The sequence below is a fragment of the Neovison vison genome, chromosome 14, assembly GCF_020171115.1.
Source record: "Neovison vison isolate M4711 chromosome 14, ASM_NN_V1, whole genome shotgun sequence".
Lineage (NCBI taxonomy): Eukaryota > Metazoa > Chordata > Mammalia > Carnivora > Mustelidae > Neogale > Neogale vison.
Genome location: NC_058104.1, coordinates 33,463,978 through 33,608,156, shown reverse-complemented (window position 1 = coordinate 33,608,156; position 144,179 = coordinate 33,463,978). Strand labels below are relative to the sequence as shown.

Below are 144,179 nucleotides of genomic sequence, written 5' to 3'. Positions count from 1 at the left end.
GGTTAACTCAAGAGACCACGGTCCTGCGGGACAGGAATCTCCCTCAGTTTACAAATGTCCCAGTGACTGGCAATAGCCTAACTTCCAGAAGACCCCCACTGTCTTCATGTTGGTAACTCATTAGAGAAAAAACTAACTACAAACTACAGCTTGGCTTCACAATAACCGGGCCTCCAGTATCCTCAAAGTCTTCTTTACCATATGTCAGCCCTGCTGAACAGCCCCTTTGTCCTCACCTTCCCAACCGCTGAGTATACAATCAGCCACTCCTCAAGATACAGGCCAGTAACTCTTTCTGCCCATAGGTCCTGCCCCCATGCTTTAATAAGATCACCTTTTTGCACCAGAGACGTCTTAATTCTTTCTTGGTCACTGGCTCTGGACCACACTTATATCTTAAAACTTCATCATTTGGTGCCTGAACATGGGGATTTCGGTCTTTCCTTACATTTGGACTCTGAGCTTCGGTGCAAACTTGGTGAGTACTTTCTCTCCTCTTCCTTTACTCTCATTTCAGGGGCCCTTCAAGGATTATGGTCTTATTGGAACACTTTCCTGTTGATTGCTCAGGCTGTAATCCTCTAGCCCATGGCTACTCAATGGGGAGGAGAAAGTCTGTCTTTTGGCTACAAGTTAGTACCCTGGCTTGGATGGTAGTAAGACCCAGAAACTTGATGCCCTCTCTTTTTTCCTGTTCTTATACAAAGTTGTCGGTCTTGGGCATGGGACAGCCACCTAAGTCACCAGGAGAGCTGCCAATCTTAAGACTCCCACGTGAGTTTTCCTCTTGATTGATCTAATGTGATCCCCTCCAAAACCCTGGTCTAGCCAGTTCTGGCCTTGGGACCTCCACTGGGAGTGGCCAAAACCAGTACCCGATTGAACTAAAACCCAGCTGGTGACTGTTTCCTATCGAAGTTGGCCGTAAGGACCACCTGTGTTGGAATGTTGCTTAGACCATAATGGATTTCAGTCTTTATGGTTTTTGTCAGTGTCCTCTACTAACTATTAAAGCTACAAAATTGGGTAATTTCCCTTTGTAAAGCTTTTCTAGTATTTTCCATGGGTTAAAAATGGCAGGGCAATAACACAACTTCCAAAGTGTAGGATGGAACAGTAGCTTAGTCTATTCACCAGGCACTCAACTGTAGCCTAGGAGGTGATGCAGCAGGGGAGAGATGCCAGCACCCTTCGAGGGCCTATTATGGCAGGAATGCCTTTACAGGAAGGCAGGATGGTGATCATAGTGATTTTTGTTGAGGGACACCTTGGGTTGCTTTTGACACATGGGAACCTCTGACATATCCTGTGTGGGGAGCCACCCAGGAGTCAGGAAGGATTTTGGTAATGGACCATCTTTATTTTTCTAGGAACATGGGATCCTCTTCTTCTGTTCCCAAGGATTCTCCCTTGGGGTGCCTCTTAACTCATTGGGATCAATTTGGACTGCAGGATTTAAGAAAGAACAAAATGATCTCTGTAACAATGCATGGTCTCAGTACTCCTTAGGAGATGAGGAGAAGTGGCCCATAAATGGGACATTCAGTTTCAAGTGAATCTATCAATTAGACCTCTTTCACAAGGAGAAGGGCAAATGGACCAAAGTCCCATACATCCAAGCCTTTATGGTCCTAAAAAGGGATCTGGGCCTGAGGGCCTCTTGTAGAGTGTGTCTAACCCTCAACCAGGTTAACAACCACCCTCCCCAGATGTATTGGGGTGAGGACTGTCTAAATAAGCTGAATCCTATAAGAGATGAGGAAGGACACTATATCATACTCAAAGGGTCTGTCCAACAAGAAGATCTAACAATTTTAAATATCTATGCCCCCAACGTGGGCGCAGCAAACTATATAAACCAATTAATAACAAAATCAAAGAAACACATCAACAATAATACAATAATAGTAGGGGACTTTAACACTCCCCTCACTGAAATGGACAGATCATCCAAGCAAAAGATCAACAGGGAAATAAAGGCCTTAAATGATACACTGGATGAGATGGACATCACAGATATATTCAGAACATTTCATCCCAAAGCAACAGAATACACATTCTTCTCTAGTGCACATGGAACATTCTCCAGAATAGATCACATCCTTGGTCCTAAATCAGGACTCAACCGGTATCAAAAGATTGGGATCATTCCCTGCATATTTTCAGACCACAATGCTCTGAAGCTAGAACTCAACCACAAGAGGAAGTTTGGAAAGAACACAAATACATGGAGACTAAACAGCATCCTTCTAAAGAATGAATGGGTCAACCGGGAAATTAAAGAAGAATTGAAAAAAATCATGGAAACAAATGATAATGAAAATACAACGGTTCAAAATCTGTGGGACACAACAAAGGCAGTCCTGAGAGGAAAATATATAGCGGTACAAGCTTTTCTCAAGAAACAAGAAAGGTCTCAGGTACACAACCTAACCCTACACCTAAAGGAGCTGGAGAAAGAACAAGAAAGAAACAAGAAAGAAACCCTAAGCCCAGCAGGAGAAGAGAAATCATAAAGATCAGAGCAGAAATCAATGAAATAGAAACCAAAAAAACAATAGAACAAATCAACCAAACTAGGAGCTGGTTCTTTGAAAGAATTAATAAAATTGACAAACCCTTGGCCAGACTTATCAAAAAGAAAAGAGAACGGACCCAAATAAATAAAATCAAGAAATACAAACTATTATAAGAACATACTATGAGCAACTCTACGCCAACAAATTTGACAATCTGGAAGAAATGGATGCATTCCTTGAATCCTTTTAATAAAAATGGGACGTTGGAGGAATGGCCAGCCAGTCTAAAGAAAGAGGACATTGATTCTGTTTCTATCCCTCCTCCTTATAAACCCCAAGACCCCTCTAGCCCCAGCCCAGCTGGACATACCAGGAGAGGGACTCCCTATCTTCCAGGAGCTCTAGCTAAGTATGGGATGCATCCTCTTAGGGAAGTTGCTAATGGAGAAGTGGGCACAATTAGGGTCCATGTCCCATTCTCCATGGCAGACCTGGCTCAGGTAAAACAACAATTAGGATGATATTCTCTCAATTTACTGAGGGCTTTCAAGAAGTATCTATTATGTTTGATCTGGTAGGAAATACACACACACGTGACACACACACATATACATGTACACATATACATACACACACATGATAGGAGACACACACACACACACACACACACACACACACACACACACACTTTAACTCCTGTTGCACTCCTGAGGAGAAGAAATGAATCTGGGAGGGAGCACAAGAGTTCGTTGATGAACTGGCAATGAGAGATAAGGAATATTACCCATTTGGGGGTGCAGCTGTCCCTAGCACTGAACCACACTGAAACTATCAGGAGGATAGTCCAAGGAGAGAAAAACGAGACCATATGATCACTTGTTTAAATGAAAAAAAGGATTCTCTAAATCTGTAAATTTTGATAAACTTCAGGAAGTTACACAAGGAACTGAAGGAAATCAAAGGGCCATCCATAAATATACAAATTTGAACCCAGCCTCACCCAGGGGAGTAACCATACTAAATATGCATTTTATAAGCCAGTCAGCACCTGATAGCTGCTGAAAACTAACTAAAATGGCTCTAGGCCTCAAACTCCCATCCAGGGCCTACCAGCAGTAGCGACTAGAGTCTTTAATAATAGAGATATAACCTTAAGGCAAAAAGAGGACAGAAGAGCTAAATTGCAGGGTAAGATACAGGGTCAACTAATAGCTGCCTCTATTGCAGATTCCCTGCGGCACCAGACTAATGAGGGGCAAAAGAACAGGCTGGGGGGCGCTTGGGTGGCTCAGTGGGTTAAAGCCTCTGCCTTCGGCTCGGGTCATGATCCCAGGGTTCTGGGATCGAGCCCCGCGTCCGGCTCTCTGCTCCGCAGGGAACCTGCTTTCTCCCCTCTCTCTCTCTGCCTGCCTCTCTGCCTACTTGTGATTTCTCTCTGTCAAATAAATGAAACCTTAAAAAAAAAAAAAAAGAACAGGCTGGTATCAGACAGAGAACCAGGTAAGCCCCCATGTAATACATGTGGCCAGATCAGACACTGGAGCAGAGAAGGTCAAGCACCCTTCACTAGGACTGTGTCCCATCCGTAAAGAAACAGGACATTGGAAGAGAGAGAGGAAGACAGGAACTCAGTTCCCTGCCAGAGAGTTGAAGCTGGAGGAACCGGGTACGACAGGCCCCGAGGCAGGTCTAGCCCCTTTGACATCAAGATGGTAGAGCCCTGGGTTACCCTGGATGTGGGAGGTAAGTTTATCAATTTTCTTATTGATGCAGGAGCCACTTACTGTGTCCTTATTCAGCACTCTGGCCCTACTTGTATTTATAACCTTACAATTGTTGGCATAGTAGGGAAACAAAAACGTGCCATCAGACAGGACCCTTAACCTGTAAATATAAAAGCCAATTGGTCATTCATGTTTTTCTAGTCCTTCTGTCTTGTCTCACTCCATTACTCCCACATGACTTAATGTACAAACTGGGTAGCTCATTTGCTCTTCCTGTAGAGAGGGACAGCTTGTTATCTTTAACATCTGGAGAGCTAAAACTATACCCTACTATCCCTTCTAATGTCTGGAAGGAAGTAAATCTATAGGTCTGGGATTGTGATATCCCAGGATGGGTTCTTATAGCTCAACCAGTTAAAGTGACCTTAAAAGACCCAACCAATAAACCTTATAAACAACAATACCCTGTAAAACCTGAGGCCAAAGCTGGTTTGCAATCACTTATTGATAAGTTTCTCAGATTTTATTTTTTAAGTCTTAAATTTTTTTTTTAAGATTTTATTTATTCATTTGACAGAGAGAGAGATCACAAGTAGGCAGAAGCAGGCAGAGAGAGAGGGGCGGGGGGAGTAGGCTCCCTGCTAAGCAGAGAGCCAGATGTGAGGCTTGATCCCAGGACCCTGAGATCATGACCTGAGCTAAAGGCAGAGGCTTAACCCACTGAGCCACCCAGGTTCCCCTCACGCATGGTTATTTTAAAGCCTTGCCAATCTCCTTATAACACCCCAATTTTACCAGTAAACAAGCCAAATGGGGAATATCAGGTGGTACAAGATTTAAGAGCTATAAATGAGGCAGTAACACCTATTCATCCCATAGTGCCAAATCCATACACTATTCTCACCCAGGTCCCTGGTGACACCAACTAGTGTACAGCACTTGACTTAAAAGATGCCAGTTTTTGCATCCCACTAAGTGGGGAAATGCAGCCACTATTTGCTTTTGGATGGACCTCACCTTCAAGCCCACAGGCCGCACAACTACCTTGCCACGGGGATTTAGAAAGAGTCCTCTCCTATTTGGAGCTGCACTTAGCAAAGATCTCCGTGATAGATCCTTGTCTGAGGGGACGATGATTCAATATGTAGATGACATTCTTTTTTTTTTCCCAAATTATTTATTTTCAGAAAAACAGTATTCATTATTTTTTCATCACACCCAGTGCTCCATGCAAGCCATGCCCTCTATACCCACCACCTGGTACCCCAACCTCCCACCCCCCCGCCACTTCAAACCCCTCAGACTGTTTTTCAGAGTCCATAGTCTCTCATGGTTCACCTCCCCTTCCAATTTACCCAAATTCCCTACTCCTCTCTAACGCCCCTTGTCCTCCATGCTATTTGTTATGCTCCACAAATAAGTGAAACCATATGATAATTGACTCTCTCTGCTTGACTTATTTCACTCAGCATAATCTCTTCCAGTCCCGTCCATGTTGCTACAAAAGTTGGGTATTTATCCTTTCTGATGGAGGCATAATACTCCATAGTGTATATGGACCACATCTTCCTTATCCATTCATCTGTTGAAGGGCATCTTGGTTCTTTCCATAGTTTGGCGACTGTGGCCATTGCTGCTATAAACATTGGGGTACAGATGGCCCTTCTTTTCACGACATCTGTATCTTTGGGGTAAATACCCAGGAGTGCAATTGCAGGGTCATAGGGAAGCTCTATTTTTAATTTCTTGAGGAATCTCCACACTGTTCTCCAAAGAGGCTGCACCAACTTGCATTCCCACCAACAGTGGAAGAGGGTTCCCCTTTCTCCACATCCTCTCCAACACATGTTGTTTCCTGTTTTGTTAATTTTGGCCATTCTAACTGGTGTAAGGTGATATCTCAATGTGGTTTTAATTTGAATCTCCCTGAGGGCTAATGATGATGAGCATTTTTTCATGTGTCTGAAAGGGAAATTAGAGAATCGATTCCATTTACTATAGCACCAAGAACCATAAGATACCTTGGAATAAACCTAACTAAAGAGGTAAAGGATCTGTACTTGAGGAACTATAGAACACTCATGAAAGAAATTGAAGAAGACACAAAAAGATGGAAGACCATTCCATGCTCTTGGATCGGAAGAATAAACATTGTTAAAATGTCTATACTGCCTAGAGCAATCTATACTTTTAATGCCATTCCGATCAAAATTCCACCGGCATTCTTCAAAGAGCTGGAGCAAATAATCCTAAAATTTGTATGGAATCAGAAGAGACCCCGAATCGCTAAGGAAATGTTGAAAAACAAAAATAAAGCTGGCGGCATCACCTTACCTGATTTCAAGCTTTATTACAAAGCTGTGATCACCAAGACAGCATGGTACTGGCATAAAAACAGACACATAGACCAGTGGAACAGAGTAGAGAGCCCAGATATGGACCCTCAACTCTATAGTCAATTAATCTTTGACAAAACAGGAAAAAATATACAGTGGAAAAAAGACAGTCTCTTCAATAAATGGTGCTGGGAAAACTGGACAGCTATATGTAGAAGAATGAAACTCGACCATTCTCTTACACCGTACACAAAGATAAACTCAAAATGGATAAAAGACCTCAACGTGAGACAGGAATCCATCAGAATCTTAGAGGAGAACATGGGCAGTAATCTCTTTGATATCAGCCACAGCAACTTCTTTCAAGATACGTCTCCAAAGGCAAAGGAAACAAAAGCGAAAATAAACTTCTGGGACTTCATCAAAATCAAAAGCTTCTGCACAGCAAAGGAAACAGTCAAAAAAACAAAGAGGCAACCCACGGAATGGGAGAAGATATTTGCAAATGACAGTACAGACAAAAGGTTGATATCCAGGATCTATAATGAACTCCTCAAACTCAACCCACACGAAACAGGCAAACACATCAAAAAATGGGCAGAAGATATGAACAGACACTTCTCCAATCAAGACATACAAATGTAGATGACATTCTAATCTGTATTCCCACAAAGGAGACATCCGATAAAAATTCTATAACTTGGCTTAATTTCTTAGCAGATAGAAGGCATCGTGTATCCCCTAAAAAGGCACAAATAGGATACAAACTGACACTAGGTCACCGTATTCTATCTACTGAAAGAAAAAAAGGCTATACTAGATCTTGATCCTTCGACTACAAAAAAACAACTCTGCACTTTCCTAGGTACGGCAGGTTTTTGCTGCCTATGGATTTGTGGATTTGGACCCTTAGCCAAACCATTGCATGACTCAATTAAAGGCCCCAATGAGGAACATTTGCTCTGGACTAAAGCTCAGCAGGTAGCCTTTCAAACATTAAAAGCTAAACTTTTTTCAACTCCAGGCTTGGCATTACCAAATTTAGAAAAACCTTTCCCTCTATACATAGCAGAAAAGCAGAGCCAAGCCTTGGGAGGTCTCACCCAAAAATTAGGAAATGAAGCAAGATTGGTGGGCTATTTTTCAAAGTCACTTGACAATGTAGCCCAAGGGTGGCCAGCTTGTCTTCAAGCGGTGGCTGCCACAGCCCTCCTGGTAGAAGAAGCCTCAGAGCTCACTACGGGACAATCCCTCAAAATGATGACTTTGAATCAGGTCCAGAGTGTCTTAGAGACCAAGGGCCACCAATGAATGATGGGAGGCTGCCCTACTAGCTACCAGGCTATGCTTTTAGATACACCTGAAGTAATACTTAAAACTTGTCAGACTTTAAACCCACCTACTCTTTTTTAAAGATCTTGTTTATTTATTTGGCAGAGAGAGAAATTACAAGTAGGCAGAGAGGCAGGCAGAGAGAGAGGGAGAAACAGGCTCCCTGCTGAGCAGAGAGGCCAATGCGGGGCTCGATCCCAGGACCCTGAGATCATGACCTGAGCTGAAGGCAGAGGCTTAACCCACTGAGCCACCCAGGCGCCCCATACTCTTGTTTCTCTTCAGATTGTATAAACCCACCTACTCTTATGCCTGGACCTGACCATCATACTTCTACAGAATGTAACTGTTCAGAGAGCATTGATCTTGTCTATTCTAGCAGGCCAGCCTTAAAAGACTCCCCTATTAAAAATGCAGGTGATAATTGGTTTACTGATGGCAGTAGCTTCATGGATAAGGGAGGAAAAAAAAGGCTGGGTATGCTATAGTCTAATTAAAACTACTGAGGCAAAACCCCTTCCAATAAATACCTCTGCCCAAAAAGCTGAAGTAATGGCACCCACCTGTGCTCTTCAATTGGTAAAAGGTCTAAATATTAACATTTATACTGACTCCAAATATGCCTTTCTAGTACTAGATGCCCATGGAGCTCTTTGGAAGGAAAGAGGATATTATCAAGCCCTAACTCCCTAATCTAATATGGCCCTGAAATCGTTACCCTTCATGAGGCTGTACACCTGCCCAAGGAAGAAGCCATGATTCACCTCAAAGGACATCAAAAGGATATAGCCTTAGAATCTAAAGGAAACATTTGAGCAGACTGTGCAGCCAAAGAGGCAGAAAAAAATAAACAGATATTAAGCCTTATGCCAGTCTTAACTCAGTGGAGTCCATAACACCAGTCTACTCAAACTAAGAGATTCACCTTGCTCTGGAGGATATACTAAAAAGACATAGGACTGGCTTGTTAACAATGGAGGAAAAATCTTTATACCCCAAAACAGTCAATGGGCGGTAATACAGGGCCCACACCAGGCTACTCATTTGGACAAAGACACTTTAAAACATTTAATTAAAATATATTTGATGGGGCACCTGGGTGGCTCAGTGGGTTAAAGTCTCTGCCTTCAGCTCAGCTCTTGACCCCAGGGTCCTAGGATCTAGCCCTGCACTGGGCTCTCTGCTCAGCCGGGAGCCTGCTTCCTCCTCTCTCTCTCTGCCGGCTGCTCTGCCTACTTGTGATTTATGTGTGTCAAATAAATAAGTAAAATCTTTAAAAAAAAATAAAAATATATTTGATGGAATAAATTTAACAGCCACAATAAAACAGGTCTGTCGATCCTGTATTGTCTGTGCCCAAGTAAATCTGGAAGGAGCAACTCGCCCTCCTCCAATTTTAAAACCAGTCCAAAGGCATGGATTCTATCCAGGAGAGGACTGGCAACTTGATTTCACACAAATGCCGCCTTGCAAAGGCTATTAAGTTTCTATTAGTGTTTGTTGATACCATCACTGGATGGATTGAGGTCTTTCCACATAAAACTGAAAGAGCCATAGAAGTAACTGAGATTTTGTCATGAGAGATTATTCCCAGATTTGGCCTTCTGTGATCTCTTCAAAGTGACAATGGTCCTTATTTTATAGCTCAAACATCTCAACAAATAGACCAAGTCTTAAAAATTAAATATTCCTTGCATTCAGCCTGGCACCCACAATCCTCCAGGAAAGCAGAAAAGGCTAATCATACTTTAAAACACCATCTTGCTAAACTTAGTCTAGAAAGCCAGGCAAATTGGGTTACCTTTCAAACATTAAAAGCTAAACTTTTTTCAACTCCAGGCTTGGCATTACCAATATTGCCAATAGGCAATTGGCACTATTGCCAATAGGACCAATTGGCACTATTGCCAATAGGACTTCTCAGGATAAGAATTGCTTCAAAACAACCTCTAGGACTCAGCCCTTTTGAGTTATTGTATGGAAAACCATTTCTTTTTGTAGATCTGTTATTAGATGAAGATTATAATGCTTTATCAAATTACTCACTGGAAGCTGGTTTACATCACAAGATACTCAATGAACACTCTAATCATAAACTCCCAAAACCTGATTTAACTATAACTGAAAATCCACCCCATGTAAATCCCAGAGACATGGTTTACTTAAAAAATTGGAAGCCAGATACAGCAGAGAACCTAAATCCAAAGTGGAAAGGTCCATATCGGGTCATACTATGTACTCCCACTGCAGTAAAGCTAGTAGGGCACTCTTCATGGGCTCATGTATCTAGAATAAAACCTGTACCTCCTTCACAGGAACCCAATGAGCAAATGAACATGCCTTCCTGTGAACCCACAGAAGATCTCAAACTCCTCTTCAAATGAAAATCAAAGTTGTATATCTTCTCTTTATTTTCCTTTCAACTATCTGAACTGACAGTTCCTTTCTACAGTGGATACAGCAGTATGCTGAACTACAAAATCAAATGGGTTGTTGGATGTGTGGAATTTTGCCTATGTCAAGTACGTCTGGGTTACCTTGGTGGGCTTCCCCTTTGCAGGGCACTGATTGGCTCACTCAGTGTGCCAATATAATCAATATAATACATGATTATATTTCAGAAATAATATATAGAAATAGTATGTATTGGGATAAAACAATCAGTAATAAAAATTTTTCTTCCTGGCCCATGATCAGTAAGACATGGAGTCACCAGGACATAAGCAAACTTTTTCATAACCTGAAACTATTAAATCTTAACTGACCATACAAACCCACAAATTAGTACCCACCGACCAGTGCCTAAGCTACAAAGCCCCACTTATCGCTATACTAAGGATGGCATGTATCAAATTTGGAATACATATTTGTGCCTCACACCCACTATTGGACAGCACAGTCAAGGCAGGTTATTTTTTTAAAGATTTTAAAAATTTATTTGACAGACAGAGATCACAAGTAGGCAGAGAGGCAGACAGGGAAGTGGGGGGGGGGAGCAGGTTCCCCGCTGAGCAGAGAGCCTGATGTGGGGCTAGATCCCAGGACCCAGGGATCATGACCTGAGCTGAAGGTAGAGGCTTTAACCCACCGAGCCACCCAGGCACCCAGTCAAAAGGCAGTTTTATGCTGGGAACAAAGAAATCATACATATGATACTTGGGCAAATAACACACAACATCTAGGATGGCTGTCATTAGAAACATGTTCCCAAATAATAGTACTCTGGGCTACTGACTGTTCTGCTACTGCCTAGGTAAGATGACCTGGCATCAGATGGCTATCTCCAAATGGAACCCACTGGGTACGTGGAACTGACCTGTGGCTCTGGCTTCCTCTGGAATGGATAGGTCACCTTGGGTTTTGCCTGGATTCATGGATGCCATGCTACAATCACCACTAGCCTAGCCAATCTCCCCAATTTAAAGCAAAGATGGACATGATCTCTTTTTAAATGGTATGATCACTTAACATCCATCTTTGTTCCATCCGTAGGGCTAGTGAGTGTCATTTGGCATGTAGAAGCCATTAATAAACCCACCATAAAGGCACTCAATGATTCACTAAATAGCATCTCTTTACTTAATACTGAAGTCACACAAATGCACAAGGCAGTCCTACAAAATAGAATGGCCTTAGACACCCTAACAGCAGCACAGGGTGGCACATGCACAATTATCAAAACAGAATGTTGTGTGTACGTTCCAGATTATCACAAAAATGTCACAGGACTAATAAAAGATACGAATGCCCAAACTGGGGCTCTACAAAATCTCTCTTTCTCTCTCAGTAATTGGTTCAGTTGCTGGCTTTAACAAGGATTACGGTCAATGACTAAAGTTTTCTTTGCTGGACTTCTCATTCTTATAGCCTTACTAATCTTTTTTTTTTCCAATTTATTTATTTTCATAGCCTTACTAATCTTAATGTGTTGCCTTTTTCAAAGTTTCTCTACTTGGTGCCAAGACTCCATGGCTACAATGACTTCACATCAATAGATGATTCTTTTTTTTTTTTTAAGATTTTATTTTATTTATTTGAGAGAGAGAGACAGTGAGAGAGAGAATGAGCGAGGAGAAGGTCAGAGAGCGAAGCAGACTCCCCATGGAGCTGGGAGCCTGATGTGGGACTCGATCCCGGGACTCCCGGATCACGCCCTGAGCCGGAGGCAGTCGTCCAACCAACTGCGCCACCCAGGCGTCCCTCAATAGATGATTCTAACCACTCACAGAGATAATTCTTTACTGTCAGCATTGGATTCAGCTGCCTCGATCTTTCCTAACTCTCCCCTACACGTAATTCCCCAGCTGACCAACATGACCCATAGGTAGAGACAGCTGTATGCTCCTACTCAGCAGGAAGAAATTACAGAAGATGAGACCTTCCACCTTCAACACCTTATAAAGATTTAAGAGTCAAAACTGTTTAGTGGGGAAATGAGGAGGGAGCAAAAGCCTAGTTGAGGACAAAGCAAAAGCTGGCACCCTACACACTTTCCCACCCTTGTGACATATGCGACACTCCTCAGGCACTCTTGGCTGCCCTACAGGAAGAACAAATTATTAACTAAAGAGATCACCGTCCTGCAGGACAGGAGTCTCCTGTTTACAAATGTCCCAGTGACTGGCAATAGCCTAACTTCCAGAAAACCCCCACTGTCTTCATGTTGGTACCTCATTAGAGAAAAAACAAAACTACAAACGACAGCTTGGCTTCACAATGACCGGGCCTCTGGTATCCTCAAAGTCTTCTTTACCATATGCCAGCCCTGCCCAACACCTCCTTTGTCCTCACCTCTCCAACCCCTGAGTATATAATCAGCAACTCCTCGGGATCACAAGGCAGCAACTCTTTCTGCCCACAAGTCCCATCTCGGTACTTTTATAAAATCACCTTTCTGCACTGTCTCTGTCTTGTTCTAAACCGCGGGTCTCACTGGAGCCCGGCCAATGACTTAGGAGCGGCGCAGGAGGAATTCGGTTCAAGATGGCGGACAAGTAGGGGACCTACATTTCCTCGGGCCCCGGGGATTCAGCTGGATAGTTATCCAACCATTCTGAACACCTACGAAGTGAACAGGAGGTTGAAGAAAAGAAGAGCAGTAAGTCTACGAGCAGAAAACCGACTGCTTTCTGGAAGCTAGGACACGTGGAGACGTGAACCTGAGGCGATTTATGGGAAGAGAGACCATGGTGGGTCGGGGCGAGCCTCCGTCAGCCAGCTGCTGTCTTGTGATAGAGCAGCAAACACAAAATGGGAAATTTAAAAATTTGCTCTGGTGGGGAAGGTTACTCTGGTGACTAAGCAGGGGGTGGGACCCTTGCTGGGACAGTGTGGTCTCAGGACTCTTGGGGTCACAGAAAGATTGGGGTTATAGGAGTGGGGAAGCCAGCTACAAAGACAAAGCCGAAGAGGGGGCTCTCACCTCGGGGTTGCCATAAACCACTACTTTGGGGGCAGCGACCCAACAAGCGGCAGATCCGGGAGACTCACCTTCCTCTCCTGAGACGAGGGGCGCAGGAGCGTGATGTAGGAATCTGCTGGGCTTGGAGACTCCAAACGGGGCCGTGCGCCAGAGACAGAAACACTGGGTCACAGGCCGGATGAGCTTGGAGCACCGCCGGAGACCAGGGAGACGGGAAGGATTGACCGCTTTTCTCTGAGCGCGCACTGAGGAGCGGCCCTGAGCTCTCGGCTCCTCCAGGCCGGATACTGGGCGGCCGCCATTTTCATTCCCGGCCTCCAACGCTCTACGGAAAGCGTTCAGGGAATAAAAGCTTCCGAAAGCAAACGGCAATTGGCTTAGTCCGGTCCCTGGCGAGCGCGGTGCGATTCAGCCTCAGGCAAAGACATTTGAGAATCACTGCAACAGGCCCCTCCCAGAGAAGATCAGCGAGAACATCCAGCCGAGACCGATCTTACCAATCAACGAGAACTACAGAACACCCGTGCTAAGGGCACACACCACACAGAATTCGTGGCTTTCTTCCCCATGATTCTTTAGTCTTTCAAAGTTAAATTAAAATTTTTAAAAATTTTTTCTTTGGCTGGCTTTTTTCTTTTTTAATTTTCTTCTTTTCTTTATCAACCAACTTCTTATCAATCCCTTTTTTAAAATCCTCTTGAATTTTCATTTTTATATTCCTATTCCATCCCTTCATTATAGTCACCCTTATTTTTGTATATATATAAGTTTTCCTTTCTTTAAAATTCTGGATGACAGTTTCTTCTAACACACCAAAATATACGCCAAACCTAGTGTATGGCTCTGTTCTATTTACCAGCCTGATCATATTTTTTTTTCTTTTCCTCTGGTTTTGGGTCTCTTCTGATTTGTTTACTGTATATTTTCTGGGATTCTTGTTACCCTTTTAGCATTTTGTTCTTTCATTCATCTGTTCTTCTCTGGACAAAATGACAATGTGGAAAAACTCACCACAAAAAAAAAAAAAAAAAAAAGAACAAGAGGCAGTACCAACTGCCAAGGAGCTAACTAACACAGACATTAGTAAGATGTCAGAATTAGAGTTCAGAATGATGATTAAAAAGCATAGAAGGTAGTAGAGAATCCCTTTCTGGAGAAATAAAATTTAACCAAGTTGAAATAAAAAAGGCTATTAATGAGGTGCAATAAAAAAAAATGGAGGGTCGGGGCGCCTGGGTGGCTCAGTGGGTTAAGGCGCTGCCTTCGGCTCAGGTCATGATCTCAGGGTCCTGGGATCGAGTCCCGCGTCGGGCTCTCTGCTCAGCGGAGAGCCTGCTTCCCTCTCTCTCTCTGCCTGCCTCTCCGTCTACTTGTGATTTCTCTCTGTTAAATTAAAAAAAAAAAAATGGAGGGTCTTACTGCTAGGATAAATGAGGCAGAAGAGAGAATTAGTGATATAAAAGACCAAATGATGGAGAATAAAGAAGCTGAGAAAAAGAGAGATAAGCAAATACTGGATGACGAGGGGAGAGTTCGAGAGATAAGTGATACTATAAAGCAAAACCAATATTAGAATAATTGGGATCCCAGAAGAAGAAGAAGAAAAATAGGGGGGCAGAAGGTATATTGGAGCAAATTATAGTGGCAAAATTCCCTAATTTGGGTAAGGAAACAGGCATCAAAGACCAGGAGAACCCCCTTCAAAATCAATAAAAATAGGTCAAGACCCCAATACCTAATAGTAAAAGTTACAAATCTCGGAGACAAAGAGAAAATCCTGAAAGGAACTCGTGACAAAAGGTTTGTAACCTACAATAGTAGAAACATGGTAGAAACATCAGATTGGGTGCAGACCTACCCACAGAGACCTGCAGGCTAGAAAGGACTGGCATGGTACATTGAGGGTACTAACCAAGACAAATACGCAGCCAGGAATACTATATCCAGCTAGGCTGTCACTGAAAAGAGAAGGAGAGATAAAAAGCTTCCAGGACAGGGGCGCCTGGGTGGCTCAGTGGGTTTAAGCCTCTGCCTTTGGCTCAGGTCATGATCCCAGACCCTGGGATGGAGCCCTGCATCTGGCTCTCTGCTCAGCGGGGAGCCTGCATCCCTTCTTCTCTCGCTCTGCCTGCCTCTCTGCCTACTTGTGATCTCTGTCTGTCAAATAAATAAATAAATAAAATCTTTTAAAAAAACAAAAACAAAAACCTTCCAGGACAAACAGAAACTAAAGGAATTTTCAATCACCAAACCAACTCTACAGGAAATATTGAAAGTGGTCCTCTAAGCAAGAGAGAGCCTAAAAGTAACATAAACCAGAAAGGAACAGAGACGATATACAGCAACAGTCACCATACAGGCAATACCTTCAGTGGCACCAAATTCATATCTTTCAGTGGTTATCCTGAATGTAAATGCCCCAATCAAAAGACACAGAATATCAGGTTGGACTAAAAAAAGAAAAACAAAATCAAGACCCATCGATATGCTGTCTGCCAGAGACTCATTTTAGACCCAAAGACACCTCCAGATTTAAAATGAGGGGCTGGAAAACAATTTACATGCTAATGGACATCAAAAGAAAGCTGGGGTAGCAATCCTTATATCAGATAAATTAGATTTTAAACCAAACACTACATTGGGGAGGGTATGTGTTTTGGTGAGTGCTGTGAAGTGTGTAAACCTGGCGATTCACAGACCTGTACCCCTGGGGATAAAAATATATGTTTATTTAAAAAAATAATAAATAAATAAACCAAACACTAAAATAAGAGATGAGGAAGGACACTGTATCATACCTAAAGGATCAATCTGACAATAAAATCTAAGAATTTTAAATATCTATGCCCCTAACATGGGAGCAGCCAATTACATAAGCCAATGAATAGCAAACCAAAGAAACACATTGACAATAATACAATAATAGTAGGGGAATTTAACACCCCCCTCACTGAAATGGACAGATCATCCAAGCAAAAAATGAAAAAGGAAATAAGGGTTTTAAAGGACACACTGGACTAGATGGACATCACAGATATATTCAAAATATGCCATCCCAAAGCAACAGAGCACACACTCTTCGCTAGGGCACATAGAACATTCTCCAGAACAGGTCACATTCTGGGTCACAAATCAGGTCTCAACTGGTACTAAAAGAGAGGGTCATTCCCTGCATATTTTCAGACCACAGTGCTTTGAAACTCAAATTCAATCACAAGAGGAAAGTTGGAAAGAACTCAAATACATGGAAGCTAAAGAGCATCCTTCTGAAGAATGAATGTATCAACCCAGGAAATTAGAGAAGAATTTTAAAATTTCATGGAAAAAGAGCACCTGGGTGGCTCAGTGGGTTAAGTCTCTGCCTTTGGCTCAGGTCATGGTCTCAGGGTCCTGGGATCGAGCCCCACATCAGGCTCTCTGCTCAGCAGGGAGACTGCTCCACGCCCCCCTCTGCTTGCCTCTCTGCCTACTTGTGATCTCTCTGTCAAATAAATAAATGAATAAATATGCATGGAAACAAATAAAAATGAAAGCACAACTGTTCAAAATCTTTGGGATGCAACAAAGATGGTCCTGAGAGGAAAGTGTATACCAGTACAAGCCTTTCTCAAGAAATAAGAAAGGTCTCAAATACACAACCTAATCCTACACCTAAAGGAGTGGGAAAAAAAAAAACACCAAATAAAGCCTAAACCCAGCAGGAGAAGAGAAATAATGAAGATTAGAGCAGAAATTAATGAAATAAAAACCGAAAGAACAGTAAAACAGATCAATGAAGCTAGGAGCTGGTTCTTTGAAGGAATTAATAGGATTGACAAATGTGTGTCCAGATTTAACAAAATGAAGAGAGAAAGGATTCAAATCATGAATGAAAGATCAGAGACCACAACCAACATTGAAGAAATACAATTATAAGAACATAATATGAGCAACTATATGCCAATTAATTAGATAATCTGGAAGAAATGGTTGCATTCCTAGAGACTTATCAACTGAACCAGGAAGAAATAGAAAACCTGAGCCATTACCAGCAAGGAAATTGAAGCAGTAATCAAAAATCACCCAACAAATAAGAGTCCTGGGCCAAAGGGCTTCCCAGGGAGAATGCCACCAAACATTTAAAGAAGAATTAAGGGACGCCTGGGTGGCGCAGTTGGTTGAACGACTGCCTACGGCTCAGGGCGTGATCCTGGAGTCCCGGGATCGAGTCCCACATCAGGCTCCCAGATCCATGGGGAGTCTGCTTCGCTCTCTGACCTTCTCCTCGCTCATGCTCTCTCTCACTGTCTCTCTCTCTCAAATAAATAAAATAAAATCTTTAAAAATAAAAAAATAAAAAAAAATAAAGAAGAATTAATACCTAGTTTCCTGAAATAGAAATGGAAGGAAAACTTTCAAACTCACAAGGCCAGCATTACCTTGATCCCAAAACTAGACAAAGACTTCATGAAAAAGGAGAATTACAGACCAATATCCTTGATGAACATGCATGCAAAAATTCTCACCAAAATACTAGTCAATACGATCCAACAGTACATTAAAAGGATGATTCGCCACGACCAAGTAGGATTTATTTCTGGGCTGCAAGGATGGTTCAACATCCACAAATCCACAAATCAATCAATGTCATACAATACATTAATAATAATTTAAAAAAGAACAAGAACCATATGATACTCTTGATAGGTGCTGAAAAAGCACTTGACAAAATACAGCATCCTTTCTTGATCAAAACTCTTCATAGTGTAGGGATAGAGGGTACATATCGCAATATCATCAAAGCCACCTATGAAAAACCCACAGCAAATATCATTCTCAGTGGGGAAAAACTGAGAGCTTTTCCCCTAAGGTCAGGAACACAGCAGGGATGTCCACCATTGCCACAGCTATTCAACATGGTACTAGAAGTCCTAGCCTCAGCAGTCAGACAGCAAAAAGAAATAAGAGGCTTCTGAATCAGCAAAGAAGAAGCCAAACTCTCACTCTTTGTAGATGATATGATCCTTTATGTGGAAAACCCAAAAGACTCCACTCCAAAACCGCTACAGCTCCTGCAAGAAATCGGTAAAATGTCAGGATATAAAATCAATGCACAGAAATCAGTTGCATTTCTATACACCACCAACAAGACAGAAGAAAGAGAAATTAAGGAGTCGATCCCAGTTACAGTTACACCCAAAACTGTAAGGTACCCAGGAATAAATCTAACCAATTTGAGGCAAAGAATCTGTATTCAGAAAACCATAACATGAGGGGGCGCCTGGGTGGCTCAGTGGGTTAAAGCCTCTGCCTTCAGCTTGGGTCATGATCCCAGGATTCTGGGATCGAGCCCCGCATCGGGCTCTCTGCTCGGCAGGGAGCCTGCTTCCTCCTCTCTCTCTGCCTGCCTCTCTGCCTACTTGTGATCCCTCTCTGTCAAATAAATAAATAAAATCTTAAAAAAAGAAAAAAGTAGTGTGCAGGTGGAGGACCATAGGGAAGGCTGGGGAATGGGGTCGGCTGAGACAGGTAACCTCAAGGAAGTGAAGAGATGCTAATTGCTGGCAGGAATGGAGGCCCACATTCAATTCCCTGCAATGCTAATTGTTAGACGGGCACTGCCAGACATTAGCAGAACCTGCATCAACCAATTTACAGATTCTCCTGGAGACACTAAAAATATAGAAGGCTATAGGGAGAGGCGACCCCCATACTATTGGAATCATTTTTGAAAACTGTTTCAGTGGAAGAAATAATTGCTCTAGTTTGTCCTTCACGGTAGGACATTTCAGTGGATAACTTTTCACCAGTAATGAGGCAAGCCGATTGCATAAGATAAAATAAAATTTCATGTTTTACCTCAATCTGAACACCTCTCCGGTTCTGGAAAAGGAAGGCTGGATTATTTTGAAAAAATAATCATTCATCCATTTATTCGACAACTACTTATCCAGTACCTACTATGTGTTGTGTGCTATTATAAGTATGGGACTAGAGCAGTGAATGAAATAGAAAAAGTCTGCATCCATGTAACTTTATGTCTTCAAGATGGTAAAAATAAAAGGCAGAAACCTGCATTTTCTGGCCAATTTCAATGTTAAGAGTATTAGGAATTTTGTAATTAGGACTCACTTGTAGGCATTGAAAAGCCCAACCTAGAAACAATATGATATCTGGGATTTTCTTCAAAATAACCCGGTGAGGAGAGACAGTAATGGGACACAGATGAAACAAGATGGGCCATATGTCAGTAACCACTGCAACCAATGGGGGGTAGTACAGGGGCATTCATTCATTATATTTTCCTCTCCACTTTCAGGCATATTTGAAAATGTTTCTTAATGAGTGTGTTTCTAAGTTCAGTTCCGTCAAAATCGAAGCTTCAACCTCCCATTCAATCCAAAGCCTTCTGCCGTCTCCAGACCCAGCCTGGCCATGAGTGCTGGGCCTCTGCAGGGAGAGAGGAAGAGGCTAGGGTGTCCTCTGCTCCTTCTTCTTCTCTGGTTGCTGGCTTCTTTGGAGCTGAGGATGGGGAAGGGGCAACGGTCAGAGGGCAAGAGGCAAGACTTGTCTTTCTTAGACGGTGCCACGAGGGGTAGTTGTTGATGCTGCTCGTACCAAAATGCTGATCTCTTGTCCCATGAAGAGAGTTTGAGCTCAGGGATTATTCTCAGTATCCATACAGCACTCACTGCATCTTTGCAATACTGCACCCTGGTTGTCCTCTCCCCTCGCCCTATAATGGAGAGATGCTCTAGCCAGCATCTTGCCTCCATGGTTCTCCAGGCAGGAACCAGGCATCCCTCTATGTCCGTGTGCTCATGTGTGCTCCAACACCATTCAGCACTTATCAGTTTCTCTCAAGTGTTCCCTCCTGATGCTCTGCTCTTGCAAAAATTAGTTCCAGGTGCCATCCTAGCGCATCCACAGCTGAGCAAGCACTGGGAAGTGAGATGTCAGAGTCCCCTCTTGCATATTCCATAATCCCTCCAATGGGTTGAATGGAACACTTCTCACCTGGCTTGGTGGGTGAGAGCCATCCCCTCTTCCACCATGGCAATGGGACAAAAAAGAGCCAAACCACCTTTCTCACCCAGGTCCCAGTATTTCCCTCCACCTTACTGAATCTTACTCATAGAGTCTAGATGGGAGTCATCAGAGGCAAGGCTGCAGGACCTCTCCGACCATCTCTTCATGACCCTGGAGGAGTGACTTGGCAGCTCTTTGGCTCCAGATGTGGGAATATTTCATGCTTCTTGTTTTCAGTCTTAGGACTCTGGCCAACGTTCCAAGCCATAGGAAAAGTCCTAAACCACATCCTGTCCCACTGATTTTTAGGAAGGTTTCCAAAATAATGTTAAGCCTTTTAGTTATCTATCGAGGCGTTTATCTCACCTCTCGATAAAGACACTGAATCTCTAACTGCCTCTTGGGTCATTTTGCTTTCCTAGGACAGAGTTCTCATGGAAAGTGATGAACCATGTAGTAGTCACCCGCATGTTATTCTGAAGGCAGTAGATTAAAACTAATCTCGTTAAGAGGGCTGGCTTCTTTGGTACCATTGTTTTATTTATAGTTACAGCTGACATTTATTGAGCACTTCCTATATGGCAGGCACTGTGTTAAGCCTGCATGTGTATTGTTATATGCAATCCTCATTATATAATAAGGAGGTCATCTGGACCAAAGATATAGGTCCTGTTATTTATTTATTATATAGGCCCTATTATCCTATTATGCCACAGTGAAAGAGTGGCACACAAGGATTCTGTAGTTCTCTCAAGGTCACACAGCAAGTGATGCAATTAGGATTTTAATCTGGGTTTCAGCTGACTCCAAACCCATACTCTCCACCAATTCTTTCTGCCAGGCACCAACCAAGTACTGTGTTTGGTGCTTCTGCCCCCAAAACCTGTTTACGATGGTAGAAGAACAAAGGCTCTTTCTCCTAGTTTTCCTGGCAAAGTTTGTTCAGGACACCATTTGGGGGTGTCTGGTTTCCTTAGTTATATCTTGAGGAAAAGACAGTGCTCTCCCTCCACATCCCTCCACCTAGAAGGTGGGAAGGAGAGCAAATGTCCTGGAGAAGTTTGGGGCCAAAGGACTCTGCTATTTTTTTTTCTTGTTTTCTTCCTGATTTCTGCTGTAATTTCTATTCCATAAAGCAGAGGAAGGCTCTGATATAACACACACACACACACACACACACATCACATCATTTCCTGCTAAAACATCTCAGTTCCCCACTGCCCTCAGGAAAAAGTCATAATCCTTAGTAACCCTAGGCTCCAATGCTGATACTTTCAGCCTGAATTGAAGCAATAGCCTCCTAATTTGTCTCCAGACCTTCATTCTTGCCCTTGTAGAGTCTACCCCCTCAGTGGCCAGAGTAAAATTTCCAAACTATAGATCAGATCATCTTACTCTCCTGCCTGAATTCATGCAGTGGTGTTATGCTATTGAAGAATATCTGTTCACCCTGGCCCCTGGTCTGCATAATCTGACCCTCGCCCACCTCCTAACCCCACGTGCTATAATTTTTCCTCTTGTTTGTAAGAACACACCATGCTGTCCATTCTGTCCTTCAACGAGCCACATTCGAGCTCACCTTAGGGCTTCTGCACCTGATAATCCCTTTGTTGGGGACACTTTTCCTAGATCCTTACAGGGCTAACTTCTCTACCCCTAACTTTACTCAACTTGGTCACCTCCTCAGAATGCCCTCCCTGACCATGGTACCTGGTGCAGACCTGCCTCCGCCACCAACAGTGGTCAGATCCTATCAGATTACTCAATTTTACATCCTTCACAGAATTTACCAGTACCTGCATTTTTGGTTTGTTCAGTTCCATGTTCGGTGGCTGTCTCTCTCACCTAGGATGGAAGTTCCTTAGGGGCAGAGAGTCTGAGCTGCTCACTGCTATATCCCCAGTAGCTACAGCAGGACCTGGTAAACCAGTGGCCTCCCGAATGTTGAACGATCTAACATGGCTAAAAGACCCTTCGTGATCTGATATCTTCTCACCTGTAGTGCACCATGAACAGTCCATCAACTCTTTACCCTTCTTCTGATAACAGCACCTTGATTTCCTCTAAAGCATCAGCCCTTTATTCCACTCTCAGACTAAAGGAATTAAGGGGAGGCTGATCTTCCTTGTTGTGCATCCAGAGACAGACCTGAAATTCCGTTATTGGTGTTTCCTGGTCACCACAACTGGTGCAGGTGGTTATGAACAAAATGGGTCAATAAGAAACCTGTCCCAGGACCTTTACTATAACTGTTGATGGAGAAATGTGCTCTTTCTTCTGGGGGTGCTCATCTGGGAGGATGCAAGCCAAGAGTTCTTCATACTTGAGAAGTAAGCCAGTCTAAGAATGGCCCCAGTCCACTGGAAGACAGGGCTGAGATAAAGATGCAGATCCCAGATCCAATCATCCATGAACTTATCTACGTTGCAGTCACATGCTCTGATGGATTGCTTTTGTTTTTTTTTTTTTTCCATACACTTGGAGTTGAGTTTCTGTCAGCTGGTACTAGAAGCTTCATGGCCAATAGCCTACTTCTCTAATTTCACTTCTTGTCATCTGTATAAATTGGGATTTATGTTCATCTGCTAAACTTGAAAAGGGATGAGATAAATGGGATCTATTTTTGTCATGTAATAAGAATTTTGGAGATAAGCCGTCCTGGCCTGGAATAAGAGCACCTTTTAAAAGCAGAGACTCAGGTACATGCAGCAGTCAAGGTTCATAGGAATGACCAAATCCAATTGAGCAGGAATGACAAAAAAATTTTCCCAAGAAGGGAGGAAGTTTCCTAGTGAGCAAGGAGAAACTCCCTTATCTCTTGCTTTCCATCACCTTTCTATCTGCCCTCTGGGAGACTCCTCCGTCCATCTCTCCCCCTGGACCGAGGTGGACAGGGGGAGGACAAGCTCTCCACTGAGCCCAAGGATCTTTTTGGCACTTTCTTGTTTGGGGGTTTAATATTCACAGGTTACTATTCACAGGTTACTACGTATCAAGCTTGGGAAATATTTGGCAACATAGTCCCCCCCAAAAGCAAATAAGGTTCAAATATTTTCTGGAAGAGTATTCATGGCCAAACATCTTATCTGTAGATAATATTCAAGCATGAGGAGTCAGCCGCACTAGCCCCACCGTATACACCTGCCATACGAAGCTTCTCTCATTCCTTCACAGTCACCAAGCGCCACCTTTCAAACACGCTAGTCCAACTGCCTGGAGCACAGTTTCCCCGGCTCTTCACTTGGCTACTCACCCTTAAGGGTCTGGTGTAAATGAACTTCCTCTCTGAAGCCTTCTTCAATGACCCTCCATGACATTCGTTGTCCCCGACCTGCTCTTCCCCTCACAGAGCACTTGCCAGCCCTCCTTGTTTTCTTCCGCAGAATTTCCTAGGAGCGGAGCCTGAGGCAGGATTCCGCTACCAGTGACTTACGGAAGGAGTGATCTTTTTTTTTTTTTTTAAATATATGTTTTTCATTTAGTTTAATTTTTTTTCAATGTAACAGAATTCATTGTTTAGACACCACACCCAGTGCTCCATGCAATCCGTGCCCTCTGTAATACCCACCACCAGGCTCCCCTAACCTCCCACTCTCCGCCCCTTCAAAACCCTCAAATTGTTTTTCAGAGTCCATAGTCTCTCATGGTTCACCTCCCCCTCCAATTTCCCTCAACTCCCTCTCCTCTCCATCTCCCCATGTCCTCCATGTTATTTCTTATGCTCCACAAATAAGTGAAACCATATGATAATTGACTCTCTCTGTCGCCAAACTGTGGAAAGAACCAAGATGCCCTTCACTGGGTGAATGGATAAGAAAGATGTGGTCCATATACACTATGGAGTATTATGCCTCCATCAGAAAGGATGAATACCCAACTTTTGTAGCAATATGGACGGGACTGGAAGAGATTATGCTGAGTGAAATAAGTCAAGCAGAGAGAGTCAATTATCAGAAGGAGCGATCTTTAAGGAAAACCTGTAAGGGAATATGGGGAGCAGTGTGATGAGGAAGGCAGTGGTTCTCCACTTGTGATTTCTCAGCACCCTTAGCATCACCCAGGAACTTACCAGAAATGAAAATTTTCGAGAACCACGCTAGACGCTCTGGGGAGTGGAACTCAGTGATCTGTTGTTTAGTCGGTGCTCTAAGTGACTCTGATGCACACTACAAGTGTGAGAACATGGGGAAAAGGGACAAAGTCAAACAAGGGTGTGGTCCCAGGCAAAGTCTAGCCCTGATGGGGCCCAGGGAAGACCCTGGAGCATCAGCTGCACCACAGCACTGTCCCTCAGGCAAGAGGACAGTCTTTTGCACCCTTGTAACAGCCCCTCATTGACTGCAGGTTGCCCCTGAGGGAGGGCCTGGAAGTTCCTTGGGTTCAGCTGCTCCTATCAGCTGAGAGCAATTCTCCCAAGAATGGGCAGCTGAGAGCAGGCAGAAGGGGCTAACAAGGTCAAGCCTAGGGTAGAAATGCACAACCCAGTGAAGGGGATCTGGGCATCTGGGGGTAGCAGCAGCATCTACTACAGCTGTGCGAGTATGTCAGTCATTTCTAGTGGACTGAGACTTCCAGATGATCAAAACGTGTCTATCTGGCTTATTGCTGGCTTTCCCGTGTCTGTCGCAGTGTGTGAAATGTAATGATTCTCTTTATGCAATTAATTGATTCATCAAATGCTAATTGAGTGCCTACTATATTCCGGGCACTATTCCAGGATCTCCTAATTTAAATATGAACCAGACAAAGCACCTGTCCTCCTGGAATTCTTTTTGCTCTAGTTGGGGGAGATGACCACAAACACAGAAACATACATACATACCTATGTCTGTATGCATACAGATATCTATAGGATAATGTCAGATATTAATATATGCTATAGCGATAAACTAAACAGAGTGAGAGGACAGAAGCACGGGCTGTTATTTTGGATAGAGCAGTTAAAAAAGGATTCTGTGAGGTGACATTTGAGCTGAGATGTGAATGAAGGGAGAAATTGAAACAAGAGAACATCTGGTGGCGGCAACTTTTATGTAGATGCAAAATTATTTCGAAATAAATGTGGTTGGTTTTTTTTTTTCCTTTAACGAAAAAGGATATCTCAGGGAAGAGCCTTCCAGGCACAAGGAATAGACAGATGAATCACAGGATACACCTGGCATTTCTCTACCGATAAAGCAGGAGGTGGCTGAGAGAGAGATGGACAGGTGGCAAGCTGCATAATGTTTTCATTTATTTTTTTAACTGACTTTAAACATTTATCAAAGTATACACGCTCAAGATTTTAAAACACCAAACAGGATGGAAGGCCGTATCTGACTGGTCCCGAGGGACCGATCTCAAACCTGTCCCTCTACCCCAAAGTTACCCCAGTTAGGGGGCACCTGGGTGGCTCAGTGGGTTAAAAAGCCTCTGCCTTTGGCTCAGGTCATGATCGCAGGGTTCTGGGATGGAGCCCCGCATTGGGCTCTCTGCTTGATGGGGAGCCTGCTTCCTCCTCTCTCTCTCTCTCTCTCTGTCTGCCTCTTTGCCTCCTTGTGATCTCTGTCTGTCAAAGAAATAAATAAAATCTTTTAAAAAAAAAGTTACCACAGTTAGGCGTTTCTGTCTTAGTTCAACTTGCTTCACCTCAAATACAGTCATAGGATATTTTCAGTTCCTCTGTTGGTTAGTTTTGTCATTGTCCATAACATCCCGCCTCTAGTTCTCCTTCCAGCAACTCCAGGCAGCGTATCTTGGCTGTTGGGTTTGTGATATCAGGGTGCTGCATCTCTGCCATCATCCCCCACTCCCCGGTCCACCATCAGGCCAGTTTAGAAAAGTTCTTCTCTTTTCACCTTCGTCCCTTGGAATAAGGGCATAGACAAAAGGTGAAGCTGCTTTGGTATCATTGATGCTTAGCCCCATTCCACTCCTATCAGAGGGCTCCAGGATCTTCAGAGTCCCTTAAACCCTGCCATGTTGTTTTCTCATTCTTGATCCTGTTTTACTGCGGAGACCCTGGGCATCGGGCAGGGGCTCCGAATGTGAATTGTGCAGACTTTTTTAGTAGTCTTTTTTTTTTTTTTAAAAGATTTTATTTATTTATTTGACAGAGAGAGATCACAAGTAGGCAGAGAGGCAGGCAGAGAGAGAGAGAGAGAGGAGGAAGCAGGCTCCCTGCCGAGCAGAGAGCCCGATGCGGGACTCGATCCCAGGACCCTGAGATCATGACCTGAGCCGAAGGCAGCGGCTTAACCCACTGAGCCACCCAGGCGCTCTTTTAGTAGTCTTTTAAGATGGCACAGAAATTTCTCCTACTTGGGGAACTTTCTTTTCCTCCCTTCCTCAGCTCACAGCGGCTGGTCCTGGTAGCCACGTTTGTACCACACGACCCTGTCTCTTGACCACAGCTGGTTGGGCCAAGAAATGGCATGTGACACAAGCTAGACAAATCATTTGCTGTCTTGGAAATTTAGAATTGGGACTAAAACTTCTCACATCAGTAGAGATGATGTAAACACTCAAAATATAGGTTTTATCTTGAAGATTAAAGAGTAGAGAAGGCAAAACTATTTTCTCTTTTCTTTAAAATTTATTTATTGATTCCAGAGAGAGAGAGAGCAGGGGGACAGGCAGAGGGAGAAGGTCTCAGGCAGTCTGACCCAGGCAGGGCTTGATCTCACAACCCTGAGATCATGACCTGAGCCAAAATCAAGACTCAGAGGCTCAACCAACGGAGCCACCCAGGCACTCAGGCAAAACAGCTTTTCTCAACAAAAAAATAGGAGTCAGAGATGAAAAATGAAGTGACTGTTTAGACTTCTGATAGCTTTTACTTCAAGTCCTTGCTGAGACCTGATTGTCTTTGCCCTACAGTTCCTTGAAACACCACTATATCCTTATACACAACTTCTTAAACAAACTTAAATTCTTAAACAAACTCCAGTGAGTTTCCACTGTTTACAGCCAAATGTAGTAGTGAGAGACCCCCTACCCTATAATGGGCTCCTCTGGGGATAGAAACCATATATTCATGGTCTCCCAAGTGCTATGTCTTGCACATGGTGGGCACTCAAGTAGCATTTATTGAATCGAAACAAGAGTCAGCACTCCTTCCCAAATGACACAATCACCTCCAGGAGGCACTGACCCCTCCTGTGTTGAGAGTGACTTTAATATATAAAAGGATACACAGAAAAAAAGCCGGTAGTCCATGCCAGCTACTCCGCTAATGAGTCCAATAAAAAAGAAAAAAGTGGAGGAGGAGGAGGAGAAGGAGAAGGAGAAGAAGAAGAAGAAGAAGAAGAATCCTTAATAAGAGAATCAACATAAACTACTTCAATGCCTCCCAATTTCCCATCACAAAAGTAGGATCAGAAAGGATCACCCTCAAACAGCGAGGTGGCCTGGCTCCATCCTGGTAAGAGCTAGTGCTTTGAATCTCTTGGGTCCCTGATTGATCTGGTGAAAGAGCCCTCTAGTGGTAGAAATGAGCAATTAAATCTAGGCTGAGAGGCTGATTCCACACACCCCAGTATATCCGCCTACACAGTCAATTGAATGAAAGGATGAGGTCACCCCCTAGTAAGTGGGGAGTCATCCTGGGGAACTAACTAATGGCCTCCCTACCTCCACACTCCCACTCCAGACAGGTGTTCTGACTTGCTCCAAATGCAGGCTCAGGACTTCCTACATTCTGTGATCAGCTTTGGCCCTGAGCAGAAGTTGCAAAGGGTAAACCTGCCTTTCCAAGCCAAAGGCTCAGTGTAAAGTTCTGTCTTAACACAGATGTCTCTTTCTCTCCTCCAGAAAAACTGTCTACACCCTGACCTACAATAATGACCTCCATCTGCCTGAGCTCCTGACCCTTCTCTCCCTACCCTACACTATCCTACGTGGTTACCCAGTTCCTTCTGCTGAATCTCCCAAGTACAACACCTTGTCTGTCTGGCTTTATATCACAGCTGTGGAGTGGAGCTGAAGCTGCTTTCATTTTACTGCAGGGCTGGTGAAAGGAGTGACTGGAGCATACTCTCCCTAAGCCCAGAGCCCACTAACCTTCCATCTACATGGTCCTTCTTCGAAAAAAGACCTTTCTCTTACTTACTAGAGTAAGGGAAGAAAGAAACAGATCCTGGAATGGCTGTTTGGCCATTTTTTTAAAAAAAAGATTTTATTTCTTTATATGACAGACAGAGATCACAAGTAGGCAGAGAGGGAAGAGGGGGCCGGGGGGAAGCATGCTCCCCACTGAACAGAGATCCATCCCAATGCGGGACTCGATCCCAGGACCCCAGGATCATGACCTGAACCAAAGGCAGAAGCTTTAACCCACTGAGCCACCCAGGCACCCCTTTTGGCCCTTTTTAAAGTATTTTATATTATTTACATTTCTAAGAGGAGGGTCAGAGAATTTCACAAATTTAATAGCACCTCCCAGGAAAGATCAAATTCACCTCCAAGATACAGATAGCCTTTTACCAATAATAAAAAAAAAAAAAAGCCAAAGCAGAACATTTTAATAGGAAGCAAGTTTTCTTTTTTAAGAAAAAAATTAAGTAACTTACAGACGGTCTTGGATACCTTTCCCCATTGTCTCCTCTTGTTCTTTGCGGGGTAAGGTGAGCCAGGCCCGAGTTTATCTGTTCCACTTTGGTTATGTGGCAGGGTTTTCATATTTCTACTTCCTGCCTATAAAGCAGTGCTTGTGACCCATGATATATGCATATGCAATTAAATGTAGACAGGTGCACAAGCATGCACTATGCCTATACACGAGCATGCCTACCCTCCCACGCACACAGCTATGCATTTGCAGCAAAACTATTCACATGGCCCACAACACTGCATACAGGTATATATATATTTGCATATACCCTTTTCTTCTGCAACAAATTCACAGGCATTCAGAACTCATACCAGCACTGAACACAGCACAGGTTAACATTTAAACACCACAACTGGAAATTCAAACCTATGTATGCATGGATATGTTTATCTACTACCAAGAATCAAGTCTTCAAGTGACCTCAACACCAAAGAAGAAAAAGTAGCAAAGTCACCGAGAAGTTGTGATCTACATTTGAGAACTCTTCGATATATTGCTACTACTCAGTCATCTGCATAGAAGCTCTCCAACAGATAGCCAGAGATTGCACCGGGAGACTATGTGTCTGTGATGACCTCCCATTTTTTTTTTTCGTCCAGTTAAATAACACTCAAATATGACAGCTGACATCGGACACATCCCAGAAACAACCCAAGCAGCCTCAATTCCAAACACCCGGCCTCTGGGTATCCCTCCCATTGTGCCATAGGAAAATAATAATAAAGGCATTCTGTGGACTGTCCTTAGCTCAGTGTGCATTCATGTATATGCCAGAGTACATAGTAATAGAGAGACGGCCGAGTGCTGATTCTTTGCAACACTGACTATTTCCAAAGGGAGAGTCGCATTAGCTTTCAAGTGTGCAATGGCATTTGCACTTTGGACTAACAAGGAAAGCAGACCTGGTTTCACCTGCTTCATGGTCTAACTTAGAAAAAGATGCTAACAAATGAACATTCTAGGGACCTTTGGAAAGAATCTGACATTTTCATGGACTCTCCCACTTTGAATCCATCAATCCCCATCCCCACCCCCAACACACACAAATGTAAGAATATTAAAATATGTGAGGGGTATTCAGAGACCAATATTTCACACCCCATCGCCCCAAACCTGTGATATGTGTACAACAGAGTCCATACACATTTCAGTCCCTTCTGTCTTTTAGGAATACAGGATCATATGTATATGAACAGTTCCGGGTCTGATCCGAGCACGTTGTCTCTGGTGTAAACCAGAGCTCCCGAGAAAGGAGGGTAGACATATTGGTTTGTTTTCTGGGGAATCAAATTGAGACAGACGATACACAGATGTGCCTGTGACAACACTTTTTACCCAAAGCCCAAGGGAGACACAGCTCAGTCGCCCGGAGTCGCCGGTCCCTTTAAGAAGACTCCGGTCTTCCCCCCAGTGGGCTCCAGCGGCGCCCGCAGCAAAAGGCAAACTTGCCTGGCTCATTGGTGGGGGGGGGGGGGTACGCCGCTGCTGGGTGGGAGCTGAAAGCGCGCCAGAGTGCGCTGCGGGCTTCTTTCCCCTTCCCCTTTCCTTAACCCTTGCGGGAGCGGAGGAACGGGGCGGTGCTGCAGCACCGACGAGCCGGGGCGCTGACTGCCGTGGGCTCCGGAAACTTTGCGCCCAGCGTGGGATTGACTAGGCAGAGCCGAGCCGGCTAGCTGGCCTGGGAAGGGACGGGGGAAGAGCGGCGGGAGGGAGGTCCGACCCTCCTGCACCCCAGGTCTCTAGCCCGGGGCGCTGGAAAGGCGGGGGTGCCACGGCCGCTGCGGCGGGGGGGGAAGAGCCGTCCCTTCAGCACCATGGACCTGAAGCCTGGGCGTTAGGGAGGCGGAGGCGGGGCAACAGGCGGGAGCTGTCCCTTCAGCACCATGGACCTGAAGCCTGGGCGTTAGGGAGGCGGAGGCGGGGCAACAGGCGGGAGCTGTCCCTTCAGCCCCGCGGACCTTTGCCCTCAGATGAAAGCGCCCGGCCCCCGCCCCAGGACTCTGTCTTTTCTCCAGTTTGAGCGGGGGTGTCAGGAGCAGGCGGAGAGCTTTCCTGGGAGGCTGGGGAAGCAATGAACACTCTTCTCAGCGACTCGCCTCCCAGCAGTGCTATTTTTTGCCATCCGCCCTCACCCCCAGCACACGCGCTCGCACACACACGCACGCACGCACACACACACACATAAACCTCTCTGGATTTCTTTGCATAGAGTCTCCCGGGGCTGTGAGGAGCCAGGCGCATCTCAAACCAAGCTGGCAGCTCCAGGCTCCGGAGCCATGCCCTGCACGGACCCTCCTCTTTACCAAGCTCCTGAGGAATGAAAGGAACCCAGGGATCCTCAGAAGGCAGCAGTGATGTGGACCAACCCCCTGGAACCTGCACCCTTCCAAGGGCCATAGGCGACCCAGGGAACCGGAGAGAGCTCCAGACAGGAAATCCCAGCTTTCCCAAAGTCTCTGTGGATGGTGACAAAAGGAGACCCGAATTTTTGGAAGAGCCTGCCCTAGGTTACCCAGCTGCAGAGTGATTTTCCCCTCTGGCATTGAACCTACCGCTCCAACCCCCAGCCATCCAGAGTACCATGAAGAATTATGAGGATGTGTGACAGAGGTATCCAGATGTTGATCACCACTGTGGGAGCCTTCGCAGCGTTTAGTTTAATGACCATTGCAGTGGGCACGGACTACTGGTTATATTCCAGAGGTGTGTGCAGGACTAAATCTACAAGTGATAATGAAACCAGCAGGAAGAATGAAGAAGTAATGACCCATTCGGGGCTGTGGAGGACCTGCTGCCTAGAAGGTATTTACAAATTTCTCTCAATGGCCCTAAATAATGCAGCCTCTGATATTCTGATATTCCAGTGGGTGTTTGGGGGAGATGGAGGCAGTGATGGGGAAGGAGGAATAGTTTGAATTATTGCTGAGAACGTGCAGATGTCCAGATTGTTCCGGCAAGACTAATGCTGTGTGGGATGAAGAGGTTGGGTCTTGCTGATTGTTTTTGGTTTAAGCTTCAGGAGATGAGATTTTGTGGTACTCTTAAGCAGCTTCTGCCGTTGAGCAAAGTCTCCAGATCCAAAATTCCTAAGCATATTGTGAACTGCTTTGATCTGTGGCTTGTGATGGGGTCTTTGGTTCTGCTTCAATTGCATTTCAGCGGGGGTTGGGGGGAGAGGGAGGGAGGAAGAGAGAGGAAGGAAGAGAGAGAGAGGGAGGGAGAGATGGAGAGACAGACTGTGGGCTAGGCTGGCACACTCTGGGCTATTTCCTTATTTCTAACATAGTCTTATCAGTTTCTTTTGAGTTCAGTCTAAGTAGATATTTTCATGAACTTGCATTGCCAACCAGACTAACATATGTGAACCCCTACACACACACACACACACACACACATTTTAGCAAAACTTCCTTATTAATACATGTTTCATTCACTGTTTGGGATCAAAACAAAACTGGAGGGTTAGAATTTGATACCCACCGGTCTTCTTTCTTAAATCATCTCCAAACTCAACAAATATATTTTCATGACATTTGCATAAGATTGATTCTCCAAAGATCACAGTTTCTAATTTTAAAAATTGAGAATTTTCTCTGAATTATTACGAAGAGGACAGACCAATTTTTAGAATGTCAAGCTCTTGGGTAGCCTGTCTCACTATTCAACTTGCTTTCACTACACCAGAAGTCACTCTCAGCAGCACTGGGCAATGCCTGAATGTCAGTGGTAGTAAATAAAAAGATAGAGAAGAAAATCAAAGCTCTTTCGAGCTTATGTGCCTGAGGGAAGGCACTGAATTAGAGGGGCAGAAGGGAGTTTTCTCAGGTTTCCGAGCAATCTGTGAAGCTTGTCACAGTGATGAGCAAGGAAATCTGGGTTTCCTGTATGTTGCCCTTCCCTGTTTGCCATTGGTTCTCCATGCCTGCATTCCCACTGGCTGGCTTTGTCAGGGCTTTTTGAGAACTTGCATTTATGTAAATCACTTAGGAAATCATGCTATGACATCACTTGCTAGTGTAATATTGCATCATTCCCTGGCCTTCTTCCCATGTCCTGACAGTCTGAACAACTGCTCTCCTGACTAGCACTACTATAATCGATTCTGTTTCCAACACAAATCTGCAACTGGTGGAAATTCCAGGTAGGAAAAGACTACTTTAAATGCAACAAGGATCACTGTGCTTGAAGTCAGAAGACCTGAGTAGTGCTGCAAACTATCTGTGTGACCTTGGCTAAGACATTTACCTCCTCCAACCCTCGTTTATCAATCTGGGAAAAGATTACTTTGGAATAGGTGATCATGAATTAGCACTATCCAAAGCTCTTAGTGTATCCAGTGTACCAATGGAAATTTTAGAACAATTCTTTCCCAAACATGGACAGAAATCTATTATTTGTGATCACTGGTGACCAGATGTGGTGAAGTCATTTACCTTGGGGAAATTCCATAATTCTCTTTCCTCTATTGACAACAAAGAGTTGAATTACCTTTTGTAAAGCTGTGATTTGGTGGAAGTCTTGATATCTACATGGTTCTAAGAATGACATAAAAAATCTGAGCCAAACAAGGTATATATGTAAACCATGCTTCAGTTATCCCCGGTTCTTCTGACTCTTGGAACAAAACCTGGGAATGTACAATTAAACACCAATTTTGGCTTCCCCTATTAGGGCCTAAAATCCCTAAATCCTTTCTCAGAATCTTTCAACTCATGGTTTCTCTCTTCTTCAACATCATGTCCTACACCCACAGTTTGTACAAAGAATTGGAACCCCACCCAGGCATTCTGTGGGCTTAGTGGGAGAAGTGAGAATTTGAATCAAGATGGAACTGGATGCATCCAAGATATGCTTTTGGTCAGGTGAATTCTTTTGAGAAAATTTGTTGCAGTCTTCATGCAATTTGGCTCAGCCATATTTTTTTTTACATTTTTTGAACTATTAAATACAGTAACTTTAATGAGTCACAGTGAATTTTTAGCTATGTGTAGACCCATGGAACCAACACTTGGCCTTGGCTGGCATCTGAGCCAAGGTTTTTCTTCAGGTATTGAATATATCAAGTGTGCAAGAAATTTCAGGAATCTCTGATTTCCTGCATGCAGTAGGCAGAATCCATCCTCTGGAGTAAGGTGTATCCCTGTCTCTCATTCAGTATCTCCTGTCTCCTAGAGTCTCAACATCCTCATTCTTCTGGTCCTTTAGTGTCAAAGAGTAACTGGAGGTCTTGCAGCTCAGTGTTCCCTGATATCAAATTAGAAGTATCAATTCATCCACACTTTTTTAAGAGCCATGAGAGAATGTGGTTCTTTTGTCCAAAAGAGAATGCTCAGGAGGGACATGACAGCTGTCTGCAAATATCTGAAGAGTTGTCATGTGGGAAAGAGATTTGAAATGTTCTGTGTGGCCTCCAGGGGGTAGAAGTAAGATCTAGAAGAAAATAGGTTTTACCTCAATATGAATAACCATGCAATGTGGAGTAGAGAGCTTTAAGAGGTATGGGTTCTCTACCACCAACGATATTCAAAAATAAGGAAACTACATCAGTGTTTCCAAACTTGGGTAGTCATCAGAATCACATAGGGAGCATTAAAAAAAAAAAGGTTATTAGGCCTCACAACTAGATTCTCTGCTTCCACAGGTCTGTGGTGAATCTGAATTTTCTGAAACTCCTCCAAGCAATTCTGATGTTAAAGCCAACACGTATTGAGTATTTACAATGGGCCTGGCAACATTGCATGTGCTAAGAAGGATCACATCACTCAAAGGAGAGAAGGGATGTTTCCAGTTTTCATTTCTATAACTCACCAGAATGTCATTTATATTTAGTACTTAATCTGTGCTAGCTCTGTTCTGACAATTTTGAAAAATTAACTTTTTCCTCTTCAGAGGAGCTCATTGATGGAGATATTATTATTATTGTCCTGGTTTTATAGGTGAGGAAACTGAGGCCTGGAGAGAGTACAAGACCTGCCTGAGGTCACATACTCAAAGCCAGCAGGCACTCCTTCACCTAAGCCATGTTGCTTCTCAGAGCATTTGCTAAAGCACATTAATTCACGCTCCAGTGGATAGGTTGCTACTGGTACAAACATTAGCTTGTGAGAATGCCCAGACACAGGGTTTTTCCATTCAGAATCCTCAGGTCCCAGAACACTCAGCATGCCTGTGCCTCATCTGCAGGGGTGCAGGAGACATCAGACAGGCACAGACTTGGAGATGGCAAAGGACACGTTTTGAATGAAGAAACAATCGACCTATGTAGAGACACCCACATTCAGAAAGCCTGACTCATTATCTGTATCTGGAAAGCACGCGAGGCATTCACAAAGTAGGGCTTGCTGCGTGTTTTCAATGACAGCATGTGGATTTGAATGAGAACATTGTTTGGTGTACGATTTCCCCCATGAAGAAGACCCCTTGGAACCCTAGATTCAAGCAAAATGATGTATTTACAGAATGCAAAGACCCCACTGGCCTGGTAGCAAGGGATCCTGAGCTCTTGTCGCATTTCTGTCATTACCAGTTACAGGAATTGTGCATGTTCTTTTCCTCCGTTGGGCCTCAGTTTACCAGTTCTGAAATGAAAGCTTCAGATAGGGTTAGGGAGTGAACAAATCCCAGTGTCCATGTGGACGAGGCAGGTAATGTAACAGCTGCCAAGCATCTCACTGTCCTCTTAACTTGGTTCTATAGGGGGAAAGCCACTGCACTTGAGAAGGTATATGGTAACTGAAACATGGTCTCTGTGTGGGGGGCGACAGAGAATGGTGGGGACTGAGGCAAACTGGAGAACACAAGCCCCAATCCAAGGGACAATTACTATATGACCTGAGTTGATTCTTACCCTGGAGAAATGTGTCCCAAATTTATCCCAATATTCCAGATATTTAAAAACCACATGTAAAATCTCTTAAGTTTTAAAATGTGGCCAACAAAATTAACTTTTTAAAATTGCACTGCCTGCCAGCCCAAACTTTTCTCGTCATTGAGTTTGACCCATGGGCTGCCAGTTTAAAGGCCCTTTTAATCCAAATTTCTGTTATTTCCCTATTTCATTCCTGAATTGTTGTCCATTAGTCAATAATCACTTTTTCAGTTCATTTTTTAAAAATGCTGACTAAGGGAATAAAGCCCACTTAGCTTTTAGGACAAGGAACTTAAAATTATGGAAAAGAGTTTCCATAAACTGCTATTTCTTCTACAGATGGGCCTGGATGACATCAAACATCTGGCTGAAAACCTGAAAAAAAAAAACTAGCCAGTCATTAGAAGTTCCCCCATATTTCCAAATCTCCAGATGGTTGACTTTTTCAGCCAGATGGGGTTGCAGCTTTATTTATGTGTTCAGAAGCCTTCGGGGAAGCTGCAAAGATGTGATTAAGGACAGGGATAAGAGAAGGACATAACCGTGGTTGAGTATTTCCTATGTGCCAAACCCTGTGCTGAGTGCTCTCACATATGGTAACTCATACAGTTTTCATATTTCCTATCTCCCTCCAGTAGAAGAGAAGGCCAGGGATCCTTGTCTGTTGGGAGCACTGCTCTACCTCTACAGCTTAGCAACAGTACTGAGTAGTTACTTCCGCTCCTCTGCTCTTACATCTGATGCTGCACCTTCCCTTAGATGGGGGTGCAGAATGCTCTGACTCTCTTCCCTACTCTTGACCTTGTCCCTGTTCCTTTCCCTGCATGGTTCCTCTTTGCTTCTAAAGCCCAAGAGGTAAATAGAGGAGAGGAGTGGACTGGAGTCTTAAGGCAGAATGTGGGTGAGTGACTATGCCTGTGTTTGTGGGACCAGTCAGGATTGGGGAGGTGGCAGAGGTTGAGGTGCGAGCATGATAACATTCAACCAGAACATGTCTGTATAGCCATATTGCTTGCTAAAATGTTGAAATACTTGCCTACTTCTTGGTAAACAGCATCTGGCCCAAGTTCCCCATCAACCCTCCCCCTCCCACCACCACTATAGCTACCCTAGCTTCTTCTGGAACCTCCCAGATATCTATGAGATCTGTCCAGTAAAGGGTTAAGACCTGGCCCAACAGAGGCCATTGTGATCCCGACCCAGTGCTATGGAAACATCCATTCTGACTGGCTGGTCTCACATCCTACCTGTGATTAAAAATTCTGAATCTTATTCCTACATCCATCATTGGTCGAAAAGACCTACTCCTCTTCTTTCTACCTCAAATCCAGCCAGCTACGTTCGGACTCCAAGATTCTACCCATCTTAAGAAGTAGATGATTTGAAAATAATGCTGTTCACTTCATCACTTGAAATTTTATTTTCTGAATTGGAAAAAAGGCAAGGGATCTGCGTTCCAAGGTTGGGTAACTAGTGTGGGCTATTAACATGGTGACTAGTGTGGGTTACTAGTGTGCATCAAGAAAAAATAAGAGAAGAAAAGAAACCCACAAAAAAGATGACTGTGTCCTTTGAATGCTCTCTTGGAGCAGTGTCTAACAATCTTATCAGAGGGGTCATCTGATTCTTTAGAGAAATGTAATTTTGTTTGACTTAGTTTTATTATAGATAAACGGCCAGTGGTATAGTTAGATGCTTACTTGTAGAAAATTTGGAAAGATGCACATGAATTTGCTCATTAGAGGTGCAAATGATTTCTGTTCATCAGAAGAGATAAGCTCAAATGTAGATTTATTGCCCTCCCTTGAGGACATGAATCAGTTTTACATCTAACTTGACAATCTTACTTCAGAATTTTTTTCCCTGAAAAATATATATAACATCCTCCTTTGAACTAGCTTTGTCATTCTGCTAGTTCTCTCATTGATGAGTTGAATTAAACTTGACATGAGCTCTTTGTATATTTTAGGAAAATGATGTTTCTAACTATTTAAAAATTATACTCTGACATGTGGAAGCACCCCCAGTGAAACCAATGTTTCTGAAAGAGACTCCCACAAGACTCCAAAGTTGTTTTGTGTTTTCCTCCATCCACATGACCCTGCCAGAGCCCACTTTTTCATTGTAGGAGCAAATGGGCCTTTAATCATTTGGGCACTGTTCTCTGACCACAGAGACAATGGGATAACAGCAGGGGTTTTGAAGTCAGGTGAACCTGGGTTCTTACCTGGGTCCTGGTGTTTATTGGTTGCAATGCCTGGGAAATTGCTTCACCTCTGAGCTTGAGTTTCCTTGCCTGTAAAATGAAGACACACAGTAGCAAGCTCTATCAACTGTTTCTATTTCTGTCCTTCTTGTGGTCCCTTCATTCCTTCATACCTCTAAATAATGCATTGACCAGTCGTCCACTGACATCCTTTTTAAACAACAACCATTTGCAAAGACAAATGATAAGCTAGCTTTCTTATGCCACCTCCCTTTCTCCCAAAACTTGTGGTTCCTCAGCGAGTTGCCTGTGGCTCCAAGAAGAATCATTCACAACGATTGAGGGTGCCTGCTAAAAAAGAGAGACTGGCATCCCATTCCTGGGTTGGAGCCTGCTCCTCTGGCTACTTCAATAAGGAGGCTGAAAGACGGAATAGCAATGGGGCTGCCTTTGTGGAAGCGGGGGGAGGGGGCGTTCTACAGGTTGTGTGGATCTGGTAGTGAAGGGCTAAGCTTGAGCCATTTGGGCAGTATCCCACCCAAGAGAGAAGCCCATTAGGCAAGAAGACCCCAGTCAGAGCTATACAACGTCATGACGATGTTGCCCTGCACAGGGCTGCTGGGTCTAGGGGTGAAGCGGGGACTGACAGTGAGCCCCCACCCCATTCCCCAAACCATGCACCTTGGCCCAGAGCTGAGTCCATCCAAAGGAAGGAGGACCTTTAAAAAATGTTCACAGGGTATTCTATGGTTCAACTGCAGGTCCCCCAGCATGGCGCCACGAGTTACCAGTGATGGGGGTACCAGAGGGGGGTGGAAGATACTGGCTCAGACTCCAATATCCCATATGGGGGAGGGAAGTTGTCGTAGGAAGGCCCCCTAGGGTTCTCCAATCACCAATGCCTGTGCCTCCAAAAGTCAGTCAACTTGTCGACCCCTGTCACGCAGAGAACTCTGACGATCAGTGTTGGCTGGGGAAGTGGTAACAACAGACAGTAAAGGTTTGCAGACTCACTGAGCTAAGTGAAGTGACATTCTGGCCATTTCTTTTTCCTTCCTGTTCCCTGCCACAACACACCAAAGGCGCTAGAACCGAAAAGAGGGATGGGTAGAGATAGCGCATTGCAATCTGGAAGTTTTAACAGGCAAAAGTGAGTGGAAAGCTATGACCTCTGCCCAAAATGTCATTAAGGAAATGAGGGGTTGGCTATAACACCATTGAAAGCTAAAAATAAAACATATTCCACTAATTTGAGATTCTTCAATAAACAAGGTATATGTCATCATGTTTTGTCTCTAAAATTCTAAAGTTGGAAACCCAGTGGTGTATAAGTACTGTGATCTATAATTGTATCTCGGGGGTTGGCCAACTATAACCCTTGGGCCAAATTCAGCCCATGGACAATTTTCGTACAACCCACAGGCTAAGAATATTTTGCATTTTGAAGTAGTTGGAAAAAATTTAATAATATCCAATAGTATTTCGTGACACATAAAAATGATGAGAAATCCACATTTTAGCATCTATACTTGTGCCTGTTGCCAATAAAAATTCTATGGAAATTTGTTTTCTCTCTTGTTATATATGTATAACATACAGTATCCTCAGTTTTGCTGCTTGGCCTGCAAAGCCTAAAATATTTACTGTCTGGCCCTTTACAGAAGAAGTAAAGTTTGCCAACTCCTGTTATATCTCAGTGGAGAGGCATGGAGGAATCTATAATAACGTTTTATTTCTAGAAGTACCCTTTGTTTTCCTGAGAATATTGGTTGTTGGGGCGGCGGTGGTGGGGTTTTTTTTTTTTGTACTATTTGCCTTTATCCCAGACTCTTCATCTGACCAGATGTTCTGTGAGTCTTCTTCTCTTTCCTGCGGAACTTGCACTTAGTTAGCTCCTTGCCCAGTTAGTACTATTTTAATTCTTCCTGAGACATGGAGAGATTGAAAGAAAGTCAGTGAGATCCCTCCCTTGTAAAGGGCTCCAGGAAAATGCAGCCCCTGCCCCGGTACACAGGGACCGACATCTGTCCGGGCTGACCAGAGGGGAAAACTTTGGGAGCCGGTGTTCTGATGGTAATGAAAAGAACAGGACACCAGAGAGAGGGTGAAGGTGGACTCGATCAGACATGGTCACCAAGTAAGGGTGAAGAAATTGATGTCCACCAAAAAAGAGGCAATTGCTATTGGAAGTCAGATAGAAATCCCCCTCCATTTGCTCTTCAGATAAGGTTCAGCAAGCTCATGAAAACATAAGACAAATATTCTGGAAATGGGTGCTTTTATGGAGACAGATTCATCCTCCAAAAATGTTAAGAAACACTTAAGTAGAGCCTAGGGCAAAGGCAAAAGCTGGCATGACCTGAGGATCTCCTAACCCGAAATAGGAACTGAAGACGTAGAAGTACGCGAGGTGTGCCAGAGGAGACCCAGTGGGTATGAGGAGGGAAAGTGACAAAATCCTAAGGAGCATTAACACTTCAGGGGCAGGAAGCAGAGGAGCTGGTGAAAATTGGAAAGAAAAGCAAGATGAAGAAGAAGTGATCAAGATTTGACTCACATTTTAAGGGTCTGCAGAGGCTTGCTCTAAAAGGATGGAGAACGGTTAAGGCTAGACTAGCAGCTCTTCAGCCCACGAGGTTTGCATGAGAGGACCCATGGCCAGGGCATACCTGCCCTTCCTCCTGGAGTCAGTAAACAGGTAGGGCATCCATAGGGATCCTGGGGGCTACATCCAAGGAAGCTGCAGTAGGAGAGGCTGGGCCCTGAGAACCCCAGAAAGACGTGCCGAGGAAATAATAAATAGCTAACACTTACTGAACACCTTCTGTGTGCCAGGCTGTGATGATTAGGGCAGACCAAGCATTTATTTCTGGACTAACCCCTGAGCATTGATTGATTGGTTGATTGACTGATTGATTGACTTAACAGACACATACTATACCTGCCACTGTTCTAAGTGAGCACTTGGCAAATATCATTTGATATTTAAATTACGTCTTCAGGAGGTAGACACTGCTATACTCCCTGCTTTACAAATAGGAGAACGGAGTCCCAGAGAGCGCACGGTTGGTAACAGAGCTGGGATTCCAACCCTCCCCTGTGCTGCCTTTCGTGACTGTACTCCAGGCTTTTGGATAAGCACCTCGTGTAAACAGATGCGGCTCATAATAGCCCCGCGTACTGCTCAGTATAGACCTGCTCCACCCACAAGGAGACTTGAAGCTCATAGAAGTGAGGTAGCTTGTTCTAGATCGCCCGCTAGTGTGCTCCCCAAAAGCTTCACCCTCAACACCACACTGCACTGCCTTTGCTGAAGGACCAGGCTGGTGGGCAGGTCTCCTCCAACCCGCTCACTCCTTTTTGTTTTTTGGGTTTTTTAAAAAAAAGATTTTATTTATCTGAGCGAGTGAGTAAAAGAGAGAGAGAGAAAGCATGAGCTGAAGAGGGGGAGAGAGAAAGGGAGAAGCAGACTCCCTGCTGAGCAGGGAGCCTGATGGTGCTTGATCCCAGAACTCCAGGATCATGACCTGAGCAGAAGGCAGACACTTAACCGACTGAGCCACCCTGGCACCCCTCCAGCCTAGGGCACCCCTCCACTCCTATGTCAAGAAGGGTTAGGCATCAGTCACTGGCTCTGAGCCATTCAACAACCAGAACATTTGTGTAAAATAATTACCCCAGCCTTTCCCAATTGTTATTACAAATCCAGCAAGGTTAGGGAAAAGAAATGGTAAAGCTAACAAGATTTAGTTATTGTAGCAAGAGGCTGCTGAGAAACGCCCCCTCTGGAGATCAAATGTAAATTTTCTTTAAATGGCAACACCAATCATTTGGAAGTGAGAAGAGCCGAGTTTCTTAAGGAGTTTCTGATTCGATGCAAGTGGGCAGAGCATTGGAGATTTTTGCATCTTCTACACTGGATTTGGGTGTCTGCAAACTTGGGGATGCCGTTAGGTTCATGGCTGTCCCACTTCCCAAGTGGTAAACTTGGACACATCATTTGTTTTACTTCTTCAAGTTTTGACTCTGTGTCAGGCAGGAATCAAGTTCTGGTTTAAGGATCTGCAGCCTGATTCTCATGCGGCACTCAAAGAGCGAAAATCATCTTGGGAGAACACAGACACCCAGTAGACCTGCCATAGACCAATGCACCAGGCCTGGTTCTTGATGACCTTGGGCTTGGAGAGGCCAGAAGTGGGCAACTGAGATGAGGCTGAGGTGAGGCAAGCAAAGCCTGACACCATATACCTACCTTTCAGGCTGCATGTTTTAAGAAATATTATCCACGATCATTTTGCTGCCCAAATACACTACCAACCTTATTTTGCTGAACTGGCACATAGTAGAGTCTCAATAAGTATGCAGTGAATTTGTTCCTTGAGAGTAGACAATCCAATAACCTTGAGCTTCTCCTAGGGAACCCATGCTAATCACTACCAGTCACTCTTCTGGTCGTAAGTACTTATAAACCACTTTTAAAATAATGTGTCCTATAATTGCCATCTTAATTTTTGGTAATTCAGTAGCCTGTATTTGGAGGAAGTCTGGCTTCACGGTCTTGAAAATCTCTACATCATCTGTCCGTCCCTTCTTTTCCATTTTCTTCCTCAACGATGACGCAGAGTCATCCAATAATCCGGGTACAAAGCTGGGGAAAGACAAAAGTAAATACATGTTGTTTGGACATATTGTGAGCAAACCCAGCAGATACTGTTTCCATTCCTCGTGTTTCAGAGTCTATCTGTACTTGGTTACCTGTGTGTTCGGGAAATAGAATCTCCACCACTCTGCATTCTGTAGCATATGCTATTCAGCGTCACGCAAAGCTGCTTTGGAACACAATAATGCCTACCTGTGAAAATGCTTCCAAAAATCACGGGTAACTGTTGAAGCATCTTCTACCATCTCAACTATTACAAAATCCTACTGTCACCTGTGGAAATTCGTTTTGGCATGCAGCAGTTCATACAGACACATTATTTAAAACAAATCGCTGTGACCCTTTGCAAATTGCAGGACGACAGAACCAATTAGCTGTTTATCAGCTTAAGGTGCCTGAAAATATACCCTACCGAGTAAGCCCTGGTTTTTCAAAATATTACTTTTCACCAAAGACAAATCTGGCTTGTGATCAAAATGCTCTAAGTGTTTAGACAAAAATCAAAAGATCAAATCAAGAGGCAATGATGTTAATCTGAGTCAGAGGTCTACTGCACAGCATAGTAATTGCCCTCCTCTGCTTTTTCACTCTGTGCTGAGTGATGGCTTAGCTCCTGAGCACGGGGGAGATGACAGGGTTAGGTTCCAAGAGATAATAAGGTCTGAACCAAGGAAAATTCAGTCTGGACCACGCCCGAAGATGATTTTCCAGTTATAGTTCCTGGGTCTGGGCTGCAGTGCTGTCCCTTTGGCTTAAGTAATGGACAGTCCCTGCCAAACTGTCCAAAAGCTCTAAGGTTCACTGGACTGGGAAAGGGAATGAGATTGTAAATAGGGTGATCAAGGTAGGCTTCCGTGAGAAGGTGACATTTAATCCTGGGTATAAAGGAGATGAGGAACCAAGCCAGGTGGCTGTCAGAAGGAAAGAGCATTCCAGATGGGAAAAAGCAGCAAGTGCAAAGGCCCAGGGGTAGGACATGGATGGGATGTTCAAGGAGCAAGAGAGTCACTGCAGCTGAAGAGGGTGATGAGCTCAGAGGAGGGAGTATATCAGTTGAGGGGTCTAGACCCCAGATTGTGGAAGACCTTGAAGGATGTTGTAAGAACTCTGACTTTGACTCCAAGTGAACTAGAAGGCTTTGGAGGTTTTGAGCTGAAGACTGACTCGTTCTTGAGTTCGTCACGTCCAGGTCTTTTCAGTGGAGTTCTTTGCTGCTTGATGGAAGGAACACTTTGTCCTGTGACGTCCTTTGCTTTCCTCAAGCAAGAACTTCAGCTCTAGTCTTTAAAGTTTTTGCCTCATCTTGCCCTGTTGCTTCTCAAAGACTGGGCACAGTGGAACAACATCCATTCACCATCATCTTCCATCTTCCCCTGAAAGCAAGCCCCTGGTCTCTTATTGTTTTCAGTATTGTGTTTCTTACTGTGGGAAAATGGGGGGATAACAGTGTTGTGGAAGTTTCTCATGTTTATCAAATCTTGCAAAGTTCTTTGACTCATCCTTCCCAATGGGCAGCCCCTCCTAACTCAGATTCTCACCCTCCTCCAGCTCAGGTCAACATCTTCTCCCACTCTGGTACCCCTTCTCAGCCCGGAGATCCAATAGGGGGTGGGAAGTGAGTGATTTGCATGTGGGGGAACTCCAGCCTGGCTCCTGGCTCTTTACATCCTTACTGAGCACCTACTAGGTGCTAGACTTTATGCTAGGTGCTAAAGGTTTGGCAGAGAACAAAATAGACAAGTTCCCATCTTTGGGAAGTTCAAAACTGTAGAGGGAAGATGCTGAGAAACTCCTCTAAGCGAACAGAGCAGGGTACTCCTGGTAGAGGGAGTAGGAGTCTTGGGTTAGTCAGCGGGAGGAGCGGCTTGCCACAGAATGTTCTCTTAGGGGTATGCATCTTTTCAAGGGGTCTGGCCTACAACAAATGCCCAAAACACATTTGCCAAATGCCCTGCAAGGCTGCACTGGTTTCACGGAGAAGAATGGACTTCTCCGGAGTGCTGAGGCCTGGAATGGAAATGAATTCAGAACTCCTGGTTTCCTATCCTCAAGCAGAGGGAGAAGAAAGCAGGACAATCGCCTACTTCTAGAAATCCATGGAGACAAACAGAATGACTGCACATTCCTCTTGGTTTACATTTTTAAACTCTCTTTAAAAAAAAGAAAGCCTGGATATTTGATTTTTGTCATGCTTTTTGAGTGGCATATTTTCCTTATTGTATTTTCTTAAAACACTCTTAACATCCAAGTAACGCAAAAACACATTCTCAGTATAAACTTTTAAAGCAAAACAGACACGGGTTCCTCTGTACTTTATCTGTACCACTGCTCCTCCTTGCCCCCAGATGACTGCTACTTCCATGAACTTCTAATAAATATCATTTCCCTATCTTTCTATGCTCTACCACGTCAAAGAGATTAGAAAGGGTGTGTTTTTCTCTTCCAGTTCAAATCCTTCACAAATTACTCAAAAGCTTTTAAAAATTATCTTATAATTTACTAAGGCATTTAATCATGCACATTATTTTTAAAAACTAAATCACGCAGAAGGGGTCTTAATGACAAGCGCCCCGTCTCGGGGCGTTTCCTCCCCCTCCTCCCAAGTTGTACTGCTCAGAGCAAGGGTGTTTTCCCCCTCTTTTAACCATTTCTGATTCGGCTCTTGCGGCGGTTACATCTCTATCTCTAGGTAACACGTTTATCCTCTGTTTCTCGATTTATAAGCTATTGACTTCCTGCCATAATAGGTGAGGATTTAGTTAAGACATTCCACCCTCTGTATTGATATCCTTTCCAATTTCTAAAAGTGGCATAAATCCTTATTTCCTTTCCCATCCACCTTGGATAGAACAGGTCAGCGTCCAGCTTTCTAGAACGGTGGTGTCCACATTTCCCCTTTCCACTTACCCCTTGTTTTCTCTTTGTCAAGATTTCATTCTGTTTGCATTTGACTCTGTAACTATGCTAATGCCCCCCCCCATGCTGGGGCTATGGGTCAGTTCCGAAGTTTGAAAGCCAATGAAATTATTATGATTAGGCAGACAATGTTCAGTGCAAAGCTGTTTTCTAGGACTTCATTTTCTCTTTGTGGTTTCAATGTCCCCATCTCACGGCCATTCAAAAAACCAAACAAAAAAAGGTCCAAATGGAGTCCTTTTTTGGTAACACTTATCCAGTTGTTCAAAATCATGCCGCATATTTTTCTGTGTCACACGTGGGCTTTTTGGTACAGTTTTCATTTTTCCCAGAGTTTCGTGAGGACTCAAAGGTTTGTTGTTGTTTTTAAACAGGTCATTTCTGAGCAAAATTGGGCTTTTTAAATATAAGTCCGAAGGTGGGGGAGAGAACCTTCTCGAAAAATCATACTACCCCCTTCTTTTTTTTTTTTTCTGCTTTCTCAGGACAGTGTAGTACTTAAGAGCTCACCTCTATGGCCAGATTGCTTGGGCTCAGATCCCAGGTCAACAATGCATCAGCAGTGTGCTAATGCTACTTAACCTCCCTGTGTCTCTGTTTTCATAAAATTGTTTCTGTTTCTGTAAAATTGGGGTATGACTTCCCATCCTCATAAGGTTGCTATAGGTATTTGATGAGTTCATATTTGTACGGCACATAGAACAGCGTCTGGCACTTCCAAGTACTAACTTGGTGATAGTTGTTACAATCTTCCTGTGGCAAACAGAATGGACAGAATCTGCCCATCTGCATCGTTCTGCCCACAGCAAGGAACCCTTCAGAACATGGTTACCACCATTCTGCTTAGTGCCCCCAAAGCTTCAGATCTTTGCCTTCTGGGGGCAAAGCCAGTGATAACAGCTGATGGAGACCCTACGGGGGAATCAGATTCACAGTCTCTAGTGACATCGTAAGCCTGACTCTTCTCATTCTGGTTGCTGAGGTGGTCAAAACCTTAAAGAATCTGTATTGGAGAATATCCCCCAGAGGAGCCACATTGAGGACCCGATTAGCCCTTGATGAATAACGATGGCAAGTGCATATCAAGTGCTTTACATGCATGATCTCAGTTCTCTCAAGAGCTCCATGGGGTGTTATACGCATTTTACTGACGAGCAAATGGAACACAGCAAAGTAACTTCCAAATTCTCCCAACTAGTGAGCAATCAAGGTAGGACTCAACCCTGCGTCTTTCAAGTCTGAGAATCAAGGTCCTTAATGCTGATGGAATAGCGCAGTGTTCTCACGGGATGTTCTGTTAATCCCTGGTGGTAAAAGAGGCCCCCCGAGACCATTTCATGGGGTTCTGCAAGGTCGGAACTACTTCCGAGTAGTAATAAGGTGTGATTTGTCTTTTTCATGGTGTTGCACAGATGATGCCAAAGCAGCAGTGGGTGAGGCAGCCAGAGCCCAAGCTCCCACAAAGGCTGCAGTGCCAACGATCCTAGTTGTCACTGAATTCATCACCACCACTCCCTCCCAGTGAAAGAAAGTGCTAGTTTCCCTTTAAACATCCTCAGTGAAACAGTAAAGAAGTATTCATCTTATTAAATTTTATGACATCTCCAACCTCACATACAACAAAATGGGAAGGACCCAGAAAGCGCCTCAGTGATGAGCCAAAACCCACTGTTAGTCTCCAGCAAAACCACTTGTGCAACTGAGTTGTGTGCTGAACTGGCTGCAGTTTTCCCATGAAACACCATATTTACTTGAAAGAATGACTGACAGGCAAATTATGGTTATTCAGGCTTGGATATTTGGCAGACATTTTCTTGAAAATGAGCTAAGTGAGCCTGTCACTTCAAGGAAAGCCAATGATGGCATCTGTTGCCAAGGATGGAATTCAAGATTTCAAATGAGAATTACAATTATGCTGGTGTCTGCCCCTTGAGTGAATGTGACTTTTTTTATATATATTGTGTCATGACATGTGCCGAATTTGGAAGACCTGTATAACTCTGGGAACCAATATTTGTCAAATGACCAATGCATGCCATTAAAGAATTATCCCTGGGTAAAAGATTCAGTCAAAATATGGCATTAGAACAAGGATTTTCGTGCCCAAGAGCATGAAAAGTTAATTAGTGTGGCTTCAGATTCCACACTGCAATCAGCCTTTAAGCTTGTTGAGTTTTGGTGTAGTATCAAAGAAGAAGATCCACAATTATCTTCAAAGGCTATTCAGATACTCCCGTCTTTGCCAACCACATATCTGTGTGAGGCTGGGTTTTCTTCCTGTGCTTCAACCAAAACGTTTGGCAGCAGATCAAGTACCGAAGCAGATATGAGAATCTGTCTTCTATTAAGCCAGACATTAAAGAGATTTGCAAAAATGTAAAAACAAATACCACTCTTCTATTTTTTGTGGGTGGGGGGGTGGTGTGGAAAATATCATTATTTTTCATAGAAATATGTTATTTCTGTTAACATGCAGTTGCATTTAACATTATTTGCAAATGAGTTTTAAAATAAATATTTGTATATGTTCTGAGTTATATTTTCCAAAACAGGAAATACGAGCAAATATAACCCACGTTAACAATGGCTCAATAATTTGCACAAATATAATGGAGTCCTGAGACCAAAACCTTTGAGAATCTCTGCTACAACCTATTTTAATTCTGTTGACAACCTTCAGGTGGTTGAGGAGGGAAACCAAGGAGCCATTTTCGTACTTTTCTGGGAAGATTTCCTTCTAGTTCTGCCTTATCTTCCCCGCTGAGAGATGAAACAGTGCCTTGGCATGTTCCAGTCCCTCTGCTCTGAGTTCTCTTTAGCAGCAACTAAGTTCCGCCATTGTTCTGCCATCACTAGGATGTAAGAGGCAATGTGAGGTTCCAGCAAATGCTGAAAGCAATGTCTTTGATTAAAATGCAACCCTGCTGATATAAAGTCTGACAGGGCCTGAAGGATTCATCGCGCCTTGTGTCTTTGTTCGTGAACACTAACAAAGCTCGGCCATGATTCCACAAAGAGCTGGAGGCTCAGGATCTGTGGAGAGATTCCTTACATGTGAGACAAAGCAAAGTGCAGGAACACTGAGCTGATTCCTCAGGGTTTTAGTAGATGGGGGTTTGCATTTATAAACTGTCTCCTCTCTACCTATAATCAAAGAACCTTGTGCATGAAGATGGAGAGTTTAGGGAAGGGAGGGGACTGCGGGGCTGCCATTGATCGGGCATATCTTCTGGCCAGTCCCAGTGCGAGGCATTGGGAAGCAGAGAGAAATGAGAAATAGAAGGAAGGTTTGCGGATGCTGCCAGGAATGTCTGCTCTTGTTGGTCTGTTGGTTTGCCAACCCCCCTCTTCTGGTAGGAGTATTCTGATTTGCTTTTTGGGCTACCGTGTCACACCATCGCTCTATCCTCCGTCCATGTGGCTTGAGTGGAAAGGACTCCAGCCTGGCTCTCAGTAGGAGCACACGACCCAGGAATGACCTTGAAGATTATCAGAAGGTATCAAGAGTATATGCTAAGGCAGTGGTTCTCAACAGAGGATGATTTTGCCCTTCCAGGCACATTTACCAATGTCTGGTGACACTTTTGGTTGTCACCAGGTGGGGGTGTAGGGGAGTGCTAGTGGCACATAGAGGGGGAGGCCAGGGATGATAGATAAACGTGCTACAATGCACAAGACAGCCCCTTATGACAAACAGCTATCCAGGCCCCAATATCAACAGTGCTAGTTGGGGTGGAGAGACCTCATTGGAAGATCGTGGGAAGACATGGAAGGCTTTTAAGCAGAGGAGTGATGTGCTCTGAACCCACATTTTTTAAAGTATAGTCAGGAAACAGATTTTAGAGATTTCAAAGTGAAGCTTAAGAGAGGGGTGCCTGAGTGGCTCAGTTGGTTAAGCATCCAACTCTTGAACTCAGCTCAGGTCTCCATGTCACAGTCCTGAGTTCAAGCCCCATGCTGGGCTCCATGCTGGTGGTGGAGCCTACTTAGAGAGACACATAGATAGATAGGTAGATAGATGATAGATAAAGTAGCGACATAAGCCACGGGACTATTGCAATGACTCCAGTAATAGAAGATTCTAGAAGTTTGATCTGGAAATACATATTTGGAAATTGTCAGTAGCAAATGTGGGACCTTGGGTGTGAACAAGAGCCTCCACTAAGGCTGCAAAAAATAAGAGACCCAAAGACAACCATGTTTTTTGCACAACCAAGTATAGCAAGTTAATTAATGACTTATGCGCCAGCTCCTATGCTATCATTTGCAGGATCATGTTTGTCCCTTTTGACAAGGCGTATCGTTCCCAGTTTACAGGTAAGAAAACTCAGAAACAGAGATTTAAGTAACCCGCGCAGAGTCACACCCCTAGTTATCACCTGAGACAAAATGAACTCACAACAGCACAACTCCCTGGCCTTTTCCTTTAACCACTAAACTGCTGCCTCCCCAGGCTGAGAAGTATCTTCCAAAAGAGAAATTATTTCTCTCACAAGAACTGAAAGATGAAGGGGAGCTACAGAGATGGACAAATGAGGTGGTGTTCCAGGAAGAGCATGCACGGCGGTCTCGGGGCTAGAAAGAGCATATGGCGTCGCAGGGAAAGCCAAGCATTCCGTAATGGCTGGAGGAGGGTGTACATTCTTAGGCGGGATGAGTGACAAGGGTAGCAGGGGCCATGTCATGCCGATCTGTGGGAAGGTATGTTAAGTTTATCCTGAGAGCAACGGGAATCCTTTGGAACATTTAGGATGGAAGTTTAAAAATCTGACATGATAAGGTTTTCATTTTTGAGGCTCATTCTTGTTGCCAAGTGGACAGTCGATGGGGGGATGGGAGAAGAATATTTGAAGGCCAGCTCGAAGTCCTCCATGCAATAATCCAGGGGCGGTGGTGGATTTCCCTGCTGGGGAAGTGAGTGGTGACAGAGACACTGGCTGTGACTTTGGGAGATGCTTTAAAAACTGGAAACAACAGAATTCCCTGTTTGTTATAAGCCAAGTGCAAGAGGAGATGAGGTCAGGGGACTCCCGTGTTTCTGGCTTTAACCTTTGAGTGGATGGCGATGCCTTCTACTGATGGAGAGTTTATAGGGGTGCTGGTAATTAGGTTTCAAACATGTTGAATTTGCAGCTTCCCATCTCATATTCAAGTGGGGTGTTAAATGAAGGCAACTGGATTCGCTAATCTTGAACTTATAAGGGACATTTTATCTAATTACTTCCCCATATTCACCACTGTATTTTTTGATGAGGAAACAGTCAAACATGTATGTTCCATGCTAATTCTATTACAGACGACCAGGGAAAGGTTATTAGATGAGGCTCTGTGTGACAGGGGAGCTGATGTTAAAAGTCTGAATGCAGGTCATGGAGGTCATGGCCAGTCTAACCGGGCACTGATAGAGTTTACTGGTCGTGGAAAGCAAGCTGTGTATACCCATGGTCTCAGCCCCTCTCCTTCCATTTCTGACTTGTTGTCTGATTTGGGGTGAACATTAAAGAATCTGTTCATAAAGGGTGACCTTTTGAAGTTTGAAATGATGGTTTCGGCTAATTTCCATTCCAGCCCTGGGACTGCTGCTTGAAGGTCATGAGCTTGAAGCTCCTGACTTGTCTCTAGTCCGTGCTCTCCACCAATATTTGGAAAAGGCCAGTGTTATCTTTATCCTTAAAATGCCCATCCTTTGGAAGAAGGATCATCATTCCTCATCCTGGGACCACACACTGAGAATGAAAAATGTACTGAGTGCCGAGTTTGTGTTAACAGCAAGACCCAGTCTATTCTGATGCCTTGGGGAGCATATTGTCTGAGGTCCTAATAGCACAACAATACTGCTGTGTCATGTAGAGTTCATTCCGTTGCAAGTGACAGAAAACCCAATTCTGATTGACTTAAGAAAAGAGAGACAGAGAGATCTCTGTTGGCTCACATAGTCCGTATGGTAAAGGCATAGCTCACACAGGGATCAAGCTCACACGCACGCTATTTCTCTTATCGTGATTTCTCTGTTTCCTCTCTGTTGACTTCATTTCATAGTAATGGATGAGTGCTGGTTCGTAAACTGGCCCCCACACCCGGAGGGCAAAGCGAGATCCAAGAAAGAGTTAAACCACTCCAGACTGGAAAAGGTAGCAGTTTTAACAAGCAAGGGAACTCACATACGAGGGTTGTCTTGAGCAGCAGCAAGGCGAGGCATTCTCTGCATCTCCCGCCAGAATCTTAAAACGTACATAGAGACCTTAACTGGGTTCAGTCCCATAGCCAGTCGGGATGGTCTCAATACCACCTTACTCTCTCAAGGCTGCCTCCTTGCAAAGGGCTCCCATTGTGGGGACAGTGGGATAATACACTCCAAGGATGGGGGTGGGAGCATGAGGGGTCTCCAGTTGGCTGGGTCCAGCTCACAGGTCAGCCCGCAGCCACATCCTCTCAATGACCTCCTCCAAAGTGGAGAGACTCAGGGATACAAAACAGATAACATTACGCAACTCTCAGGCTATATTCTTCTTTGCTTGCATCCAGGCTTAGGGCATAAATTTCTTTTGCAGCAAGCAAAGGTCTCCTTGCGTTTCATTGGCACTGATTCGGTCACATGTCCATTATTGACCCAATCATTGTAGATCAGAGGGATCCTGAAGAGCTGATTGGCTCAGGGGTTTAACCTTGGTAGGAGAGGCATAGACCCCAGAGATCATTATGAGGATAAACAACAAGCATTACTGATTAATTACTACATCTCGGGCATTGTTCTAAGTCGTATGCTCCTTGTAACAACCTTGGATGTGCCTACCCTTGTTATCGCCCTTCTAATGAGGAAAGCCAAAATACAGTGAGGTTAAATAACTTGCCCAAGAACCCACAGCTGGTAAATGACAAAACCAAGGTACAGAGAGGCGAGGTAACCTTTCCAAAGACGCGCAGATGGAAAATGATGGAGCCCCAGATTAAATTAAGGCAGCCTCCCACGGCGCGGGCTTTAACCCTAAATTAGGATCCAGTTACCAGATGTCTGCTGTCACTCAACACTTTGTAGTTACAGAGGACTTTCATACGTGACTTCATTTTTCCTCCCAACTTTAGGAGTGATGTAGGACTTGGGAACATTATCTTCATTTTTCTGATGAGGAAATTGAAGTTCAGGTTGCGTGGTTTGCTCTAACTCAAACATCAGTGGAACAAGAGCTAACACCCCATGCTCATCCTCTCTGATTCTGCCGTAAGGTAGCCTAAGAATTTAATAAATGTTGGGGAGACCACAAAGGCCTGGAAATGTGTATTGGGCTTCTAACAAGCTGATCCTGAAGGCTTTACCCCTTGGTGCTTACATGTTACTTTCCTTCTGTGTTTGTTGTAAGCCGATGGGAGAATCCCAAGAATGTGGACGCAAAGTTGCCCTACATATTTAAACACCAAATTAAACTATTTATGAATTACGAAGGAGTCAAGCCACACAGAGTTGAATTAGGACCTTTGTCTTTTATTAAATTCACACACACCCACGTAATAATTCTGTATCTATTTCTGGATTTTCTATTCTTTTCTTTTAATCTATATTTCTATTTCTGAGGCTCTATCATATTGTAGTCTGAATTAACATAGCTTTATAAGACACTTCATGTGAGAAGGACATGTTTTCCTTTCCCATGCTTCTTTAACAACATCTTCTCAGTTCTTTTTTTTTTTTTTTAATTTCTGTTGTTCAAACCACACAGTCTGTGGTATTTTTTTTTTCAAGATTTTATTTATTTATTTATCAGACAGAGAGAGAGCACATGCAGGCAGAGTGGCAGGCAGAGTGGCAGGCAGAGGCAGAGAGAGAAGCAGGCTCCCTGCCAAGCAAGGAGCCCATGGGGACTTGATCCCAGGACCCTGAGATCATGACCCGAGCCAAAGGCAGTGGCTTAACCAACTGAGCCACCCAGGCGTCCCATCTTCTCAGTTCTTATGTTTTGATTTTCCGTGAATTTTCTGACCGTTCTATCAAATTGCCAGAAAAACTGGAATATTATTAAAATTTTAATTAATAGAGTTATTTGGGCACAATTGACCTCTTTCGAACATTAAGTCATCCGCCATTGAAAAACACAATACACCTCCCATTTCTTAATGTTTACCTTTATGTCTTTTAGAGACTTTCATTTTCCTCGTTCAACCTGTGCCTTGATTGGGTACATTGTTTGTAGGTAGGTTTTATATTTCGAGTTACTAATGTTAATGGGTGGTGTTTCCCAAGATATTTTCTGGCTGGTTAGTACTACTGGTATGTGAGCAATTTATTGATCTGCAATGATCTATTTGTAAGCTGCTTGAACTTTCCTAGTGGTGCCAGATGCACTGTAATTAACTTAATTTGGCTTTCCAGGTAAACAATGATATCCTCTGAAATAACAGAAATCCACCCCACCCCCACTCTTTTTCCTCTGAGTCTTAGAGAATAGTGTTAAGAAGCCGTGATACTCGAGGACCACCTTGCCTTGCTCCTTAATTGTAATGTCTTGCAGACAGTGTCTCTCAAAGTGCGGTTGCAGATTTGGATACAAATCCCAGAATTTGTGCAAACCTAGCAATCTGCATTTTAGCAAACTCTCAGGGGTGATTCCCGGTCCCCCTATAGGGAACCGCTGCTCCAGGTTTCACCAAGAAGCCCAGTATTTGCTATTGCTTTAAAATGTTAATGTCTCGTTATCATGCTATGGATTTTTCCATCAACGTATAGCTAAGAAGGAATTTTAATTGGGTGTGGAGGTTTCCACGTTTGGATATCCATTGACATCGTGAGCTTTCTGTCCTTTGGCTGACTACTAGGTGAAGTTAATGCCGTTCCTATTAGCAAACTACCAGTCCACTCTTGTAGTAAATCTTTCTGAGACACATTTTATCTTTGATAATGCTGAAATAGATTTGCTAATATGTAATTTAGGGGTTTTCCTCTGTCTTTGTGACAGTTGCCTTTTTGTATGCCATCTGCATCAAGTTTGGGAATCAGAAGGGTAGTAGCTTGACAAAATGATTTTCTATGTTGTGAACTAGCTTCCACAGCATGAAATTTTTCATATAAAACCTTCTGGGCCTGGGGCTTTCTCAAAAGTAGTTCTTTGACAACTTCTCTCATGTCTATATGCCTATAACCTTTTTCTGGAAGCTTTTTTGTTACCTAGAACATCATTTCACTTCATAGAAATATATAAATGTTTAAGTACAGAGTTGAATGGTGAAGGTAGCTTGCCAACTACCTTTATACTTTTGGGACTTTTTCACCCAGATTTAAATTTGCTTCTTGTTCAGGTTGCCATGTCTTAAGGTAAAGAGGTCCTTTTGGGGATCCTCCTGTCATTCAGCAAAGTCACTAGACCTCCCCGGCACGTGTCATCTGCCAGGGTGACTGACTGGCTCGCCCCTTCAGTTGGCACAGTCATTGATCCAATGATCCAATGATACATTGATACATTGATACAATCATTGATGCAATTGATACAACTTTTCTGAAAAAGAAATATTGAAGAACAGAGCTCTGTGGTAAAGAATTAGCTGAGCATGATCGCCATCAGAAGCTTTGCCCGAGTGGAAGCTCACTTCAAGTTCAGCGAGCTCCCTGGAAAGCCAGACCCCATGACACGGACTGAGTCAGTGTTCCCTCATGTACTTCACACCCACTGAGGACTTCCTCTGGGTCAGGAAAGCACTGAGCTGGTCTGAGACAAGCAAAGTTGAAAAGGTGTGACCCCCATTCCTCATGACTTGGAGTATCAAGAAAATCCTTCTTAATGTGATCCCCTACAGCACAAGGTTGTCTCAGACTGTTATTATTTTCTTACATCTGCAAATAGAGATTAAATTCTCTCTTCAGAAATTATCAGAGTGGAGTTCCTGGGTGGCTCAGCCAATAGAGCAGGTGCCTCTTGATCTCAGGGTGTGAGTTTGAGCCCCACATTGGGGTGCAGAGATTACTTAAATAGATAAGCTTTTTTATTTATTTTTATTTTTTTAAGATTTTATTTATTTGTTTAACAGAGAGAGAGAGATCACAAGTAGCAGAGCAGCAGGAAGAGAGGAAGGGAAGCAGGCTCCCTGCTGAGCATAGAGCCTGATGCAGGGCTCAATCCCAGGACCCTGAGACCATGACCTGAGCAGAAGGCAGAGGCTTAACCCACTGAGCCACCCAGGTGCCCCTAGATAAGCTTTTTAAAAAATGTGTGTTTAGGGTGCCTGGGTGGCTCCATCGGTTAAGTGTCTGATTTTGGCTCAGGTCATGATCTCAGGGTCTTGGGATCGAGCCCCATGTCAGGCTCCATGCTCAGTAGGGAATCTGCTTCTCCCTTTATGTCTGCTAGTTCCCCGCGCCACCCCCCCCCACACACACTAATGCTCTCTCTCTCAAGTGAATAAATTAAATTTTTAAAAACAAACAAACGTGTTTACTCTGAGCAGTGAAACGATCTAAAAATAGAAAAATAAGTAATAATATACCCTGTTCAATTCCCACCCTGCCTGTTCTCTACTGCACTCCAAAGGAACCAATGTTAACAGCCATATGTGTCCCTACATTGTCATCCTCAGAATGCATAGACACATGCACCGGGTAGGGAGAGGGACATCATGTGATGTTTAAAATGGAAATAGTCTGCCACTTGCTTTTTTCTGGCAATACATCCTGAATAGCCTTCCAGGTCGATACACACTGCTCTAACGCCATCTTGTTGATGGTTGTATAATATTCTACAGAAGGGAATGACTTCATTGTATTCGACCATTTCCCTATTAATGAGTATCCACCTTGTTTCCAGTTTTTTTTTTAAGATTTTATGTATTTATTTGACAGAGAGAAATCACAAGTAGATGGAGAGGCAGGCAGAGAGAGAGAGAAGCAGGCTCTCCGCTGAGCAGAGAGCCAGATGTGGGACTCGATCCCAGGACCCTGAGATCATGACCTGAGCCGAAGGCAGCGGCCTAACCCACTGAGCCACCCAGGCGCCCTCCAGTTTTGTTTTGTCTTCAGTCATTCTCACACAGGCATCCTTGTGTAACTAGTGCGTTTGTTTGTCTGGGCTGGATTACCCAAAGCGAGACTGCTAAATTAACAGAGGTATGGGGGTATGATCTTAATAGATGGGGACAGGTATTATCCTGAAAGATTGTAGCAAGGGGGTAGTTATCAGGGAGATGTCTTAATTATCAAAATAAAATACCCACATGCACAAATTCAAAGATTTTTCTTTGAAAGGAGACCCCCTAGAATGGGTTGAAGAATAAACTCAAGGGGACCTGGGTGGCTCAGTGGGTTAAGCCTCTGCCTTCGGCTCAGGTCATGATCCCAGCATCCTGGGATTGAGCCCTGCATAGGGCTGTCTGCTCCGCGGGGAGGGAGCCTGCTTCCCCCTCTCTCTCTGCCTACTTGTGATGTCTCTCTCTCTCTCTCTCTGTCAAATAAATAAATAAATAAATAAAAAGAATAAATGCAAGCTCTTGAGTTTCCATTGTCCTAAGCAACCCCCTGTTGCCACCTCCATGCCAACCCCCAGGGGGCACTGTTCTGAAAACAACAAAAAAAGCCACACCAATTGATTAAGGGATTCCCAAGTCCTACACTAGTGCCTTAAGTGCATGTTTTCCATTTTACCCTTCTCGCCTTGTAAGAGATAGAGCCTATTAACTACCATCCTCACTTTACAGAAATGGAAACTGAGACCTAGAAAACTTAAGTCACTTATTCAAGGCCACACATCCAGTAGGTAGGAGAGCTGGAATGTGATTCCTATCCTGCCTGGCTCCAAACCTGGACTCTTACTCACTGTGTGGGATTTCCTCCAAGGATCTCATCACTGGGACTCTTTCATCTGAGCCCCAAAGTGACACAAACATCAATGTTCATCTGGATCCCTCCTGCTGTGAAGGAGGAATACTGCTCTATAAAGTATTTGAAGTGATCTTGACCTCCAGATGGGGCCTTCCTTATTCAGAGGAAACCAAGTGAGCTCCCAGGGCACCAGGTTGACATGCTTTCTTGCCCCTACTCACAACATAGAAGCCACCTGTCTTCTCTCTCTCTCCCTCTTCATTTCTTTTTCTGCAGCAATTAAGAGAAATGGAAACCCTTGGTTTCACCTCTCCCCATTCTCTCCTGACAGCCAACAGATAGTCATGGTTGCAAGTATAGACTCTGGACTCAGAATGACCTGGTGGCAAACCACTTCGGGGCAGATATCCTGAGACTCTCTAATCTTCTGGTCTCCCTGGAAGCATAACCATCCTACTCAGGGATTTGCCTTATCTAAAAGAGGATCATCTCCTTGGGTCTAGGTCAATGCCCATGCTTCTTGGCTCATAGGTCCTGAGGGAACCTGTATTAAACTGCAAATATGGATTCTCAATAACTAAGTTCAGTGATATTTTAAAGTAAAGTTGAGGGTAATATGGAGAAAAAAATGAATTCACATTTACTAAGAGTCTATGCACTGGACACTGACCTGGGAGCTAATCACCATTAACTCAACCCTGTGAGGCAGACATAATTATTCTTATTGTACGGAGGAGAAAAATGAAACTTGATGGGTCAGTCAGACCTGCTAAGTTTGTAGAGCTAAAAATGATGGTGGTGGTGGTAGTGATGATGATGGTGGTGGTGTTGATTGTGATGATGATGGTGGTGGTGATTGTGATGATGATGGTGGTGGTGGTGGATGTGATGATGGTGATGGTGCTGATGATTCAGATGCTGTGTTGATGATGATGGTGATGGTGGTGGTGATGATTGTGATGATGATGGTGATAGTGATGATGGTGATGATTGTGATGATGGTGATGATGGTGACGGTGGTGATGATGATGGTGGTGATGATGGTGATGATGATGGTGGTGATGATGGTGGTGATGGTGATGGTGGTGATGGTGGTGATGGTGATGGTGGTGATGATGATGGTGGTGATGGTGGTGATGGTGATGGTGGTGATGATTGTGATGATGATGGTGGTGGTGATTGCGATGATGATGGTGGTGGTGGTGGATGTGCTGATGGTGATGGTGCTGATGATTCAGATGCTGTGTTGATGATGATGATGATGGTGATGATGATGGTGGTGATGGTGATGGTGGTGATGGTGGTGATGATGATGGTTCTGATGGTGGTGATGGTGGTGATGGTGGTGATGGTGATGGTGGTGATGGTGATGGTGGTGATGATGGTGATGGTGATGGTGATGATGGTGGTGATGGTGATGGTGATGGTGATGGTGATGATGGTGATGATGGTGATGGTGATGGTGGTGACGGTGGTGATGGTGGTGATGGTGGTGGTGATAGCTATTGTTTATTGAACATTTGCTGTGAGTAGGCATAAGGCTAAGAGCCTTGTTTACATTCTCTCATTTAATCCTCACAAAATCCAGCTGGTAAGTCCTATTATTATCCCCTTCTACGGATAAGAAACCAAGATCCTAAAAGAATAAGTGACTTGTTAAAGGCATTCAGTTAGTCGAGTGTTGGGGCTGAGAAGTGAACCCAGGCCATTAAGATTCCTTAGAAGCATCTCTTTACCTTACTTGGGTAGTGAAGGCCTCAGTGGTAGTTATTCCAGGTAAACATTCAGCATTTTGGACCACTCCCAAATGGAGTGTCGGGCAGCTCTACAGAAGGCTAGGCCTTTGGAAGAAGAAACCAGATTCCATCTCCGCTTGTCTTCATCCCTTCATCTTTTGGGCTCTGTGGGCAACACTTACATGGCAAGATTCTGCATCCTGTCTCGTGGTCATACGTACCGTCTGTGCTTGGCACAGCCGGCTGTCTCCATGGAACATCTGTGGCTCACTACTACTGTGAGTGATTCTATTTTCCACACATCTCCAGCTCGTTAGAAAGCAAGGCTCCTATTTGTTGGTGGATGTTTGCAATCTGAGTCTGAAACACTGCAAAATGATGATTGAGCTGATTCACACTGGGGAAGAGTCTGTGACACATAAACACACACACACACAGGAGACACCTAATTAGTGAGGGTTGAGCTCGCACCTGATCCAATAGGTACACTAATGTTGTCCACGGAGGGGCCATCTGGCTCCCAGTGACAGTTGCTGAGCTGGGAGCTTTTCATGCAGTGATGGTCGTCCTCCCTAGCCAGAGCTGCACTCCAAATGTCCTCTGGGCCACCCAGCCAGCTGTGGTGTCAGTATTTTAAAGAAACACTCTCACTGCTCACCCAAGGTAGCAAGAAAGCTGAAATAAACAACATCCACCCCAGCAGACCCAGGGGTCTACAGAGAGGAAAGAGCTTCCCTCTCTCCTCCCCGATGCATATGCCTTAGAACTTCCTTAACGCTCCTCCCAGATTTTCCACTTCTGGTCTTTGGCCAAATGCAATCTTTAAAAATACACATTTGGCAAGAATCTGCAAAAAAAAAAAAAAATCCCTTCAGATTGTTATATGATGGTGGGGAAAAGACACATTTTTTTAAAACTCTAAAAAAAGCACCTTAGCATTTGTAGGCTTTTATAATTCTGAAACAGCTGAAATGCTAAAACTTTCAAGTTGGCAGGATTGAAACTGAAATCTGCAAAGCCAGTTCAACTTGACAAGAGTGGGAGCCTTGCATTTCAGAGGGTTTTGATGAGCCTGTGGGCCTGAGCCATCAACACAATGGGTGGCCACCCACTCACAGGGAGCCCTTCATGCCTGGGTCCCCATCTCCCTTCTAGCTACCTGCAGCACTCACTCTCAGAGTCACTCCCCGCTCTGTCCAAGAAAGGAGCCTCACTGCTCTGGTAGCTGCTGGTAGCTTACAGACTGGGTAAGGATTCAGTCCATGGAGCCAGACCACCTGTAGTCCTGATTCCACTACTCATAAACTGGAGGACCTTATTCAAGTTACTTAATTATTCTGTGCTTCAGTTTCCTCATCTGTAAAATGGGGCTAATAGCTACCTAATGGACCTGCTGTAGGAGCTAAGTGAGTTGAATACTGAAAATGCCTTAGAACAGTATCAAGTACATGAGACCCATTGTCATGTTGGCTGTTATTTGTTAGCAGAGAAAGCTCAACTGCGAAGAAAGATTTGGGAAAGTGGCTAAGAATGACAGGAAGTGTAATCCTGGGGAGGTCAGAGGGGCTTAGAACCTAGCATGTCAGGAGTGAGGTTAGGAAAAAAATCACTGTAGATGGAATGTAGACCTACTATGTGTCAGAAGCTTTACTGAGATTCAAGAGTAATATTTAACATATTTGTTGATTGATACCCATCTTTCTCCAGAAAGGATATAAGGGGGTTTCTATAAATAAGAAAAAAATGGGTCCAATTGTTAAAAAGTGGACTAAGAAAGAAAAAAAGGGTTGGGGGGAACAAGACAGAGCCAAGAGTGAGAGTAGAATGTACCTCACGAGGAACTGCATTCTTGTTCAGGGCAGTTCATAAAGCTGCCCGTGAACCAAGCTTCCTCTCAGCCCCTTGACTAGGGGAAGACTGATCCATTGCATGCCCACGGGGCTCAGAATATGGGAAGTCCGGTGGTTAAGCCAACCCGCCTTCAAACCCACCAGTCTCACAGACTTCCTGATTCATCCCTGGGCAAATTGCTGAATCTCTTGGTGTTTGAGTTCCTCCACTGGAACAGGGATAATAATTGTAGTCATGACATTATTTTGAAAACAAAATGAAATATTCTTTGTAAAGTGCTTATCACTGCACTGGCCACTTAGTTAAGTATTCATTAAATAGTTGCTAGAATAAATAACTTTAAAAATTTATAGACACATACCACTCTCCTTGGTACCAAGATCAGATAAGAATATCTTCCTTCCCAAGAAGATCATGTTTCATGTAACAAACCAGGGCTCATGGCAAAACCTCAACATGGACTGAGGGCAGAATCCCCAAAGCCACAATGCACCGTGCTCAGGAGCAGGACGGAAGCATGGATTTGAGTCCTGGCTCTGCCATTAACTAGCTGTGTGATCTTGGGCACATCACTTCACTTTCCTGGTACATGGGCCCTTTGTAAATGGGCAAAATAACAGTACCTCCCTTATAGGGTTGTGATGGGAATTAAATGAGATAATAATAGCTAAGGCATTCAGCAAAGTTCTGGTAAGCATTTACCACTCAATGACTGTGTTGTTGCCGTTGTTGTTGATGTTAACGCTGTGAGTCATCCAACGTTGGCACAGCTTGATCCAGAGGGACACTCAGAATACCTGGGAGGTGGGTGGTCTGCATATCCTGAAATCTTTGCCAAATACTCTCCTCTCAACGGCTCTTCTGTACTTCCGGTAGCCACCTTGTGACAAGGCACTTGAAGACGGCGCTCTCAGGCAAACGTTCAAGAGCAGATATTTTATCTTGTCAACTGAGTACAAACCATTCAGGCTTAAATAATCAAGTGAGGGGCAGAGGCAGTATCCTGTAGGAGAAGAGGACAAAGGGTCCTATAAGAACCTGGGCCTGGATGAAAGGCCATTTCAGTATTCTCCTTAGAAAAATGGCGTTGGTGGGGCACCTGGGTGGCTCAGTGGATTAAAGCCTCTGCCTTCCACTCAGGTCATGATCTCAGGGTCCTGGGATCGAGTCCCGCATCGGCCTCTCTGCTCAGTGGGGAGCCTGCTTCCTCCTCTCTCTCTCTGCCTGCCTCTCTGACTACTTGTGATCTCTGTCTGTCAAATAAATAAAAAGAATTTTAAAAAAAAGAAAGAAAGAAAAAAGAAAAATGGCATTGGTGAAAGCTAAGTGCTCAGGGTTGACTTATTATGGCTTAATGGTGAAAAAGCCATGGGGCGTTGTGGGGGTGGGAGGGGGCGGGTGGTTTGTCAGATGGTTCTGGGTTCAAGACTTGCTTCCGCTACTTACTGGCTGTGTGGACTGATACAAGTTACTTAACCTCTCTGTGCCTCCATTTCATCCTCTGTTCAACAAAAGGGAATAGACAATAATATCACCAACCTTATATGGTTGCAATGAGGACGAAGCAGATTGGCACATGTGACACGCATTGAACAGGGGCAGGCCGAAAAGCCAACCTAAGCATTTAGCTGCTATTATCACAGTTATTGACGAAGTAAGGGCCTGGGGAACGATGGACGAGACAGGCTCCTGGGCACAGGTGGAGCGGATAACCGGGTACGAGGAGGTGGAAGGCAATGGGCATGAGCAAGGTGGCAGCTAAGTTTAGCGCTGGAAGGGAGGGATTTGAATATGCATGAACTGTCCTCCCGCTGTGCCAAGCAGCTTGATGTTTCAATCACTCCTCACGGGGAGTCATGAATGGGGAAACAGAGTCAATAGGAACCCCCCTGGGGAGCACAGGCTGTGTCTGTTTGCTGTGTTCCCCAAACCCCTTTAGGGGACCAGAGAGAGACCTCCCTTCCCTGTGTGAATGAAACCACCTGCTTAGGGGGCAGTGGCTCAGCGGGGAGCCGGGCATTGATTCCTCTCTGACGTACCCGGAGCTGGTATTCCTCTGAGTCCTGCCCTCCCCGCTTCCTCTCTCCCTTCTCCCCGGCCTCTCTCTTCTCTGCCCCTCTTCTCCGGTTCCCTCTGTATCTCTCTCCCACAAATCTATATTCAGTTTCTGTCTTCCAAAAAGAAAAAGTGAGTAGGAGGACAAATTGTTTAACAGCAATGCAGCTATTTTAACAAAATGCTTTTTCCTTTGAGTCAGTCCTAAGACATTTGGGTATAGTCTAAGCCAGAATGAACCCAACAATAACCCTAAAAAATGAAATGGATTTGGGAAAAGAGCCCAAACTCCATGGACAGGATGGGGAACGAGGGGGGGACAGAGAGGAAGTGACTCCCTGACTCTCGTGGGTGGGAAAGGAAATCAAACCAAGGTGTTTGACTAGAAGACAGGAAAGCTGGCAGGCCGGAAGTGAAACGTTATTTCCGTTTGGATGTCAAGTCTATTCCATGCCCAACATCTGGCTCCTGAAAACGTATGGATAATTGAGTAGACCTGGTTTTGCAGACGTTGGCCATTCTGAACATGGGTTCTCACCCAAAAAGTCCTTGTCCCTTTGACTTATTTATTGTTTTTAAGATGTATTTATTTATTTGAGAGAGAGAGAGAGAGAAAGAGAGCAATCACATGTGAGCGGGGGCAGGGACAGAGGGAGAGAGAGAGAATCTCAAGCAGACTACTCACTGAGCACAGAGCCCACCTCGGGGCTCCATCCCAGGACCCTGAGATCATGACCTGAGCTGAAACCAAGAGTCGGACACTCCACCGACTAAGCCTCCCAGGTGCCCCTGTCCCCTGGATTTAAAGATCCTGGAGCTGTCGGGAAAGTATTTGAAGTCCCCACCACTAGAAGAGCCAGAGTCAGAGCTCTGGGCTCAGCTCTGCTCCAGCTTACTCTGTGCCCTGGAATAAATCATGCCCTCTGGGGGTCCCTGTTTCTTTTGTATAGAATGAGAGGGTTAGATGATCTTCGGTCTCCCAACTCATTCTATCTCTGGTTCTCTGATCACTCCACGGAGCCAGCTAGGAGCAGAGGTCCTGCTGCCGTCCTGCCAAAATCTGAATCTTCCTCTATACCTGGCAGCTGTGCATCTTTGAACAAGAGACTCCGGAACCCTTGGGGGTCGTCCATTTCCTCATCTGAAGAATGGGTATAACAGTAAGGTTATTCGCTCCACTTTCTTTTCCCACCCCACCGAAATGAGTATATCAGAACACAACTGAGAACAGAGCCTGCCCTTGTTTATAAAGATAAAAAGTACCTCCCTTGCACGTTTCAGAACTTAACACAATTCTCGGTAACAAGATTCTTGGGATACCCTCTATAACTGATTGGGAGATATTCTCCAACTCCGATCTGGTTGCATTTCATGTTGAGCCCCGGAAAGCCGACGACCAGAGAGGCCGGGCCTGGTCAGTCAGCAGGTGCTCTGGGTGCTGGTGGAACGCACCAACGAAAGCACCATTTAAAGGGGAGAGAGTCTCTCTTGCCCATGACCTTGCATCTGGTTCCGGGATCCATACTAGAAACATTACGGATGGGGAAAACACAACAAAACAAACAAAACCAAAAACCTTGAATCAAGAGCCTTCCATTCCTCTCGCCTCTTATCCCAAGCGTCTGAGCCCCAGTTTCTTCTTCAGCCGTAGCAATGTATTTTCATAGAAAACTGCATTCTCCTCATCTCCTTTCGGAGAAAATGTGCTGCTTCTGAAAAGATATATTCTTCCCACAAACAGTGTTGCGCACCTGTTGTAGGTCCAGGAGCAGGAAGGCAAATCTAGGTAGTGCAATAGCCTCCTTTGGTTTATCTGCAAACTCTTTGCTTAGAGAGGGCATTGGAAGAAGACACCAGAACATCTTCCCTGTGGGCGGCTGGGCCAGCAATCCCCTTGGCTTAGGAATGAGAAATCCCCTGAATTATCCAGTGTGAAGGGACACAACACCACCCCTGCTAGCAGCAGAGCTGCCTGTGCCAAAGCCGCGGGGTTCAGCCGCCATTCATTAATGCTGCCCACAGGCCAAGGGAGAAGTCTGTCTGCTCCGCCGGGCAGAAGGTCCGGGTTCCAGGGCACTGGAGGAGATAATTGTCTTCATAGCCAGGAGATGCTTGGCAGGGAGGTCAAGTGACTTTAACACTCCAAAAAAAGTCCAGGCAGATCACGGTGATAAAACCATAGCGTCCTTAACTCCTGGCTAAACAAGCAAATGAAAGATATTTTAGAAGCAGCACGCTACAGTAGAAAGACCGAGAGGGGTCTGAGACCTGGAATCTTGCCAGGGACGAGTCCTGTGCCAGTGTATCTGGTAACATGAGAAAAATGACTCTTGCCCTGCATATTTCCTAGGGCTTTTATGACAATTGAGTGAGACACTGGGTGTAAAAGGACTTTGAAAACTGTATTGTGATTCGTTCGTTCCTTTTTTCGTTCATTCATTCATTCATTCAAATAGATAGGCGTGTGCCCTGGGTGCCAGGCTTTGGGGATCTGTGCTAGGTGGCAGCTGCCCTCACAAGTTGCTTGGGGTGAAGGACAGCTGTGCCACTGCCACAGCCCAGGAATGGTTTCTCAGGAGCGCCCTCCAGAGGCCAGGTTCTAGAAGTCCATCTGCCGGTTCAGGGGGAAGTCCATTTTTCTTTCCTTACATCCTTCCTTCTAAGTCTCCAGGTGGCTTCCTGGGGTCCAGATGTCAGGCCATCTTCCTCCAGAGTCGCTGCCTGAACTGGAGCCCAGGGAGATGTCTGCCAGGAGGCTACGATGTGCCACAATTGCCACCGTCGATTCTCGCTTTTGCAGAGATCCCCACTGCCAAGGCACCCAGCCTGCCTCCTGGGACAGGAAAATCCCAAATAAATTCTCAACTTGCTACTCTTGGCACTGAGAGCAGCTAGATTCCGGTCTCCAGAGACAGTGGGATTTCTACCCAGGCTGCTGTGATCCTTTGAGGTGTGAATGTTTTAAAAAGCTGACATTTATTGAGTGATTTAGTGATTTCTGGGCTGGGTATTATCCTGAGCGTGTTTCATGCAATAGCTCATTTAATCCTTTAAACAACTCTGAGAGGTGAGTATTAGGATTAAGCCCATTTTAGAGGTAAGGAAATTGAGGTTTGGAGAGGTTAAGTAACCTCCTAGGTCACCCCTAGAAGGGACAGTGCCAGGATTTCAACCAGAACCATCACCTCCAACACCAAGCTCCATGGAGGAGCCGAGAAGGAGAATTTTGCAGGAGGTGTAGCACACCAAAACAAGTTCAAGTTCAAGCCTGCCCTCTGGATGGCAAAGTCAGGAGTATTCCCGTCCTCCACCAACCCATGACCATCTTTCCTGTGCGTGTGTGTGTGTGTGTGTGTGTCTTCCTTTTCAGTGACCTCACTTCCGGTCTTGTCTCCTTCCACCCTTGGGCTGGCTTCCATCTGGGGTGTGTGGGGGGAGGAGGGTCCACCCTGCCTTCCCACACCAGCAGCTGGGCCAGTTTGCCTGGACAGGGTTCCACAACTATACATCTTTGTCTCCTTCTATGAATCTGTCCTCTGAATGTGCTGCTTTCCTGGAACCACAGATCAACTTCAACTGTGCCTCTTGCAGAAAACAAAATTAAACCTCTTCCTCACCAGACACCCAGCTGTGCACAAAAAATTAATCAATTACTATTGAGATAAGAGCTGCAAAGGAGAAGCTGGGTGGGGGGGCAGTGCAATACTCCTGTTATCTCTGAAAACACTCCTCATCTAGTCTCTGGAAAGGGAGTTTGGGCTTTGCTAGGAGTGTGTGCTCATCCCAGTGGGTGTTTTGAGACCTACAGGCTCCTCTGGAATGCCTCTCTCTCTCTCTCTCTCTCTCTCTCTCTCTCACACACACACACACACACACACACACATGCATGCACACACATTCCCTTAAGTGATGATATTAAAGCATTAACCCTCCTCACTCCTTGGTGTGCATGACAACTACAACTGTGTCTGAAGAATGAAATTAGCTTTCTGTTATAAAACCAGGATTATCAGAATGCACGGAAGGGAGGAGGGAAAGGCTGCCTGGTGCCTGTGTGAGTCACAAACGTCCCAAGGCAGTGAACGTCCTGGACCGGAAAGGGCTCCGTCATTCATTCAACGCCTGCTGGTCATTTGGGTCTGCAAATGGTCCTTACCTCCAGCTGCCCCTCACCCAGGGACAGGAGCTGTGTGCAGCTGGCAGGGCGATCCTCTGTCTAGGGAGTGCTCCCAAGTACTGATGCCTGCCCCCTCCTCCAGACCCCCTTGACCCTGAGTCCTAGGCAATAGCTTGGTTTGAAGCAGCTCCGGAGAGTGTGATGGGCAGCCGGAAGGAGAACGGCTGTGCTACAGACAGCAAGGCCTCAAAAACCAAAATAGAAATCCTCTCAGCTTAGAACTGGAAACAAGAGAGGGCACAGAGCGAGCAGAGCAAGAACGCATGTTTCCCTCCCTTCCATCCGTTCATTCACTGGCTCACACGGCAAGTGTTGTTGAGAACCTACTGCCCGCCAGGCAGCTAGGAGAGTCCCCCAGACTCGGCAACTGGAACGAAGGGGAACCTCTCAGAGAATCGTCCAGGGAAGGAGGCTAAAGACGGTCAGGGAGAGACTGTGGACACACCACTGCAAGGGTCTAGACCCTCTCCCCCCGTTTCCCAGACGGGTTCTGCAACAAAACCCAACCACTCTCTGAGAAGGACCTCGTGTCTTTTCTAGTGGCCTTGAGAAAGGGAAAAGCTGGGTTTTACCCCAAAGGTGCTTGTCACCATGGTCAAGTGAGGGTTCATGGCCTGGGCCTGGAAGGCTATGTTTTCTTTTCTTTAAAAAAAAAGGCGGGGGGGTCGCCTGGGTGGCTCAGTGGTTAAAGCCTCTGCCTTCGGCTCAGGTCATGATCTCAGGGTCCTGGGATCGAGTCCCGCATTGCATCAGGCTCTCTGCTTGGCAGGGGGCCTGCTTCCCCCTCTCTCTCTGCCTGCCTCTCTGCCTACTTGTAATCTCTGTCAGATAAATAAATAAAATCTTTTAAAAAAAAGATAACTAACTAAATATATAAATACATATAATATATGCCTATATTTAATACATATGTATCTATAACTAACTATACCAATATACATATTATATATAAACATATGCATATGTATATAAACATGTATGTTTATATCTTCTTTTTTACTGTAGAAAATGTATATTATTCACTATAGAAAACTTAGGAAATAAAAATTAGTTTGAAAGTAACAAGTAATAATTATCCTCATATTCTCTTAGCACAGATACAACCCCCCACACCCAATGTATATATTACCTTATCTCTTCTCCATACCTGTCCATTATTTCTAGCCAGAATGAGATTATACCATTTTTTTTTGGCAATGTGCTTTTTTATTTACTAAAGTATCACCATCATCTTTTCTACATTGACAGATGTTGTGCTGCATCATGTAGTGACCAGATAGGATTTCATTTTATGATGCACCATAATTTATTCAGTTTATCCCCTGTTATTGTCCATTTAGTGTGGTTCCAGTTAAAAACAATAGACACACACACATTTATCATTGTAAATATATTCTTGCACATGTTCAGGATTACTTCTTTGTGGCAATATTTTTAGAACCGAGAGAGCACTGAGTCAAGAGATGAGCATATGTTTACATAAACTTTTGACTTAGCATAGTTTTTGGTTTATAGAAAAGCTGCCAAGATAGTACAGAGAGTTCCTGTATATGCACATTCAATTCCCCCTGATGTTAAGAGCTTACCTTAGAAGGAAACACGTGGGGGACACCTGGGTGGCTCAGTTGGTTAAGCTCCTAGCTCTTGGTTTCAGCTCAGGTCATGATCTCAGGGTCATGAGATCAAGCCCTGTGTAAAGCTCCCTGCTCTGCAGGGAATCAGCTCAGGATTCTCTCCCTCTCCCTCTGCCCCTCCCCATCCTTCTCAAATAAATAAATAAAATCTTTTTTTTTTTAAAGGATTCATTTGTTCCAACTAATAAACCAATATACATTTTTAAAAGATTTTATTTATCATTTATTTGTCAGAGAGAGAGCGAGAGCGCGCAAGCACAAGGAGGGGGAGCGGCAGGCAGAGGGAGAAGCAGGTTCCCTGCTATCTCCACCCAGGGCTCCATCCCAGGACCCTGGGATCATGACCTGAGCCAAAGGCAGACACTTAACCGACTGAGCCACCCAGTCATCCCTAATATATTGACACCTTATTAACTAAAACCGTATTTTATTCTGATTTCCTTCGTTTTTACCTAATGTCCTTTTCCTGTTCCCGGATCCCATCCAGGACACCCTAATACAGCTAGTCCTCACATCCCCTTAGGCTCCTTTAGACTGTGGCCATTTCTCAGACTTCCCTCGTTTTTGATGACCGTGATGGTTTTCAGAGGTTCTGACCAGGTGTTCTGTAGCATGTTCCTCAGTTCGCCTCCATCTGTGTTTTCCTCATGATCACATCAGGGGGTATGGGATTTTGAAAGGAAGACCACAAAAAGTGCCGTTCTCATCACATCGAATCAAGGACGTGAGCTAGCCCCATGACTTGTCACTGTGGATGTTGACCTTCATGGCCTGGTCAAGGTCATGTTTGTCAGGTTTCTGGCCTGTGGAATTGCATATCCCTCCCTTTCCATCCTGTGCTATTTGGAAGGAAGTTACTCTGCACAGTCTACACCTAACGAGTGGGGAGCCCAGCTCCGCTCTTGGAGGCGGCAGTAAGTATGTGAATAATTTGTAATCGTTCCGCACAGGAGATTTGTCTCTTCTCTCCCCACTTGCTTATTCGTCTATTCCTTTATTCATATCACCGTGGATTCGCAGATATTTATTTCCTACTTTGGATTATAATCCATGGCTCTGCTCTTTATCTTGGTGCTCAGGTGGTCCCAGCTTTGGCCACTGGGACCTCTTTCTGTTGGCTCCTGTGTCCTTTTGATAGATCCCCATTGGTTGATATCTTGAACACTTCCTTGTTTCCTGGCCTACAAGATGCCCCCAGGCTCATCTTGTGTGTTCCCTGCCCCAGCCCTGGAAGAGGTCATTTCTCCAAGGACCCCTGGGTCCCCGATTGGGAACCAAGACCCAGGTACCGGTTATACTCGCTGCACCAACATATAGTTGACATGAGCTTGGAAATGCACATGTGTATACAAGCCTATGTGTATAGACATATCTGTCGTTAGTCCTCTATTTCCCCATCTGTACTGATACTAACCTAAGTATGAGTTTATCATCCTGTCTCGAGTTCAGATCCAGTATCCCATGGTTCCTTCCAGCCTTCTCTCTCCTTGAAGATAACCATATCCTAAAGTCTTTTGATTGCTGTCGCCACGTGACCTTCCATGAACTTATTCTGGGGGGGAGGACAGGAGCGAGGGAAGTATGCCCTGAACCTATTTGCTGCCCATCAGGCTTTAATGAAGTCTGTTGCACACACACACAGAGGATGGAATGATGCCTCCTAGGATAACATTGCTCATGCTATTTGAGGGACTTACAGTCCCTTTTGCTTGAAGAGATCAAACTCTGAAAGTCCTTGTGTGCACGACTCACCCACTTTGAGAACCGGAGACCACTGACATCAAAGAACTCCGGGTGGAAAGCTGTGGTTATTTCTACATTTATTTCTCGCTTTGTAGACTCCCTTTTTTTGAGCTATGACTAAGATCTTTGATCCGAGTGGCTTCCAAACTGCTCTTTAGTCCAGATGAAGAGTCAGTCTTTTGTTCCCAACCTGTGGACCTGGGACCCCATGGGGCAAGCATCGGACTCTGGAATCTGGAGACAAAGGCCACAAGCTCAGGTGCTTACAGAGCTGGAGGGGTTATCACAGGGGAAGGGGTTAAGAGGAGGATGGCAAACCAGAAATCCCGTGCCCGGATGCAGGAATGTGGGTCCTTGTTGCCAGATCCTCTGACTTTTTGGAAGAAAGCCAGAATTCTAGATTTTTGTGTGAGCCCCTGCAGTTAAAAAAAAAAAAAAAAAGTTGGGGGAGTACCTGGGTGGCTCAGTGGGTTGAAGCCTCTGCTTTCGGCTCAGGTCATGATCCCAGGGTCCTGGGATTGAGCCCCACATCGGGTTCTCTGCTCGGCAGGGAGCCTGCTTCCCCCCCCACCCGCCGCCCTCTGCCTGCCTCTCTGCCTACTTGTGATCTCTGTCAAATAAATAAATAAAATCTTTTTTTAAAAAAGGTTTTTTGGCTTTTTTTTTTTTTTAAAAGTTCATCGTCAGTCTTTCCAAAATGATTGTAAGATGTCTCTGGCAGGATATGACCTTCAGAACCCCAGTCTGGGACCTTGGTATTTGTACTCCCTGGTTGCTGGGGGTGGGGGGTGGAGCATCATAACTCAATTATCTGGGGATCTATGACCATCCTTTTATAGTAACAAGGGGTCCCCCCACAAGACAAAGTTTGGGTAACATGGGGTCATTTTGTCTTGCAAAAACATGCACTTTCCTTTCTCTTCTGGGTCAGTCAATGAATTTCCAGACAAGTCAGGATCTTTTCTCTGGAGGCTGACGGATTAAGCCTGGAACGTTAGCCAACCATTGGAGGTGGCAGTCACCTCTCTGGCAGTGTTGGGAGGAGTGCGGTGTTCATAGCCCAACATGGTCACAGAGAGTGTATATGTGCAGGGAAGGACCTCTGCCCACTCTGCAGAGGGATATCTTTAATCCCCCACCTTCTTCACAGCATCCTTTGCTTCTCTGGCTCACGACTATTCCAGAACCATGGGGATTGGTCCCAAGGTAGGGAGTGGGGCTTAGGGAATTATTCCTCATCCAGCAAGATCAGCTCTCTGAACAAAAACCATACCTCCGGGGCACCTCGGTGGTTCAGTGGGTGAAGCCTCTGCCTTCACCTCAGGTCATGATCTCAGGGTCTTGGGATCGAGTCCCGCATCGGGTTCTGTGCTCAGCGGGGAGCCTGCTTCCCCCTCTCTCTCTGCCTGCCTTTCTGCCTACTTGTGATCTCGCTCTCTCTGTTAAATAAATAAAATCTTTAAAAAACAAAAAACAACAAAAACAAAACCAAAAAAACCCCATACCTCCTTTGCCCACCTTGGCCTCTCTTTCACCCAAGAGAGCACTATCAGTTGTCAACAAAAGAAATGAGACATCAATGATCATTTTCTTATGGTTTAAAACAACCGTATCCTTTGCTGGTTCTCTGAGCTTTCCCAGACCTGTACCTCCTTTCTGCTCTGCTTGGGATGTTGATCTGGGTTTGAAAATCATTACTTAGGGGGGCGCCTGGGTGACTCCGTTGGTGAAGCAACTGCCTTCGGCTCAGGTCTTGATCCTGGAGTCCTGGGATCGAGTCCCACATCGGGCTCCCAGCTCCATGGGGAGTCTGCTTCTCCCTCTGACCTTCCCTCTCAGGCTCTTTCACTCTGTCTCTCTCTCTCTCAAATAAATAAAATCTTAAAAAAAAAATTAAAAAAAAAAAGAAAGAAAATCATTACTTCGGAGAGCTATTCCCCATGGGGTAGTTCTGAGTATCTATCTAGTGAGATGACATAGATAGGGATTCGAGATTAAAGCCTTGGACACTGTAAATGTGTAATCTCTCTTATGCTCTCCCAACGCCCACAGCCCCTAGGGCCGCGGGCGATGGGAAAAGCAAAGAAGTCCTTCCGCCTTGATTCCTTTATCCCTTATCTTCCCAAGCCGGCTCTCTTCTCTCCAATCCATTTTCCGTGTTGTCGCCTGAGGAATCTTCTGGAAACATCCAGAAGGTCGTGCTATCCTCCTGCTTGCTCTTCTCCAATGGCGTCCCCCGCCCCTTTAAAAATAAGCTTCCTTATCACAGCCCCAAACCTTGCTTCTCAAAGCGTGGTCCTTGGACCGGGAGCCTCAGCGTCACCTGGCAGCTGGTTAGCAACGCAGCTCCTGAACCCAACCCTACTGAATCAGAGTCTGCATTTTAACAAGATCCTCTGCTGAGTGGGATGCACATAAAAGTTTAAGAAACTTAACGTGTGGGCTTCCAGGCTCCAGACGAGGGGCTGTTGCCCATGGTTGCACGTTTCATCGCCTGGGCAGTTTTAAAACATATTTGTGCCTGGGCTGTAGCCCACTGTGATGGTGGTGATTGATGGTGGTTGGGGGAGTGCAGGGGGTCCAGGCACTGTCTTTTTTTGTGTGTGTGTGTGTTTAAAGATTTCTTTTTTAAAGATTTTATTTATTTATTTGACAAACAGAGATCACAAGTAGGCAGAGAGGCAGGCAGAGAGACAGGGGGAAGCAGGCTCCCTGCTGAGCAGAGACCCCCCCTCCCCCCACGTGGGGCTCTATCCCAAGAGCCTGGGATCATGACCTGAGCCGAAGGCAGAGGCTTTAACCCACTGAGCCACTCAGGCGCCCCTAAAGATTTTTTAATTTATTTTTAGAGAGAGACAGCAAGCAAGGGAAGGGGCAGAGGGAGAGGGAGAGAAGCAGACTCTCCAAGAGCCTGACATGGGGCTCGGTCCCACAACCCTGAGATCATGACTTGAACCGAAATCTCGAGTCCAACGCTTCACCAACTGAGCCACCCAGGCACCCCCAGACACTGGTGTTTTTTAAAAGCTGCCCAGGGGGTAGCAAAGTACCACCCCGCCCCTTCTGTCCCTTGCTCACCTCTCCAGCTTCTGTCCCATTGCTTCCCCCTTCTCCCCTCCAGCCACAATCAACCCTTTCTCCTACTCCAGAAAATTCTCACCCCCGCATTCCTACTGCCTAGAAACCTCTTCTTAGGGAGGTCACCTTACCATCTAGGAATCTACTTAAATGTCACCTTCTCAGGGAACCTTCCCTGACTCTTCACCACCCCCTGACTGCCCCACCCCGGGAACTATACCCCATGACCCTGTTTGAGCTTCTCCATAGCATTCATTGCTATCTTCAGTTGCCTCGTTCCTGCAGTCATTTGCCTATGGACCGGCTGCTTTCCTTCATGAGAATTTCAGTTTCGTTAAGACAGAAACCCGGTGCGTTTCAGTCACCCCCAGGGCTGGATTCAGAACAAACGAAGCATGTGCTTTGGGCCAGAACACATGGGGGAGTAGAGAGAGAGAAAAGCTTTTTAAAAATGAGATTTGATATTTCAAAAACTGACCAGAGTAGTCATCATGGAAAAAATTAGAATGTGTTGTACTTTCTCGTACATATGTTAAGGAGAGTGGTTTTTCTAATTGCACATGGAAAAGGGTACCATCATCTTTTTAGGACTTAGAGCTTTTTAAATTGTTAAGTTTTATAAAAAAAAAAAATCAAAGTGTAACACACATACAGAGAACGCATCCCACGCATACAACTTAATGAATTTCATAAACGAAGCACACCTGGTCGCCAGCACCCACCTCCAGAGAGGGCACCTGCTCAGCCTCTCTCCCCCACCTTCTGGTCACCACCGGCTCTGAACACTTAACCGTGGAAACTGGGTGCTTTGAAAGTTTTAATCCAACGTCATCACCTCGGAGGCCGGGGGATAAAGCAGTGCCCGAAAATACTAGATGACCAATCAGTGTCCGTTGAGTAAACTAATGGACTAATTGGTTACTTTCCTCGGGAATCCGGAGAGTGTGGCTCTCAGAGGCTGAACTAATTTGAATTTTTTTGTTTTTTTAAGATTTTATTTATTTATTTGAGAGAGAGAGAGAAAGCCAGAGAGAGAGCACGAGCAGGGGGAAGGATCAGAGAGAGAAGGAGAAGCAGACTCTCCGAGGAGCAGGGAGCCCGATGCAGGAGTCGATCCCAGGACCCTGGGATCATGACCTGAGCTGAACACAGACACTTAACCGACTGAGCCACCCAGGTGCCCCGAACTAATTTGAACCCAAAGAAGTGGGAGGCTTGGGGTCCACCTCAGTCTCCTTTAGGATGCCAGGCTATAATGGCAACAGGTCCAACTGGGATGGAGCCTTTTGATGGACCCCCCCCCCCCCAGCGAATTTCTTTGGTGCCTGCCCTGGTGTTGTGCACCCAGCTGTGCCGCTGCTGTTGCAGGGATTAGCACTCCCATGAGCTTTTCTTGGAGTCCCTGTGCTCACTGCCCTTTGGTTTCTTTGCATTTGATGGGCTTCTGTTTGGCCCCATTGAAGCTCAGGCTCCTATTCTTCCTTCTGGGCTTTTCGCTTCCTCCCTTCTGGCTGATGAAGCCGCCATGATGAGCCAAGTAGAAAGTCTGAATGGCAGTTTCAGAAGCAGAAAGGTCCTAAACCCCGGGTTTCCTGTGTAGCAGGAGTGTGGGGGGCTGTGCTGACCCCAAAGGACAGGGACCACCCAGCCCTCCGAGGGGTATTAACTCTTCCTCTGTCCATGTTCCCCACCTCACACCTTTCCCTATATGGCCAGTTTCTTCAAAATCCAGTCGTCCCCAACTGTGAGATGCTTTCCTGAACACCACCCTCCCCTCCCCCACCCCCCAACGACACACAAATCCCCCAGTTTGCTTTTCCTGTGGCACTCTGGGCTAACTCCAGCATAGTAAGGACTCTCCTAACACTGCCAGACCCTGCGCTCCACCTGCTGCCTTCCACCAGCCCTCACCCCGGCACTAGGAAGCCCTCCTGGCCTCGCCCCCCTTTTATAGATGGGGAAAATGAGGCTCCAGAGGGTGACTTAACCAAGGTCCCTCGGCTAGCAAGCAGCACTCCACTCTGAGGCAGATGCTGGGGCGTACCAGCACGAGCTCCCCTTCAGCCCTCCTCCTCCCCATACCAGGCTGGCACCTGCTGGCCCAGCCGGGTCACAGCAGAGCCCCTAGTCCAGAATCACCCTCAGCCTAAGGGAGCGGCTCTGAGCCAAAGTCACACACCTTTCCCAGAGGCAACCAGCTGAGATCAAGGTGGGGAGGTAGGGGCTCTGCCTCCCTGCCCTCATTCAGGACGCTCTAAAATGCCTTCTCATTCCAGGGTGCCCGTGGAACAGCTGAGTCCACATCACAACCCGATGGCCATTCCACTCTCCCTCTCACTCCTTGGGGACCGGTCCCAAGAGTTCACCCTTACGAGCCTCTGACACATAAATGTCCTGGAGACTGTGTACGCAGAACACAAACTAAGACAGCTCCCAAGTCACTGTGCTCCTCGGCTCTGTCATAAGCTGTACCCATGCCCTCCCGGTCACAGTACCCAGCGGACAGAGAAGGGACAGAGCAGCCCAAGCCCTCCACTTCTCCCTTCCATGCACTTCCTGGAGGACCCAGAGGCCCCCCCCCTCCCTGACCTTGGAACAAAATGCATGCAGGGAATACACCCTGGTGTGTGAAGGCCAGGACCTCATCTCCCAGGGCAATTTCTTGCATCCTTTGCATTTCTGATTCAGGGCTCTACTTCTTAGGGTTGGTAGCATCTCCTGAAACAGGGAGTGGGTTACAGATGCCTCCAATAGTCCTGGGCCTGCGACAGAAGGGTCTCCCTGTGTTGTGGCCTCATCTGCCTCTGAGCAGGCAATGAGCTTGCCAGTGCCTCTGCCTCCTCTCTGCCCTGAACCCTTGACTTGTTGGTGGACTCTTCTTTGCATCTGAAACTCCTGGGCATGGGACAGAACTTTTCTCTTTGTGGACACGCAGGAGACGTTGCTTGGATGACAGGCGAGCTGGGGACCCACAAGGAAGGCCAGTAAAGGTGTAACGACCACACGTGTTGGGGGCTGGATGCTGGGTCACCCCAAAGCATGCCCCATTTTATCCACAGTAGCAGCTCAAGCCCCTAGCAAGAAATGCAGATTATCCTTGTTGCTAGGTGCCTGGATGTGGCTGTTCCTGAAGCCATCTCTTCTAGAGCCTGTGGCTAGCCAGGGCAGGCAGCAAACATTCATCGCCCTCTTCTGTGCTGGGGAGTCTGTACCACTGGGCAACTTAGAGGCTGTGGCCTTGTATTTTTCCATCCTGACCATCCTCCCTACGAGCTATCCTGAGTCGTTATTCCTGAATCTTCTTGTTCAGGCCCAACACCATTGTCAGCACTTAATTGGCTAATATTATCAGTGGTAAAAGCTAATTGTTTTTAAGCATCGACGATGTGCCACCGGCCGACCGGCCTCTGCCAAATTAGCTCATGTAACCTTCATAGCAACTCTATGCATCATTACTCTCATTTTGCAGCAGTGGAAACTAAGGCACAGAGATGTCAAGAAACCGGCCTGTGGTCACACAGCTAAGAAAGCAGTGGAGCCCGGCTCTGAGCGCAAACGTTTCACCAGGGCTCTGTATCTCTCCAACGTACACAGAGTTCAAGCGTTTGAACAAAGAAAAAAGGACTAACGAGCATGTAGGGTAGAAAAAGAAGGCAATAAACTGGTATTTCCTGCCTCATGTGCTAGCTACTCTCCCGTGCTTTATGTCTTTTTCACCCATCAGCAGCACCATCAGGTAGGAGAAGGCTCAGAGAGGTTAGGTAACTTGCCCTAGGTCATCACAGTAAGCATCAGAGCTGGAATTCCAACCTAGGCCTCCTGACTCCTGTCAGAGCAGCTTCACTCTTCACAGAAAGTTCTGGGCCATGAAACGTGTTCAGTAGGAGACCACCACCAGATCCGCTTCTCGCTCAGGCTCTGACCTCCTGGGGAGCCAGCTATCACTTGTTTGTCTTGGTTTTGCACACACATTCTAGCACAATGCCGTTTGAGTGAGCAGATGAGTTCCAGTTCACGTACTTTCTTGCAAGGGAGCCTGAAGCCTGATGGGTCTTCATAGAAACAGTGCAAGAACACGCTGTGTGAGTAATGATTTCTCCACGAAGCAGGGAGAATGCTCTTCTCCCGGAATAAGTCAGATCGTGTCCCACCATGGATGGTGGGGAAGGCATCTCTGGGGAGGTGACATGGGAGCTGAGACCCGAGTGGGAAGATGAAGCCAGCCGTGTGAGCATGCAGAGGTGGGTTGCAGGCAGGCGGAATGGCATGTGCTAAGGCCCCAGGGCAGTGAAGAGCCCTGTGTGTTTGCAGCTGGTGTGACTGGGGCACAGCGACCAAGGGGGTGGCACGGTGAGAGAGGAGCCTGGGAGTCAGAAGGGATGATGATGGAGGGACCCTTGGGCCTGGTGGGGACTTCAGATGTGGTTCTAAACGTGACGGAAGCAGGGGACTCATGTGAAGTGGGTTTTCTTTGCAAAACCTCCCTGTGGGCAAGAAAAGAGGAAAAGTCGAAGCAGGGAGACCTGGGAGGTGCTGGAGGCTTGGACCAGGGTGAGGAAGGAGGGCTCCCACCAGTGCCTTGCTTTGGAGAGTGACAGAATCTGCTGAAATTGGACGTTTGAGGACAAGGGAAAGCTATCAGGTCATCAACGTTTCTGAGATTGGAAAGACCCAATCATGAAAATAGCTATCACTGACACACTTTTTATTCTGTGTGTGGCCCTATTGTAATCACTTACCACGGATACCACATTTATGCCTCACAGCTACTTATGGGATAGGTAAGGCTGTTATCCCCATTTTACGGATGGGGAAACCTGAGGTACAGAGAGGTTAAGGGACCTTTCCAAGGTCACACAGCTAGTAGGAGGTGCTGCAGGGATTTTCTCATCTGTAAAATGACAACAACGTTAGTATCGCATGGGGTTATTATGAGTTAATGTCTGTACAGTGCTTTTTAAAAAATACCCAGGCGATTTTAACAGCTTTTTAAGTATGGGATTTAAAAAAACAACAACAAACAAACAACAAAGAAAATACAGCGGGGGTGGCGTGGGGGGTGCACAGGGAAGAGACAGGGGCTTCTCTAGGATAGGCTTGTTGTCCAAGACCAGGATGTTTCCAGCATAATCAGTCATCCTGTCTGTTCCTGGACCTGAAATATTTGGGAGTTGACTTGGAAAAATGTTAGAGTCCGCCTTCATCAACCTGCCCTAAATATGAAACCAGAATCAAAAAGAAGTCACACAGAGCTAAACCTCGGGTGAACCCAGCCCCTGGGTGTCTGTACTTGGCTGGTCCGTGATCCTCTCTAATTGACCTGTCCACAATTCAGCCCCAAATCCCTCCCCATCTACACAATCTTCGTCCCTCCCCGACTTTGCTAAGTTGCATAGCAGAGAGGAATAGGGTGTCCCAGTCCAGAGCTAGGCCCACCTAGGTTCGAGGCCCAGCTCTGCCACTCGTTTGCTGGGCTTCCTTGAATGAGTCACGTGCCCTCTCTGAGCTTCAGTTTTCTCAGCTATAAAAAACTCGGATGAAAACAACAATATGTATTTACAGTGCTCTTCGAAGTACATGGAAGTGTATTTCTAGCACCCAGGAGGCAGTGAATAAACAGCAATCAGTGTATATAACGATTTGCCTTTTAAAAAAAAAAATAGTAGTAGCTAAAACTTTCACAATTCTAAGGACTTTGCAGATACAAACTCATTGATTTCTTACAAAGACCCTCTGAGAGGAATCTGTATCTCCAATGTAAAGATGAGGAAAACGAGCCTCAGAGAGGGGGAGCAACTTGCTCAAGGTCACACAGCCTGGGTAACGGGATCAGAGTTTGAACCCAGATACTCTGGCTCCAGAGTCAAGGCCCCTGTGGTAAGAGAGGTTCCTTTTCTTAGTACTCTTATGTGTTTAAACCTCTATTTTTCTACTCTTTCCAGGTTCAGTGGAAAGTTGAAAGTGGCCAAAAAGAGATCTAGTATGTGTTCAGGGGCCCCAGATGGAGCCCCTCTCCGGTTGCCTTAGGTGGGCTGCAGAACTGGCAGCATGATTTACGGGGTCTAGAGGGCAATGGAAATGGGGAGCTCCTTGGTCAAAAAACATGAGGAATTTCAGGACAGCGAGAACCAAGCACAGGACTGTCCTAAGCATAGGACCCTGCAGCGGGGGGCTCAGGGCCCAGGCCCACAGAGCTGGTCCCACACAGGGTACGGATCCCCTCTGCCCCCAGGGCGGCCCAGCAGCTGCTGCTGACCCTGGGCCTCTGCCTAAGTGAGTGGCCCTTCTGCCCCTCCCCTTCCCCACGAGCCCTGCCCTCGTGGACGAATCTAGAGAAAGGCTCTTCTTCCTCCGGCTGAACCCAGTGCTTTTCCCCAGGATTTATTAGCCATCAGAATGTTCCGCGTGTGTGGGTGCCACAGCTCTCACACATAGATAGATGTGTCCCGGTGTTCCCACCGACTCCCCGCAGCCATGTGGCAGCTTTATTCTGAAAGCCTGCAAAGTCTCCAAGGACTCTCACAGCTGCCCGCGCCTCCTTCCCCTCCTCTGTTTCCTCCTCCTCCTCCCCCTTCCGCCGCCACCCCTGTCCATTTTCATGCCAGCCAGGCCCCCCACAATCAGGAAATGCAGGTGGTGTTAGCGGATAGAAAAACGGGAGCCAGTGGGCTCTGGGCACCACGGTGTGTGAGAAGCCACAGGCCCCAAGCGTGCAAGGCTGTGAGCCCCTGCTCCCCGCCCCCACACAAGGGAGCCGCAGATCCAGGCACTGACTCTGATTCTCTGTGGGGATCACAGGCAAGCTCCCGAAACTAGGGAGTGGCCCAGCCCACCTGCACCCCAAGGAGCTGATGACTCTAGAGGGGCTGCTTCCGAGCTCCAGGCGGGCGCCTCCCTCACTCAGCATCCCCAGCCTCATCCCCACGGCCCACAGAATTATTTTTGGAACTCTATTAATTCAACAAGTCTTCACTGAGCACGTCCCCGGGGCCGGCCACATTGTCATCCGGCCGCTTTGTCTTGATTCTCTGGCCGAGATTTAGCCATCTCTGGGCTCACCCAGACATTCCAGGACAAAGGTCTTCTCCAAATCCAAGGAAGGGACATTTGGATTTCTCGGGAGTATGTCTTCAGCTGTCAGAACACATCTGTCACTGTATTTCCTCCTACTCTGATCACCACCCTCAACAGCCCCGGCATCCAATGTTCACTGAGAACACTCTTGAACGTGTAGTCATTCAGGTTCCGGGCTCTACAGGAGTCGTCTCTGCTCATCTGGTAACACACCTGGGGGGCCCACGCTCTGATGCTGCCTCCCTTACAGAGGAGGAAACGGAGTTTCAGAGAGTGTGAGGGATCCAAGGTCACACAGGGGGCGGGGCTAGAGCAGTAACCTTGAGGTCTTCCCCACTTGGAGGATCTCGGGAACCCTTTGCATCTTATCTGCCCTGAGGGCGTCAAGAGCAAGCAACGCCATCCTTTCCAATCCCTGGCAGGAACCCTCCTCCCTCCCCCGCCCTGGCTTGTGCCAGCTCCTAAAACACAATCGCCCGCACGCCTTTCACATCAGTGCCTTGGCTGGGGATCAGGTTCAGACTTTCCTGCAGCCCAGCCTGATGCCCAGCGCTCCAGGAGCTCCTCTGAACCCTGAACACTCACTGCCCGCTCCAAATGGATTCCCTCTTTGTGAGTCTGTGCTCTCTCTCCCCAATGAGACAAAGCTCCCGCGGGAAGGTCCTGGCCTGCTTCCTGACGTCCCCCACAGAGCCAGCATGGTGCGGGCAGCCATGTTGCTCACTGGGGCGACAACTAATTGATCGTCTGTGGCTTCATTCTGCTCGGGGCGCCTTTCCAGATGGCCTTCCAGCAGCCCAGCTGAGACACCCCAAGATTTCACCCCACCCCACCCCAGACACCCCCCAGCTCCCCAACTTGATTCGAGCTGTGCCTTGTTCTGCCCTTGGCTCCTGGGAGCGAGTGACAGTTCTGCCCAGTTTGTCTGGCATCCCCCAAAGTCCTATTATGGTGGCCCCTTGAGGAGTGGAAACAAGTGACTTGGCTGGGCCGTCCTCAGATCACTTCCCTGTGGGAAGTGATTACTTCCCACACCCCTGTGGGGCCCTCGCCTTTGAGGTGTGGGTCAAAATGCACAGGGAGAACCATGGCAGGAGAAACGCCTCATACAGTCCTGGGACAAGGACACCACAAATAGGACCAACTTCCCAGACTGGAATGAGGCAACTCCTAGGAATGAGGGGCTCCCTCGCATGACCCACCAGGCTGCAGAGTGGCCATCGTCATGATTATTGTCCACATAGCCTGTGTCCCAGGCCTATGCTAAGGGCCCTATTTATATCATCTCATTGATTTGTCCCCCTCAACTTTCCAGTTGAGAACACTGGGCTTAGAGATGTTGAGAACCTTGAGAACGAGGTTGCCCAGGCAAGAAGGGGGCAGGAAGGTGCGAAGTTGGGGTTGGCTATTCCTCAGCCCGAGCTCTTGACTGCACCTTCTGCCAGGCTGCTTCTCTCTGAGGCCGCGGGACAGCACTGCTGTACCTCGCACAGGAATCAGACCACGGGAGGCGAGGCAAGTAGAACAGAGGGGATGGGTGTGCCCCCAGCCTGCTCCGGGACCAGAGAAGAACATGCAGAAATCTCTGCTCACCAGGAGGGCTGAGGCCCCAGAGCCACAGCGCTGGAGGGAATGAGTCTCTTTCTGCTCAGGCCAAGGAGCGACTCTGGAATGGGAAGTCTGGAGAGCCCAGAGCCTGGTGTTAGCATGTGGAGCGTTGGAAAGGTTTGGAAGCCCCAAGAGGCGGCCCAGCCCCATCTGGGCTGGGGAACCCCTGTCTGCAGACGGCACCCGTGGCTGTAAGGAGGTGAGGAACCCCTCCCAACGCGCACTGCCAATGCAGTGGGGGTGGGGCGTGCAGCATAGAGAGACCCAGGACCGCCAGCCGCAGCGTCTCCTGGAGCTTGCCTGAACGCTGAGCTACGGGTCCAGCCCCAGACCAGCCGGCTCAGAATCTCTCTGGGAGGCTGACCTTTTAGCAAGTGCTACAGGCGATTCTGCACGCCCTGACTTCTGAAAAGCACTGACCTTGAGGATTCTAGCCTCTGGGTCTTCTCACCTGTGGGCCACGCCACCAGAATGGTCTCCCTCTTTGTTCTTAGCATGGCTGGCTCGTGTCCAGCATCCTGCCTCAGTTCAGACACCTCTTAAGGGGCTTCCCACTCATCCCAATGTGACTAGCGATCATGGCCCCTATTTATTACCTTCATAGTATATCCCCCACGCACTGAGGAGCTTGCGCCTGGCTCCTTCTCCCCCCATCTCCACAAAGCAGGGAGTCCGTTTATCATTTATTCGTCACATCACCTAAGCCCAGCTCCTCCGGCCTCTGCCCAAACCAGCTTCTAGGCTCACCAGCCCCCTGGTTATGAAAAGGTGCCTCCCTCCAGACAAAGTCTCAGCAACGCAGGCCCAAGGGCCTGGCTGATCAAAAGGAAATCTCCTGTTACAGTTGGGAACAGGGGGGTCACTGGCAAATTGGGGCTGCTCTCATCCCATGAAGTGGCACCGTTGATGTTCCTTGTCTCCGGGCATGGAACTTCTGTGCTGCCCAGCCCAGATGGAAGGGGGTCCCTAGCCACTTCCTTCTACCAGGGAGCTCCCCGACAGCCCACTAGCAGGAGGCTACCAGGCTTCAGGGGCACTTGCCTCGCCCGATGCCTGGTATCCGGACCAGACACTAAGTAACATCCCACCACATGGAGAGAAAGCTATTTGCTTTTCAATTCACAGTATCCAGCTAGAATTTAATAACATCACTTTGTTTCCATTGTATTTATTTTTGCAATGGTCTTCTATTTATGGCCAGCGGTACTTGTACTTGCTTTCCATTTACAGTCGGGTTATAAAGTGTCCTTTGAAAATAAATCTCCATTTTTAAAAAAGTGAGTTGATTTAAAGAGCAATATAAGACAAATACCCAAACATAGGATATAAATACACGGAGAGAGGCAGAAGAATGGAGGAATGTGTGGTTTGTTGTGGCTGCACCTCTGATCTCTTCCTCATGCATTTCAGGAATCAGAATGGTAGGATTCCAGAAAGGTGCTAGAGGACGTCTCCCGGAGGTGGCTGGGAACACCTCTGGAAGGGCACCCTGTGGTCAGATAGGTGCAGTCATCATCACTCGGCAGCAAACCTTGAAAGAGTTCCAACAAGTGAGGCCAATAGAGACCACAAGTGCTTGCCCACATCAGCTCAGGTCAGGCTCCCCCATCAGACAAATCTGTGCGACAGCCTCACAATCTTGCTCCCAAATAAATGATAAGGCGTTTTTATTTGTTCAGGGCTGTTTGGGATTCAGAATTTTGAATTAGGAATGGTAGCCCTCGAGGGCACCTGAGTGGCTCCATTGGTTAAGTGTCTGACTTGGGCTCAGGTCTTGATCCCAGTGTCCTGGGGTCAAGCCCAATGTCAGGCTCCCTGCTCAGCGGGGCATCTGCTTCTCCCTCTCCCTCTGCCCTACTGCCCTCCCCCCACACCACCCACTCATGCGTTCTCACTCTCTCCCTCTCTCTCAAATAAATAAATACAATCTTTCAAAAAGAAATGTTAGCCCTCAGAAATGATACTAATCCTAGCTGGGAGTTAATGAGTATTTCGCCATTCTATCTGCTTCATTGTTGTTCTGATTATACCCATTTTTCAGATGAAGAAACTGAGGTCTCAAGGAATTAACTCACCTACACAGCTAACACAATGGTGGAACCTGAACTGGAAGTCAGACAAGTAGGGAGGGAGCAAAATGGTCCAGAATTCACACCGAACCACCCTCGTGCCTTATGATGACTCCCACTCTCCTACTTGGTTTGAAATTCTCACATCAGCATTGTTCCTTAGTTTGGTGAGAAATAGGAGACCACCTCCAGGTACCCTGGAGAAGTGCAGCCCAGCCAGCACCTGAGAACAGCTTTGTGATCTCATTAACACTTCCACGGAACCCTGGGGCACCCCTGGGTACCTGCCAGAAACTGCCAGGATGAGCTGTGAGCTTCATGGTCATGGTTTCTTCCAGCCTCTAACCTGCCCCTTCGCCCTTAAACATACTCTTGATCGCCTCATTTTCCCCTTTAGCTGCCATGTTTACTGAACACAAACCCCACACCAGACAGTGATCAGGTAGGACATTTCTTCACACATTACCTCTGCTTTTAGAATAATTTTGAACTTGAAAAAGAGGGGAAAATGGAGCCAAAAAGGCATAAAAGTCACTCATGATCCACTTTTACAAATAGAGAATAAGAGGCAAAAGTTGCCCTCCCAATTCTGCCACTCAAATTCTATCCCCTCCCCACCCCACAGAAGTAACCACTGTTGAAAGTAACCTTCTCAATCCCTTCCTATGCCTGCTGAGACATATCTATATCCAGATCTGTATCCATGACGATTCTCTATCTAAATCAATATCTACCTATCTAGCTGTCAATCCACAAAATAATCTATATACAGTTGCTCAGGCAGTGCACTACTCAAATCCTAGCACCACCGTTTACATTAACTGCCTTATAATCCAATTTGCACATATTTTTTACTTACACAGATGAGATGAGGCCTTCCATATTGAACTGCAACTTTTAGAAAATACACCCATTATGAATATCTTTGCTGGTCACCCATATAGTGGGAGTGATTGGTGCCTAATAGGTCACAGCATGATTTACCTCAGTGAATCCCACCCGTCCCACCATAAGATTTGTCGAAGACTAGGGTGCCTGGGTGGCAGAGTCAGTTAAAGGTCGAACTCTTGATTTCGGCTCGGGTCATGATCTCAGGATCGTGACATTGAGCCCCACATCAGGCTCTGTGTTCAGCACAGAGTCTGCTTGAGACTCTCTCCTACTCCCTCTGCCCCTCCTGCTCATGCTCTCTCTCTCTCTCCCTCTCTCTCTCAAATACTTAAATAAGTAAATCTTTAAAAAACATTGTCTAAGATGTTTCCAAGCTTCCTGGCTCTTACTCTGCCCCTTGAACACTTACAGCAGCCCTCGGAGGACGGCGTCCATATACCCACTTTAAGGTAAAGAAACTAAAGCTCAGAGAAGTAGGATAACCTGCCTGAGGATGAACAGCCAGTAAGTGGTAGAGCCAGCAGGCAATCCCAGGCTGCAGTGACTCTATGTTTATGTGAAGCACTTGATACTCAGCATGGATCACAGCAACTCTCACTAAGTCAAGGCCATCGTCTTCCCGGATTAATATCGATAAATATCAACCCCATACCCCACCAAGCCACCACCAGCCACTGCTGTCACCAAGGATTGGGTGGCCCCAGCTGCCCCTGGTTTCACACTGCCACCCCCTCTCCTGTTGGGAGACCATTCTCCACCCAGAGAGAGATCTGATCTTGGCCGGGAAGGGCAAAGAGAAGACAACTAACCTTTATTTAGCACCCAATGCATCAGGCACCTTAGTAGGTGCTTTGTATACAGTACTTTATTGAATTCTGAGAGACAAACAATAACAATAAAGCTGTTTTAAAAACTACCAGTGTCCTCCTTTACGGAAAACTCAAGTTCAGGCAAAGTAAACCACTCCAGGGGGAAGTGGCAGAGCTGGGATTCGAACCCACATCTTTGCCTCTATTTCTACCGCATACAGACAGCGGCTCACAAACTCAAGTGTGCATGAATGCAACTTCATTCTTCTGGCCGTGAACTTAGAGTCTTAATCTCCTTCCTCAGCCTGTCCCTTGCCCTGTCTCCTTTCCTGGTACCAGCCCAGTCGCAGGAAATGGAGACAGCCCTGATGCTTCTTCTCTCCCTCCACATCTGCCACCCCAGAACATGCAGCTCTCTCTTCAAAATATGGGATTAGCCCAATTAGCCAATTAGCTTCTTCCACCTCCTGGGCTGCCTTGTTCCCACCAAGCCACCACTAGCCAGTGCTGTCACCAAGGATTGGGTGGCCCCAGCTGCCCCTGGTTTCACACTGCCACCCCCTCTCCTGTGGGAGACCATTCTCCACCCAGCAGGCAGCCTGAAGGTCATTGAAAGAGTCTGCATCTCGTGGTATCACTCTCCTGCTTATCCTTCCTCCCTGAGCCCAGGGAGGAAGCTTGAGCTTCCTCAAGCCCTTGCTCTCCTCCTCCTCCTCCTTCCTGCTCCCTATTGGGTCCTCTCTGTCTCTCATGGCCCCTGTCTCTTGTGCCCCAACTCATTCCCACCATGGGCCCCAGCACGTCCTCTTCCCCTGCCGGAATGCACTTGACCCTGGTTTGGAATGGAGTTGGCGCCTTCCCCATTCAGCCCTTGGGCGACATGTCCCCCGGAGAGACACCCTCCCAGTTTGGCACCCCAAACCCCTCATCCTCCTTTAAATCCTTCATAACTCTGACCACTGTCTGAAATCATGTGTTGAACTGTCCTCCTGCAACCCTCCCGGGAGGGCCCCAGGTGCTCTCCGGGTCATGGCACAGTGGTCATCGTGCCTAGAACAGTGCCTGGCACCCAGTAGGTAGGGGGCTAATAGCTACTTACTGGGTGATGTGAGTGAATGAATTTCTGTTACAAGCCCTGGTCCACTGGAGGAGACAGGAATTTCATCACAGCCAATCTCTTTCTGTGAAAGGAACCTAAGCCCTGAGGTCCAGGAGGTGTGTGGGTGCATCGGGTCTGGGTCATCTTGTAGCCATCATCATCTGCTGATCTATTCTCTATCGCTGGAGCAAAGCAAAGGATGATACCAGTAAGGGCTGGAGAGCATCCGTTGGTATATGAGATAGCCACCCACCACATCCTTCACCCTCTTCGTTCCTCCGCACGCTGGAGACGCAATGCAGTGTACAGTTCTGTTCCTGGGAGATGATACTGAGCACTGCTTAAATGCAGGTTCTTCTGACTCCAGCATGCTCCCTTGTGACTAGCTAAGCAGGCTCTCCCAGACCCTAATTCCTCCATAAGGTCTTCTCCAGGCGTGAGGGTTCTCAGCCATGCTGCAGCCTTGGCCTGTGCCCAGCGTGGACCCTTCCTTTTCATTAAGTAGGGGTCTCATCCTTAGGAATCCAGAGCTCCTATTCCTTCTACTCTCTAAGTTTTTCTTATCTACATCCTTCTCAAATATTTCTTGTGTAAATGAATGAGTGTGCTTCCTGCTGCAAGGACCGGGCTGGCCATCAGCCATTACGGAATTTCAGCGGTTACTGATACATCCAAGAGGTGAAGCTGATTGGCTGGATCCAGGGTCTCAAAGCGGTTCATCAGGATTTGATCTCTCAACACTCCTCTGTGGTTTCAAGTTCCAGCAACTGTCTGAAAAGCAACCTGTTGAAAAGATCCAGGGGACTCCAGTGCAAAACAGATCTGTCTGCCAGTCCTACTGGCTTTGCCCCAAACTTGCACCGCAAACCCAACAACTCAAATGACCCTTCCTGGTCTTGGTGTCTGTGTTTGTGAAATGCAGATTCCTTGCCTTACCCTTCCCACCTCACAGGCTTGCTCTGGGAATCAAAGGAGGTGATGAAAGCAGGTGATTTGCAGACTGTGGGTCACTGGTCCCGGCACAGGAGCAGTGCTCAGCATCGTCCCCCGGGAACAGAGCTTTATGTTCCTGCCTTGGAGTCCCCGTCAAGCTTGCCCTCTCCAAGAGGAAGCCCCTTGGCAGCTCCAGCTCTAGCCTACTGTCTTAGCAAGCCAATGGGAGAGGACGTGTTTCTTTCTCAACAGCCCTAGCCAAGGCTTCAGAACTACCCTCCCCGGGCCAGCCAGGTCCCCTGCCCATCCCGGACTCACTCTGGTCGGGGAGGTGGAATTTGTTGATTGGCCAAATCTAGGTCACGTGCCCTTCTTTAAGCCAATCACAGCAGCCAAGCAAATCTGGAACTCTGGTAATGACTGAATCGCATGCCCTCCGCTGAGCTGCCCGCTGACTTCCAGCCCACCACACACGCAGGCTGCACTGAAAGAGAAGTGGTTCCCTACAGTGGAATCAGGGTGCCCTTTGGCAGAAGACAGGAGAACTCATACATTTCAGACTGTGGGAACAGACATCCCCTCCAGAGTCCCCGTACTGACTAGTAACCTCAGCCTCCATGACCATCAGGTAGGGATACTCTGTGCTCCCTCCTCCACAGACCCCTGGTCCATGACCCCTGATAGTAGGCTCCGGGTCTGAGGCTGGCTGGGACACCCAAGGGACAGGAAGGGGGCATGGTGAATGTACTGTGAGCTCAAGCATCCTCCTCACAAGGAACGATGTGTGTCTCCTAAAAAAAAAAAAAAAAAATTCCGCAGTCCTGGGAGAGAGAAGAGGGAAAGGGGTAAGCAGACGGCCCAGGCTCTCAAAGGCTCTGGAATAAAACGAGGGTCTCAGCCAGTGAAGAGATGCCAGCACAAGAAGCTTTGAGAAGAATCTAGATTTGGAGGAAATGCTCAAGACTCACCCCTTCAGTTACCTATTTGTTTATTTGATGACCTACTGTGTGCCACGCACTGTGAAGACAGCAGGAAACAAGATGGTGATGCCCTCTTGGAATTTATAGTAGCCGAGAATAAACAGACCTGTAATTAAACCCATAGTTATTTTGTTTATAATATGCCCCTCCCCACCCAAAGAAAAGCATGGAGTGCAGTGGAAGTAGGTAATTAGATGGCATCAGCCTAAGGACATGCTCATGGTAAGCTCTTAAAGCCAAGTAGGAATTAATCAAATGGAGAATGGATAGAAGAAGGATGCAAGGGGCAGAGAAGAGGGGCAAAGGTCCTGAGGCAGGTACGAAAAACAAAAGCTGTGCAAGAGGACTATGGGTAGAAGGAGCTGCAGCAGGACAAGGGCCAGATCACACAGAAGCATGACTTTTGCCATTATCCCACTGGACACCACCTTGTCTGAGATCCCCTCGGATGGAACACACAGCAGACAGACAGTCGATCAATACGTATAAATTACCTACTTTGTACGAGGTCTCATGTAAGATGTCTGAGATACAGTGGTGCTTTTATGCCAGCAAAGGGGTCTGAAAATAAACAAGGCAATAAATATAAATGAGATAATTAGCACACTCACGTGTAACCGTAAGCTCCACGGAGGAAGTGACTGGAAGTATTCAAGGCAGACGGAGATCTAAAGGCTCACAATGAGCCGGCTCCATGAAGGGCCAGCAGAGAGCGGTCAGGAGGACAGGGCAGCAAATGCAAACGCCTCACAGACATAAAGTGCATGTTAGAGGAACAGGAAGACGAGCAGAGCAAACGGTTCTCAACCCCCTGCACGTTCGAATCCAGGACCAAGAGCCAGGCCTGGCTCCTCCAAGTGTGGTCCCTGGACCCGGAGCATCGGCAGCCGGTTAGAAATCCCAGACGGGGCAGAGGCTCAGGCCCTCCCCAAGACCGACAGGCTCTAAACCAGCCTTCCCATGGCATGCCTAGTCTAGTCACACACATAGTACAGTCTGAGCATGGCTGACCTAGAGGACAGCAAGAGGGAAAGGTGTGAGCAGCGGGTTCTACTCTAAGCGCACAGCTTCGTTCCAAGTACAACGTCAGTGTGTTCGCGCACACCGCACACAGCCCCGCCAGCACAAGCATCTCTAGTCACATCCACACCCGGGCACCACACACATCCAGTCTCTGCCTTTCTGGGGTGCATTTGCATCCCCCTCTGTGAGCCCCAGATGGCCCCCTCCACCCACACCCCTACCCCACCCCACATGCTGCTGCCCTTACGCATCCCGCCCAGAGACACCCCGCCACACCTCCAACATACTGCAGCTCAAAAAGTCTCTGGTGGGTGAGTGGGCAGGGGAACGGGGAGCCTTGAAAGGGACACCTGCCTTCTTTCTCCTGCCCCAGGCCCTGAGCCAGGCAAGGAGCCTCGAGCAAAGCTCAGACGCAGGGGAGAAACCACAATGTCCACACAGGTTGCAAGGTTACCTTGCAGAACTAAATCCCAGTGTGGTGTTTGCTCAAAATGCCAGAACTATTCCTGGATGTCAGGTGCAGTTAATGGTTGCCATGGCAACCACCCATGCTTAATGAATAGAAGAGAGTAAAAGATGCTGGATAAATGTCAGGGCTTGGGATGGATTTCCTTGGGAGCAAATCTGTTAGCGCTGGGCAGACCTGACCAGTGAAGGTTGAAATGAGCAGTCCAGGGTAGCGGGAAACAGATCCAGCAGCCTCCCTATCCCTTTTCTCCATTTAGCAGAGTCAGAATGGCACAAAACATCAAAAAGCGTGACGTTCGGGAGAGACAGTTTACACATAGGCTCCGCTGTGGTGGGTTTGATATTGCAACATGTTTACAGTTTGCAGGGGCAGAAGTCTGAGCCCGGCTCTCTCAAGAGTTCAGAAAGGCCACTTCTTAAAAAAAAAAAAAAAAAAAAAAAGTCTCCCGAATTACTGTTTTTTTAATGAAGGGAGTGCCAAATCCGTGTTTGTTTTTTTTTTTAAATAAACTTTTAGAAAGACAACGTCAAGAAGATGAGAAGACAAGCCACAGGCTAGGAGAAAATGTTTGCAAAAGACATCTGATAAAGGACTGGCTTTTATTTTTTTTAGTTATTTGAGAGAGAGGAGAGACCATGGGGTGAGGGGGATGTGGACAAAGGGAGTAGCAGACTTCCTGCTGAGCAGGGGCCCAGCTCAGGCCTCGATTCCAGGACCCTGAGATCATGACCTGAGCCCAAGGCAGATGCTTGACCCAGGCGCCCCTGATAAAGGACTGTTAGCCAAAATATGCAAAGAAGTTTTAAACTCAGCAATAAGAAAAGGACCCGATTAAAATAGAACAAAGGCCGTAACAGGTACCTTAGCAAAGAGGATACCCAGATGTCAGATAAGTGTATGAAAGGTAGCTCCACACCATACATCAACAGATAATGCAAATTAAAACAACAAGGTACCTCGACACACCTATTAGATGGTCGAAATCCAGGACAGTGGAGGCACCAGATGCTGGTGAGGTTGTGGAGGAACAGAAACTCATTCATCACTGGTGGGAAAGCATCAACAGAACAACCACTTTGGAAAACAGGTTGGCAATTCCTTCCAAATCACACTGACTGTTGCCGTGTGATCTGGCAATTACACACCTAGGTGTTTACCCAGAAACTCCTTAGCATTTATGTCCACACAACAACCTGCACACGTATATTTACAGCAGCTTTAATTCATAGTGGCCAAAACTTGGAAACCACCCAGATGTCCTTCAGTAGGTGAATGGATGAATATAGGGGGTGCCGCCTGACAATGGAGTATGGTTCAGCGCTAGAAAGAAATGTGAGGTATCAAGCTATGAGAAGACACGGAAGAACCTTAAGTGCATATTGCTAAGGGAAAGGAGCCCATCTGAGAAAACCACATGCTGGATGATTCCAACTCTGATGTTCTGGAAAAAGGCAGAAGTCGGAGAGCAAACAGAGGGGTGTGGTCATGAGGGATAGGGTGGAAGTTGCACACTGAACGTCCCTCAAGCATCAGTGGGTCTCCATGACCCGTGTGTGGAGATGCATTTGGGAACGATGCCGAAGTCCACTGACACCAGTGAACGTGACTCTGTCCAAAAGACAGGCCCACTCTGAGCTCACAGTGGGTATCAGGGACTCGGGCTGTACGGTTCTCACCTGCTGGAAGACCTCAGACAAATCCCGTATGTTTCCAACCTCAGATCTGGTGAGAGGGAATTGCCATTCATGAACTCCCCAAGCTCTCAAGCCCCCTTGCTTGTCCTCCAGCCAAGCCTCTAATCAAGGCTGAGTCCTTTGTGTGCGGGACAATGACCGTGGGTCCACCTGGCTACAGATGGTGGCTCTCAGACTCCAAAGTGCATTTGACTCTAAGACTGGATTAGGAATCTTGCAGAAGTGTGTAAGTGATTATGGTGACCACCCCAGCCTCACAGATAATCCACCATCAAAATAAAAATACTAAGCTATTCAATAAGGAAGATCAACACACTTCTGATTTTTTCCATGCTCTTTTGTAAACGTCAAATATCAAATAAATTCCAGCTGTCATTCTCTCTGTACCCCTGTTTTGATGGTACCCCAAGTACATCCCTAATTGGCTAATCCGGCTCCGGAGCCTATACAGTTCCGGTGCTGTGTTGGGTACCAAGATGAGCAGGGAGCCAGGGGACAGGTGTGGACCAGAGCCATCCTGGCCAGGATGGGCGGGGCTCTGGGCTCCAGGCTCTGGGCCATGGGACTGGCTAGGACCTGAGCTCTGGGCGGGCCTGGTGTTCAATTGGACCTGCATGTAGGCAAATAATTAAGGACCAGGGAAAGCATTTTACCCTAAACCCACCCAGTGGGCTGATCAAGCAAGGTGCCCAATACCAGGCTCTTCGGAAATAAAGCAGAGCTATCAGCTGGGCTCCGCGAAGGACAGGTGGTACCCACCGTCCCTTTCTCCCGGCTAAATTTTCTGTACTTGGTTCCAAGGCAGGACACTCTCTCCATCAGGCATCTCTCTCTGGGTGGATGTGGGAAGACTCTGGCTGGCTTGCCTTTCCACCCCCAATCGCCAGCTACTTCTTCAAAGGGTTCATGGTGACTTTCAATGATTCATCTGAAGGTGTATTCCATTCCCACTCCTCAGCAAGCCCCTGGTGCCCAAAGAGATCTTTTAAAACTATAAGTCACATTGTGTTTCTCAGCTGCTTAAAACACCGTCTGGCTCCTTCAGAGACTTGCTGTCCTCCTACTCACCTCTCTTGGTTCCAGAAACACACTGAGCATTATCCTTCCCCAGGGCCTTTGCATATGAGATGCCCTCTTCCTAGAAAGTTCTCTCAAATCTCCCCATGGTTGGCTTCATCTTTTCACTCAGACCACCTTGTCAGAGAAGCTTTGCCTGTCCATCCAACCTCATGAGTGCCCCTCCCCGAGTGACTCCCTTCAGGGTATAGTATTTTCATGACACTCAGTGCTATCTGAAATGACCTTTTCCTTTTGCAGAAACCTTTGTTGCATTTTTTTCTTTATTCCCTGTAGGTCTCTCTCATTAGAATATAACAGCCTTGGGGCCCCTGGGTAGCTCAGTCAGGTAAGCATATGACTCTTGATTTTGGCTCAGGTCATGATCTCAATGTCATGAGATGGAGCCCCATATCGGGCTCCACAGTCAGCGGGGAATCTGCTTGAGATTCTCTCCCCCTCCCTCTGCCCCCCTCCACTCACACACTCTCTCAAACAAACTAATAAATAAAATCTTTAAAAACAGATAGATCGGGGCGCCTGGGTGCCTCAGTTGGTTAAGAGACTGCCTTTGGCTCAGGTCATGATCCTGGAGTCTCAGGATTGAGTCTCTCATCGGGCTCCCTGCTGAGCAGCGAGTCTGCTTCTCCCTCTGACCCTCTTCCCTCTCCTGCTCTCTCTCTCATTCTCTGTCTTTCAAATAAATAAATAAAATCTTTTAAAAATAAATAAATAAATATAGATACAATAGCCTTGAGATCAAGGACCTAGCCTATCTAGTTCACTGATCAACCCCAAGTGCCCACAACAGAGCTTAATGCAAAGCAGGCAACCCCACAGACATCGCTGAATAAAAGAGAGATTCGGAATATGCACCAGCCACAGCTCAGTAACATCAAAAGAGGATGTTTCCTCCTGCTGAACTCACTCCTGTGCTTCTCTTACTAGGAGCAGCAAGCCGTAATTCCTATACCCCACGTGCTTCTTCAGACCGATTAGCTTAGGGTCCCCACTATCCAGGAATTCATCCCCCAAATCCCCACACATGCTAGGTTGCATGGAAGAGCAAGCAAACTCCATCTTAATATGAATATTTGCATGAATGGCCTGATGACTTATAAAACCAGGCTCACTGAAAACACCCTCCCAACCTCATCCCACGCCCCTCCCCACCCCATTCCGTACCCCACAATCTGCAGTCTTTGTTGGCAGCCTTTCTCTGATTGCTAGCTCTTGTCAACATGGGACAATCCAATGCAAATAGAGGCAAAACGATTGCAAAGTGAGATTGCAGATCTAGCAAAATACACAGAGCTTCATGGTAATGGAGGTGAGGAGTGACGTGCTATGCCAGCCGTGGGCCCCCGCGAGGGGGTGGCAGAGGGACACCCGTTAGCAACGCAAGAAGAAAAAAACCAACAAGAAGTGTGATGAGCTAGGCACATCCAGTGATTTGAATATCAAAGGATTAAGAGAAGCTCTTGAGAGAATGAAGACGTGCTCAGATATTTTTTGCAAAAAAGGACCTACTTTATGATCCTGCTGTGAAAGTCAAACTTGACAATCCAGCTGGGAGAGTGAAGGATTTCATATTGGACTCTCGTGTGATTTTTATCAGAAAAAATGATGTTCCCTTCCCAGCGAAAATCAACACAGCCTACTTTTTTGTTCATCCCAGTGCGTAGTTAGATAAGACAAAATAAACATGTTCTCATGAGCGATCATTTCAAGTTCAAGACACAGGTGGAAGGCATGTCTTCAAACCTCATTATTTACTATGAAAGAAACGTCCCTGCTTTGGAGGGGACTCACCTGGCAGGCAGTGGTTCTCAGCCTCCACTGAACAGTTAGACTCTGGGGAGCTTGGAAGACTCCAGGTGCCCAGACGGATTAAGTAGGAATCTCTGTTTTTCTGCATCCACCCCAGTAATTCCGGTGTGAAGCCGTGTTGAAAACCACTGCTTTAAGGTCTTCTCCTCTGTGATAGGGATCTGCTGTTATACCAAGAACTTAAACATGCTTACAGTCAGGCGGTCACTTTTGCTTTCTTAAGTATTCCCGGTGCATAAACAAACCTGATACGCATTCTTTCCTGTTTCCTTGAGGCCAAGTCATCACGACAGAGACCTAATAAATTATGTCTTTGGACGCAGAGCTCTGGTCTCCAGCTGGCCTTGGTTTTGAGCTCTGAGCTGGACTTTGGGAGCTTGAGATTTGGTTGCTCCCGCTGGGCTGGTGGCTGAGATGGGTGCCAAGTCCCAAGCACCGGGTTGGCAGGGTCTCTGGGCTGGACCAGGTGCTGGGCTCTGCCGCTGGGCTGGGTGGGCTGGGGAGGCATATCAGCCCTCACGCTGAGCCCATGGTAACTGTCCAGAGACTACTCAGAAGTGACATCCCTGTATTAGGTTTGGGGGTGGGGGGAGGGTGTCACCCCACCAAAACCTGCCCCAGGACCACCATTATGGGGCACTCACAGTCCACAGGGGCAGGTGTGGAGGGTCCCTCCAGGAAGACCTTCTGGAGGTTCTGCTGATGTTGGAGGAAGGACAGGCAAGGGACAGCAACCCCTCTGAAGGGTCTCACTTCAGGACTACAATCTTGAGAAGGTCGGGGGAAGTGAAATAATGCCTCAACTCCCATCCCCCCCACTCCCCCATCCCCCTGTATGTCTGCCCTGGATCCAGGATTTCTGGACTTAAGGCCAAAAGCACTTAAGCAGGGCTGTCTTTAGATGACCCAGAAAAGCTCTCTCTGGCCCTTGCCCAAACTTGGCATAGCAGGTGGTCTAGGCTTGTTCTTGCTACAGTGTGACCCGGTAAATCAGCCACCATAGGCCCTCTTTCACCCTGCTGGCCTCCCTTCTGTTCCTCAAACGAACCAAGCTCCTTCCTGTCTCAGAGCCTGTGCACCTGCAGCAACCTCTGCCGGGAAAGCCCTTTCCCGGGCTCTTCGCACAACCAGCTCCTTCTCTTTGTGCAGGTCAGAGCTCACACAACCTCCCTCCACCCGACCCTGCCCCAAAGGGCTCACCATCGGCCCCCACCCCATGCGCGATCACCATCACCTCATCTGCTCCGTTTCCTTCGAAGCACAGGGATCTTGGTCATCTCTTTACAGGTCTGTAGACTCTTCCCCAACAAGAATGTTAGGTTCTGAAGCTCAGAATCCTCTGCCTTGGCCACTAGCGGATTCCTAGGGAGGGAGTGAGCAAGAAGGGAAGGGCAAAGGTTGAACCAACCAATCTTCACAGCTCAGATCTCATTTCCATCGAACCCCAGTTTCCACTGCCTTACCACCTCTCCACTGGAAGCCCATGATCTGCCTCCCAGACCAACCACTAAACACCCCAAGTTACCCTGAGCTCCCAAATGACCTTTTTGCTCCCACTCAACCACGCTCCTGCTACCGCACTTTGCCTAGAGCAACACACCTCCCTTACTCTGACGAACTTTTAACTACCCTTCAGATCTCAGCATAGACACGACTCACTCGACATTCAGTTAACAGAAATCACCGGTGAGCGAATTTTCGGGAATGCGGGAAAGGCTTTCACTTCCAGCCTTACGCCTTTCTCTACATACTGTTGGAATTTTCCAATTATGAACACCTCTATTCTTTTAATTTAACTGGGATTATCGGAACATGGGATAACGGACTGCTTCTTGTTTTCCGTGTGAATTTTCTCTGCATTGAAAAATATTCTCATCAATGTTATTTTTAAATGTCAGTACCACAATGATTTAATTATCATCACTTCCTTGTGTGGTTTAGTATCTTGAAAGAAGTCACCTGACTGAGCTCTTTCATTCATTCTAATATTTTGTCCAGCAAACTGGCTTGAGCTTTCCGAGTAAGACTATTCTCTCACCTGGAAAAAAAATGATAACTTTGTCCTATTTTTTCCTATGGGTTGTTACTCGTAATTCCATTTTATTTCTTCTTGCACTAGAACTTACAGAACTGCATTGAATAAGAGAGGCAATGGTGGGCATTCTGTCTTTTTGATTTTAATGGGAATATTTCTAAGGTCTGACCTTTTATTTTATTTTTATTTAAAGATTTATTTACTGAATGAAGAGAGCGAAAGAGAATGCAGGAGGGACAGAGGGAGAAAGAAAGCCTCAAGCAGACTCCGTACTGAGTGTGGAGCCCAACAAAGGGCTTGATCCCACCACCTAAGCTGAATGCTTAACCAACTGAGCCACCCAGGTGCCCTTTGGTTGAAAGGAAGTCCCCTTCTTCTTAGGAAAGATGTGTTCTTCCATTGTCTGAGCCAGAGACAAGCCATCGGCATTATCTCCTCTGGTAAAAACATGTCTCCACAGTATATTCACTTCAGCATGTCAGGAACTGTACCCTGGCTCTATTTTCCATTCCAGACTTCTTCCTGGGGTCCTGGGGTCTCGTGGCCCTGGGTTCTGTGCATTCTCAAAGCCTATCTCTCACATCTGCCCTACCCTGCCTTCTCATCACCTACCCCCTGCAACCTCTGAATCTGCTCCCAGGCCACCCCTCACTGATCCGCCTCCTGGTTGACCACATTCTTGGGTTCTGCTTCTCTCTGCCCCAGGGCCTTGGCTTAACCTGGGCTGGGACAGTGCTCGTCCCTGTGTCCCCACTTCGTCTTTGCAGGGTCTATGTTTTCAAGATCTCTCTCGGTTCTATCCTCTGCAGCTCCTGGGCAAGTCCAACCCCATCCTACCTTTCTTTGATTGACTGAGATGGGGAAATACTCCTGAGAAAATGTGAGAACAGCATGATCTCAATTTTATAAAATCGTTTGTATGTGAAAGCATGGGGGGTGGTCTAGAAGGAAATATACAGAAATGCTAAATAGTAGTTATTTCTGGAAGCTGGCAATATGCTCCTCGTATGAATGGCCAAATTCACTTTTTTTTTTTTAATATATTTTTTAAAGATTTTATTTATTTATTTGACAGAGAGAGATCACAAGTAGGCAGAGAGGCAGGCAGAGAGAGAGGAAGGGAAGCAGGCTCCCTGCTGAGCAGAGAGCCCGATGCGGGACTCGATCCCAGGACCCTGAGATCATGACCTGAGCCGAAGGCAGCGGCTTAACCCACTGAGCCACCCAGGCGCCCCCCAAATTCACTTTTTGATGAGTGTATGACTTGTGGGGCCAGCAGTTTTGTCTTCCGTGTGGAGTCTTCCTCGGGGAAATTCTTGATTCCCTTTCGTTTTATATTGCTTTTTTAAATCTCATCGTGGCACCAATGTGTCTCGTCTGGTCCTAAAATACCTACTCAAACCAATGGTAGTAATAGCTAGAATTTATTGAGTTCTTACTATATGCTAAGAGCTGTCCTAAGGGGTTTACGTCATTGCCTGCTTAAAAGCCAACGTGCTGAGAATGCCGACCGACGCTCCGTCTATGCTTGGAGCCTCAGTTAATCCTTGTGACAACTCCACGACGTTGTTATTCTTACTATCATCCTTCTATAGAAGAAGAAACTGAGGTTTGACGAGGGTCATTCGCTGTAGGTTCGTCAAGTGCCGTGAGGCCAGGTGGGGAATTCGACCAGCTGGAAAGTTCATCCCTGGGGTCTACAGGGGTGTGCAGAGGCCCAGCTTCAGGTGACTGTTTACGTGTGCAAATGTGGGACAGGGCGCCCCATTTTTTTAAAGAGAAGCTGCCAATGGGGCTTTCATCGGACAGATCCTGAATTTTAAATTGCAGCAGCATATTGAATTAAAAAAAAAAATACAACAAAATAGGCACTAACATACTGCCGGTTTAAATAAATAAATAAATAAATAAATAAATAAAACAAAGCAAGCCAAAATGCCAAACAAAATATTCTGTGACCCAGATTTGCCCTAAACATCATGTCCTTTAGAAGAACCAGTCTGGACAACGTCCTCTGGCGCCCTGTAAGGCCCAGACACCTCTCTGTGTCCTACCACACAGGACAGGGCTCTTCAGACCCTGGATCAGCACAATCTTCCTCAGCCAGATAGCAAATATTTTTGGCTTTGCTGTTTCTGCCACAGCGACTCAGCTCTGCCATTTTGGGTGGAAGCCGTCAGCAAAGGGGCACGGTTGTGTTTCAATACAATCTTGTTTACCGACGCAGAAATTTTAATTTCATATCATTTTGTGTTTGTCGTGAAACAATATTCTTCTTTTGCTATTTTTCCCCCAGCCATCTAAATATGCAGAAACCATTCTTAGCCCAGGGGCTGTGCAGGAACAGGTGGTACGCTGCTTTAGACCCTGAATACTGGTGACTGTTTCTCCAGGGGCTTCCGGTGTTTGCAGCTCTAAGCCCTAGGACCCAGCTGCCCTCTGCTACCTTGGGGAAGGCCCTTGGCACAAGCAGGTGCGGGCATGTGTGTGGCTCCTCATTCCCATGTGGTTCTGACTGGTCTGTCTTGGTGGTGTCCACGTTCCATCTTCACTTGAACCCTTTCTTCCCATGAACACCTTTGTGGGGGGTGCTCAGGTGGCTCAGTTGGTTAGTGTCTGCCTTCGGCTCAGGTCATGATCTCAGGGTTGGGATCGAGCCTCACATTGGGCTCCCTGCTCAACAGGGGAGTCTGCTCCTCCTTCTCCCTCTGCCCCATCTTGTGTGCTCACGGACACACCCTCTCTCTCTCTCTCAAATAAATAAATAAAATCTTAACAAGAAAGAAAGGAAAAGAAAGCCTTTGCAGTGTATGTCAAACAACTAACAATAGTTGGTCCCACAACCACCGCCTTTGCCCTGCTTGGTAGCCCCGGACAAAGATCATGGAAAAACCACGGTTGATGGAAAAACCACTGGTCCCATTCATTGCCACAGTCAAGAGCTGTGGATGGACCACAAAATTATCATAAAGCCGCCTGGTGACAGACGTTGCTGGAAGAGAGTGTAACTCACAATAGTGGTTAAGAACTTTGGCTTTAGAGTAGGGCAGATTTCCATCAAACCTGCCCCTTGTAGCTGTGTCCCTGTGTGAACCTCTCTCCTCACCTGTCAAAAGGAATCATAATACCAGGTACCTCATAAGGCTGTTTTGAGAGCTGAAGAGGATAAAACACGTACAGGGCTTAGGATGGCACCCGGTACATGGTACATAGTACGGGCTCTGCGTGTGTGACTTATTCTGGTTTCTTATCCAGCTCGCTGGAAGGGAATGGGGATTATAAACTAAGAGGAGTATGTGAATGGAACGCTAAAATCTAAACAAGAGAAAAACAAAGGTTTTTTTTTTTTTCATATCAGGGAAGAAGTTATAACTTTGTGTTTTCTTCCAAGAATATCCTGGAGGCTACAAATCTCTCCAGGGCCGCCCCCCACTCCTTGTTGGTGCTGAGTCCGTTCTTTGCCTGGTGAGCGGAGAATCAGAAGCAAGAGGGTGCTTCACATACGGCATCGCATTTATTGGGAAATGCCTCTGGCTTGGAGCCTACTTGTAGCAGGGGTTAAATGCATGGCACTCTTTATTATAAGATTATTATTGACATCATAATAATAGCTACCATCCACCGTGCAACAGTGAGAACCACAGGCTTTGAAGCTTGGATTCAGATATCGATTCTTCTCCTCTCCAGCTGTGACACCTCAGTCTCTTCTGTGATCTGGGTTACCTCATCATCAAATGTCAGGATCAATAGCCCCTACCTCCCAGGGCAGTGGACAAGAGTAAATGAGAGAAGGGAGGTAAGGTTTCAGCTCTGCGCTTGGCCCACGGGAAGCATTAATAAGCGCCGGTTGCTATCACGGCACGCCTAGAGTTTTGCAAAAAATGCAACAGTGATGTCATCTTCATACATGGCCTTATTTAATCCTTACAGTAGGTTGGCTGAAACAGGAGGGCAGATCTGCCTGGTCTGCTGTCCACGGCGGCACCCGGCCCCTCCCCCTCCACGTCCGGTTCTCAGGCGGTGACAAGAACAGCGATGCGTAATTCCGTGCTGTGTTACAGTGAGGAGTTCAGAAATTGTTGTCATTTATAAGAACTGGCAGAGCCATTAGCTGCCCCAGAGATCGGTTAATTGGTTGGTTAACAAACACCCACAAGGATTCTCAAACACCCAGAATGATTTAAGTCAAACTGATATTGAAGGAAGAAAAGGAAGCAAATGTTGGCAGTTTCCCCCCAAGAGGAACCTGTGCAGTCTGTGCCTCCCGGAAGGCGTGGGCCACACAGCAGAGCACAGCTGGCTGTGACCAGGGGCAGGGAGCGGGGGATGAGGGGGCTGTGAGGGGACAGTCCTGTGTCAGCTAAGAGCAGGATCAGGGACAGGGGGCTACTCCTGAACCCCTGCCCACAACTGACACCCGGGAGTCCCCCAACCTCGGTTGGAATGCAGGCTGTCCTGCAGACTGTGTGAGTGCATGCAAAATCCTCCTGCTCAGTTTCCTCATCTGTAATGGGAAATTAACACACAAATTCCATTTCCTTCTCCTTTTCTCTCTCACCCAATGGAAGGTGGGGGATAGATAAGGCAAGACCGTCCTCATAATGAATGATTGTGTTCCATGGCTATTTGCTCTTCTCCATAGATCCCAACATCATGCAAAGTCTAGGAAGCAGATTTTCTAGAAAATGAAGTTTTCTGCTGCTTTTTTTTTTTTAATTATTTTTCCTCCACTGCCAGTCTCTCTTGTGTGCCCTAGGACAGGTGCAGATGAACCAGCGTATGCACAACCTGCAACAACCAGGGAAGGTTCTCCACTGCGGAGGGGGAGGACCCAGGGGCGCTGGCTCCTCCCCCCAGCTCAGGCCCACGTTTGTTTCCACAGGGGCTTTCCGAGGAGTGTGCAAGAAAATCGATCACTTCCCCGAAGATGCTGACTATGAACAAGACACAGCGGAGTATCTCCTGCGTGAGTTCCCACTTCTGGGGTCTCCCCTGGAGGGGGTGCGGGCAGCCCTGCAGTTGCCCGGCTGCCTCTGAGGCTCCTCCGTACCCATCCCTGGAAATGGATCCTTCCAAAGGAGCTTCTGGGGACCTTGGCTACTAGACAGAGACTTTCAAGTGATTCTGATATCTGAGTCTCTTTAATGTCCATGAACTAGAAATACAAGGGGGAGAAGTAGGTGAGTCAAAACTAAAAGGCTCTTTTTAGTCTGCTGAGGAGAAAATCTAAGGGATTTTCTTCAACCGGAATACCAGTTTTCACCTTCCCGAGAGAGCTGAGTCGAGGTGCTAATGGGTGATGAGCTAATGGGTAAAGCACAGTCCTCAGGAGCAAGTCCCGGGTGGTTAAATGCAAACCCAAATTCACGTGTCTGCAGTCCTATTGGGGCAGGGCCAGCATCTTCCTGGGATTGTCCCCAGGCTGGTAAGCTGGATATGATATGGGACAAGGCAGCACTTGGGAGGCAGCAGAGTGCAAGGTGGCTTAGCATGAGGGCTCTGGGTCCTGGTTGACCTGGGCTTGTGTGCCCTGTCTCTCTACTGGCTGGGTTAAACCTGAGTGCACTGCTTTCTTTCCCTTTCCATTTCCCAACTATTCTTCTCCAGTCAGCAATGGAGAGGATAGCATCATCGATGTGATAGGCTCGTGAAAATTAAATGAGCTCACATGCATTACGCTCAGCCCCGGGGTCCAACGTGGCGTCAGTGAAGCAATATAGGGCCAGCCCCTTCCTGTTGCAGGGGACAAGCTCTAGCACAGTCCAGGGGCAGATATGCACCTGCCGTTGATCCAGGCCCAAAGAGACATTGACATTTCATGTAATCTAAATGCAACTTCTTCAATAAGAATTCGTGTCAAGTTCACTCAAAGAGGAATTTCAAAGGTGTTGACTAATCTATTACTTAGGAATGTTAAGTATAAAGTTCGCCCCCTTTTTAACTGTTATTATAAATAAAAACTTTAAGAAACTGTCCTATGCAAGATTATGTTTGTAACTCGTAGCTCAAGAAGAGTGGTTTTAAAACTAGAACGATTTGTGGCCGTGCTCACACCTGTTAGTCTGCAGATGAATGAGCCCTGAATCGTGTAACAATGTTAGTTATGTAGTTATTATAGCAGGGTCAATTAAGAAAGTCAGTTTTCAGCTAATTTTTGAAACCTAAACACACCATTTCTTTTTCCAGTCCTTACGCAGCTACTAGGATTTACCCAAATGCCTACTAGGATGTGTGCCAGCAGCTCAGAAAAACTTGGTATGGGGAACACAGGGCCTGCTTAGAGTTGGAGTTCTGTGCTTGGACCTCCTCCGAAGAATAGCTTTAAATTCATCTCCAGTGGGGTTTTACTGAGTGCCCATCATTTCTCTTTGTTTTTCCTTCCTGCTTTAATGAAACATTGTGATGTTTGCCCCGCTGGAGGTGAAACAGAGCTGTAACTTCTATTTCACAACTCCCAGAACGGATTTTCAGTTTTTCAGCTTCTGATTTTCAGCTTCCCTGAGGTGGATTGCTTTTCCAACAAAATACTTTGCTCCCCTCGGGGAAAGTGAGGTCCTCGCCCCTCCCACAGGCCACCCCTCCTTCACCATTAGCCACAGAACCAGGTGAAGGTTCAGGGGAAGCCTCTACGAGAAGCCTCTCCAAGCACACAGATGTCCTGTGAGGAATTTTGGAATCCCTGACCCTAGCACACAGAACCAGGGCACGTTCCCGCGGGGCTCTCCAGACCCCTCCAATGTGTGAGGGGCCATTCCTGCTGTGACCGCCCCGTCGTGGGACTGGGACTCATGTACTAATTTTTCTGCTGTTTCCTCGTTCTCGGGTGCTGTTGGGACAGGTTACAGCTTCACCATAGAGCATAAGGCTCACTAGCCCACAAGACCTACGGACAAGAGACTCCCCATAATATAGCCCTGACGTGGCCAAGTCCTACTCCGATGCCCGTGGTAGAATTACACTGCAACAAACGGCCCTCCCCATCCTTAAGACCACAACATACCCCCAGGTAGTTGGGGGTAGAGAAACGGTAAACGAAGGAAGGCGGGGAGGAAAGGGAGAAGACAGTAAAACCTTTTTGTTGTGAACCTACCATGTGCCCACGGGTTTAAATGAAAGTAGAGTAGATAACTCTGACTCGGAGAAAATGGCAGAAGCAAATGTCCTGAGGCAGACACCTGCAGCCACATATCTCATCTGTGGGCTAAACAGTGGGGTCTGGCCACCAGCTGATTGTCACAGGGCTACTTCAGCCACAGTCACAAATCTCACAGCCACCCATTTCAAATCTGTGCTTTAATAACCAATGCAGTTCAATAGCGTCAAACGTCCATAATTATTTCCTTTGGACATAATCATGTTTACCAAAAAACAAATTTTAAAACTACTCTTTTAATCGACTGAACTTATCCCATTGAATATTCAAGCAATCCCTGTCAATACACAACGCAAATGAACACTTTAAAGGTTTGTTCACGTTCAAGTTTGTTGGAAACCACTGAGGCAGATCAACCCCTATTGGTAGGGCCCTGGGCTGAGGGTCCAAACGGAAACCCATAGGTCATATGCATAAATACTGAGAAGTTATAAAGAAGCTATGCCCACGCTTGGGCTCATGTGCCCACTTAGGACCCCAGCGCCCCCTCCCCGAGGCTATCCCCTGACCTGGGGACTAAAGGAAGCAGGGGGTCCAGCCTTTCCCAAAACTTAACCATGGAAGCAGAAGAATGGGAAGGACGCTGTTTTCAGGCTCCAGTTCTGCCCAGATCCCAACAGTGGGTAATTTGGGGGTGGCTGTCTTCAAACAAAAGCAAGAACTTTCCATTTTCTTATCCTTAAGAGAACATCAGACTGCCCGCAGACGCTCCCCCCATTTCTCCATCACCCCTCCCAGGCCACCCTCTTGGCTAACTCAGCTAGCAAACTTCCAGAAAACTTTTTCCATGAGACCGAATAAAACACCAGTCATCACGCTGTAAAAACCGCCTGGCGGTTGGCACGTAAGCCCCTCTGTGCAGTGGGGAACAGAAACAGCGGGAGGTGGGTTGCCACAAATACGGGGCCTGAAAGCCTTGAACTTTCAGCTTTGAAATCCCCAAGGCCAAAAATGACCTCATGACCCTTCCTGCTGCACCTGCTCGTGCCCCGTGGCATTCTGGGTGGCACCAGGGGCTCAGCGGCCGAGCGCCAGACATAGGCATGGTCCTCAGCTGTTCTACCTCCCACTGCCCACTGCCACTGGTGGCTCTACCTTAGAAATGTATCCTCGGTCCCACAGCTTCTCACCACCTCCAGCCTACCACCCTGGCCCCAGCCAGCTCACATCTGGCTTCCACGGCCCTTGTGGCCCCAAGAGCTTGCCCTTCCAAGAGCCCCACAGTGTTCAGCGCTCTCTGTTACTATCTTGACATTTTTTCATGATTTGGGAACAAGAGGCCTTGCCTTTTCATTTTGCACTGGGTCCTGCAAATTAGGCAGTTGTTCCTACCGTCAACTCAACTGACTTGGGATCCCATGAGGCTGGGGATCCCTGTTCTTTTGTACACTAACGAACACGGAATTTGTTCAGCTGGTATATTCTGGTCGGGACATAGAAGGAAATAACCTTATACCGGTTGGGTGAATACTGGGACCCCCACCTTTATACTGGTTGGGGGCATACTGAGGCCCCCCTCCCATAGAATCCCTCCTTCAGAACCTTAGGCACTCCAGGACCCAGCACAGCCCAAGTGCATTTAATAGGCACACAGTAACATCGTTGAATGAATAAATGAAGTCATTTGTTCCTTGGGTGACTGAGTGGGTATTAAGGGAGGATTGCCAGAGCCAGTGCTATGCAGATAGAGGTGTGTGCCGGGAAAGATTCTGCATTTTGGTGAACAGCATGTGATCTGATGGGAATCTTTGGATATGGGGCTCGTACCATAATTGGCAGGGTCCAGTGCAAATGAAAACCCCAGGTTCCTCCTTCAAAACACAGCCAAAACTGCTTTTTCTTTTCTTCTGTTCTCTCTCTCTTGATCGGGCATGGTGTCTTTTATTTGCTATTTCATGTCAAACTACCCCCAGGGTGGGGGGCACAGAGACACTCAATGGGGGGAATGTGTAGCTTTGCATGCCTGGGGTTTACACCTAACCCTGGTTCTTCCTTTGCCCATGCCCAGCCCCCACCAGGAATGAAAGCTAGCAGCGATCCCTGGCTGGGGCAGGAGAATGGGCAGCTAAGGTCCCGTCCCAGGGGAACGGGGAGGTAGAGAACTGACGGGTGGTAAGATCCCCTGTGAGTCAAGGCTCCAAGCCCCCCACCGCACGCCCCATTTCCACATCAGACTTCACTTCTAAAACATAATGTGAGGGGCACCTGCGTGGTTGACCATCCAACTCTTGATCTCAGCTCAGGTCTTAATCTCAGGGTCGTGAGTTCAAGCCCCGCGTTGGGCTCTATGCTGAGTGTAAGCCTACTCAAACACACACGTTCCATTCAAAAAAAAAAATGATGAAATAAGTCAAGCGGAGAAAGACAACTATCATATGATCTCCCTGATATGAGGAAGTGGTGATGCAACATGGGGGCTTAAGTGGGTAGGAGAAGAATAAATGAGACAAGATGGGATTGGGAGGGAGACAAACCATAAGTGACTCTTAATCTCACAAAACAAACTGAGGGTTGCTGGGGGGAGGGGGGATGGGAGAAGGGAGGTGGGGTTATGGACATTGGGGAGGGTATGTGCTTTGGTGAGTGCTGTGAAGTGTGTAAACCTGGCGATTCACAGACCTGTACCCCTGGGGATAAAAATATATGTTTATAAAAAATAAAAAATTTAAAAAAAAATGATGAAGAACTTCAGGACGGTGACTGCAGAGCCTTACCAGCAAGCACAGGGCCCTGAGCAGCCGTGCTAGTCTGACGCCCATGTTGGAAGCATGTCCTGTCCTGCTCATGTGCTATTTCCCCCCTGGGCACTGTGTGCCCCAGGTTGGGTGGAGCCTGGGGCCGGCAGGGACGCCGTTGAACCGTCCCCCCTTCTCTCCGCAGGGGCTGTGAGGGCCTCCAGTGTCTTCCCCATCCTCAGTGTCACACTGCTGTTCTTTGGCGGGCTCTGCGTGGCAGCCAGCGAGTTCCACCGAAGCAGACACAATGTCATCCTCAGCGCGGGCATCTTTTTCGTCTCTGCAGGTGAGCAGCTGGCCCCAGCCTAGACATTTTCCCAGACACCCAACCCCAAGCCGGGCCCATGAGGACAAAGCAGTGCTATTCGGGGTTCCGTGCCAGGAAAGGGAGGGAAAATACTCGACTTGTGTTAAGCGTGAGGAGCCAGAGACTTTCATGAGAACCAAAGGGGCTGACACGCTAGCAGGGGCGTGATGGAAAGGCAAGAGGAGCCGGGGGGAGAAGGGTCAGCGGAGGGAGAGAGAGGCTGGTTAGTAAGAGAGTGTGTGTGACCCCGGAAAGACTCGGGTTTGAACCCCGGGGGGGTCCACGGATACCCAGATTTTTTGACAGATCCGTACAGTAGTAGAAATGTATTTTCCCTTTCTTAGGATTTCCTTAATGACATTTTCATTTCTCTAGTTTACTTTCTTGTAAGAATACAGTATAGAAGACCTAGGACATACAGCGTATGTGTTAATGGACTCGGTCTGGTAAGGCTTCCAGTCAACAGTAGGCAATCAGCAGTTAAGTTTTTGGAAAGTCAAAAAAGTTAAACACAGATTTCTGACTGGGGAGGGATGGGTCAGCGCCCCTAACTCCGTATTGTTCAAGAGTCAACTGTCTATGTTCACACACGGAGGGCATGTGTATGTCATGTGACCGGCTCAGCTTGGCTCAGCTTATTTTAACAGGGTCCAACTTTCTGTTCGCTGGGACATACTCATGTATGGCTCTGGCTGTTTGAGACATGTCAGCGTTCCAAGGGCTCAGATTCTCATATTGTTCAAGGCGTCTCTGGGAGCAAGGTAGAAAGCCAACAGCCCAAAATGCTCTCCAGGAAAACTTGACCATCAGTAGCTGGCCTGACCAGAAGGTGGCCAGAGGGATGAGAGACGGTCTTAGTTCAGGAAGGGGTCCCCTGCACTGCCTTCTCTCTCCTCCCTCCTCTACCCACCCCGTGTTCTCGTCCCCCTAGATTTACCTCCTCTCCCTAACTAATAATAGTATCTACTTCACCGGTGTTGTTGGAAGGAGGCTGAGCATAAGAAGCGCAATTTTTCTCTGATTGACTTATTTCACTAAGCAGGATACCCTCTAGTTCCATCCATGTTGTCGCAAATGGCAAGATTTCATTTCTTTTGATGGCTGCATAACATGGGGGCTTAAGTGGGTAGGAGAAGAATAAATGAAACAAGATGGGATTGGGAGGGAGACAAACCATAAATGACTCTTAATCTCACAAAACAAACTGAGTGTTGCTGGGGGGAGGGGAGGTTGGGAGAAGGGGGTGAGGTTATGGACATTGGGGAGGGTATGTGCTTTGGTGAGTGCTGTGAAGTGTGTAAACCTGGCGATTCACAGACGTGTATCCCTGGGGATAAAAATATATGTTTATAAAAAATAAAAAAATTTATTAGAATCAGCAAAAAAAATAAAATAAAATAAATCCAAAAAAAAAAAGAAGCTCAATTTTTTTTTTTTTTTTAGTTTACTTTTTTTTTTTTTTTTAGTAATCTCCACAACCAGCATGGGCTCGAACTCACAACCCCAAGGTCAAGAGTTGTGTGGTCTTCCAACTGAGCCAGCTGGGGCACCTCAATATCATTTTCTAGTCCTGGAAAAGCAACAAGAACATAGTTCCAAAGTCTAGGGCTCAGCGTCCTGCTCCCCTCTAAGACCTTATTCCCATTCCTTCCCCCACTGTGTCCCCTTCTGGGAAATGAGGAAGCTGGACTGCATCCAGCTCCGCGTGTCTGGACACCAACTCCAGCAACAGACCAGAGAGGGAGCCGCCATCTTGCCGTGGGGGTGTGGTCAGCCCAGAGGTGGCCATGGCCCCTGACCACGCTGTGTGCGGACTGATGGTAACAACTGGCAAACCCAGGGCTTTGTGTGGTTTTGAGGCACTTTCTAGTCACTGGTGGCCCATCCAGACCCCCTGGGCTCTGACCCACCTGGAGGGAAATGGATTGCGCTGACATTTGGGTTTCCCGTACAGATCATTATTTTGTCCCCCAAGGGGGTTGTCAGGAAAGAGTGTGTCACCAGCAACATTTTTTCTCACGAGGGGTACTGTGAGAGATGGTAGGTGCACACATGGGACACATGGGAACCGCGAAACAGGCAGGGCAGTGGTGAAAGCCCTGAGGGGAGGCGAGAGGTTTGGGATCTATTCCTGGATACACCCCCCCATCTCCCCAAGGAACCTGAAAAGCCTCAGCTTTTCCACCTATAAAATGGAAGTTACAGAAGAGCCCACACTCTCTAAGACCCTTTCTTGCTCGGCTCTTCTAAGGATTTGTGGCTTGGGGCAAGGAATCAAGAACTTTTATTGAACACCAACTACGGGGCAGGCACCATGCATAAGGCTGAAGAGCGAGGGCTCTGAAGCCAGGCTGCGCGCTGCCAATCTTGGCTCTGCGACTTCCCAGCTGTATAACCTTGCACAAGTCTCTCAACGTCTCTGTGACTCCGTTTCCCTATCTGAAAAGTGGGGGTAATAACGCCCGACCTCTTGAAGCTGTTAAGAGGCAGACATGAGTTGGTATCCGTAAACTGCCTAGAACAGCACCTAACACAATCTCTTACTACTTACTAATACTTACTACTTACTAGTACTGCTTACTACGTAGTAGCTGAGGCACAAGGTGTTGCGCTGTTGCACCATTCACTTTCTCTTGTACTTTCTTTTGTACATCCGCACTGCACACTCGTTCCAGTCAGACTCTCAGCGAGGACATGAGGTCATTGCAATGAATGAGACCAAGGCAGATCTGCCCTCAAGGAGCTGAGAGTCCAGGGCATTGCCCACCCGCCTCTTGTCCTTCCTAAAATTTGTTCCTGGAATCTAAATCCACCATGGCCAAGAGACAGTGCTGGGTTCAAATCCCACCTCTACCATTTCCTAGCACTGTCAATGTGGGAAGTGATGTACCTTCTCTAGGCTCAGTTTCCCCATCTAGGAAAGAGGGTCAGGGGGTGCCTGGCTAGCTCAGATGGAAGAGTGTGCGACTCTTGATGTCGGGGTTGTGAGTTTGAGTCCCACGTTGGGTGCAGAGATCACTAACAAATAAATAAACTTTAAAAGAGGGTTAATTTTTTTTTTTTTACAGCAGGTCTGTTGCAATACTTGAAATGGTGCATATTAAGACTTTGCCCAGTGCCTCGCACATCGGAAGCCCCCTATAAGTAAATGGCAACACCTTCGCCCCCTGCCTCCTTTAACCTGGTCTGACATCTAAGTCTCTCTTTAAATTGCTCCCCCTCTTCTCACCCCATCGAGACTTCCCTTGGGGGCTTCCCAAACTTTGCCACCAAAATTTCCCTGCTAGCAGAGAAGAAAAAAAAATGGCCCTGGGGAGTGGAGAGTAGGGTAGGCGGGCATCGCTAGAAGCAGCCTTCAGTGAGCTGAAATGTCTTTGAAGTCTGTCTCCCATTTACACTTAAAAATTCATGTGAATTCTGCTCTCTCCTCCTTATTTTATCCGTGTTCATTTTAATATAAAAGAATGTCCTCCTCCAGACAGAGGAGCAGTTTTTCATCCTGTGGTTTCCTGCAGCCTGACATACAGCTGTCTGTGTCAACCCCCATATTTAGAAATAGCCCAGTGATTAGAACTCACGGCCGACCTGCTGGATGCCTGCACAGGGGAATGCCAAGAGGGGACAGGGCAGAAGCAGACCACCCCGCCCCGCCCCCACCACCTTCTAGAAGCAAGTCCCAGATGGAGCAGGCCAGAGATCATAGTCAAATACTAACTCCCCCTTAATACATGTGCACCAATGAGTCAGAACGGCCCAGCTTTAACCCTTTAGTTGCTGGACTCTAGGGAGATCGTGAGGAACCCCCCCCAGGAAGAGTCTGGGGCCGTAAGGACCAGAGATGGAGCACAGACGGCCACTGGATATGGTTATTTACCAGCTGGTGCTGGGAACTGTAACGAGGGCCAGTCCCCATTTAGCATCACCTAAATTTGGAGACAAGGAGGTACCAGCTGATACACCAACCTCCCTGAGTCATTGTTGGCATCAAGGCCTAGATGAGGCCCTTGAAGCAAAGAGACAAAAAGAGACATTCCACCTTTGGAACAGGAATGTGAGAAAGGTGGGGTGTCCAACTCTTGGTTTGGGGGCTCAGGTCATGATCTCAGGGACATGGGATCGAGCCCCACGTCAGACTCGGTGCTCAGCAAGGAGTCTGCTTGAGATTCTCTCTCTCCATCTGCTCCCCACCCCCTCATTGGCGCTCTCTAAATAAATAAATAAATAAAATCTTTTTTAAAGGCGGTCAGAGATGATCACACCCTCGGGCCCTCAGGTTCTATTGTTTTCTTACCCCTCCCTAGAAAATCAGTTTACCTCCAGGTAACCATTTCCAGCGCCTCTCCATTGGCATGTGGGGGACGCACACCTTGCCTGCTGGGGACAGCAGCCACACGGTCCCCAATTCCTGATGCTCAAACGACAGCTAATCTAAAGCACTATCTTATCCTGTGCAGATGAAAAGACTTAGGAAGCTACTCTCTCTGCCCCTTGGGTTCACTAGCTCCCCATGCTGCAGGGGCAGACCCATCTACGTCCAAAGGGCAACTGCTTTTGGACCCTCCTTAAGCAGGTCCGACCAACATGTTCACATGTCCCCTCGTCTCAAAACCTGTTCTCTCTGCTGCCTCTTATTTTAGCTCAAGATGTCACCAACCTCCTGGTCAGCCCAGTGAATACCCTGCACAACCCTATGCAAGGTCCCCTTGTCTTCAAACCCCAGGGGCTTACCTGGTCCACCTCCCTCTGCTTCTGAACTGTTTTATACGTGTCTCTGGCCGAGCCCTTCCTGTATTTTGCTCTAATTGCTTTTATGTGTCCGTCTCTTCTACTAACATGGAGGAACTTAGGAGCAGGGACCTGTATCTCCCTCCTTTTAGTGTCCTCATGATTTAGTGCCAAAGAGAGTTTTTTTGGTTTGGGTTTTTTTTGTTGTTGTTTTTTAAGATTTTACTTATTTATTTGACAGAGAGACAGTGAGAGAGGGAACATAAGCCTGGGGAGTGGGAGAGGAAGAAGCAGGCTTCCCACTGAGCAGAGAGCCCCATGTGAGGCCCAATCCCAGGAGCCTGGGATCATGACCTCAGCCGAAGTCAGGTGCTTGACACCTGAGCCACCGAGGTGCCCTGCAAAGATTAGGTTTTGATGCAATGAATGGCTTGTACGGGAAAACACAAGCATCCTGAGGCCGCCCACACTTGCTATAGGAATAGGGTGTATTCTGCAGCTAAACGCACGCCATCTGGGACCGGACAGCAGCATCCTCATTTCCCAAGGGACACACCGTGCAAGAAAGGCCCAGGGTTTGCATTTCCCAGCCATAAGCCCATTCTCCGTGTCTCCCTGTTCAAACGACAGTTACCTCCGCTGTGTACAAAAGATGTCTTTTTCTCTTCCCCTCTCTCAGGGTTAAGCAACATCATCGGCATCATAGTTTATATATCAGCCAATGCTGGAGACCCCGGGCAGCGTGACTCCAAAAAGAGCTACTCCTACGGCTGGTCCTTTTATTTCGGGGCCTTTTCTTTCATCATCGCAGAAATTGTGGGAGTCGTGGCTGTGCACATCTATATCGAAAAACATCAGCAGTTACGTGCCAAATCCCACTCGGAGCTCCTGAAGAAATCTACCTTTGCCCGCCTTCCACCCTACAGGTATAGATTCCGGAGGCGGTCAAGTTCCCGCTCCACGGAGCCCAGATCCCGAGACCTGTCCCCCATCAGCAAAGGCTTCCACACCATCCCTTCCACTGACATCTCCATGTTCACACTCTCCCGGGACCCCTCAAAGATCACCATGGGGACCCTCCTCAATTCCGACCGGGACCACGCTTTTCTACAGTTCCACAACTCCACGCCCAAAGAGTTCAAAGAGTCGCTGCATAACAATCCGGCCAACAGGCGCACCACGCCCGTCTGAACTTGACCTCTGCCCTCTGGCCTCCAGCCCCAGCACAGCCTGGGGGCAACGGACAGAGGCAGCTTTGAGGTTGCATGGCATGGTCCTCGTGATGGTATTACTTTTTACAAAGAATGAAACCAAATGGACTCAGCCCTCCCCCACCCTCGGCCCCTGGCCCTCCGGGTCCTAACCCACCTCCCCCCTCCCACCCCACCCCCCCATTTTCCCCAACTTTTCAAGCCTATTCCATGATGTCATTTCTCTCTCTGTGTATCTGTGCCAGATGTTTTCCTCTCTTCCTTCTTTACTGGAAGGACCTGCACATTCTTCCCTCCTTGGAAGAGGACTTTACTCAAAGTCACTGGTGGTGGCTGGGGGAGGGGGGGGTGGATCCCCGAGTCCCCAGGTGCGCGTGCAACTGTCCCCACTGCCCACTCACACAAATCCTCGGGACACCAGCCGCTCAGGTAGCCCCGAGGGAGGCATTCACCTTTACGTGTTAGAAAAACATGACCAGAAATCAAGATGTCAGAGCCCCCAAAGCAGCTAATGTAATAAGCACCCATGTTATTAAAGGTTTTGCCTTGTTGTAACCAACCAAGCTGGGGGTGTTCTGTTTCTTCCGGCCGCTTCCTGCGCAGACTGGCTGCCTACCCATAGGACTGGCTCACCTCTGTGTTGGAAGCGGAGCTTTGCTCATCTAACCGCCGCGAAGATTCCCCGGCACCCTGTCCCCCCCACCTTGAAACTAGCAAGGTGCCCCCGCCAGTGTCAGAGTGGGCCTGTCCCTCACCTGAATCCCTGCAGGCCAGCTGGCAGCAAGCGTGTGTTCCAAAAAAATCTGGCCCTGGCTCCCAGGAGCTCTAGGAGCTGGGACGAGTCCACCTCACCTTCAGGCCTCAGTCCTCTCACCTGTAAAATGGAACACGGTGTAGCGCCCTCCTCCACGCAGCTGTGAGGCTCCCATCGAGTGCCCCGTGTGAAATGAGTAGCACATGGTGAAGAACTGATATATGCAGTTTTAGTGTTTGGATGCGTTCTCAGCAGCCGGAGCGTTATCGGAGTCAGCTTGGGCTGCTGTAACCAAAAACACCACAGACAGGGGGGCTGATGCCGCAGATGCTTCCTTCGCACCGTCCTGGAGGCTGGGAAGTCCCAAGCGCGGGGAGGGCGCCCGCAGATTTGGTTCTTGGTGAGTGTGGGTGAGGGTCCAGACTGGCTGGGGTCTGGGGGCGCTGTCCAGGGAAGAATTCTCCCCAAGGTGGAACCAAAGAGATAAAAGGTTATCAAATCCACTGCCAGGGAGCTGCGGCGGGGCAGCAGAGAGACTGCCTGACACGCGGTGGTGGTGAGGGGCCGTAGTTATAGGGCAGAGGGAAGGAGTATGGAGGCAGATGGAATTTTCTCTTCCTTGGAAAGCTTAGGTTGGTTGGAAGTCGTCCGTTGGTCGGTGAGGGCCTGTGGCTTAATGAGCCTGTTTGCGTTCAGCCTGCTGGTCGCCGTGGGCGCTTTTGCCTGGTTCGACGTTTCATGGCTCGAGCCACTTGCTTAAAATCATCCTCTCCAGGGAGGGCTCTCCTCCTGGTTTGCAGGGGGCCGCCTTCTCACACGGCCAGCGGAGTGTGGCGCTCTTGATCTTGATCTTGATGTGTCTCTGTCTCTGTCTCTCCTTCTTAGGAAGCCACTCATCTCAGCACGGGGGCCCCACCTTCATTGGCCTCCTGGATCCCTCATTACCTCCCAAAGGCCCCATCTGCAAATACCATCACAATGAGGGTCAGGGCTTCCACGTATGAATTCAGGGGGTGGGATACACAGTCCACAGCAAGCATTACTGCAAGAAGGCAGAAGCCAAATGGGAACAGTTCTATATGGGGAGGTGGGGGTGGGAGGGGGGCTTCTGCTGCCAACACTGACTTCCTGGAGTGCGTTTTTGGCCCACGCCCCACCATTTCCCACTGCCCGCCTAGCTGTCCCACCTAGGGCTCCGGTTCCCACAGAGGGACACGGGCAGGGTCCTGAGAGCTCAGCCTTACCCCGTACTGCCAGGCGTGGGGCTGAGTTCTAGCACGGTACACACCCTCCCAGTGACAGTCCCCAGTCTAGTTGCCAAGGAAGAGAGGTTACATGACCCGCCCAGACTTCACCCCCACTAGGGGCCAGGAGCTCCAGGGAGCAAGGCACCTACCTGCACCCACAAGGTCACTTTGCCCAGCACAGACTCCCACTGACTCTTTTCTTTTAACACTTAAGAGCCATTGCATGCAAATCACACTCACATACATCCAGTGAGCTCCTTGAATCCTTAAAACAGCCCTGTGTGTAGTAGGAATTACTCTCCGCATTTTGGCAAGCAAGGAAAACGGAGCAAAGAAAGTGTCTTAGGTGCTAACGAGCAGAGCTGTAATGGATGCCCCCCTTGGTTCCCGAATTTGAGTGACATCTTCATCTTCCAGCATTTTCCAGACCTGTCATGGGGTACTCCGCCAACCCCTGAGAAGTTCCTCGTTTTTCTTTAATCTAACTCGCTTTTTACTTCAATAAATGTATCTGGTAGTGAACATTCTGTCACTCCCTGAAAAGGAAAGGGGGGACTCAGGAGCTGTAAGCAAGTGGCAACCGGGAAAATAAATACAATAAAAACAAAACAATCATGCCGTCTTCTAGCTGCTGCCTGATCTTTCCGAAAAGGATATAACCAGAGTGTTAGGAAGATCTTCAAGATATTCTCATACCAGAGAAAACACTTCCCTTGGCTAATCAGAAGCCTCCAAGGAGCACTGGGAAAGGGGGTGGCTTTCTCACTGTGGGATCAGGTCCCATTGTCTCAGCCCCTCCCTTTGGGCATGGAGGCTCTGGGGCTCCCTTGGAGAGGGAAGGAGCTGAGAGATGGAGCATGTAGGTGATGAATCCTATGAAATGGAACAAATGGCAACCTACAGACCCAGGAACCAGGACTTTGTCAAAAACAGGGCATCTGGGAGCACCTGGGTGGCTCAGTCGGTTAAGTGTCTGCCTTTGGCTCAGGTCCTGATCCCAGGGTCCTGGGATTGAGCCCTACCTTGGGCTCCCTGCTCAGTGGGGAGCCTGCTTCTCCCTCTCCCTCTGCTTGCTGCTCTCCCTGCTTGTGCTTGCACACGCTCTCTCTCTCTCTGTCAAATAAGTAAATAAAATCTTAAAACCAAAAACAAATAAACAAACAAACAGAAAAAAAACGGGGCATCTGGGGAAGCTGATGGGGATGGAGAGAAAGGTCCCAGGACCTCAGTAGGCAGACGTCTGCTCTGGATACAGTACAAACGGCCAGATATCAGGAGGAGAGAAGCAGGCACCTGACCGCTGGAAGGACCCCCTGCCTACCCCTCCCACATCCCGCACCATCTAGCTCTGCTCCTTGCAATGCTTGGACATGTGCGGCCTTAGAGAGCTTTTGCTTGAAGACTGCTCTGCTGGACCTAGTTGGCTGGAACCAAATAAATATTATTACCACTCACAGTTTGCAGCCCGGATCCCACTAACCCTTGTCATTCAAATCCCTGTACAGAGTACGCTTGGTCACTGGACCCCCACCCTGCGTGCTGTGAACTTCACTTATCTTGTCTCATTTAATCCTCACCTTTGAGGGTTTATTGTTAAACCCCCTGGATAGATGTTGAAACTTGCCAAGAGACAGCAAAGCAGGTACTGAGTACTCCCCATCTGCCCTGCTCCAAAGCATACGAAAGAGCCACTCCCTAAGGTGTGCTGGTCACAGTTCTCAAATGTCTTGCCCCCATTAATGCGATCCCCATCTTCTTCCCCAGGTACAGCTCTGTTTACCAAGGAATATAAACAGGGGGCTCTAATTCTGATGGAGGCTCCAGGAAGAGGCAATAGTATTTATAATCAGACCTAAAGGAAGAGTTAGAGTTAGCCAAGTGAAAAGAGGGCCACGAGGGCCACATGCAGGGAACAAGAGTAGCATATGCAAAGGCCCTGAGGCTGCAGAGACCAACCCTACCCCACTGCCCCAGCAAAAGCCAGCAAATCTGGAGCTCAGAGTGAGAGGTAAAGTAATACCAGGTGAATCTTAAGGGAAAGCTGGACCTAGAGGTTGTAGATTGCAAACATGTTAGGGATTTTGAACTTGAACCCTAAGTACACCAGATACAGTCTAATATGTACTTTCAGAAGGCTAATATTGGGTGTCCAGTAAAATACTAGCTTCCTAAATCTTACCTTTAGAAATACTTCTCTGGACACCTGGGTGGCTCAGTTGGTTAAGCGACAACCTTCGGCTCAGGTCATGATCCCAGCATTCTGGGATCGAGTACCACATCGGGCTCCTTGTTCTGCAGGGAGCCTGCTTCTCCCTCTGCCTCTGTCTGCCACTCTGTCTGCCTGTGCTCTCTCTCTCTCTCTCTCTCTCTCTAACAAATAAATAAATAAATAAAATCTTCAAAAAAGAAAAAAAAGAAATACTTCTCTAAGAGCTTATATCATTGCCTGCTTTGTCCACACTCTCTAATATGTGGACGTGACCATGAATTGGACGTGAACTTGCCCTGGAGCACAGCTGGCCAGATCACAGACTACACCCGATTTGTGGTTAGCCAATCTTTTTTTTTTTTTTTTAGCCCCTAAAGATGTATTTATTTACTTTAGAGGAGGGAAGGAGTAGAGGAGAGAGAATCTCAAGCAGACACCCCACTGAATGTGGAGCCCGGTACAGGGGCTCAATCTCACGACCCTGCAATCATGACCTGAGCAGAAACTAAGAGTTGGGTGCTTAACCCACTGAGTCACCCAGGTGCCCCATGAAGCTAGCCAATCTATTCATAGGGTGCCCAGTGGCCTGGGCCTTGCAAGTTGACTTTATAAGGTAAACCGAGCCAATCAGATGGTCTCTGCTAGGAATTCTAACTGAGAGACACAGAAAGCAGCTGCTAGTAGACCAGAGGGAGCAGAACAGAAAAGGTATAAGGAAGCCTTGGGACCAGGGCAGCAACAATGGGCTAAATACAAGTAAAAAGAGGACAACCCTGTAAAGGCTTCCCACTGTATGTAAATAAAATCCAAACTTTTGCCATGGTCTCCAGGGTTTTGCATTATTGAGATCATGCTAATCTGTCCAACTTTATTCTTCACCTTTCACCTTGCTGCCTACCCTACAGTCATGTGTCCTCTCTTTTCAGTTCCTAGATCCAGCCAAACGTATTTCTGCCTCAGGGCCTTTGCCCCTCTCATTGCTTGAAATCTCTTCTAGCTTTTTAAATGGTTGGCCCTTTCTCACCTCTCAGGTCTAAGCTGACAAGTAACCTCTTCCTTTACCGGTTCTCAACAGGAGATCAGCTATTTTTCTTTGGTACAGTCCATACTTATTTCCTTGATAGTTCCAAAGTCTGTAATATTTGGTGTATATTTGTTTACTGACTAGAAGGTAAAGTTTCATGAGAGGCGCATACCTGACTGTCTCATTCTCCACTGTTGTCCTCCTTGTCAAGTGTGGAGCTTATTCATCCGGTGAATGTTCCATCATGTGAAGGAAGCAAGCAAAGGATGTGAATGCATTAAGAACTGTTTAAAAGAGCGGTGCCTGGATGGCTCAGTTGTTAAGAATCTGCCTCACCTCAGGTCATAGTCCCAGAGATCTGGGATCGAGCCCCACATTGGGCTCCCTGCGTCATGGGAAGCCTGCTTTTCCCCCTCCCACTTCCCCTGCTTGTGTTCCCTCTCCTGCTGTCTCTCTTTGTGTCAAATAAATAAATAAAATCCTTTCTTTTTTTTAATGTTTAAAGAAAAGCCATCATATCACAAGGAGAACATGGTTTTTTTGGTTTCTGAGAACTTTCTGTCCCATTTCCTCTGGGACACTTTTTTCTGCATCCCTTCAACAATCTCCCCTTTTCCTTGAGCAAGTCCAAGTACGTGTCTGTTCCTAGTAACCAAACCAAGCACAGACTAGAACCTGTGCCTCTGGAGGCTTCCAGAACTGGAGAACAGCAAGCCATCTGGAGATGGCTGAGAGTCCTTCTTAGGACAACAGGACAGCTAGAGCAGAATGGCATTTAGTCAGAATGTTTATACAAGGGAAATCACAACCCCAGAGCCAGTTTGGTTAGGAACGTGCCAAGACAGAGGAAGAACCGGGGATCAAAAACCAGGTGACAGTGTCTCAGGGCTAATGAATCATCAGTGCAGAATCAAAGCCACCCTAAGGCAATGATGAGGCCAAGTCGCCAGGCTGAAAGCAAGAAACTCCTAGATGGTAGGTTAAAACTGTGGAATGCTGATTGCTTCTTTGGAAACAGGAACAGAGACACCCAAGAACCAGTTTTGAGATGGTGGTCTGGATTTCATGGGTCTTTCTCTGATGCTGTAAATAAGAATCACTGAGGGGCACCTGGCGGGCTCAGTTGGTGGAACATGCAATTCTTGATCTTGGAGTCGTAAGTTTAAGCTCCACGTTAGGTGTAGAGCTTACTTAAAATCATCATCATCGTCATCATCTTTGGGGTGCAAGTAACACCCAACTTTAATTCAAAGGATTTGTATTCCTTAGATAGGCAAGATTAGTCATAGAAACAAACCCCAAAGTCTCAGAACCTTACTCTCTTGCTCACACAAAGTCCAATGTGGGTTTCCTAGCCGAGCAGCTCTCTTGGATGGCTCTGCTCCAGGCTCTAACTCAGGAAACCAAATCTGCTTCTGTCTTATGGTTAAGCCACCCTGTGGCTCCAGGGCTGTCCTGACCATATCCACCTGGGCAGATGGAGCGAGGGGTGGGGTAACACACAAAGGATCATCCATCAAAACTCAATCACCCTGATTCAGAAGTGACCCACTTCCCATCACATTCCATTAGTGAGAACGACTCACATGCTTCCATCTGGATTCCAGGGAAGGGGCAGCTAAAAATCTCATCCATGGTTGGAGAGTTTCTTCTGTTGGGATTCAGAAATATCCTGTCCCCTTCGAGGTCCTTCTACCCAGACTAAGGAATCAAACTGACACAGGACAGATTAACAGGAGAAAATCAAATTTAATTGAGTATGTGTGGGGAATCTACACAGACACAGAAATTCCAAAGACAGGCAAAATAAGATATACATATCATTCTGAAGTAAGGAGAAGGGGCAAGGGTTATGAAAATGAGTACGTGTTCAATAAACAAATGTTTCCAGATCACTCAGGAACAGTGGGCCATAGAGGACGTTGATCGAAGAGATCTCGCTAGGTCCCTCCCTGTCCCCCATACCTAGTTTCCATCATCATAATGTGCTTATCTATGGCGATAGCTCTCTTCCTGGAGCAGTTTCTCCGCCTAAATTCTTTTTAGGCAGTTGTGGGGGAGGTACAGAGCTTTTCCTGAATCTTCTGGGTTCGGATTGCCTTTTTTTTTTTTTTAAGATTTTATTTTATTTATTTGACAGACAGAGATCACATGTAGGCAGAGATGCAGGCAGAGAGAGAGAGAGGAGGAAGCAGGCTCCCTGCTGAGCAGACAGCCTGATGCGGGGCTCGATCCCAGGACCCTGAGATCATGACCTGAGCTGAAGGCAGAGGCTTTAACCCACTGAGCCACCCAGGCGCCCCTTCGGATTGCTTTTTAATTCAAAATGGTCCTCATTCCAAAGTGGCCCATCTTGGGTCCACCCGTACGGGGTCACATGTCTGCCTAAGCCTGTCATCGATAAGGGAGGCGATGGACTCACCCAGAGGGACCAGGACCAGTGGTTCTCAGCCCTAGTTGCTCACTAGCTTCACCTGGAGGAAATTTTTAAAAATAGATGTCCAGACCCCACTGCAGAGATTCTTACTGGATGGGTATGTAGTGAGCTTGATCTACAGAACCTTACACTGATTGCTTCAGGACTAAAGTCCATTCACATTCTTGTGTAGCTTGATCCACAGGATGTTTTGAAAAAAAAAACAAAAAACAAAACAAAACTGGGCACTTACAACGATAAAGCAGATGGGATAAACGGTAGCAACTGGTGAATCTGGGTATAGGTTATAGAAGCCCTTGATGCCATTCTTGGCATTTTTTTTTTTTTTATAGGCTTGGTGGGGGGAAGTAGGAACTTACACCGAAAAGCCAGCATCTTTGGCTTCTTTTGGAAACCAGAAAATCTGGAGAGACTGGGTTTGGATGTCCATGGAAGACAGAAAGCAGGCTCGAGTGGTACAGGCCAGACCCCGGATCAAGTGCATCCTGCGCCAAGAGCCTGAGCATCGGTATTGCTGTCAGAAGCTCAGGTGAGTCTGAGAATCAGGCTTGGGAATCACTTCCCGAAGTCTCTTCCATTTGCATCTGTTTTCTTCTCTCCTGTATTCCATCCCTTTCCAACCTCTAAGTATAGCTCGGATTATTTTTTGCCAAACGCGGCACCTTGCACTTGCCCACACGAAAGCTCATCCTTGGCAATTTCTCGGCCCACTCACACAGCCTGGCGCGATCTTCCTGCAGCTTGTCACCCGTGGCCTGGCATTTCACTACCTGGCACCGCGAAGCGTCACCGCGGCGTGTGGGGCTCACACCCCTCCCTCCTCCGGATCAGTTAGGCAAATGTCACGTAAGACCAGCCCCACACGGACCCCCCACTGTTTTCCATCAATTAATTAACTAACTCATGACAACCCAACCAAGGGTCTGGCTGCAACTGAAAGAAGCTGACGGTGGCTAACTTCGCAACAGAGAAATTTCGAGAGGAAAACCAGGGCTTGGATCCAGCTGTGCTGTTGACATCTGGGGCTGGATAGCTCTTTGCTTGGGGGTTGGGGCGCGGGGCGGTGGGGGGGGGCACGCAACTGTCGTGTGCAAATGCTGTTTAACAGCAGGCCTGGCTTCTACCCCACCAGATGCCAGGAGCTCAAATCCCCCTCCCCCGCCCCCCAAGCGGTGACAGCCAAAAATGTCTCCAGACGTTGCCAAATGTCTGGGGTGGGGGAAGGGGAAATAAAAGTCTCTCCCAAAGGGAAAGCTGAAGAATCAAGTTTTAGGGGGAAAAAATGGCAATCTGAGTCATTCTAGGGTTGTAGACAGTAAGGACTCATAGACGATGGAGTTCTAATCCCGGTTCCTAGTTGTGTGACTTTGGACCGAGTTACTTCAGCTGCCCTGTGCCTCCGTTTCCTCTTCAACAAAACAAGATACTTGGGATAGATTGGTTTTTGCGGTAGACACAAGCAACCCTAAGTTATCAGTAGCGTAAAACATGGGTTCTGGGTCCGCTGTGGTCAGCCAGGGCTCTGCTCACATTGGCCGCTCCGGGAGACTCAGATGCCAGGGTCTCCACCATCGGGCCGTTGCTGGTCAAGGTGATACAATGAAAAGAAAGACAGGTGACTCGCTGGCTCTTAAGTGTGCCTGCCTGGACATGAAACACAGCATTCTAGCTCCTAATCTGTTGGACTAAATGAGTTACGTGGCTCTCCCGGATTTGAAGATGGACAGCCAAGTGAAAACCTATGACGTGCCTGGAGACAGAAGAGCAAATGCAGATTGCAAAGTAGCACTCACGTTGGACAGAAGTCGTAGTAATACAGACTTCATAAACGTGTTGGGAAGGGAAAATAGTTAATACATACAAAGTTCTTAAGACAGTGCCTGGTGTTGACTAACTGCTCTGTACATACTAACGTTTTGTTACTTTTTGATTCAATGAGAGTTTATGGAGCACTGCAATGGTCAGTTTTATGTGAACAACCCAGTTATCCCATTCAACACCAATGCAGGTGCTGCTGTGAAGCAGTTTTGCAATGTGATTAATGTGTATAATCACTCGACTTAAAATGGCTTATTAGCGAGAATCTGGGTGGGCATGATACAATGTTAAAGGGCCTGAAGATTCCCAACTGAGGCTTTTTTTTTTATTACTATTATTGTTTTTTAAGAATTTATTTATTTATTTATTGGAGGAGGAGGGGTGAGGGAGAGAATCTCAAGCCAACTCCACACTGAGTAAGGAGGCCGATGCAGGGCTCGATCCCAGAACTGCGAGATCATGACCTGAGCTGAAATCAAGCGCCAGCCACTTAACCAACTAAGCCACCCAGGTGCCCCAGAACTGAGGCTTTACTAAAGAAGACATTCTGCCCGTGCAAGGCAGCACCAGCCCCTGCCCAAGAGTTTCTAGCCCACCCCTCATCACGGCCCACCCTCCAGATTTCAGATTCGTCCAGCCAGCCCCATACTCACATCTGCCAATTCCTCGAAATAAACCTCTTTATGGCTTTAACCCTTAATATCCTTTTCCCTCCGTGCCTCTTCCCCTCTCCCTCTTGTCTTGTTAAAAAAACAAAAACAAAACATAAATCTTGGGTTTTATTCCTCATTTCTGGGTTTGAATCATCTCTGGTTTCTAACCTTTTTGTTCTGACCCCCAGCCTCCTTGATGAAGTTTCCTGGCCTGCCTCACAGGTCCTCATCCTCCTCGTTCTTTTTCTCTCTCCTGCTACTGCTCATCTCTTCGAAATCTGGCCACTTCCTCAGTGTTGAGTGTCCCCAAGGGCTAACAGAGCTTGGAAGAACAGGAATTTTGAGATACAAGACCTTGGCTTACTGGCCCTGCTGCTCCAACCCCACTTTCCTGTCTTTAAAAAAGACCAAGTTTAAGTCCCTGCTCTTTGACTTTAGGGAAGTTGCTCTTTTTAGTCTACTCAGCCGCTAGAGGGGATCAGGACATGTCAACTCAAAATATGCCCCACCCTCCTAGCATACAGAAGGATTATTCTGAGTGGAAAGCAATCAAGAAACAGTAAATCTAAGAAAAATCTCTCTACCCTCCCCCTTTCTGCCTAAAGGCAGGGCCTAAATTTCCCTTTGTGAAGCTGTCCCCCAACTCACCATTCCCACACCAGAAAAAGGAAATGAGTCTTAACACTGGAAGTGGCACCAGCTTGAACCCTTGTAGACAAATCTTACTGGAACAACCCTTCCCTTTACTTTCCCCCATATATTTAATTTCTCTCTATCTACTGCCCTTTGAAGCCCAAATCTCTTTCCTTTTTGTGTCACTTCTCCATAAATTTATCACCGTTTCTGAGAATGGTATATAAGCTCCTGGGCCTAACCACTTTGAGTTTTTATTCCTTTTATGTGAGTTCTTAGTGTGCATGGAAAAAAAAATTATGAGCATCCTCTCCTGTTAACTTGTTTGTCAGTTTAATTTACATGACTCGGGTACAGAATGTAAGAGGATAGAAGGAAAAGGTTTTCCTTCCCTATACTCCAAAATGGGGATAAGAGTAGAACCCACCTCACTGGGCGAGATGAGAATTACCGGTGATGCTTGTGTGGCACTTAACACACGACCAGCTCATAGCCAACGCTTGAGAAATGAAAACCTATTGCCAGTATCCTTGCTCCTTAAGGTCTCAGGGCAATTTAGAGAACTCAGAACAGCTGAGTTGCAGAAACTTCGCGATTTCATTAACCACAAGGAAACAAGCACTCCCCGCTTCAAGTCTCTCTCATAAAGGAGAATTTCTGAAACTCAAATCTGAGTTTTCTCCCAACCCAGATCCAGTCTGGCACCCCAACGGTCAACGTGATCATTATCACCCGCCCAGCAGAGGGGAGATTCACAGGAAGCCTCGTGCTTTGAAGTGGCTCAGTTTACCTACACTTTACATATCAAGAGGAAAGAGAACAATCATTATTGGCAAGAAAGATAGGAGGAGTGGCAGAGGTCGAACATTCTAAAGCAATCAGTTGGGACAACAGAAGGAACAAAAGGAATGACATTATGCAAATGGTAGCCATTCCACCCTGGAGAAGATAATGTCCTTTCGGAACACAAAGGAAGACAGTTAAAGCAGCCCAGTTCATTCCAATTCTGTTTGAATAGTAAGCTTCCTACTGATTAATATTGGGCCCGGGTAGCATCAGTTCTCTGAAACATTAACACTTTCATATTCCTCAATAATTATGTTAGCTTTGACTGTATTAGACTTTAAATAATTTCACAACATTGGGCTGGAGTCAGTAGAGTAATAAATCTTCACGTTTCTCCAAAATAACTCGGAACTGGCTTGAGCCCACACCTCTACCCTATTTGACAGATTTTCCCTGTGTCGCCTTTTGAGGTCTACCAAAGCTGGGGTGAGGGGTGGGGGGGTGCTTTGATTAGTAAATAGATCCTCAGGGAAGCAAGAAGCAAGTGTCTGATTTCAGCTCCCTTAAGAGAGAGCAAGCTCCAGCTGAATTGGAAGAGCATGCCCCTTTGTCCACACACCCCTCATCTATGGACCAGGACCCTTCCTTCTCTCCATGTCAAGGGGCGCCTGGGTGGCTCAGTGGGTTAAGCCGCTCAGGTCATGATCTCAGGGTCCTGGGATCGAGTCCCGCATCGGGCTCTCTGCTCAGTGGGGAGCCTGCTTCCTCCTCTCTCTCTGCCTACTTGTGATCTCTCCCTGTCAAATAAATAAATAAAATCTTTAGAAAAAAAAAAAAAGAAAGAAAGAAAGAAACCAGGAGAAAGAGACGTCAGAGCTCATCCCTCCCCACCAGCTGGAGAGCAGAGGACAGCGGCTACCGGAGTCTGCAAGCCTGGGGCAGCTCCGGTGACTGGGGCTTTATTATTTGCTGGGCAGGGAGAGCAGATTTTAAGGAAAGGACCTCTGGGGATGTAGGCAGGCTTCAGAGTGGGAGGAAGTAAGGACAGGTTTGAGGGTGTGAAAAAGAAAGCCACAGGGCCGAGGCGGAGTCACTTGCCCCTCCCACCCCACCCACCCCCCCCAGCAAACCAAGATTAATTGCAGGTTCACCCTCTCTCCAGAATTTTTAGCCAATCAACCTAGGATTTTTCTGTTCAGCACCAATGAGGTAATAATCTCTCACCTGGGCTCCCCTTCCTGCATCGTAAAATGAGGTAATCCTCCTAAGGAGCCCCCCTGCCCTTCCCTCTAAGGCAAGGTGACCTTGCCTGGACCGAACCTTTCTTTTCTTTTGCTAATAACCTCCTATTCCTCCTTTCTCCCTATGAAAATTTTCCATCTTGTAGGACTCCTCAGAGCTCACTCTACTTGCTGGACAGAACGCTGGCTGAGTCATGAATCACTTGATAAAGCCAATTAAATCTTCAGATCTACTTGGTTGAATTTTGTTTAACACTTGAGAAGTAATAAATCTGGCCTTATTATGCTAAACACACAGCAACCTGGGGCGCCTGGGTGGTTTAGTCGGTTAAGTGCCTGCCTTCGGCTCTCGTCATGATCTTGGGGTCCCAGGATTGAGTCCCACATCGGGGGCTCCCTGCTTGGCAGGGTGTCGGCTTCTCCCTCTCCCTTCACCCCTGCCCTCACTCTCTCTCATGCACTCCAATAACTAAAATCTTTAAAAAGATACAGCAACCCTTTTGACTTGGGTTTTACTACAGTGCAACCCCACATTTACTGAAAATGCCTCTATTTACCCTCCAGATATGTTATTCTCAACCTGGGCTACACATCAGAACCACCTTAGGGGTTTCAAGAAGGAAAACAAGAGGCGTCTTGGTAGCTCAGTCATTAAGCATCTGCCTTCAGCTCAGGTCATGATCCCGGGGTCCTGGGATCGAGCCCCACATTGGGTTCTCTGTTCCGCTGGAAGCCTGTCTCTCCCTCTCCTGCTCCCCCAACTTTTGCTCCCTCTCTCATTGTGTCTCTCTCTGTCAAAGAAATAAAGTCTTTAAAAAAAGAAAAAGGAAATGACACGCCTATTTCCTGTCTGTAAATATGAAACATATACTTGCCCTCCATTCTGGCAATGCTGCTTCCAACCATATGCCTAGGAAAAACACACACGCCCAAAAAATGAGTTACACCAAACATATGTCATAAAAAATGGCCACAGGAGCTTTTATTACAGTAGCCAAAAGTGGAAAACAATCAAAATTTTATCATAAATAGAATGGATTGATGTATTCGGACTTGCTCAGTCGATGGAGTGGATTACCGCTACCCCAGACACCACAGATGAACCTCACAGACATTAAGTGAAGTTCAAGTGTAGACATAGGTGATGAAGTAAGAATAGTGGTTCCCTGCGGTTGTGGGGGGGAGTTACTGCCTGGGAGAGACATACAGGAGCTTAGGGAGTTGATGCTAGAACGTTCTATAGCTTTTTTTTTTTCTTTTAAGATTTAATTTAATTTGTTTGTTTGTTTGTTTGACATAAGGAGAGCACAACCAGGGGGGAAAGGCAGAGGGAGAGGGAGAAGCACACTCCCCACTGAGCAGGGAGCCCACGATGGATGCCCAGGCTCCATCCCAGGACCCTGGGACCTGGGGGGGCGGGGGGAATGGGATAGATGGGGTACTCCGTAGTCAGGCTCACAGAAATCCCAAAAATGTGGAGGTATAAGGAAATAAGGAAACCAGAGATAAGGGAACACTCCAGACTACCCTGCCCTAGGTATCCAAGGTGTAAGTCTTATTTGTGACAGTGTCCTATGGTCAACGGAAAATAACCAGACCCTAAAAAGAAACAAGCCATTAAAGATGTTATCATTGGTCCTTAGTCAGTGGTGTCGCCAGTAGAGAAGTCAAAAAGATTTAAGTTTGCTGGTTAGCTTTCCATAAAGGACCAACCCTAAAAGCCCTCCGTGGCAACCCTGTCAGGACCCCTCTCACTCCTGAAGAGTTGTTTGTTTGTTTGTTTGTTTGTTTTTTCTGTACCCTTGCTTCATAAAACTCTATTGCTTTACTCACTCTCCTTTGTCTGCGATATTCATTCTTTGACTCTGTCAGACAAGAACCTAGCTCTCCCTCTTCAGAATCATGACCTGAGCTGAAGGCAGACACTTAACTGACTGAACAACCCAGGTGCCCCCAGAAAGTTCTATAGCTTGATCAGGATAGTGGTACATGGGTATATATTTCTGTAAAAATCCATTGAGCTGTACACTTAAAATTTGTGTCTTCTACTGCAATATGACACCATACAAGTATTTCTAACATTAGCATAATTATATAAAATACAAAATCGCTTATGCCAGGACCCTGGTCCCTGAGAGTCTGATTCGCTTGACTTTGGGTGGGGCTCAGAGACAGGGCTAATTTAAGAGTCCCAGGACTTTTTTCCTTTTTCTCTCCCCCTCAACTTTATTGAGCTATCATCAACATTAACATGGTGCAAGTTTAAGGCATCCAATTTGCTATTATATATATGTTGCAAAATGATCTCCGCAAAAGGGTTAAATGACACATCCACACCTCGCATAGTCACCATTTCTGTGTGTTTGTGTGACGAGCACTTTTAAGATCTGCTCCCTTAGCAACTTTCAAATATATAAAACAGTCTTGTTAACGGTGACCACTGTGGTACAGATCACAGCAGGGGAGTTTAGCTTGAGAATTCTGCCCCCATGAATGGACCTATACTCAGATAACATCTCTCTAACCCTGCAGACCACCCCCAACCCTGCAATCAATCCTGGGGAGAAGAGGGGAGAGTTCGGGCACCTGCAGGTGTCTCTGTTAACTGGAAGGAAGGAGACCATTTGGCCTTGCGCTTCAGAGTTCCTGGCTGCCCCGTGTTCCAGATCTTACCACCCTCTGATCTGTGAGCCAGAAGCAATGAGTGCAGAAGGAAAAAGAGCGGTAAGTACACAGGGAACCTACCCCGAGGAAGTCAGCCTCCATTCCACGATACCTTTCTGCTGTATGGGGAAGGCAGAAAGCCCCTGGGAGACGAGCCAGCCTGCCAAAGCAGCAGGTCCGGCCCCACAACCTGGGCTGCCCATCAAATCATCCAGGGAGATTTTTTTTTAAAATCCCCGATGATGCCCAGGTTCCCTATCAAAATCTCGGCTTGGCGGTGGGGGCAGGCATCAGCCCTCAGATGATTCCATTTTGCAGCCAAGGTTGAGAACCACACCCCCGCACCCCTTTCCCTGCCCATGCCCCCACCCCTGACCCCCCAGTAAACACAACGCTAAAGCACAGTGACCTTGACCACCATCTGAGAATCTGACCCAGACAGAGTTTTGTGAAGCAAGGATACAGAAAAAAAGCTCTCAGGAGTGAGAAGGGTCCTAGTGGAGTTGCCAGTGTGGGCCTCCACAGACAGTCCCTTACTTAGAACTGACCAGAGAGCTTGTGGCCTCTTGTGATGTCTTGGTTTGAGTAAGGACTAGTGATAACGTCTTTAATGGCTTACTGCTTCTTTGGGATCTGGTTGTTCTTCGTGGGTCACAATGTGATGGCCCTAAAAAGACCCACCTCTGACGCCCAGGGCAGCGTGGTCTGTTTTGTTCCCTTCTCTCTGGCTTCCTTACACCTCAGCATTTCTGGGATTTCTGTGAGCCTGGTCCTGTAGCCCTCTACCAATCCCTCCCTACTTAACCCCCCCACCCCTCACTCGGTGAGACCCTTCAGATGTGTATCGCTGGGTCATGTACTTGGGGGATGATTGCCCATATGTATGGAGGTGGGTAGAGATAAAGGAAGTTTCCAAAAAGTTTTTTCTATGTTAAAGTAGACTTACGGGATACTGGGGGTCCGGCGAAGATTGCCTTTTGCCCCTCACAAAGTGTCAACATACAGGCACTTGAGTCCGAAGAGAAATGTCACTCTGTCCACCTCAAGGACTTGTCAATGGGTTGCAAGTGATGAGGAAACAGTAATTTTTCTTCTGCCTTGGTTTCCCACATTACAGCCGGAGACCTCCTTCCCCATGCCAGCTCTGAGAAAGGGGCCCTTCTGGGTGTCGTACAACACACAGGGACCCTATGTCTTGTGGCTGGAGGACACGACCCCATGAGCTGGTGGGCACAAACATTTTCCACTGTGCTTGCTTGTTCCACCATTCCACCTGCTTAGATTGGGGGCCAGGCTTCCCAGAATTGCCTTCCCTGGATGGCTCCAGGTGGGAGCCGCCACAGCAAAGCTGTGGAGTGTGTGGGAGGTATCCATGAGGCAGTGCCATCGAAGGTTCCAGAAAGTGAGAGACAGACGCAGGGGTGTTACCAGGCTCCAGCTCACCCCAGCTCTGCCCATGCCGTGTCTTGTCCTTCTTCCTGAACTCCCGCCTCTGACCATGGGATGCTTCGGTGTGAACTCACAGAGGCAGCAGCTCCAATGCGCCTCCGGGCTTTCACCGGTTTCTGCCCCAGCCCCTCAGGGGTCTCACTCCGGGACCAGCGGGACCGACTTCCAGGCTTCCCCACCACCTCTGACGCATGCACCTGTGTTCGTGTTTCAAGTGAGCACCTTTTCTCAGATCTCCCTACACCCTCCTGGTTTTTTGTTTTTGTTTTAAGATTTTATTTACTGACAGAGAGAGAGACCATGAGAGAGGGAGCACAAATGGAGAGTGGGAGAGGGAGATAGAGGAGCCCAGCTCGGGCCTTGATCCCAGGACTCTAGGATCATGGCCGGAGCCGAAGGCAGACACTTCTGGACTGAGCCACCCAGGCGCCCCGCCCTCCCCCCCCCCCCCGTGGACTTTTAGTACCCCCACCCCCCCAGGTGGTCCCGGTTGGGTTAGGTTAAATTCTCATCATTTCTGATCACCTCTCACTGAGGTTCTGCATTTCTGACTCCCACCCCCCGCCCCGCCCCAGATACTTCCTAGAAAGGCAGGAGGGAGCCTCCCAGGATGTCAGAAATGTTCTAAATCTTGATCCGAGTGGTGTTTACATGGGTCTATATATATACTTAAAAGCTCATCAAATCTTAAGACGTGTACACTTTCCCATTCGCATGCCACATCTCGAAATTGTGTGTGTGTGTGTGTGTGTGTGTGTGTGTGACTCAAAAGACCTTGTCAGCCAAGCAAATACATTAAAGGGTAACAATACGGAGATGGGATGCAAGCCCCCCTGGGGCATCTGCATGGGCCCCAGAGCCTCCGCCCCAAGCCTGCCTCGCTCACCCCAGACCCTGGCCACCCCTCTCCCCGCTCCTGCCGCCGAATATATAACAGCCCCTTGCAAGGCCCCCTCCGCCTGCTGGCTTTGACAATAACAGATCATGATTACAAACGGCTTTCCACTGGAGAAAGATCTTTGGTCTTCATTAAGGTTTATTTGTGACTGTTCCAATGGTGGTTTCTGAGAGAAGAGAAAGAATGCCGATGGCAATTAGGCTCTCCTAATTGCAGTACTCACTGATTGCCTGTATTAAAAACATTTGAGGAAGTGTAGCAATTAGAGCTTCGGGAAATATTTAAAAACAAAGTGAAAAGAAGCCTCCAAGTGCAAGGACACAGAGGCAGCCAGGAACCCCTTGCCCAGCTAGAGTGGACCCGGAGCAACCCTGGATGTCTGGGCAGCTCACCCCCTTGGATGATGGCCATGGGTCTGTGGAGAAAGAGGCAAGTTTCCACCCAGGCACCCTCTGGAGGCGACTATGAATCAGCCCATGCGGAGGCAATTTCGCAAACGATAATAGCGTCAGGCGAATACATATATATACTCATTAGTCTGCTAAATCCATACAACCAAGCTGCAGCATTATTCCCATTTTAAAGATGAAGAAACTGAAGTTTCCATCGGCAGAGAAAGTGCAAAACTTTCCAAGGTCACACACACTGCAGGTGGTAGACCCCAACTCAAGCCCAGGTCGGCTTGATCTCAAGGCACACACCCATAACCAGTACATTTATTCCATGGTGTCCTCAGTCCCCAAACCCTGGATTCCTCTAGCCACCAAACCAGGTCACAGGTCCCCTTGCTCTCTGTCAGCCCTCCCCAGTCCCATCCAAAAGCTGGGGAAAAACTCTCAGCCTCTTTCCACAAAGCTCCTTGAGCTTTTGGGGTTTCTCTGCTCCTTTTGCCAGTCAAGGTCAAGGGTCCAAGGTCTTCCATTTGTCCTTGGACTTCTACCTTAAAGAAACTACTCATGATCATGACTAATCTTAAAACGTTTACCGCATGGCCCAAATTTTCTTTTTCCTTTGGTCCTTTTGGTCCCCCCATGACCCTTGAACTGTGATGTAAGCAACATGAGGGAAGAGATTTGGGTCTGTTTTATTTCCTGTTCTAGCCCCAGTGCAGTAGGGCTCAATAATTAACTGCCAAATAAATGACCACTTTCTTTTTATCCGACCAGAAATACATTCTCTACATTTCTTCCAGCATCGCTTGGTACGTGATGCTTTGTTAATCACCAAAAATGCATCCTCTGTGCTCCTTTTTATCAATCACTTGTTCTAGATTCATGGCTTCACGCCTTCCGACCAAGCCCGGATAGATTTGTATGGCCACCGTTAGAGCACGAGAAGCATTTGAACTTCTAAAGCCTGACTTACAAGTTAATGACCTCTAGGTCATGGTTCTTGTGCCACCCCAGGTAAAGGTGTTCTCAAATTCACCTGTGCGACACCATGAAGAAAAGGGGTTGTATCCCACGTTGTACCATGTCCATCAGGGAACAAGATTAAAACTTTATTTCCACCTCCTAATTGGTACTGGCACCCCAAGAGAAATACTGGCCCATTAAGGAAGGAATGCTAATTGCTTACTCACCTCCTGCTGACAGCGATGACAGGCTTGGTTAAGGGTTTTTATTAAGGCCCATAAAAGGGAAGACAACGCAGCAAGCTTCAAGCTTCTGGGTTGCCGGGAGAGATGGCACAGACCTGCTGAGGGGTGCATCGGGGTGGAAGTGGAGGAAGGTGCAGGTGAGTGAGGGAACAGGCTTGGGGGAGGGAGGGCTGTAGGTAAGATAGGATCGGCTTCAAGTAACACAGACCGTCTGACTTTCAAATAGTTTTGAAATACGTGTTCTTAGTTTAAAGTGAACTGAATCCTTATCGGTTCATGTGCCACATTCTAATCCCTTTCTGTGCATTGTTGCGTTTATCCTCGTGGCAATCCACCAGGTAGGAATTATTACCAGCCCCATTTGAGGGATAAGGAAAGTGAGGCCTGAAGAGGTAAAGTGATGCTCTGAGTCCCTTACCCAGTCTATTTCTACAGCACATCTCTTGAACACTATATATTATGGGGTCAGCACTGAGAGGCTAATGGGCTTTATGGTGTCTGGACATTTCTCCACCACCCACCTATCTGTCCCTTGATTCCATCTGAGATTAATTTGCTGAGTGCCTACAATGAGCCAATTCCATGGTCTGTACTCAACACATAAGCAGAGTGTTAGAAAGTTCCCCTGGAGGTGGCTGGGTGGCTCAGTTGGTTAAGCGTCTGCCTTTGGCTCAGGTCATGATCTCAGGGTCTTGAGATCGAGCCCCATGTCAGTTTCCTTGCTCAGCGGGAAGCCTGTTTCTCCCTCTCCCTCTCCCTCTTCCCTCTGCTCATGCTCTCTCTCTTTCTCTCGCTCTCTCTCAAATAAATAATTAAAATCTTAAAAAAAAAAAAAAGAAAAGAAAAGAAACGAGGGCACGTCTTGCTTGGAGCACTGGGTGTGGTGCATAAACAACGAATCTTGGAACACTGAAAAATAAAATAAAATATTTTTAAAAAAGAAGAAGAAGAACAGAAAGGAAGTTCCCTCGGAGGGAACTCATGTGACAAACTAAGTATAAGCACCCATATCTGTGTTACCCTCAAAACCCAGGAAAGAAATCTATAAACACATGGGAAAACAAGAAAGTGTCATCAGACAGTCAGAAATTTTAAGTAAAAGCTGAAAGCAGGTAAGCAGACAGCCAAAGGATAATGGAAGGAATATGGGAGGAAACCATCACCAAAACCTTCAAGAGGAAATCCAGAGAAGGTAGGAATGTGGGGAGAGGGAATTCAAGCTCCACCTAGATGGACAAAGGAAGAGTGTGGCCCAGGAGTACTTGTCAGGGTGATTAGCCAGGGAGATAAAACAAGCACACCAAGCCCTGTGGGAACAGTGAGATGCTTACCAGAGAGAGCAGTGATGAGTAAGATGAATTGGAAAAATCCCACATTCAGATATACACTATGGTGGAACCACCAAGAATAAAGAGAAAATCCTAAAACTTCCAGAAAGACAGAAAGTTCACTTAAAATCATTGTCCCTTAGCTGTCTCCCACCTGGTTTTATTTTTAATGGAAGAGACTTTAGATCTTGAATATGTATGAATAGAAGCTAAAGATATGAGAGGGCATCATGCGTAAAGCATGACCTCTGGTGAGATGGATTGGATGAAGAAACTCTTTATCTTCTTCTCTCTCAGGGAAAAAACCTTAAAATGGGTGGAGATGCAGCTCAGTTTCAGTAGGATGGGCAGAGAATTGAGAAAGATCATGCCCTGGTAACTTCTGTCTCTCACTTTTGAATAATTACTGTGTGTCAAGCACTGTCCTTAACATGTAATTCCTCATTTGAATCTCAAAACAACCCTATACACAGAGACTGGGAAAAAACACAGTACCTTTGTCAAAGGAATAGTATCTAAAATATATAAAGAACTCCTATAATTAACAACAAAAAGCAAACAACTCAATTTTTTTTTAAATTTTATTTTTATTTATTTGACAGACAGAGATCACAAATAGGCAGAGAGGCAGGCAGAGAGAGAGGAGGGGGAAGCAGGCTCCCTGACAAGCAGAGAGACCGATGCGGGGCTCGATCCCAGGACCCTGGGATCATGACCTGAGCTGAAGGCAGAGGCTTTAACCCACTGAGCCACCCAGGCACCCCACAACTCAATTTTTTTAATGAGCAAAAGCCATGGACAAAATTCATGAGAGAACATCTACCAATGACCCATAAGCACATGAAATGGTGTTCATCATCATTAGCCATCAGGGTAATGCCAGTTAAGGGGGGTGGGGAAATGCAGAGTAGAACAACCATTTGGAACTATTTGGAAGTTTCTTATAAAATTAAAAATATATACCAACTATGTGGCCTAGAGATTCCAAGTCTAGGTATTTATGCATGACAAATGACAAATATGTCTGCCAAAAGACATACAACATGGACACATCTCAAAAACGATGTTTTTAAAGATTTTTTCATTTTTTTTATAAACACATAATGTATCATTAGCCCCAGGGATACAGGTCTGTGAATTGCCAGGTTTTCACACTTCACAGCACTCACCATAGCACATACCCTCCCCAATGTCCATAACCCAACAATTCTCTCCCGACCCCCTTCCCCCCAGCAACCCTCACTTTGTTTTGTGAGATTAAAGTCTCTTATGGTTTGTCTTTCTCCCAATCCCATCCTGTTTCATTCATTCTTCTCCTACCCCCCAAACACCCTCATGTTGCATCTCCACTTCCCCACATCAGGGAGATCATATGACAGTTGTCTTGCTCCGACTGACTTATTTCGCTAAGCGTAATACCCTCTAGTTCCATCCACGTCGTTGCAAATGGCAAGATTTCATTTCTTTTGATGGCTGCATAGTATTCCATTGTAGATATATACCACAACTTCTTTATCCATTCATCTGTTGATGGACATCTAGGTTCTTTCCATAGTTTGGCTATTGTGGACATTGCTGCTATAAACATTCGGGTGCACGTGCCCCTTCAGATCACTGCGTTTGTATCTTTAGGGTAAATATCCAGTAGTGCAATTGCTGGGTCATAGGGTAGCTCTATTTTCAACTTTTTGAGGAACCTCCATGCTGTTTTCCAGAGTGGTGCACCAGCTTGCATTCCCACCAACAGTGAAGGAGTGTCAAAAACAGTTTTTGAATGAAAGAAGGTAGTTACAAAAGAGAACATACTGTATAATTTTACTTATGTGAATCTAAGAACAGGCTAAAACAATCTATGGTCATAGAAGAAATAGACTGAGTAAAAAATGGTACAAGTGGGGCGCCTGGGTGGCTCAGTGGGTTAAGCTGCTGCCTTCGGCTCAGGTCATGATCTCAGGGTCCTGGGATCGAGTCCCGCATCGGGCTCCCTGCTTGGCAGGGAGCCTGCTTCCTCCTCTCTCTCTGCTTGCCTCTCTGCCTACTTGTGATCTCTGTCTGTCAAATAAATAAATAAAATCTTTAAAAAATTTTAAAAAATTAAAAAATTAAAAAAAAAAAAACCCAGGAGTTGGGTAAAATATCAAAGTTCAAAGGAGTCAATCATACAGCGAGCGAGTGGTGTAGAAATCATAACCAGATCTGGCTGATTCCAAAGCCCATGATATGCCCAAGAACAAGTACATTAAACCATTTCAAAACATTTCTGCTAGGGCAATTAGACAAGAAAAAGAAACAAAAGAAAGCCCCAAACTGGAAACAACCCAAATGTCCATCAACTGATGAATGGAAAAAACACATACATAACCATACAAAGGCATTTTATTCAGCCACCAAAAGCAATGGAAATGTTGACACACGCCACAATATGGATCAATGGAAAAAACCATTCTAGTTGAAAGAAGCCAGTCACAAAGACCACATACTGTGTGATTCCATTTATATGAAATGTCCAGAAGAGGCAAATCCCATTGAGCTAATAGAAAAATTAGATTAGCCGTTGCCAGGGACTGGGGGGGGGGCAGGGATGAGGAGTACTTGCTAATGGGTATGGGGCTTCTTTTTGGAGTGATACAAATGTTCTTAAACTAGAGAGGGTTAATGGTTGTCTGACTTTGTGAATATAATAAAAAAAAATCATCGAGTTGTACAGTTTGAAGGGGTGAATTTTATGGTATATGAATTATATCTCAATAAAGCTGTTACTTAAAAAATTCATCTTCTGGTGAGGAAGGAAGGATGGGGATGGGACAGTGAAGACCGAGGGCTCGAAGTGAGTAATGAGGTTTGAAATCAACGGCGTTAGGCGTGTAATAGGATTGCTGAGCAGCGGTGAGGGCCTGTTTGAGACGTAATACCACAAAATTGTAATGGCACCCATCTGCCTGGTTGGGAACATCTCACACCTGTACGTTCTTTTTTTTTTTTTTTTTTTTTTTTTTAAGATTTGTTTGTTTGTTTGACAGATCACAAGTAGGCAGAGAGGCAGGCGGGGTTGGGGGGTGAAGGAGGCTCCCTGCTGAGCAGAGAGCCCGATTCGGGGCTCTATCCTAGGACCCTGGGATCATGACCTGAGCCAAAGGCAGAGGCTTTAACCCACTGAGCCACCCAAATGCCCCACCCACCTTTACCTTCTAATCTACCACCCACAAGCTCAGAGACCCCAGGCATTAGAGTAAAACCCCCAGAGTGGGCGCCAGGCCTGGCAGTATCCAGTAGGAAGAGCTAGGGCAGACCTGCTCCTCCTCCCTGCCCATATCCCAAACACCCCTGTTTTCACACCCAGCAAGAAGAAACGCTGAGGACTTGGCTAACTATTTCTCAAGCGGAATTTCTAGAACAAAAATATCTCCTAAACCTGCTGCCTAAGCATCAGTCAGGGGACAGAATAAAAAGAAGAAAGAAAAGGAAGGCATTTTCCTAGTAATTAAATCTGAATTATTCACAACCTGTTAGACACTTTTCCGTCTGATGTAGAAGAATACATTTTCATTTCTCCCCTAAGTCCTAAATGCCTTTGCAGTCAAGTTGAATTGGGGGCTGAGGGCTTTCACTTTCCAGAGCGAGGCAGGGGCACAGACTATGTTCTCACCTCTGTCATCCACAGACCCTCCCCCACTTCAAACCCCCCCCAACAGCTGCTCAAAGGGGCCAGTTTTATCTAATGCCTTAATCCTCCCCCCTCTTTGATTAATTCCTCCAAGGCTTATATATTATGAGGGTTCTTTACATCGTTGCCAGTGACCTAGTTTCAACTAACCGAGGCAAAGTGGGGAATTTATTGGCCAAAGTAACTAACCCTTGGGAAGACCAGGGGTGCAGCTGCTTCAGGGACAATGAAAGTGGGGACTCATGTACCCTCCTGCTCCTGTTGAGCCCATGAGTGCCCACCCATCCCCACCCTCACTGCCCCCCCCCCGTACCCCCAACACACACACACAAACCAGTTGGGTGATATTTCCTTTATTTTCAGAACCTGTTTTCTCCATGAACCTGAAAGCATGGCAATTAGTTGTGCCCAAGCTCCAATCTCGTCATCTTCACCCAACATCTCATAGTTTTAATTCAGAACATTTCAAGGAAGTTTTCAAGGAAGTCGGTTGGGTCTGTGTCCTGAAGCCGAAGGAGCAGGGTGTGTTGTGGTTGACGATCTCCATTCAAACCCTATTGCTGGGATGGGAGCAGGAGCAGCTCCCCTAAAGAAGGGAGGTGATGTTCCCAGTCAAAAAATAGTCCAGGGCAAGCAAAGCTACAGGTGGCTTCCCACCCTGGCTGCAGAAAAGCAGCCATCAGGAGCTTTTAAAATACAAAAATGCCTGAGTCTCGCCCCCAGAGAGCCAATGTCAGTTGGCCTGGGCCAGGATCCCTGTATCTCTATTTTTTTTTTTTTTAAGATTTTATCTATTTATTTGACAGACAGAGATCACAAGTAGGCAGAAAAGCAGGCAGAGAGAGAGGGGGAAGCAGGCTCCCTGCTGAGCAGAGAGCCTGATGCAATGCGGAGCTCGATCCCAGGACCCTGGATCATGACCTGAGGCGAAGGCAGAGGCTTTAACCCACTGAGCCACCCAGGCGCCCCTGTATTTGTATATTTTAAAAGCCCTCCAGGTGCCTTTTTTTTTTTTAAGTTTATTTAAGCAAGCTCTACACCCAACATGGGGCTCAAACTCATGACCCTGAGATCAAGAGTCATGTCCTCTACCAACTGAGCCAACCAGGCGCCCTCAAAAGCCCTCCGGGTGCTTTAAATCCGCAAAGTTGACAATCACCAGCTTTGCACACGAAAAACATTTCAACAAATGTTTACCAGGGATTTCAATCCATATTTCCATCCCTGTCTTCTTTTCCAGGCCCTAGACCTATCAACCCAGTGACCTCCTGCACATATCCTCCTACCTGAACTCAGTATGTCCGAGATTCAACTCCATCTCCCAGCACCCCTTCCCCTGCTGGTCAATGGGGCTTCCACACCTGGGACAGAGGTTTTAGGAGTTGGACCCAGGTTGGGGAATTACTATTCCCCTGTGGCTGAGAGCAGAGAATAAAGGGTAAATGAAGAGAGTTTTGAGGCCCAAAGAGCTGAAGAATGAAGTCCAGTGGGAGGCCACAGAGCTGGATGGCACGCAAAGAAGCAGGTTATAAGTAAGGGACTTTCACAACGAGCAAGACAACTCTCATATGATCTCCCTGATAAGAGGAAGTGGAGATGCAACGTGGGGGGTTTGGGGGGTAGGAGAAGAATAAATGAAACAAGATGGGGTCGGGAGGGAGACAAACCGTAAGAGACGCTTAATCTCACAAAAGAAACTGAGGGTTGCCAGGCGGTGGGGGTAGGGAGAGGGTGGGTGGGTTACAGACATTGGGGAGGGGATGTGCTATGGTGAGTGCTGTGAAGTGTGTAAACCTGGCGGTTCACAGACCTGTACCCCTGGGGCTAATAATACATTGTATGTTTATTTTTTTAATTATTTTTTTAAAAAACTAAAAAAAAAATAAATAGGTAAGGGACTTTCAGCCCCATAACCTCATAGTCGCCTCCTATACTCCATAAAAGCTTGGTGAAAGAAACAGATGAATGGGAGGAAGATTCTGGAAGCATCACTGTGCCAGGCCTGGCGGACTTCACATGAAAAATTTAGTGGCATTTGCTCACAGTGACGCTCCCTCATTTTAACGTACAGGAGAATATTCTGGGGCTTCTTTAGCCATATTGGCCGCCTCCTATTCCTCCTATTCCTCACTCCACTCAAAGTCCTTCCTTGGAGCCATTGTATCTTCTGTTCCCTCTACCTCGAGCACCATTCCCACCAGATAGTCACAGGATTCCTCTTCAGGTCTTTACTCAAACTTCACCTTCACGCTTCCTACCCCCTTCCCCTGCTTTATTTTTCTCCCTAACACTTATTACTCAGCAGTATGCTATGTATTTTACTTAAATATCTTGTCTCTTTGGTGTCTCCCCATTAGCTGTAACATCCATGCAAACAGGGATTCTGTTTTGCTTCCTGGCATATCCAGAGCCTAGAACAGTGCCTGGCAGACAATAGCCACCCCCACCCCACCACCACTACCCAGGAGATGAATGAATAAGTAAAGCCATTAAAATTGCAGCGTCTGTCCCCAGAGATTATAACCCAGCAGGCCTGGGTAGGGTCCAGGAATATACATGGGTACCAGGTGGTTCTAAATGAGATGGCTAGAGGTCATACACCAAGAAACGTTTCTTAGAGAAATTTAAAAAACAAAACGTGGTTTTGTCCGGACACAACTGCCTTGACAGAGCAGGGAGAGCCGGAGGCTGAGGACTTAGGGGCTCAGGATCCCGGCCATCGTTCCCCATTTCTTTCCTGTGCTAAGACACATCTCACATCTGGTGATTTGGCAGAGGGAAGCGAGTGTGTGCAGGAGGCAGGGAGGTGGGCGGCCGGCTCTTTGGAGGATGCCTCACTGTGAGAGCCAACCTGCAGTTCTGGGCAAAGCCCCAGGTGGAAGCAGCACAGTTCTCGCCACAGGACAGGGCCTTTGAGAAGCTGGAATCAAGCTCGGCAGGGACCGAGCTGGTACCCCACCTCCTGGCCAAAACCCTGCTTGGACAATCAGTCAACCTGGGGGAGGGGTGGGGGCTGAGGGAATGCACGCAGGTGTATACAAACTTGAGTTTATTGTAAATTTTACCAATAAAAACAATGTGTATCATAGGCTTTGCAAGTAATAATGAAAGATAAAATACCTCCATTGAAAAGAACACAGAGCCAACAGTTTCTGAGATCTGCCCTCTTAACAATAGTGATCCAAAAGTGCACGCGCACCCCAATGTTTGTAGCAGCAATGTCCACAATAGCCATGGATAGATAAGGAAGATGTGGTGTATATATACACAGTGGAATACTATGCAGCCATCAAAAAGTGACCATTTGCCACGAGATGAACGGAACTAGAGGGTATTATGCGAAGTGAAATAAGTCAGTCAGAGACATTATCATATTATCTCCCTGATATGTGGAATTTGAGAAAAAAGACAGAGGATCATAGGGGAAGGGAGGGAAAAATGAAACAAGACGAAACCAGAGAGGGAGACAAACCATAAGACCCTCTTAATCTCAGGAAACAAACTGAGGGTTGCTGGGGGGGTTGGGGGTGGGGGGTATGGGGTGGCTGGAGGATGGACATTGGGCAGGGTATGCTGTGGTGAGCGCTGTGAATAGTGTAGACGGATGAATCACGGACTTGTACACCTGAAAAAAAAAATAATATATTATATGTTAATTTTTAAAAAAAGATTTTATTTATTTGAGAGGGAGAGAGAGAATGAAAGAAAGAGAAAGCACAAGAGCGGGAAAGGTCAGAGGGAGACGCAGACTCCCCGCTAAGCTGGGAGCCCAATGCAGGCTTCAGTCCCGGGACTCCAGGATCATAACCTGAGCTGAAGGCAGCTGAGCCATCTAGGTGCCCCTTCTTAACAAATTTTTAAGTACCATACGACCTCATTATCTAAGGGCACAACACCATACAGAAGATCACTAGAACATTTTTCATATTGCGTCCGTGGAATATTATACCATTGATTATGAGCACCCCAGTTCCCCTTCCCTCCAGCCGCTGGCAACCGCAATGCTATTCTGTGCTTCTCTGAAGTTTGACTGTTGTAGGTGTCTCCTATAAATGGAATCATGCTGTCCTGCGCTGGTTTATTTCACCTGACATAATGGCCGCCAAGTTCCTGTAACTAGGATATAATAGGATTTATAGATTGCAGGGTTGCCTAGAGCAGGATTTCCTTCTTTTTAAGGTTGAATGATACTCCTCTGTATTTATATGCTACCTTTTCTTTGTCCATTCATCCAACGATGGGCACTCGGGCTTTTCCCACATCTGGATTACTGTGAACAGTGCTGCAATGAACACGGAAGTGCTGATATCCCTTCAAGCTCCTGATTTCACTTCTTTGGGATAAATACCAGAAATGGGACTGCTGAATCATATGGTGGTTCTATTTTTAATTTTTTGAGAAACGTCCATACTCTTCTCCCCAGCAGCTGAACCATTTTACATTCCCAACCATACTGTACAAAGGTTGCAACGCTTCCACATCCCCGCCAACATCTTTTGATTTTTTTTTTTAATAATAGCTGTGAGCGAATATCTCATTGTGGTTTTGATTTGCATTTCCCTAATTATTAATGATGTTGAGAAATTTTTCATATGCCTACTGGCCATTCGTATGTCTGTGGGGAAAAAATTGTCTGTTCATGTTTGTAGCCCATTTTAAAAATCAGGTTATTGGTTATCTTGTTCTTGAGTTGTAAGAGTTCCTTATGTATTTGGGATATTAACCTCTTCTCAGATATAAGATTTGCAAATATCTTCTCCCATTCTGTAGGTTGCTTTTTCACTCTATTGCTTGTTTTCTTTCCTGCGCACTGAATTCTTTTAGAATGCTTCTCTTATATCTGCGGCCAACCTGTGGTTACAACCCAATCATGATGTCACAATATTTTGTGCTGTTCACAATGTAACTGCTACAAACATAACAATACGCATTTTATGTTTAACCTGCATTATTAAAATTTTTTCTCTATTACCGTCTAAAGTCTAGGCATTTAATCAACAAAACAATAAGTCGACCTCTTGATTTGAAGTGTTGGCTGATTTCCATGGCGTAAATACTCCACTGCTGCTGATTTCAAGCTTCTGATATGATGTCACTGAATGGAGAATTGACAATTGCAAGAGATCCTCGGTAGTACCCCAGCTTATAATACTTCCACAATATTTATTTGAATATATGCTAAATAATATACAGTGTATGTTTCATGGCACAAATATATATATATATGTGTGTGTGTGTGTGTGTGTGTGTGTGTATGTGTGTATTTAAGAACATGGTAATAGCAATATGTAAAATGATCTGGAAGCAATAAGTTTTGATGTTTACTACCTTTTTTAAAAAAGATTTTATTTATTTATTTGACAGACAGAGATCACAAGCAGGCAGAGAGACAGGCAGAGAGAGAGGAAGGGAAGCAGGCTCCCTGCTGAGCAGAGAGCCCGATGCGGGGCTTGATCCCAGGACCCTGGGATCATGACCTGAGCTGAAGGCAGAGGCTTTAACCCACTGAGCCACCCAGGTGCCCCTGTTTATTACCTTTTAAGCTATAATTCAGTCTGCGGCACCAGGATGGCTCAGTTGCTTAAGCATCCAGCTCTCGGTTTCTGCTCAGGTCATGCTCTCATGGGTTGTGGGATTGAGCCCCACGTGGGGCTCCGCGCTCAGCATGGAGTCTGCCTCAGATTCTGTCTCCCTCCCCTTCTATCCCTTCCTGCTCTCTCACGCTCTCTCTCTCTCTCTCTCAAAAAAAAAGGAAAAGCAGGGATAGAGAACACACTGTTCTTTAGGGGTTCCTGAGGGCTCAAAGGCTCTAGGCTGGAGAATTGGGCGGGGGCAGCGGGGGGCAGTGTCTCCAGTTTGGGCAATGGTGGGAACAGGGAGGGGCCTCTGGAGCAGAATGCAAAGGTCTAGTGAATTCTAAAGCAGGAAACAGTTAGTTCAGGTCTCCCAGCAAGGCTGGTGACACAATCAAAGTGACACAAATTCAAGATGGGGGTTTGCAGGAGAGCAAAGCCATCAAATTTTAAGGAAAACTTAACTTCATAAATGCAAAGCGTGCTGGTCATGAAACGGGACATAGAGTATGTTTCCAGCCCCCCTCAAAGAGGTCGGTCACCTTGTTGCGAGATCGTTTTTCCCTGAGACAGTGTCCTCCTTATCCTTGTATAGTGTATTTGTCCCTGGTGAGTTTGATCTTTCTTTTTCCTGTGCCCTGATGCCCAACTGTCCCAATATGGCCCTTCCAGCCAACTTGGTGTTCTTAAACTGTAGCAAATGCTGTCAGCCCACATGACTGATTAACGAACCTTTCTTGGTGTATCTACAGATCATGCATTCTTTCCTAGAATGAACAGCGTGCTCCTGCCCACCAGGAAACAGAAACCAGACCCACTTGTACAATCCCCGGGCACTTAGGAACCAG

General features: G+C 46.7%; 1 protein-coding gene across 1 annotated transcript; it reads left to right on the top strand.

The window, feature by feature from the left end:
- The first annotated feature begins 30,777 nt into the window (after window positions 1–30,777).
- On the top strand, window positions 30,778–113,912 carry CACNG3 (calcium voltage-gated channel auxiliary subunit gamma 3). The gene is made up of 4 exons (XM_044232675.1): window positions 30,778–31,733; window positions 102,105–102,188; window positions 107,256–107,396; window positions 112,822–113,912. The coding sequence occupies exons 1-4, from the start codon at window positions 31,523–31,525 to the stop codon at window positions 113,331–113,333; spliced, it is 948 nt and encodes a 315-aa protein (XP_044088610.1). The 5' UTR covers window positions 30,778–31,522; the 3' UTR covers window positions 113,334–113,912.
- Window positions 113,913–144,179: the final 30,267 nt, after the last annotated feature.

Excerpts from the sequence above, each read along its gene's own strand:
- CACNG3 (XM_044232675.1), top strand. The coding sequence starts at position 31,523 with ATGAGGATGTGTGACAGAGGTATCCAGATGTTGATCACCACTGTGGGA. Across the intron at positions 102,189-107,255 it reads CACAGCGGAGTATCTCCTGC|GGGCTGTGAGGGCCTCCAGT; the intron begins GTGAGTTCCCAC and ends TTCTCTCCGCAG. Across the intron at positions 107,397-112,821 it reads CATCTTTTTCGTCTCTGCAG|GGTTAAGCAACATCATCGGC; the intron begins GTGAGCAGCTGG and ends CCCCTCTCTCAG.